Source organism: Cupressus sempervirens, chromosome 3 (assembly GCF_028749045.1).
Source record: "Cupressus sempervirens isolate cs-2001-9-10 chromosome 3, ASM2874904v1, whole genome shotgun sequence".
Taxonomy (NCBI): Eukaryota; Viridiplantae; Streptophyta; class Pinopsida; order Cupressales; family Cupressaceae; genus Cupressus; species Cupressus sempervirens.
The window spans coordinates 557,804,278-557,948,456 of NC_143120.1; positions in this window are offsets into that span (position 1 = coordinate 557,804,278).

Consider the following 144,179-nt stretch of genomic DNA (forward strand, 5'->3'; position numbering starts at 1 on the left):
GAGCCAAAAACATGTGTTTTTGGACTAAAAATTGTCACTTTTGGGTGTTTGATAAAAAATTCTTATATTATGAAGTAAAAGAAAACTCTTTGGTTGCATTTACATGTTTAAATTCACATGTTATTGCTGAAAAAATTGCTACCATAAGCCTTTTGTTAATAACTTAGTGCACAATGCACTTTTGGGAGGCATTTACATGTTGGAAATACATGTAATTGAGCCCAAAATTGCCACTCTAGCTTGAGTAAGAATTTAAGTCATTAAATATATGTTTTTAAGAGCCATTTGCATGTTAGGATGATATGCAAATGGGTTAAAATTTGCAACTTTCCCTTGGCTCACCTTTAAGACTTGAAAACATATTTTTAAAACACATGTAATGATGCCCAAAGTTGCAAGTTTTGATTAGGTTTTGTGGAAATGGGTTTTCTTTTATCACATGCACATGCATTTGGGTCCAAAATTACTTATTTTGCCTAAGTTAAGTGAAAACTCACTCTAGACATGCATTTACATATTATAAGACATGTATATTGATTTTAAAAAGTCCACTTAAGTGGCAATTTAAAAATTGCATATGTAATAGATTAGAAAAACTCCACAAAAAAGGCAAAGAAATATTTTAAATGTCTTATGTGTGCAACAACACGTGTAAATGAGTTGAAAATATCCACTTAAATTGATTTAATAAGCTTTAAATATGCAAAAGGCATATTAGATACCCATCATACACATTAAAATGTGTTATTGCATTTATAAAGTACACTATAATGATGTTGAGACTTATAATTTATTGGAAATGGGTTTTCATATAGTGATTTGCATATTGATATATGCAATGAATAATAAAACCTCCACTTAAATGCATTTGAGATGTCTTACGTAATTAAATTAAATATTTAACTATAGTTTTCAATAAAGTAGTATGAAAAATAGAGTTGAAATAGGCTAATTTCATAACAACTCAGAATGAGTTAAAATTTGAAAATGGACCACAAAATTCACTTTATATATTAAATATAATTTTATATTATTATTTTACCAATAAAAAGCCCACTTTTATGAGGTTTTTAAATTGAGACATGCAGTTGTCTTGAAAAAACCCACTTTTTCCTTTATAACTTGAGCTAGACAACTTTGATTTTGATCTAAGTTAGTTTGAAATGAGTAGAATTCCAAGGGCTATTCACCTAAGGAAAAAAACAAAAACAAAATAAAAATTATTTACAACATAAAGAAAAATTAAGAAAAGACACAAAAGTTTTCCACAAATTGAGTGTTTGCAATCAGAGAAGAAAAACTCTTGCTAGGAAACAATTTGGTGTTAAACTCGATGGAAACCTTCAAAATAATGCATAGATAGAGAAACACAGAGTACAATTTAGGGATAACAAATTGTCTTTATGATACTTTCAATGCATTAAAACTAAGAGGATACACTTACAAATCCATAAGAAAAATTCAACAGGGTTGCCCTAATTTTGCGAAGCCAAAATTAAGGACAACAAGTAGTAACCTCACCTAGACATGTAACTTTAATATGTCTGCTACTCTATACTCCATATTGTAGATCTGCATTTTCCCCAAAAGATCTTATAAATTGAGGACATGAACTTTTATAAATCTCTATCACTATTTTGAGCAACAAATAAATCTGGTGTAGCAAGGCACCCCATGGTTACAAAAACATAAGTTTGTTTGTGCTAAACATACACGAACATATTGCCAAAAAAATGTTGAAACCAATAGCTGCAGGATTGTTATTTGCCTATTTTGAAGTGTCTATCTTTTCACTATTATTTCTCTTGGTGTAGATGTTCTCATTAGACTATTTAGACACATCTAGCACTTTTACTCATAATGGCTCAATGTAGAAACATAAATCCTTTAGTATGCTTTGATCATGAACATATTTTCATTTCTCATATTTGTTTTGCATCTGTAACATACAAAAATCTCTTGCATTTTCTTGAATTTTTGTTAATGAGTTGAAACAAGATTCTTATTATGAATTGTAGTTGACCTTAAAAAATAAAGTTTTAAGATATATGCATCAATTCATTTCATAAAAAGAGAGATTCATTTTTATTTACCACCATGATATCATGATCGTCTTGGTGCTTCTCTTTTTCATATGTTTTTACTTCCATTCACTCTTCTTGCAGATGCTTAGCCACCTTAACTCGGGAAAACATAATTGTTGAAGTGTTTTCTGCTTAAAGTGTTATTCTATTGAAAATCACACCTTCTCTCTATTTATTTTTACAAGTTTTGTGTAAGTGTTTACAAGGGCTCTTGATTGCATTGTTTCTTTTACCCATTGTTGCATTGTGAGTATTATTATTTATGTTGACTTTCTATACTTGATGCATTGCTTCAACCCAAACCACTACCACATCATCACCAATTCATGTATTTTCCCTATATGACATGTAACAACCCTATTAGTTGTATTCTTTTATAGCTCTCATATATATAATTGAGTAATATATCTTTTATACTATTATTTTATCTTTCTCTTTAGTACATTCGTCATTACTTGAGTTGAAACATAGTGTTAATTTTTCATGATTTTTTTAGCTTGATGTCTCAAATATAAATTAGTAAGCTCAATTGTATTAAAACACTTCAGTTGATCTTCTTGATATTTTGTTACTTTGTTTTATCCTCATACTTTTGCTTTGTAAACCTTAACATCTCCTTTTGCAAAGATACTTGTGTATATCAAACGTGCATATCATGATGCTTCCAATTTATTGCTTGTGATAAAATTATTACACATTCAATCCATCCATCCACAATGTGATGATCTCCCCTATTGCATTTTGTGCCCTTTCTTTTTTGTTTGTTCTAAACACTCAAGGCAAACTTAATATGATACCGAAATACTCATTTTCATTAAGAACATAATTTGGGTAGTAGACCAACATGTGTGTTTGTTGTGTCTAAATGATGGTGAAAGATTTTTTAAGCAATAGTAAAACATGTTGTGTTTTAATCATCCAAAAATTAACTGATAATGCACAGTCCATGCACAATAGATGTATATGTTGATCTACACACAAGGTGTTTATTTTTAATTTCAACATTATCTATCTGCATAAACCTTAATTGTTTACACCTCTTAGCTATGATATAGTCTAGTATTTTGTCTATTGTGATAAATTAAAACAAAAGGAACTTACAAGTAAAATGAAGTTCACACCTTTAATGTCTCACATTATATCTTGAAAGTAAAATTTAGATATAAAAAATGACATGCTCATTTTCTGTATTTTGGAACAAAAGGTTTCAATGATGTGCATGACCCTTTAATGCTCAATCTAGTTAGCACTTTGCACATTATTTTCTTGTGATTCTGATTTGGCACATTTCTATCTAGCCTCTTTGCTAATATTTCCTTCTATTCTATGCAAGTATACAACTGGATAGTAGAGTAGGATGTGAATACATGAGGTGAGATATTTCTAGAATTTCTTAGATCCATTAGATCTAACTTATTTTCTCTATCATGAAAACCATGTCAACAATAATATCCAAATCACAAACCCGCCAAGCAATAACCTATAAGTTCAAATCCATATCAACAACAACAACATCATGTAAATCCATATCAATAACATCTCTGAAACCCTCAACCACATTGCCAACAAATAAATTAATCTTCTTATCATGAGCAACATCCAAATCAATAACATCCATAACATGAGGAACATGTAACTCCAATTCAACATATAAATCCTCAATCACATTAACATCATCTTGAATAATAGAAACTTCCAATTCCTCACCAATATAAGTGAAATTATCCTCCTCAACAATCTTGTTGTGCACAAAAAGATGCTCTTCAATTTCCATGTCAAATATATCCATCTATTCTTCTTCTCCACAAAATGGACAAACTTGGATGCATGGTGCAATGAGATGATAGTATGATACAACTAGGACAAGAAACAAAATCCAATTATTACAGGCAATGACTATTGTTAGAATTGCTTTCGACTAATTGAGCCAGGGGGGGGTGGGTTGTGAATTAGTTATTCAAGGTCTAGATGTCCTATTCAAACTTTTCACTACGTATAGTGGATCCATTCAACCATTCACTCATCTAAGCTTTAACTTATCTAATCAACAAGTTACTATAAATCAACATGCAAGCATAACACATAAGAAATCAACACATGGCACAATGATTTACGTGGAAACCCAATTTGGTAAAAACTACCAGTAACATGCTACTCAATTCTCACTCTTCTGAAGTGATGCCCTGTGAAAGGCCTACCTTGTTAAAGGCTTACAACACACTGCTAAATGTGACCTTGTTAGAGGATTTAACCACCCTGTTAGAAGTGGGTTTGGTTAGAGGACTTTAGGACATTCACTTGGAATGCCACCCTATTAAAGGATTTACAAATGGCTGTTAGGCCAACCTAAGTCCATAGGATTTTTAGATCTAATACAATTGCTAGAGAGTATTAGAAAATCTTGACCTGACTACAATATACAACTTATCTTACAGATCTTAGATCACTTCTCAGCTCATACCCTTGCCTGGCCTTTAATCTCTATAGCTCTTGACAACTTGTCCTCCTTTCAAGCTTTGTCTCCTTAAGTCTCCACACTCAATGTACTAGTGCAATCATCTCTTCATGACCACTCATAGAAGTAGAGCCTCTATGCTCTTCCTTCTCCTAGATGTCTCCTCCTTGACACCCTTTTTACCATTTTGTAGATTTGGCTCTTTAGCAACAATAGTATCAGCAACTCTTTGCTTCTTGGTCTATGACTTCTTAAACAGAAGCCTTGGAGTACCTTTTCTCACTCGATTCTTCCATTTTTCAATTTCAATTTGCATGGATTAGTTAGGATTCATTGCATCTAACCCATATTCTATTTCCTCTAGAAACTTCATGAATAATCCTTTAGAATTTGCCCAAAAATGGCTTACATAGGATTCTATGCCTCCAACTCATCATCCTTATCTTCCAACTCATTCACAAAATTTAATGTAACCATTATGTCAGCTTAGATTTGGCAAATCTTCATCTTTTGAAATAATGCAACAGCTCAACACTATTGAAATACTGGTGCTCGGCACATACTGTGTTACTCAACATCAACTTTGTTTTTCTTGATGCTCGGCACTTGAAGATCACTCGACACCAATTGAATTTTTTTTAATGCTCGACACCTAATCTTCACCGAGCACATGAAGATCACTCGGTACACACTAGAAATTTCTATTACTCAACTTCTACTGAGAATTTGCTTGGCTTCAACTAACTTGCTCGACACCCACTAAAGATCTTAGTTTAAGCTTTGCAATCAACCTTGTTACAACTTCTTCCTCCAATGTTTCTAAGTGTGACCACCCTCTGTATCCTTGAGTATGTCATCAATACATTACTTAACCATTGTCTTAACTAATCCTTGCACTTCATTACAACATCATAACTCAACCTTTCCCTTAGGTACTCTTGTTACATCTTGTTGATCAAATCCTCTTCATCAATCAACTAAGTGATAGTACTTGGATCTTATAAACAAATATCATCCCTAGAAATAGTAGGTTTGACATCAATGACAAAACAATGATTGAAAACATTCTTTTACAAAAATCTCCCTCTTTGATCTTCAACAACAATGAGCTTTTTCAATCAAATCTCCAACAATCTCCCTCTTTGGCATTGATGACAAATCAAACTGATCAACCATTAGACTAAACTATTCAACCACAAGCTTACTAGGTTAGAACAGTAAGTCAAATGCCAAAAAGTAAATTGTAACATCACATCTCCTTCTACTATTTTGATTGCTTCATTTCAGGTTCTCCCTCTTTGCTATTGTATCCTTGTTCTTTGTCTTTCTCCCTCTGTATTGCTCATCTTCTGCTGTTTTGATCAACATCTTACAACTTCTCCTTCTATCTTCTTTGATTAGTTTTAAACATCTTCAACAGTTGTTGATCAATTGTCTACTTCTCCCTCTTTGACAACAATGCCAAAGACATATTAGCATCTTTAATATGCAAGTGCAACTTTTACAAGTTTATTCAATGGCTCCATCTGTCACCTTGCTTGTGACTGATTTGAAATTTCAGCATTTTTACTACTTTAGGCATGGATCCCAAAGTAAACATCCTCTACATCAATGTATAAAATCTTCAACATTCAACTTATTTGATGTAGGGCATACTTGCTTTTTGGTTCAAGTAGCTTTAGCTAGGGGTATCACCCCTAACTTACATTTAAGATACTCAAAAGCATCTTTTGGTAGTGCTTTTATGAAGATATCAGCAATCTGGTCCTTTGAGCTAACATATTCCATCTTCACTTATTTTTCTTCCACTAGCTCTCTTACATAGTGATACTTGATTGCAATATGCATTATTGAATTCTTTGATGCATTATTGAATTCTTTGATATATTAATAGCATGCATTAGTTTTAGCATGCATTATTGAATTCTTTGATATATTAATAGCACTTGTATTACCACAATAAAGTATCACAGGCTCAATTACCTCTTCCTTCATACCTTGCAGCAAATGTTTGATCCATACAATATTGGTGCAGTTTATAGCAGCTGCCACATATTCAGCTTCAACACTGGACTGTGAGGTGCAGCTTTACTTTTTGCTGGTCCATGTAATCAATCTCTTTCCTAAGAAAAGTGCTCCTCCACTGGTGCTTTTTCTATCATCAATGTTACCTCCCCAATCTGCATCAGTGTAAGCTTTCAGTTCAAACTTATCATTCCTCTTGTAGTATAAACCAAAGCAATTAGTTCCTTTCAGGTATCTCAATATTCTCTTTACTGCCATTAAGTGATTTTCTCTACGATTTGCAAAAAATCTTGCTACTATTTCAATAGCTAATGCAATGTCTGGTCTACTATGTACAACATATTGTAGCTTTCCAATCATAGACTTATACAATGTCTGATTTACTTAAGCAGACTCATCATTTTCCATTAGTGTGCTGATTGGTTTTAAGTCTTCTAGCCCAAATGTTTTGAGTACTTCCTTGATGTATTTGGATTGGGTTACAAATATGCCATGCTTTAAGTGATGTACTTGTAATCCAACAAAGAATTTGATTTCTCCAAACATTGACATCTCAAATTCATGCTTCATTTGATCAGCAAAATCTTTGCATAAAACATCTTTTCCTCCAAATATTATATCATCAACAAAGATTTCTGATATCAAAATGTCTTTACCTTCTTCAACTTTGATGTACAAGTTGTTGTTGTCATCTATTCTTTCAAATCCTATCTTCACAAGATATTTGTGCAATCTCTCATACCATGCTCTAGGTGCTTGCTTCAATCCATAAAGTGCTTTGTGTAGCTTGCAGGCTATGTCCTTGTTCTTCTCATCAACAAATCCCTCTGGTTGTTCTATGTAAACTTTCTCTTCCAGTATACCATTTAGAAAAGCAGACTTCACATCCATCTGGTAGACTTTGAAACCTTTATATGCAACATATGCAAGTAATGTTCTCACTCCTTCCATTCTTGTAACAGGGGCAAATGTCTCTCCATAATCTGGTCCTTCTTCTTATGCATAGCCTTTGCAAACTAATCTAGCTTTGTTTCTTGTTATCTCACCATTCTCATCAAGTTTTTTTCTAAACACCCATTTTGTACCAATCACAATCTTATCAACTGGTCTAGGAACTAGAGACCATGTTTTTTTTTTTCTCAATCTAATCTATCTCTTCTTCCATGGCTTTATACCAGTCATCATCTTGTAATGCAACTTTCACTATTTTGGGTTCAGCCTTGCTTAGTGGACATAATTCATTTCTGAGCCTATTTCTTGTCAATGGTCTTACATCCTTGTCATCAATGATTTGATCTGTAGGGTGATGTCTTCTTACATACTTGGCTAATCTGAGTTCAGTCTTTCTTTCCACGTTTGATCCTTTAGCTTCAGAGTCATTTCGTTCTTCTTCATTTGGCATTTCATGATTCCTTTCTTGCATACTATTTTCAGAATCAGAATGTGCATTTTCTACATTTTGCAGCTCCGCTTCTGAATGTAACTCAGCATTCACAGGCTAAGATTCAGTAGATACTAAAGTTTTTTGTTGATTCCCAACTTGATTTGTAGCATTGTCTTTAACTGTTATTCCTTCATAGAAGTATACAAAGGATCTATAATCCTCTATTTGCTTTGACTCATCAACTTGAACTTTTGCATGCTCATCAAAATTTACATTTTCATTCTCCACAACTTTGTTAGTGTTAACATTCAAACACTTATATGCCTTACTTCTAGTGGAGTATCCAAGAAATATGCCTTCATCACTTTTTGCATCAAACTTGCCATTTCTAGTATCTTTTAGAATATAGCATTTACAACCAAATACTTTGAAATGTTTAACATTAGGTGAATGACCATACCATAATTCAAAAGGTGTTGCATTTGTACCTTTCTTGACTTGAACTCTATTTAGTGTGTAGATTGCAGTACTTACAACTTCTCTCTAGTACTTCAATGCAACATTTTTCTCCATCATCAAGGTTCTAGCACAATCAATCACTGACCTATTCCTCCTTTCAGCAATACCATTCTATGGTGGAGTTCTTGGTGCTGATGTTTTCCTTTTGATACCTTTGTCATTGCAGGATGTTTCAAACTCTCTTGATGTGAACTCACCTCCTTTGTCTAACCTTAGGCATTTCAAGTTCTTTCATGTTTCCTTCTCAACTCTAGACAGATACCACTTAAACATTTGGAATGCATCAATTTTTTTCTTTAAGAACATAACAGTCATCATTCTAGAGTAGTCATCTACAAATAGCATCATGTATCTGTCTCCTAGGTAGCTTTGCACTTCTATTGGGCCATATAAGTATGTATGGACTAACTCCAGTACTTCATTGGAAGTGTACATTTTGCTTTTGAAACTAGACTTAGTCATCTTCCCTAGTTGACATTGTTTGCACATTGTCTTTTCAGGTTTCTTCAACTTGGGCAATCCTCTGACTTTCTTTTTCTTGCTAATGCTAATCAGATTATCAAAGTTAACATGAATAGCCTTTAATTCCATAACCACACATCATCAAGTCTAACAACAAAACATGTTGCATCTTCCATATCTAGGTAAAAAAAATTACTCCTAGTTTGTTCACCTTTTTCTATCAGTTTTCCATTAGTGTCATAGATCTTGTTAGTTTTGTTTCCAAATTCAACTTTGCAACCTACATTGCCTAATGCATCAAATTTTTTCTTTAAGAACATAACAATCATCATTCTAGAGTAGTCATCTACAAAAAGCATTATGTATCTGTCTCCTAGGTAGCTTTGCACTTCTATTGGGCCATATAAGCATGTATGGACTAACTCCAGTACTTCATTGGAAGTGTACATTTTGCTTTTGAAACTAGACTTAGTTATCTTCCCTAGTTGACATTGTTTGCACATTGTCTTTTCAAGTTTCTTCAACTTGGGCAATCCTCTGACTTTCTTTTTCTTGCTAATGCTAATCAAATTATCAAAGTTAACATGACATAGCCTTTTATGCCATAACCACACATCATCAAGTCTAACAACAAGACATGTTGCATCTTCCATATCTAGGTAAAACAAATTACTCCTAGTTTGTTCACCTTTTTCTATCAGCTTTCCATTAGTGTCATAGATCTTGTTAGTTTTGTTTCCAAATTCAACTTTGCAACCTACATTGCCTAATTGTGATACACTCAACAAGTTGTAGTTCAATCCTTCAACATAGCATGCATTATCACATGAAATTTTCTCTATAAGTTTTATAGAGCCTTTTCCTTTGATTTGACATGGGGCATCATTACCAAATCTAACACTATTTCCATCATACTGAGTAAAGGTAATGAACTTACTCTTGTCTCCTATCATGTGATGTGAGCATCCACTGTCTATGATCCACTTGTCATTCTTGTTCACACAGGTAACCAATGCTATTGTTTCACCTTCATCTTTGTCTGATTCATCCTTCATGGCTACATAGACTACTTCATCATCATTCTCATCAGAGTCTTCTTCAACAATGTAGCATCTCTTGCCTTTCTCCTTGTAATCTTTGCTGCCATCTTCTCTTTTGTTCATGTACTTGTTTCCTTCCTTATAGTTCTTCTTCTATGGCCATCTTGCAGCTATATGACCTACTTCATTGCAATTGAAACATATGATAGGGAGCTTACCTTTGAATTTTCCTTTATCTCTATGAAATCTCCTAGCCAGTAGGGCTTCTAATTGTTCCACATCTTCCTCATCTGTGTTGCTATCACTGGATGCATGTTTTCTTTTTCTTCTTTTCTTTCTTGATGTGTCCTCCTTAGTATCTTTTATTGTCATCTTGGCCTTGAAAGTAGATTCAAAGTTCTCAGGTCTGTAGTTGTTAAAATTGGATAGCTCAAATGTAGTAAGTCTTCCCGCTATTCCTTCAAAGGTCAGTGTGTTCCCTTGTACACACCTCATCTCTTGGATGGTTGAAACTCTTATAGCATAGATAGGGAGAAAAGTTCTTAAGTATTTGCTGATAGTTGTTTCTTCTTCCAATTGTCCACCTAGACTTCTTCTTGCACTCACCACTGCTTTCATTCTTACAGTGTACTGAGCAACATTTTCACCTTCTTCCATCTTCATGTCATCAAACTTTCCTCTTAGATTTTATCTCTTTACTCTTTGGACATTCTGATCTCCTCCATAGATTTTTGATAAGGTTTTCCACATTTTGAATGTAGTGTCACAGTCTTTGATGTCATCATATTCTACATAGCTGAGTGCAGAGGCAATCTCCAACATTGGTTGGTTATGCTCCTTTTTATTCAAATCATCTGCAGTAAGAGGTCCTGCTGGAGTTACATGTTCTATTCCAATTGAGGTTTTTGCATAGTCACCTATTAATCCAAGGTGCAATTTCATCAGACTCTGCCATGCAGGAAATTAGTCTTTGTTGAGCTTGGGAACTTCTCTCTTGGACATCTTGATCTTTCTTTCTTCTAGTACATTGAAACTAAATCAACAGAAGGCTCTGGTACCAATTGTTAGAATTGTTTTAGAATAACTGAGAGTTGGGGGGGGGGGGGTGAATCAATTATTCAAGGTCCAGATGTCCTATTCAAACTTTTCACTAGGTATAGTGGATCCATTCAACCATTCATTCATCTAAGCTTTAACTTATCTAATCAACAAGTTATTATAAATCAACATGCAAGCATAACACATAAGAAATCAACACATGGCATAGTGATTTACGTGGAAACCCAATTTGGTAAAAACTACCAGTAACATGCTACTCAATTCTCACTCTTCTCAAGTGATACCCTGTGAAAGGCCTACCCTGTTAAAGGATTACAACACACTGCTAAATGTGACCTTGTTAGAGGATTTAACCACCCTATTAGAAGTGGGTTTGGTTAGAGGACTTTAGAACATTCAATTGGAATGCCAACCTGTTAAAGGATTTACAAAGGGCTGTTAGGCCAACCTAAGTCCATAGGATTTTTAGATCTAATACAATTGCTAGAGAGTATTAGAAAGTCTTGACCTGACTACAATATACAACTTATCTTACAGATCTTAGATCACTTCTCAGCTCATACCCTTGCCTGGCCTTTAATCTCTATAGCTCTTGACAACTTGTCCTCCTTTCAAGCTTTGTCTCCTTGAGTCTCCACGCTCAATGTATTAGTACAATCATCTCTTCATGACCACTCATAGAAGTAGAGCCTCTGTGCTCTTCCTTCTCCTAGATGTCTCCTCCTTGACACCCTTTTAACCATTTTGAAAATTTGGCTCTTCAGTAGCAACAATATCAGCAACTCTTTACTTCTTGGTCTATGACTCCTTAAATAGAAGGCTTGGAGTACCTTTCCCCACTCGATTCTTCCATTTTCCAATTTCAATTCACATGGATTAGGTAGGATTCATTGCATCTAACCCATATTCTATTTCCTCTAGAAACTTCATGAATAATCCTTTAAAATTCACCCAAAAATGGCTTACATAGGATTCTGTGCCTCCAACTCATCATCCTTATCTTCCAACTTGTTCACAAAATTCAATGTAACCACTATGTCAGCTTAGATTTGGCAAATCTTCATCTTTTGAAATAATGCAGCAGCTCGACACTATTGAAATACTGGTGCTCGACACATACTGTGTTACTTGGCATCAATTTTGTTTTTCCTGATGCTTGGCACCTGAAGATCACTCGGCACCAATTGAAATTTTTTTGATGCTTGGCACCTGATCTTCACTCGACACATGAAGATCACTGGGCACACACTAGGAATTTATGTTACTCGACTTCTACTGAGAATTTTCTCGGCTTCAACTAACTTTCTTGGCACCCACTAAAGATCTTAGTTTAAGCTTTCCAATCAACCTTGTTACAACTTCTTCCTCCAATGTTTCTAAGTGTGACCACCCTCTATATCCTTCAGTATGTCATCAATACATTACTTTAACCATTGTCTTAACTGATCCTTGCACTTCATTACAACATCATAACTCAACCTTTCCCTTAGGTGCTCTTTTTACATCTTGTTGGTCAAATCCTCTTCATCAATCAACTAAGTGATAGTACTTGGATCTTATAAGCAAATATCATCCCTATAAATAGAAAGTTTGACATCAATGACAAAACAATGATTGAAAACATTCTTTTACAAAAATCTCCCTCTTTGATCTTCAACAACAATGAGCTTTTTCAATCAGATCTCCAACAACTACCACCTTAGATCCTCTATGTATATATTATATTTTACTTTCATTTTCTTTTATATTTGTATAGAATAGGAAATATAATCTTATTAGAGGCTACTCTTACATCCTTGTGTAGGAGAAAAATTATATTTAGCATATATTCATTTCTATCAATTGTATATCAATTGTCTAAATAATTGTACATACCATTTGATGATTAATACAAAAGATGTAAATTGGATCTAATTCATGTATATAATGAAAATAATTTGCAATTAGTACTAGTTGAATATGGAGATAAAGGGATTTGTACTACAATTTGATTACTAGAATTCATATATCTGTGCAATTATTCTATCTTATTGATCATCCTTGCTAAAATTTAAATGCATTAAGATAAGTGTGATTTAATAATTAAAGTAATAGAAGGTCAAAGTAGTTGAAATATTCATTCAAAGAGTAGAAGTAAAAATTATCTCACAAAGTTGTACATAGGATCAAAGTGAAAATTGCCTTTACTACCCAACAAGAAGAAGGTACTAGTTTAGTATTATGTATCGGAGTCTTTGTATGAATGAAATCCATAACCATAAACAAAAATCATCACATAAAACATGAAATACACTTAATATAAGCAATGAGATTATATAAGCTATAATTGTGAAGTTGACAATTCGATATATCTCAAGACATCATTGTTATCTTAAAAGGTCACATTAAGTTCAAGTACATATATAATATAATCTTCTATAAAAATATTTAGCAAGGAGACATTGTTAGAGTATAGGCCTAGCCCACTTGGTACTATATAGCCTAAAGCGTAGGGGAAGAGGATCATTCTCATTACTTGGCCAAATTAGGGGGAATTGAGCATTGATTCTGACATACTCATAGAATTTTCCAATCTATTGATTTGGGAACCAAAAAAATCTTACATTTGTTGTATGAGGATATTAGTTTTCCATTGTGACATGTTTTCAATATTACTAGATACATTATCTTTTCATTGATATCTAAGTTGCATTTTAGGCAAGTAAGATTTCTCAGGTTTTTCTAACTGCTAGATGTAAATTATCTTGGAAAGTGGATTGATTTTGTGTGAAGGGTTGTTATTGTTATTGTTGAAATATTGAATGGAATAAAGATAACCCCTTGGAGTTGGTTGATTGAATGTAGGAGGACAAAAAATGAAATTAGTTGTCCTTCTTGTGGTACAATCCCAAGTCCCATTGGAATAGATTGCATTATTTATGTGTTGGAGAATGGGTTGTTGTAGTTCTAGGATACTAATTATATTGTAAGGACACTAAAAAATGTACTAGCTGAAGACATCAAGGGTGTTTTTTGAGATGAAATAGCCACAATGGATGCATCAATTTGAGAATGAGTTGTGTTTTGACTAGTGGGTACTCCTTGAGATGCCATTTCATTTTGAGATACCAAGAATGTTTGTGAATTCCTAAAAATAATGTAAGAAGGAATCCAAATCAATCTAATGCCTTCAACCCCATTTAGAAGATAGATTTGATATAATATAATTCTAATTCGATGTTGTCTTCTAGATTAGATAGAAGGAAGGACTCCCCAACAACTTTGAATCATGTCAAGGAAGAAAAGAAAATGGATCAATAAGTGATCTACCTATCTGAACATGAGATTAATTATGTTCAAAGAAGATACTATGATCAAGGACTTTCTTCCCGATGGACAAGCCTTGGTATGGAGGTGCGATGTGTTGTTGATTGGCTTAAAAATATTCTAGTAAAATCGGCTAACCTAATAATTATGGAAAATAAATTTATATCTTTGGCTTGTGATAGTATAGATTTAAGAAATTAGTTCCTACATAGAGAAACCCTAGTTCTAAATGATTACCCTATAAAATTTCTACAATGGAGCCCATACCTTGATCTCAACAAATTCACAAGATTTGAAGAAGAAAAAGCAATCCTTGTTCCTAATCTCCTAATTAAATTTCTAGTTAAAGATGCTCTCAAAAGTATAGGCCGCAAGTTTGGATCATATGTAGGGTTGGTAGAATTTGATATTGCTTGCTCTAGTCCAATTATTATAGTTAGAGTAGATGTTAATGTAGTTGAATCAAAAACTCTAGATATTAATTTAAATGGTAAAATTATCTCTATCTATCCAAGACTTGTTGAGGATATTTTAGAGTAGAACTAGTTTCTATTGTTTCTCTACCTTAAGTTGTGCCATTAGGATCTTTCCAAAAATTCTCCAAAGATTTAAATCTCCCTTAATGAGAACAATGGGGGATTTTAGTCCATCTAGGGGAGGAGATGGAGAAGGGAGAGATCAGTAATCATTACTCTAGGTAATGTTGAAGTAGAGTCCCCTCTATAGAAACTACTCTTCAAGTCACTCCTTCCAAGGAAGTAGTTCGATATGGTTAGGAAGTAGAGGAAGAGGAGTTTTTTCCAATAATTTGGCCCAAATAGAGGAAAATCCAAGTAAAACCCTAGAATGAAATTAAGTAGTAGTCAATATATTGCTAGAGGCATTAAACAATATGGTAGTGGATGATCAAATGAATCAAATTTTGGATGATATTTGCAATGAGGAGGAGGTGAATTTGCATAAATATATTTTAACCTCTAAAATTATGGAAGATGAAATAAAATCTGTTGTTGATAAGGAAATGATAGATTTTGAGATCAATGAGGAAATGTGGGGGTGGGGGTGGGGTAATCTAGGACCTTTAGGTTTAGGACTTTCCCTCCCAAGAAAAGGAGTTCTGAATTGTGCAAAAGCATTGAAGAAGTGAGTTTGGAAATCTTTGGAAGAGTTGAGATTTAGAGATAGGGTAGCTAAAGGTCAAGTTAAGCTTACTGATATTCTTTATGCAGAGAAGGGAAAGATCCTTCCCACAATGCCAAAAATATCATTACATGGAATGTTAGGGGTCTTAATTCCCCTAACAAGAAGCAACTCCTAAAGTGTTGTATATCTAATATCAAGGATGACATAATTATTCTTCAAGAAACTAAACTAAATAGAGAAGAGATTGGTAAATTTAAGAGGTCTCTAGGCTGGAGGGAGGTAAGAGACTCCCTAGCAGAAGAATCTTCAAGTAGGCTTGCTTTATTATGGGATCAAAGGAATGTCTCTATCTCCTCCTTACAATTTCATAGGAGATCTACAGGTCAGTAAAGGGTATAAATAAGATCAAGAGGAATTGAACATTGATTTTGACATACTAATAGAATTTTCTAATATATTGATTTGGGAACCAACAAATATCTTGCATTTGTTGTATGAGGATATTAGTTTTCCACTATGACATATTTTTAATATTAGTAGATACATTATCTTTCCATTGATATCTAAGTTGCATTTTAGGCAAGTAAGATTTCTCAGGGTGCCTAACTGCTAGATGTAAATTATGTTGAAAAGTAGATTGGTTTTGTGTGAAGGGTTGTTATTGTTATTGTTGAAATATTGAATTGAATAAAGATCCAACCCTTGGAGTTGGTTTATTGAATGTAGGAGGACCAAAAAATGGAATCAGTTGTCTTTGTTGTGGTACGAACCCAAGTTCCATTAGAATAGATTGCATTATTTGTGTGTGGAGAATGAGTTGTTGTAGTTTTGGGGTATTGATTATATTGTAAGGACACTAAAAAAGGTATTAGTTGAAGACATCAAGGGTGTTGTTTGAGATGAAATAACCACAATAAATGAATCAATTTGAGAATGATTTGTGTTTTGACTAGTGGGTACTCCTTGAGATGTGATTTCATTTTGATTAAAGTCCCTGTGCCAAAGAGGATCTAGCTTGTGTTGACATCATGTTAGAGGATTGTGGAACAACATAAATTTCAAGTTGTTGAGTTGTTTCATCCATTGCTAAAGGTTTTCATTATATTTTTTGTTTTTGAAATGTCAAAACTAATAGGAAGTTTAACTCCTTAGTTAAGAAATTTTACTAAGAAATTTTGTGGGTTTCTCTCAATTATGTTGTTTATAACTTGAGAGGTATACACATATTATTCAACATCCTTCTGTATGTCTTGGAATAATTTTGATCCTCTAGGTTGCTCATAATTTTCTTGAAATATAAAAAGATTAGTATGTTGAAAGGGGTACGTTTTTGGTTCTTCCTCCCAAGAAGGAAGTGTAATGAAAAAGAGGTCATCTGATTGGTTTCTTGTTCGAGATCTTGTCATTGATCTATGACGACGAGTATATAGTGGTACATATGACATCATGCTATTGTTTAAAATTCTTAGAGTATTTTTAAGGTTTTATTGCAATGATTCCAAGATTAAAGTTTGATAGAGAAAGACTTGTCAATATTTTCATTGTGATCTCTTGGTTCTAAAGACCCTGGATCTTTGATGAAAAACCTTGAAATCTTATTTGAAGGATATCTTGATGATACTAACCACACTATATGAACCAATTTGAGAACAGGTTGTGTTTTGACTAGTGAGTATTCCTTGAGATGTCATTTCATTTTTATTAAGTCCCCTAGCAAAAGAAGATGTAGTTTGTGTTGACATTATTTTAAAGGATTCCAGAACAATAGGTATTTCAGGTTGTTGAGTTGTGTCATGCATTGGTAAATGTTTTGATTGTATGTTTATTTTTGAAATGTTAAAACTAGTAGGAAGTTTAACTCCGTAGTTAAGAAGTTATACCAAGAATGTTTGTGAATTCCTTCCAATTATGTTGTCTATAACCTAAGAGGTATAGACATGTTGTTCAACATCCTCTACTTTTTCTTCTATAATCTTGGAATAATTTTATTCCTCTAGGTTGTTCATAATTTTCTTGAAATACAAACGGATGAATATGCTAAAAGTGTTTTATGGTTCTTCCTTCCAAGAAGGAAGTGTATTGGAAAAGAGATCGTCTAATTGGTTTCTTATCTAATATGTTGTTATTGATCCATGATAAAGAGTATATAGTGGTAAATATGGCATCATTATCTTATTTAAAATTCTTGGAGTGTTGTTTAGATTGTTATCACACTGATTCCAAGAATAAAATGTGTTTTTTGAGCTGAAGTTTGATAAAGAAAGACTAGTCTCTATGATTTAGACTTGTTAATGTTTTGATTTTGATCTCTTGGTTCTAAAGACCTAGGATCCTTAATGGAAAAGCTTTAAATATTATTTGAAGGATATTTTGATGATACTTATAACATAAAAGTTAATTAAAATAAACATAATGAGAAGAAAAACACTCACTTCAACCAATAATCCTGCAACTAAATACTCATTTTATATTGTAGACTATTTTGACAGGTCTTGCGAAAGAAGAGATTCCAAATAATATACCTAAGTTCAATTTTGGTTAAATATTTCTACAAAACAATGGCTTATAATCACCCATTATTTAGTCAAGATTTTGTGCAAAGAGATTTGTTTACCTCTCTTCCAAGAGCTTCCTACCAATGCTAAGAGGTTTTGCACAATCTGTGAGGACTGTTAGAGGAAGGCTATTGAATTTTTTTTGTACTTCACCTCATAAAGGATGAAGGCACTTTATTTTACAATGGGTTAAAATACCACAGCTAAAGTAGTTACATCCCACTTTGGGATTTCTCTCTCATTAGCCTCGTTAAGGTAAATCTCTAGAGGTATTTCCCCTATAGCTCAAATTAATCAACCTAAATAGAGCATAGAAATGAAACTAAGAGAAGGTCTAGGAGTTCGATCACCCTAAGAAGGATTAGGGCATATCCTTAATGATTTTAGTTTCCAAACATAATAGATATGATTTGTTTATTCTCAAGCCTAAAAATAATAAACAAAAAAAGGCTTTCAAATTATTTGTTTATTCATTCCTCAACCAACCTTTTTATTGAAAAATCCAACATGTTTGATATTTTGACAACCTTAAAAAGGTGAGAGCATAGGCCTAATAACATTTTTGGAAAAACAAGGAGGCTTTCCCTATGTAAACTAGATGTTGAACTTTGAAAATGCCACAATTTAAGAAAATATTTTGAAAGTGAAGGTTTATAGGGCTTGCCTTATAAGCTAGGCGATCCTAGTGCATTTTTGGATTGTTTTGTTTTTCATACGTATCTAGGTGATTATTCCATCTTCTAAGTGAAAGAAAATTGAAATGGTTAGAAAAACCAAATTTTACCAAGAATGGGCATACAAATCAATTGAAATTGGAACAAGTGCACCTTGATTTTTTTCATGCTTTTGAACTAGTCATCAATATCCAAATTTTTGATATATTTATAACCTACAAAAATAGAAATGGAAGAAGGTTACCCCTATTAAAAATCAACAAGTTTTCAAAAATGCAAGAAATTTTAAAAAACCCATTCATTTGTGATCTAGGGAACCAATTTATCAAAACATGCCATCTTTCAACGATTTATTTATTGAGGCTATTATTTTTCACCCAAATTAAAATCTTAGAAAAGAACCCCCATTTATAATTTCAAGAGATTTGTAGAACTGCAAAATTTTCAGAGAAATTCATTATTTTGTGCCAAGATTTTTTCTAATTTTTTAATAATATAAATCACACAAAATTAATTTTAAAAAACAACTTTTTATTATCATAAGCTCCTGATATTAACCCTAACCTATAGTATAAATTTCATTGAATAATTCCAAGCCATTTAGGATATATGACCAAATCTTTAAAACTTACATGTAACAACAAATCAACAAAGAAAACTTGTGTGCAAATATAGAAGACACATTCATCCAATTTTTAGCATGATCCACGTTGGGTTCACCAAAATATATGTAGGGAAATTCACAAGACTCTGAAAAAGGATTAATTACACTAGATTATCTAAAAACTCATAAATAATCAACTACTGAACACACTAAAAACCCTACAAACAATTGAGGAATAAGCATGAATAATTAATTAAAATAAAAAATCACAAAAAAAAAATCGAATAATCTAATTTTTCTTCTTCTCTTTTATATGTCTAGGATGTGGTTTCAATGATGATCAGACATCAACTAGACTCAAAGCTATGAGAAGACATGATAAAATATTTGATTTCTTGATAAAAACCCTACATAAGTTTGATATAGAATTAAGAGATGAAATTGTGAAGGAAAGAGGTTACTTACATAGAAATTCAACATTGAATGAATGATGATGATCAATCATAGTGAATCAAGGTTGACGAATGAGAAGAGATAAGACTGAAAAAGAATTTAGCAAATTTCCTTTCAAACAAAAAAAGAAGAGAGAAAAGAGGAGATAAAAATAAGAAGATATTTCTTATTTTCAAAAAAAAAACTTCCAAAAAAATTGAAAAGAAAAGATTCTATTTTATTTCTGATTTTGAAAGATATTTTATTTTTTAGAATTTGGATTTTCAATTAATGGGTGTTTCAATTTTTTTAAGAAATTTATATAGCTCATAATCCTATTTTTTTTCTATTTTTTGAGAGATTTAATTGAATTAAAATATAGTTATCGAGAAAGATGAAATTAACTAAAATTACAATAAAATTGATCAAAATTAGATAGAAAAATTGAATTAGGTGAAATTAAGGTGAAATCCAATCCAATTCAATTAACTTTAAAAATTAATTTACTTAAGAGGAATAAATTAACAAATTTAAATAATCAATAATAATTATTTAAACTATAAGACTTTAGAAATTGAATTTAAGGGTCAATTAATTAAAGGTAATTAATAAAATAATATTAATTATTTAATTAATATTTTGGGAATGATTAAATGATGCAAAGATTGAATTAACCATTAATTTGTAGAGGAATAATTAGTGCATTAAATCTAAACTAGCAAGTGTGTCCATTTTTGGGTATCTACATATTATAGGGTTTAGAGAAACAGAGGAAGATAGAGATATAAAGAGGCAGAGAGATGGGGGAGAGAGGGATACAGTGAGAGATGAAGAGAGTTGTGGAAGAGGGAGAGAGTCAAAGAGAAAGAGGGGAAAGGGAGATAGGTAGAATAAATTTTGGGTTTAAAAATCATGGTTATAGGGTTTTAGATTTTGAGCTAAGGGTTCAGGTCGAGAGAGAGAGAGAGAGAGAGAGAGAGAGAGAGAGAGAGAGAGAGAGAGAGAGAGAGAGAGAGAGAGAGAGAGAGAGAGAGGCTCCTTCCTTCTCTCTACATTTATATTTCAAGTAAATATATTAAAGATATTTTAATTCAACATAAAAGACATGGAGTAAGTCTATGTCATTATTGGGAATAACATACCTTTCAAAAGTAAGATAAAAATAAAATCATGTTGGAAATGTGATTTTTTTTGGACATGTACTATTTGAAGTTAACATAGAAAATATGTAATTAGTCTATACAACCATTATAAATAAAATCAATTTGAAATCAAGATGAAAAAATAACAAACCAAAGCAATTCAATAATCTTCTTAGTCATACTTTCAATGAGTGGTAAATCATTTGAGTAGATGTAAACTATCATTTCCCTTTGATCTAACTATTTTTAATATGCATGTATTACAATTGGGTATAGATTTGATGTTAGAACTTTTCATCTAAGTATATATAGACAAACCTAGAGAGATGGAGAAGTATTTGGAGATAGAGATAAAAATGAAAGATACACATATATATAATGATATAGAGAGGGAGACAAATATATAGAGAGATGTAGATGGAGAGATGGAGATAATGAGAGATATGAATATAATGTTGGTAGTAAAGAGAGGGGCAAATAAGGAGAGAAAGAGAAATAAGTAAAGGGAAATGTGCAAAAAATAAGAGAAAGGAAAGATTTAGAGATGCATTAATGGTAAGCTATATAGTGATAGAAGGAGATACAATTAGAGGGAGAAGGGAGATATAATGGAGAGAGAAAAAATATGAAGAGAAAGATATGTAAATATATAAATAAATTTAAAAAAAAAAATATATATATATATATATATATATATATATATATATATATATATATATATATATATATATATATATATATAGAGAGAGAGAGAGAGAGAGAGAGAGAGAGAGAGAGAGAGAGAGAGAGAGAGAGAGAGAGAGAGAGAGAGAGAGAGAGTAAATAAGTTTTGTTGGTTGAAAAAATACTATGCAATTCAACATATAAAATCATAAAATGAGGAAAGTATATTTTTAGAGATATGAATCTTTGTTACCTAAGGAGAGAATTTGTGAAATCCATTCTTTATTCTCATGGTAGAGATTTATAAATAGTATATATCTTCTATTAATCAAGTAAACAATAAGATAAAATTATAAATTGGAGATAAATTAAAAAACAAAGAAATTTGGATAGTTGTGTCATTACAAAGATAAAATGAGAAAATGGAAAGTAAAGTTATTGTCAAACATTGATAGTTTTTTCCAAAAATTACAAGTGTGCTATCTCCTCTTTCTTGTTTGTCATAAAAGCTATCAAAATTAAACTAATGATAAGTCTTTATCCTCCATTTTAAGATTACATGCATTAGTTTTATATGGTTTGATGTATGCATGTTATGTGTTTTGGTACAGACACATCAGGTTAGTGTTCTATAGAAGAGAGATTCCTAAAAAATAGAACCAAACCTACTTGCTACTTTTTAGAAATATTTTTAAATTTTGCTCCAATGAATTATGTAATTAGTCGATAGGCTATTAGAGCAAAGGCCAAATTTGGTCAAAGTTGTAATGTCTCATACTAGGAAAAATATTTTGATGACAAAGATGGTAAGGAAAAAAACCAAGGAGACTAAAAAAAAGGAAAATGGTCACAAGGTCATTGATGAGCACATTGCTAGAAGTAGTAGAATGGAGGATGCCACTGAAATGAATACTCAACCATAATGGTAAAGTTGACACAAACAAGGTAATTTTCTTGTCAACGAAATTCATATGAAATGTGGGAAAAAACACCATTCTTAAGTCTCCATAGTCATGACACCAAATATTTTGAGAGGACCTAATGTTTTGCCTTTTTTCTATCAATTTTGATTATATATGTCCCATGGAAAGGGTTTTTTAATTTGACTAATTTGTAAATGAGTTCAGATGAGTTCACTATTAAAGCTAGCACTTTGTAGCAGATTGTGATGTGATTTGTGAGAACTAGAAGGTTTCATTCATATTTCAGTATTTTTTTGACAAACATAAAACAACTTCCACTTAGACACAATCTCCACATTTATTCAAATCTATAAACCATTCAGATGTGGATGGGGTTTTTTAAGGATAGCCCAACATATTTTAAAATATTACTTATATAAGAAAAATAAACTATTTGTTTTGGGCATTTTAAACTATATTTTCTTCTATGGATGGAGGAGGAGAAAAATGATAAGAAGGATAAGGATTTTTCAAAGTTTTAATATGAAATATAAAATAATATTATATTTAAATATTTTTTTATTGTGGTATTCAATTATATATTTTAACTAAAATACTACTACTACGATATAAAATAAACTATATCAAAAGCAATTATTTTTCTAATTATGATCAACCTTAAAAATTAGATGATAAATTATATTAATAATAATATACATAAAATATAATATTATATAAGACTAAAGAAGAAATATAAATTTTAAGAGAGTGCAAAGCAGGAAACAAATAAGGCTAAGGAGGGAATTCGTAGGAGAAAATTAAGGAAAACAAATAAGAGGAGCACAATAGTGGTAAAGATTTCCTCCCATAGTAGTGAGTTCGATTCAAACTCACAACAAATCTCCAATATCTCACAATGAATTAGCATAAATCCTCCATAATTTTTGGTAGCAAATTTCTAAATACTAAGAAGAAACATGACAAGGTATACAAAGCAATAATAGCGAACAAGGATAAGCCAAGGGAGAGAAGCGATCAAAGGAGAAAGAGATCACAGTTAAGAAAAATAGAAAAATAATAAAAAAATATAACAAAGTGCACTCAGCGTAGAAAAAAAGTATACATGAGGTACACCAACACGAACCCAATCAAGGATAGACAACTACTAAAGACCTAGGCAATGCCAACTGCAACCCGATCTAGCAAAGAAAAATCCTATTGCCATTACTTTTGGTCCTCTCTTACAATCACCTATTGCCTACAACATCAATTCATTGCAAGGTCAACAATTTTGTAAAGAATATACATTTGTAGCAGTGTCCCAAGGAGCCATCTTAAAGAATATTCAACTTTCATCTTTGAAGAGAATGAGTGATTTCATCTATCGAATGGTGGAAAATAAGCAAGTTTGAGTATTTTTAGGGTTTTTGTTACAATGAGCAATTTTTTGTTTCTTGTGTTGTGATTATCTTTTTTTCTATAGCAGTTGTAATAAAACAAGTTAATATATGGGATTCTTAAATGCATTGGTGTTTAAGTAGTGCTTGGTTACATAAGACATCATTTCTGGGAATCATCTCTCTTTTTTTCACTCTTTGTGATTTATTTAGAATTGTTTGAACATAATTTTATTTTTTTAAGCATGGAAGGGTGGATTTAATTTTTTTGGCACGACGAGAATAATTGATTAAATTTGAGCTGCCAAAGCCCCTGTGTTTTTATTTATTTATGTATGTTCTTTAGAATTGTCTGAGCATTATCTTGTTTATTTAAGTGAATAGAAAAATAATTTCAAAGTTTTTTGCACGTAAAAAAAGTAGAAAATGCTTGAGCTGCCATTGCCCCTGCATCTATTTTTTGGACTTTTATTGGAGTAAATTTGTTCTTTTATTAAAACTAAAAATAAGTTAAAATTGGAAAATGGTAAATTCTTTTTCTACTTTTCCATGACATCAAATACAATGCACTCATTTGTGGAAAATGAAGTATGCTTTTCCCTTTAATCAATCGCTAAAGCCACTTTTAGAGAACAAGGAATCTAAGGAAGGATGGATAGAACTCCAATACCATAAACCCAAGAAGGATAGATCATATCACCTCAAAGGGAAAAATCTTAGACCTATGGCTAGGTTTCCTAAACATAATGTAAGAAGGAATCCAAATCAATCTAATGTCTTTGTTTAGAAGATAGATTCAACATAATATGATTCTCATTTGATCTTGTCTTCTAGATTAGATAGAAGGAAGGACTCCCCAACAACTTTGAATCATGTCAAGAAAGAAAAGAAAATGGATTGAGAAGTGATACACCTATCTGAACACAAGATTAATTATGTTCAAAGAAGATGCTATGATTGAGGACTTCTTCCCAATGGATAGGCCTCAGTATGGAGGTGTGATGTGTTGCTAATTGTCTTAAAAATATTCTAGGAAAGCAGGCTAACCTAATAATTATGGAAAATAAATTTATATATTTGGCTTGTGATAGTATAGATCTAAGAAATGAATTGCTACATAGAGAAACCCTAGTTCTGAATGATTACCCTATCAAATTTCTAGAATGGACCCCATACTTTGATCCCAACAAATTGGAAAAATTTGAAGTAGAAAAAGAATTCCTTCTTCCTAAACTCTCGATTGAATTTCTAGTTAAGGATACTCTCAAATTTATAGGTCGCAAATTTGGATCATATGTAGGGTTGGTAGAGTTTGATATTGCTTGCTTTAGTCCAATTATTATAATTAGAGTAGATGTTAATGTAGTTGAATTAAAAACTCTAGATATTAATTTAAATGGTAAAATTATCTCTGTCTATCCAAGACTTGCTGAGGATCTTTTTAGAGTAGAACTAGTTTTTGTTGTTTTTCTGCCTCAAGATGTCTGTCATTAAGATCTTTTAGAAAATTCCCCAAACATTCAAATCTGGGGGGGTTTTAGTTCATCTAGAGGAGGAGATGGAGAAGGGAGAGATCAAGGACTTCCTTCCCCACTTGAAATCTGTAATCATTACTCTAGGTAATATTGAGGTAGATTCCCCTTTGTAGAAAACTACTCTTCATGTCACTCCTTCCAAGGAAGTAGTTTGATATGGTCAAGAAGTAGAGGAAGAGGAGGTTTTTTCTAGATAATTTGGCCCAAATAGAGGAAAATCCAAGTGAAACCCTAGAATGAAAGGAAGAAGTCAATATGTTGATAGAGACATTAAAAAATATGGTAGTGGATGATCAAATGAATCAAATTTTGGATGATATTTGAGATGAGGAGGAGGTGAATTTGCATAAATATATTTTAATCTCTAAAATTATGGAAGATGACCTTAACGAAGACAAAATTGACTATATTATTGATAAGGAAATGATAGATTTTGAGATCAATTAGGAAATGGGAGTGAGGGGAGAGGGTAACTTAGGACCTTTAGATTTAGGACTTTCCCTCCCAAGAAAAGGAGCTTTAAACTGTGCAACAGTGTTGAAGAAGTGAGTTTGGAAATCTTTGGAAGAGTTGAGATCTAGAGATAGGGTAGGGAAAGGTCAAGTTAAGCTTACATATATTCTTTATGTAGGGAAGAGAAAGATCCTTCCCACAATTCCATAAATATAATTACATGGAATTTTAGGGGCCTTATTGCCCCTAAAAAGAAGCAAATCTTAAAGAGTTGTATATCTAACACCAAGGCTAACATAATTCTTCTTCAAGAAACTAAACTAAATAGAGAAGAGATGGGTAAATTTAAGAGGTCTTTAGGCTGGAGGGAGGTAAGAGACTCCCTAGCAGAAGAATCTTCAAGTAGGATTGCTTTGTTATGGGACCCAAGGAATTTCTCTATCTCCTCATTAGAATTTCATAGGAATTGGATCTAAGGGTCAGTAAAGGGTATAAGATCTAATTTTGGGTATATGCTTTTTAATTTGTATGGTCTAATCAACAATAGATATAAGTCTAGGCTATGGATGGAACTAGAAGAAAGTCTTAGTGCAAAACAAGATTGTTTATCCATTCTTGGAGAGGATTTTAATGCTATCCTTCGACCCTCAGAGAACCGAGGTGGTAAGCGTTCTCTCTCTTTGGAATCAAAGGAGTTTTTTGATTGGGTTAATAGGCTAGGTTTGATGGAAATAATATCTTCAAATAATACCTGTACGTAGAATAATAGGAGGGGTTTTAGAAATATCCTAGAAAGATTAGATAGGTTCCTTATTTGTGAGGACTTGTCTTTTGTCCCTATTTCATTCCACTTTGAAGTAAAACCATTATTAGTATCTAACCACTATCTTGTCGAGCTAAAGGTTATAGAGGATAAATGTGCTAGCAACTACCATTTTAAATTTGAGCTAATGTGGCTTAAAGATAAAAATTATCTTAAAGTAATTAAACAATGGTGCGAAGAAGCAAAGGTGGGCTCCAAATAGTTACAAGTGGTTAGTAAGCTAAAAGTGATCAAGTGAAAAATGAAGGAGTAAAATTTAAAATTCTTTAGGAACATCTTTTAGGTTAAGTTAAATTTGGAAGAACAATTGGTATCCCTTAAAAAGGAAGTTATGGAGCATGGAATGGGTGAAACTCTGAAACTCAGTACCTAGAAGAAGAAAAAAGCTTATGCAACAATATGAGGAAGTTCTTGCCAAAGAAGAGCTTTTCTAGAGATAGAAATTGAGAGAGGTGTGGTTGGAGGCAAGGGATAGTAATACTATGTTTTTTCATAAAAATTCCAAACAAAGAAGGACAATCAATAGAATTATATCTATCAAAGATAGGGATGAAAACATAAAGAAATCTCCAGAGGAGATAATCTTGGAGACAGTCTCTTACTTCAAAGATATCTACAATATTGGGGTTAGTTCTAAGCTACTTGCCTAACAAAATGTTCTTTCCAACATCCCAAAATTAGTATCCATGGAACAAAACAATCTTCTTCTACAAGAGATATCTAAGTCAGAAGTTGAGTCGGCTCTTATAAAAATGCATCCAAATAAATCACTAGGACTAGATGGATTCCCTACCTTCTTCTTTGACAAATGTTGGAACTTCATTGGGGATGATGTTTATTAATGCTTTGGAAGGAGTTAGGAAATTCAAGAAAATCTCTTCGTGAAGTTAATAATATTTTTATTGCCCTTATTCCTAAAAGGAAAAATATGGATTCATTTAATGACTTTAGACCTATTTCTCTATGCAATCCTCTTTATAAGCTCTTCACTAAGATTGGCCTCTAAGGTCTAGAAGATTCTATCCAACCTCCAACCTCATTAGTGGGGAACAAACATGTTTTTTCTCAGAATGATCTATATATGACAATATCATTATATCTCATGAAGCTATTCATTTACGTTAGAACAATATATCTCCTAGTATGCTCATTAAGTTAGATATTAGCAAGGCATATGATAGGGTAGATTGGCATTTCTTATGTAAATGCATTGGCTTCTCAAAGTAGTGGATAGAATTAGTCTTTCAATGTATCTCAACCCCAAAAATGTATATATTCTAGTAAATATCACCCTAATAGGTTTTCAATATTTCTCACGGACTTTGACAAGGGGACCCAATCTCCCCATTCCTCTTTATTCTAAAGATACGTGCATTACGAAGGTTGATCTCTTGGGCTAGATCCCAAGGGGATTTTAAAGGTATTACCATAACTAGTGACCAACTACACGTCAACATTTTGTAGATGATACCATGTTATATGGGAAAATCTCATTAAATGAGGCTCTAGAGCTCTTAAAAGTATCTTTAATAAATATGTTGAGGCATTAGGGAAGATGACTAATAAAGAAAAATCATACATCTTTAATACTGATCATAACATGAAGCAACTTATATGTACCATCCTTGATTTTAAAAAAGGTACTCTACCTTGTAAATATTTAGGCCTTCCCCTAAACTTTGGTCATAATATATCAAATCTTTGGGATATTCTTGTAGATAAATTAAAAGTGAGAATGGCTAGTTGGAAAGGTAAGTGGCTATCCTCAATAGGTAGAAAGACCATGGTTTCTTTTGTCTTGTTAGCTCAACCTATTTATCAAATCTCCTATATGGATCTTCCTAGTAGTAAACTTATTGACATTAATGGTTATCTTAGGTCTTTTTCCTGGAAAGGAAGTGTAGAGAATATAAAGTTTTCCCTCTTCTCTTGAGACCAAGCTTGTAGATCAAAGAATGAGGAGGGGCAGGTATAAATAATATCAAACTTCAAGGGAAAACTTAAGGGGAAAGATTAATTTGAAGTATGATCAGATTCCCCAACCTAAAATGGGTGAAGATGCTGACTCATAAATACCTTTCATCACCAGATCTAGTTAAAAAAATTTCAAAGAGACTAATCCTCCTAAAGGATCAAGGTTTTGGAATTTCTTGTTGAAATTTAAATAAATTACATAGGATAATTTGTCTTGAAATCTAGGGGACATAAGGGATGTTATTTTTTGGATGGACTCATGGGGAGGATATATGGCCCTTGACCTTTATCCTCCCCTCCATCTATTTAAATCCTATTTCAAATCAAAATGGGGATCCAAGGTTAGGGATTATGTGACTTTTGAGGATAGTGGGCTGAACTGGATGGAAATGAAAAGATTTATATTTTGAGGGCATTCCACTAGAAGATAAAAATCTCCTCCAATAAATTCTTCATTCGAGGAAAATTTCCTTCAGGGGAGGGAAGGATTCCCTCATCTTAGATAGAAATAATAATGGAGAGTACACTTCTAAACTAGGTTATATGTATTTAGAATCACTTCAAGGTTTTTCTAAAAGCATTCTCATCTAGGATAGAAATAATAATGGAGAGTACAACAAGATACATTGGAGAAGCTACAAATAACTGGGCACTTTTTTTTGCTTTAGTAGAAGGCTTCTTGTTATGCAAACGGTTGGGATTCTAAGTTAGAAATCGAAGGAGACTTAACCATAATTATAAATACTCTTAGGAAAGGAGCTCTTTCCAATTGGAGGCTAGAAGTGAAGCTCTTAGAAGCTTTAGAACTATGTAAATCCTTCAAAAAATAATAATAAACCACATTTGTCAGGAAGGTAATAAGAGAGCAAACAAGTTAAGTAATATGGGGATTGATAAATGCCTTCCAACTAATTAAATAAAGTATCGATCTCCACTCCAGTTCTCCTTAGTAATTGTTATTTAGAATAGATTTAATAGATAACTTGTCATGATTTCGATATATTCCCTTTTTTCAATGATTGTTTCCCTTCACATGCTCTTAAATCTTTGAGTTGTAGGAAAACATTGCCCATATGAGGGTATTAAGTTTTTCTTTTCGTATCTTGGAAAAATGTATGGAGTCATAATTTTGAAGAGAGGGAAGTGTATTTACCCAATCATTCTTTAATAAGTTCTCAATTACAAACCCATTTATGTATATACTACTAAGCTAACTAATATCTTGCTTAGAATGACATTCCTCAGCATGTGAGACAATTAGTTTCGCTCTACCTAATCATTTCCTCCTTTGATCCAACTAGGGTGATTGAATGGTTCCAATAATTCATAAGAATGTTTATTTCCTCCTATTTTTCTACATGTTAAGAGGGCTCACATGAGAAACTAGTTGGAGCAATATGTGACTCAAGAGTGTATGTATTGGAACTTGGGAGAAGAAACAAAAGTGAGTCTAGAATGTTTGGAACTTCCTCCACTAGAAGAAGAGGAGGTATAGGAGGTGGAGGATTCACCATCCCTATCTCAAATGCCAGTAGACTACTCAACATTTCATTTATGACATTATGACAAGTTTTATATATATTCCATACCCAAATATGTGAAGAGAATGAGGGTTTATTATTATTAAAACACTTATTTATTTATTTTGTGTTTCTTTATGATTTTTATTTAACATCTGTTGGTTCCTTGCTTTCTAACCTTTTAGGATCTTAATGTCTTTATTATATTTTGTCTTTATAAGGATTCTCTAACCTTCTAACAAGTGGTATAGATTTTTTGTTGGATGTTTATTTGTGTTATTTTAGGGCACACAAACATATGGACTAACTAAGGAATTAAGAAATCTCTCCCAAAGTTTTATTCTATTTATACACTGACATCCAATGGTTTTGAGCTGAAAAGGGTGACTCTGAAGGACTGTCACCCAACTCCGTCCTCTCCATGCCCCTTGAATTAGATTATTTTACTATTTTTTTTATTAATATGTGACTTTAGCCTCTTGCTTCCACTGTATATATATGATTAAGTTTTATTTGAAGGCTACATAATCTTAATTAAAAGATTTTAATTTAAAAAAATTGAAGAATATATTTTGACCACCTACATATATTGTTGTATACTTAAAAATCACTTGTATTGATTTATATTTGAATTTACATTGTTCTTAACATATATAACTATCAATTCTCTTGGTGCAAATGCTAATCGGTAGGCTATCTATGAGAACATCAAATGCTAATCGGTAGGCTATCTATGAGAACATCCCAACAGAACATTGTGATGCCTTACTTGGGAGATATAATCGATGAACAATCTTTCCCAAAAAGTACAATTATCGTCTTACACATTGATAGCCTAGCAAAGACTTTGTCCAAGATGGTTTGAACATGGATCTCAATTAATTTATCCAAAATTATTTTGGAGCAATTTGCAAAGGGTTTACATCGTGCCGCTGTGGGATTAGATTGAGAGACATATTAGCAAGCTTCTGGAAAACCCTTCGCCAGACAAAGTGATACTCTCCAAATTGTCATGTAATAAGGTAGCGCCGAAAAATGCAACTTTGAATGGATTGGTCTACCATGTCTTCTACTTTCCCTCGCGCAGCTACTTTTCTATTTTAGCTTTGCATGGTTTTCAGCCTGGTACACTGCACAGGCAAGGCCATTTTCTACATATTTGTTTCCTCCACAAAATGTAATTGAAATGTTAATTATCCAGAATTTCTTTAGGGCATGATTTCTGAAAGAAAATGCTCTACAGGGTTTGCAATTTCGGCTTTTAATGGTGTAATAAGCATTGAGATTTGGTAACCATAGAGATGCTTAACTACTTTAATGCTATAATTGTGAATTTATCAATTACAGAGGGTCATTCATGTATTACGAAGAAATTCTTCTAAGATTAGTGAGTAGTAGATGAAGGGTGTGGCCTGAGTAGAGATTGAAGGATTAAGGATTTTCAGCCTTTTGAGACTTGAAGCTTTTCCTTTGTTGATTTTCATGCACAAATTCCCCTCTCACAAGTTTAAAATACAATTCTCTCGCGTTTTCATTTGGCACTTCCCCACAGGAAGGCACAAGAATGTTGTTGCATGATTATTTTTGAATATTATGAAAATCCTGGCACTTTGTCGTTACTAGGAACTATGCCAACTGCTCACATTAAGTAAGCTTGTAACATGCTCATTTTTTTTTTAAAAACCGACTTCTCTCACAGGGAGTCTGGTTAAAATCTAAGAACACAACAGGAAGATTTGTAAGATACATTTTGCTCATTTTGGGGGCAACAACGCTTCAATTGCAGCAGTGAAGATCAATGGAAAAATTAGTTAGTAATGGCTAGTAGGTAACTCAGAGTTTTTGAATAGGTCCATCTTTTTCAATATGAAAAGCCAACACAGGGAGTAACTACAAATTGTACTCTTTCTATCTGAACAACATACTCACACACTTGGCATTATTGTCATCTCCTGGCGGGTAGACAGACGTACACTTGGCATGATTATTAATAATAATAGGAGTTGACTAGGTACACAAGGGAAAATAAGCGAATGGTAAGAGATACTCTGGAGTGCACTCTACAGACCATTATTCAGAAATTTTAGCAATTCCTTTGGCAAATGCAATGATGACTGAGTTCTTGCCTTGCCACCTAACTTGTGAATCACTGTTGAGATTTAAAAATATTCAGAAAGATCTACGAAGATTAGGAAATAAAGAATGAACATGCCATGATCCTCGTAGCCCCTCATTAAATGGCCAAACACTCAGATAAAAGAGTCCATAATGTTTACTAACAATGAGCTTTAAAAATGAAAGAGAAACTATGTTTTCTGAATTGGCAAAAAGCTATATTTTAAACAAATAAAGAGAAATGAAAGAGAAACTATGTTTTCTGAATTGGCAAAAAGCTATATTTTAAACAAATAAAGAGAAAACAGTCAATTGTGACAAGAGACGTAATGTGTCAAAGTTCCTCTCGATAATTGGAGGAGGAGCGAAATAGAGATTTATAGGTAAGAAGGAATGATATGAAGAGAGAGCTAAAAAAAGAATGATATGTTATTATAAAGACAAATACAGGTAAAATGATAGGGAGAGTTGAAAAGAATTTTAAAAATATTACTAATTATATTATTTTAAGAAATATATAAAGAACAATAGAAGTCATACTATATGAATGCACTAGTCATTTCTACCAATTAAGTTATAAGTTGAAATAGTTGATTTAAAAAAATAAAATGTTGATTGCTTAACTCAAAACTACCAAAATATCTAATTAGTTTGAGGGGTAGTATTAGTTTTACAATTTGTAAAATGATATAAAAAAATTAGAGTAGCACTGTAAAATAGTATGTAAACTTAAAGAAATAACATTTTACAAATGATAAAAAATAAACATCAATGTAAAACAAACAATATATTTAAAATAAGAAATATAAAACATTTAACTCTATATTTGAACTTGGTAAGAAAAATAGATATTGATATTAATATTGATTAGACATTCATTTGTCACGTGGAAGATAAAAATGTTTATTTTTTTGAAAAGTTAATCCCCTTGTCACAAATATGGAAAAGATAAAATTGTAATTAATTCATTAAGAAATGAATGATAGACTTGTTAGAAAATATTTGTATTTTCTTACAAATGACAAAAATAAACATCAATGTAAAACTAATAAATATATTTAAAATAAGAAATATAAAACATTTAACTCTATATAGATAGTGATAATTAATATTGATTGGATATTCATTTGTGAGGTGGAAGAGAAAAATGATTTTTTAAAAAAAAAAAGTTAAGCCACTTATCACAAATGTGGAAAAGATAAAGTTGTAATTAATGCATGATAGACTTGTTAGAAAATATTTGTATATTTGTTGGAGCAAATTGAATTTTATCTCTACAGAAATAGTATGGTCCAATAGAATGAATGAAAAATGTGATTTATAAAATAATTAAAAAATTAGAAAAAGATATAAACATTTCAAGTTTCTTTTAATATTTTAAATTCTATAATTTGATTGATTAATTGAATCGAATGATTCCAATACTTTCCTGCCTTTGGTAGGAACTAATAATACATGAAGGACTTAAAATTATGACAAAATATGATGTTTAGAAAATAGCTTCGAAAATAGTATTTTTAAGTTTTTACATTTGAATAACATTTATTATATTAGGATGAATAAATTAATACTACTAAATTTTAATTACATCATACGAATCTTTAAAAAAATGTAAATTTTTATTATAAGAATGTTATCAAAGAAATTATTAGTCATTTTTACTTTAAAAAATAGAATCAATTTTCTAATTGAATCTTTATAATTCATGTTTTCATAATTGAACATTATATATCAATATCATGCAATATTTTAAATAAGAATAAACTAGTATAGATATCTTAAATAAATCTATCTACAAAAATGCCAATAGATATCCACTACAAAATAATTATTATTTAATTTACATATAAAATTATTTACATTTCCTTTATCTCTATTTATTTAAATTTTTTTTTAAATTAATCTTTTTATTTTAATTTCTTTAAAAAAATGGAGGATTTATATTTTCAAATATTATAATTTAAACAAATATTTTATACCATATTTACTAAATTATTTATAAAAGTATATTCTATTTATAATAAAATTTAAACATTTGACATATAGATGGTTGTCAAATTTAATCTAGAAAAATAAAAGTTAACATTAATACATTCACATCATCCTACTCCACCCATTTTACCATTGTAGAATGCCTATCGGCATTAATTAAATTCATCTATTCAAAGTAATGTATTTCAAAAAACTACTTTTTAACACATTTACTTACATTTTCTAATACACTTATAATATATTTTTAGATGAAAAGTATGAAATTCAAAAACTTGAAATGAATATTTATTATCTAAATTTTTCGTACCGATTCTAATTTGAATCTAGAAAGAATGAAAATAATTAAGCTTACTGCTATATTTAAAAAAAAATACATAAAGTCAATACAATAAACTTTTAAATAGAAAAAAATCAGTCTTTAAATTTTATTAAACATATAGAATATGTAATATGAAATATACAATATAATTTTTATTTAATATTAAAATAAAATGTATTTTTACTTATAAGTATAAATAATATGCTTCACTCAATAGTATGTTTTTTTAATTCAAATTGAAATGATCCAACTAATATTAGTAAAATAAAAATGTGAACATAAGTAAGAACTTATGTTCTTATTACTTAAGTAAGGCATTGTCACAATTTAATTAATAATGTGATTTACAATTTACAATAGAAAAATTATGCTTCCAAATAGTTTTGTATATGTAATTTAATTTAATTAATTGACTATAAAGAATGTACTATAATATATTATATTTATCTTTTATATAGCTTTAATACTTCAAATAATAATCTATTAAAAAAAATCATCTAACAATTTTATAAATTTTCCAAGAACAAAGATCTATGTTTAATTTTTGATATTAGGAGGAAGATCAAGAGGAGGAGAGGGGGACGGAAACCAAGAGAAAGATGATTAAGAGGAAGAAGAGGAAGATAAAAAATAATAGGATGACAAGGACAAGAGGGAGGAGGAGGATGAGGAGTGAGCAATTTGTGAAATTAAATTCGTAGGAAAAGTTGTGAAAAAAACCACACAACATGTAAGTTGTGGAAACATATTGCAATTTACTATATGAGTTAAAATATGATAATTATGAGAAAATGAGAAATTAAACATTCACAACAATGAAATATGTAGTCGACTTTTTTCAAATGGTTAAACATATCTTACTATAGGTGTAATCCTTCACTTAAAAAGAGGGAAAAAAAAAGGAGAAATGCACCTCTTTGTAGTTTAAACAAAGACGTTAAGAAGTTGACAGTCTTTTTAATATAATGCTTTGTCTTCAATAATTTATATAGTAGCAATCACACCTTAGTGTGCAATAGTTATGTTGTACATTTATTGAGCTTAAATTAAGCAAGATTTTGACCTTAGTTTTTTTATATATGTATGTAATACCTTTAAATTTGTACATCTTTATATTTCTTTCCCATCTATATCTATTATCTATTTGTCGATCTCTATCCCTATATATCTCTTGATCTATTCCTCTTAAAATATCACTTTCTATCTCAAACTTTATTTCTCTCCCTATTCATGTATCTCCCCCTCTCAGTCATCAGCCCTCTAGTCTCGTTGATAGTTTGTCAGTTTTCATTAGCACTAGCTCAAGTTTAGGAATATGTTTCATTTGATGCATACATAGACATGGAGATTTTTTTTATATACTTATTTTCTTTAATGCCATGTTATGTTTAAATTATGAGGGGCATCCCTTTTGTCAACATTTGAATGAGAGAGATAATCATACTCCTTAACAATAAGCTTATGTTCTAATTGTAGTATTAAGTTTTATAGGTGTGACTGATAGGGATTTAAAATATTTGATTGAGAAATATATTCATATTGTTAGAGTAAATTATTATTATTTATGCTTTACTTAAGTTTGCTTAGGATAAATGCATTTATTTATTAGTTGTCATCTAGGAGTTAGCATACTTTTACGTATTGACTTGTTGACAACATAGGAGTTTGTTTACTTAAGTTTACTTAGGATAAATGCATTTATTTATTAGTTGTCATCTAGGAGTTAGCATACTTTTACGTATTGACTTGTTGACAACATAGGAGTTTGTTCCTACCTTGTCATACTTATCCTCTCATCTACGTGGGGAATAATCCACCTTTGTGGATGTATGCTTAGTTGTCATGCTTATCTCCTAATGCTTTCTAGCTCATTCTAGAAGCTTCCTAGAGGCCTTTATAAACAAGCTCTCGTAGTGTATTATAATCTCATATTGCATAGCAATTTACATTTTATCTGAGAATGCAATTTTCTTATTTTTAGACCAAACCCTTGCCTCTTCTTGTCTTTTTCTTCTCTGTGATAGGTTTTCTATGTGCAGGTGATTCGAGGGCTTATGGATTTGATTTGCATATTTGCTCAAATCCAACATGGTATCAGAGCTAGATCTGTTGTAGCTTGCTCATTATTTGGAGAAAAAGGAGAAAGAGGGTTTGACATAATAGATCTAACACTTTTGGGCTTTTTCTTTATTTTTTGGAGGTGTGATGACGGTGATTCAGAAAAAATAACTATAGAGGTGATTTTCAAATAGCGATATCTCCCTCATATGGAATCCTTTTTTTGAGCAATTTTTTTTTTTGTTTTGGGGTAGAATTTCATGATCTACACATTGGTGTAGGTGGTTTGAGATCTCTATACTTGAATTTTTTTGCATTTTGTAAAACTCAATTTTTGCCACTTCAAATGTTTAGTATGGGCTCATCTGGACATATAATCAAGTTTTGATTTTTTTTAAAGTGCATATTTTTTGTCTACTTTCCAGATCTACAATTAGATTATAGGTTATGTGGACAAAAATACTGATTTCAAAAATAGGCCTTAAATTGACTATTGTAATCGCACTAAGTATAGAGTGCCCAAATCATACATTAGGGGGGGTTGATTGATTATTTTTGTATTGGGGGGGGGGGGGGGGGGGGGGGCATTTTCTTTTCTGTAATTCACTTCAAAATCAACCCTTCTACTTCTGTCTTCTTCTCTCAATGTCAGACCCCTCTGTGGCCCAACTAATGCCACATAATTATCACACTTGGAAAGCACAAATGACTCAAATTCTTATGTCTCGAGGCTTATGGTCATGTTTAGATGAGAATCAACTTGTTTTGCAGTGCCCTTTTGAGGTTCTTTAGCACATAAACAAAATGGATGAAGCCATGGGATTGATTGCACTCAACATCTTAGATAGTCTTCTATTCACTTGGATGGTTTGACCACTCCTTGAGCTATTTGGACCAAGTTCCACAACTTTTTTGGCACAGTGAATGAGTTCTAGGCACTACAGCTTGATGCAAAGTTGACTTCTTTGACACCTACCAGTTTTCCCACCATTGAAGACTTCTTGATGAAGTTCAAATCTCTGTGTACAGTTTTTCAAGGATGTGGAAAAATAAAATAGATGATGAGTGTATTTTTTTGATACTCTCAAAGTTGCGAGGATAGTATCAGATCTTTTCTTCTACTTTCTACTCCACTATGGATGCTTTATGTACCAAACATTAGATGCCTTCTTTTAAGACATTTTGTGATTGGTTGACATAAGAACAGTCCAAGATCAATCAGATGGATTCACTTGCAGGTTCACAGTCATAAGCATTGCTTGCCAAGGATACACAGGAGCAGAAGCTAAAGCAAACCTCATATTCCTCTTTTCAACACTCTACTGGTCCATCCTTCTCCTCTAAGGCAAAAATGAAGATTGAGATTCTTGGGTAAAATTACAAACCTATGTCACCCTTTTGTAAAGGAAAAGGCTAACAAAAGTATAACTATTCACCTTCAATGTCATAAAATTGGTATTACTATTTTGAATTTGCAAATGAAGTAAGCTAATGAAATGTTTAGAAATGGATGAATTTTAGGATTATAATTTTTAATAATTGTTTGGAATAAGAACTGATACATTTTTCTAATTTTCATACATAATTTTTTAGCTATTAAAAAATGCTAAAAATTAGGGGTCTAGTTCCCACCACAAAATTATATGAAAATAAACTTATTTAACTTTGATAACATACATAGCTAGAACAATAAAAAATAAAAATTGGCTTTAGTCCTATATTTTCTCTTATAATGATTCAAATTTCAACTCACCTGAAATCAATAGTTTTCATCTCCCACCACAATTTTCAAGACAAATATATTCTAACCAGGACAACAATTATATATTATAGAAGAGGACTTTCTCCCCTAAATGCCATATAATTTTTAAGTTTTTTTGATAAGATTAATTATTTTTTTCTTTCTCAAAATTGATATTTTTTCGAGTGTTAAATTAGGCGCTTGTAGAAAATTTTAATTACAAAATACTAGATCTAATTAAAAGACTATAAATATATATGAGATTGTTCTTAACTTTGAGCTCTATAAAATGGTGTTTATATGTTATTAAAAAAATATCATAAAAAATAGTAAGAGTTATTGAAACACCACTTTTCTGATTTTTTTTTCTTTAGTAACTAGTATAAAACATGCATTTAATAAACATTTCCACTTGGAAAAGAGTGAGACCATATATAACTTAGCTAGAATGAATTTATCTAGATCATATGTTTGAAAAAAATTGGTTTTTAGATATAAATACTTAAATTCCATTGTTCTGATAAGTTAGCCCAAAAGGTGACACAACTTTGTATTTTTACTCTCCTACCTATTCCTATTGTTAGAAGGGACCTCATGATGAGTCACGTTGTTTTTAGAAGAGATTTGATGGTTATGAGAAATAGATTGTAGTTTTACAAGCTCTTCTTCAGAAGAGCACTATTTCCTCTCCATCCTCTTTGTTGGTAAACATATTTGTTCTTTTTTTATTATGACTCTTGAATGCCCAAATTATGAACAATATCTAATTACAAATAGTTGAAAAGCTACTCCTCGATAGATTGGCCTTTCTCTGAATTAATAGGTACAACTCCCTATGGTGGATTTGCAATGAATTATGTTTTATTCCTAAAAATAATATGGGGGTGTATTCTTAACCCAAGAACAGGAGAGGTAAAACCAAGCTTGACCTAAACAGGATCTAACTTAGGAAGAAAAAGATTTCTGAAGAATTGATTAAGTTTATGAACCCACACATCTTATGAACTCACAAAGCTTAATAGCATAACAACTAATACTGAATTGAATTAATTAGGATCTGAACTACATAGAAGAAGAAGTTAACTAAAGAGGAAAAATGTTTAGGGGATTCCTCTTTGAATGTGCAATGACACTACTTATCACATCTGTTCGCTGCCTCAAAATAGGGGAATGAAACTTTGTTCTTTCCTTACTTCAATCCAGACAAAAAAGAAAACACATATCTAACAACTAACAAAAATGGAACAAAAAATAGTTGATACAAAATACTATTCAATTGACTCTGTAACATCAAGTACTTCACACCAAAAATTTTCCGACCTTTTATTAATCTTTTAATTTCATACGTATAGGATTCTGAGATGACTGTTACAATAGAAGTTCGATCAGTTCATCTCCTCAAAGAATGACAAATGGCAAGAAACCAATTTATCGTATTGCAATAATTACATAAGAAAGTGAAAAGGAGGTAAAATGTGAATCACTTCATCTTCTTCCCCTTTTCTAGTACTGTTCTATAGGCCTTAGTAGCAACTATGATTGGGATTAGCTCTTCATGCCTAGGCATGTGTATGTTGGTGTATCTCAAGAGTCACTTAGAATTCTCCCTAGCCAACTCCTTCACAACATTCAATTGATTTGGAAATTCCTTCGTGGCCACATGTATGCATCCATTGAGTTTCTAGAGTTCTACAACCCTGTTTTGATTACTAGAAGACACATTAGTCAGACTATCTAAGAATTTGGAGAAATTCTCCTTCATGACATTTATCCCAATGAGTGCTTTCCCTTGGCCACTAGTCTGTGAATCTGTATGTATCCCCTTCATGAGTTCAAATCCTCTGTCTTGGGTCTTCTTCACTTTATCCTCTATTTCCTTAAGTCCCTTTTCTACTAATAGGATCATTTTTGACTTGAACTGCATGCTCTGAAGCCATTCGAATAGAGGTTCATCTCCCTTTGGCAAGATTTTTTCTTCAACAACTTCCTTTGCCTTCATTTCAATGATCATATTCATAAGAGAGATACAATCATCGCACTTTTCTCTTTCTTTGACCAAAGTACTGCTATTTGTGAAGATGTTATCCTTCTCTATTTCTAATCTTAAGATAACATTGCCAATTGTTCTATAATAGCGACACCCTCTAATTTGAGCTTCCCAATCCAGTTTTTACCAATTTAACCAAAGTGCCTATCTTCCTGAAGTTGAGAGACAAGGGCTTGAACTTTGGCAGCAGTAGGATTTCTTGTTACTAATACTCCAGAGATAGTTGCCAATGGAGTGACCAATTGTCTGATGAATCTGTTCAACTCTTCTATCTCAGTCTTCATCCTAGCTTTTGACAACTTTAGGTTTTCCAAATTGTCCCTTAATTACATCATTGGTTGACTTCCACAAGCCAACCTTGGTGTCATGTCTGACCTCTCCAAGGTCCACCAAGTGTAAAGTAAAATCATTAGTAGTCATATATTCAATTCTTCCTTCTTTGTTGGGCTTGGCTATCTCCATTGTTAGGTGCCCTACTTCTGGATCTTGCCCAAGTATAGATAAAGTTTTCTGCTTCTTTACCTTGGTTAATGTAGATCCAGAATGAACTGCAAGGGATATGGTATCCTTGGCAAGACTGCTTTCATCTTTCCTTTTTCTCTTTCTCTTCAGAGTATCTTCTAACCAAGAATTAATGCCTATCACTTTGGAGGCCATCCTAAGTGATTCTATGCTAAACATCTTCTTCTTAACTGGAGTGATTGTCATCATAGTTCAAGAGAAGGGATTCTTTGGGACCTGAGAAATGAGCTTGGAAGAGCTCTAGCCTTTCTCCACCTTTGAGGTTTTCTTCGTTTCCTCATTAGATTTAGTAGATTCACTACTATTGCTCTTTCCATCTCCCAAATCTACTATTTGTATTGAGGAGCCACTTGGTTGTAGAAGTGTAGCACTTACTAGCAGAATTGTGCTATGATGAGGAGAGGGGACTGGTGTAACATGAGGAGAGGGAACTGAGGTAACAACACTATCCTTTAGCTCCTCTATCTTCTTCTCTTTAGCACTAGTTTGGGTTTCAATAACTAGGACAGAGCCATCATGACAAGTCTTAGCTATTAAATGCTCTTATCTAGAGGTTGGTCACCTCCTCCCAAAGGTTGAGTTGGTCCTTGAGTGATAGCTAGTGTTATGCTCAGTGTAGCACTTTGGGAGGAAGAGGGATTTGTAGTTTATAGAGAAGCTTGAGTGGCTATGCCTTTACTCTGACTTCTTTTGGCTGTCCACTCGACTGACTTCCCAGTTCTTTTGATGATTCCAGCCATCATAGTGTCTAAATATTCCTTATAATTCGCATAAGGCTCCAAACTGATAGGAGTGTTCCTTAACTTAGTCAAATATGTATTACTATACATATTTTTCCCATCATCCTCCAATCCTTCAACATAAAGATTGATATTATATGTTTTTATTTGCTCCAGTGTGAGCCTGGAAAAAAGCACGATCTCAACTTTCAAATTCATCTTTACAATTTGCCCAATAGTCTTCAACATCGGTAATGTGTTTGATCACACTCCCAATATGCAACACATCCCTAGCATATCCATTCAGATCAAACACAAGTCTTAAGACCTCATACATCTCCAATTTGTATTTCATCTCGAACATTTTTAGCATATTCTTTGCATCAGAGCATGACTCGCAACTGTAAGCTCCTACTTTCATAGGGAACTCATATCCCTTCTTCTTCAAGCTTTCACTTAGCACATTCACTTGGACCACCTACCTCACAATCTCTATCAGCATGATCATGTCGCTTGGATACATGGGTAGCTTCAAGGGAATCCATTGAAAGCTGCAAGATGCAAATATGAGAAAGATGAGAATTGGATAAAATAGCATTTGAAATGACTAATAGCCACCATGCCTCCAGACTGAATCTCCTCTCTAGGCATCCTTGGAGTTCTCGACAAATTCTCATTGTGAATGCATCATTAACTTCATTGACATACTCCATATAACTATTTTGCAATTGCCAACATGGCTAAAACTCATAACACTTCACATCATCAGGAAAGTTTTCTATTCTTGGAATGCTTGGCCATAACTGTAGAGATGCTAGCAAGACATATAGAAAGTGTTGTAGAACTTCATGACACCGAGAGCCTTGGAAAGATTTTCACTTACATCATGAGCCCAATCAATATATTGCATATCTGAAAAAATAACTTGTACCAGAAAGAAATACTATTCAACAAAATTTAGAGCCTCTACCTCACCTTTCAGTATGTGCAAGAGAACTAGAATGTCTACAATCTCAAGTTTGATGTTAGTACCAAATAGAGTTTTGGGGACCTTACTCTTGGCACTCCATAACTTTTGAAACTAGGATTGCATAATTTCCTTCCTCCACACTATCTTCTTCGCAGAGAACTCAAAGACTGCTCCTCTTATTGTCAAGTCCAAAAACTCCTCCCATTCTAGAACTCAAAGGTAATTCACCATAGTTTGCCTATCAATGGAGATTAATACTGTATGATTGGGTAACACAATTTGTCTGGTATCTAGATTGTAGTAATTTATGCATTGATAAATCAATTATGGAGCTTGGACTGCCACCGAGAAACCAACTGCCTCTACTAGTCCACTTCCTTTGAGCTTCTTAGTAATGGGATGAATTAGCTCTGACTTCAGCCTCCTTTGGAAATCTTGCATATCATAAAAATGGAGTGAAGTATCCGTGAAATTCTACAATGTGGACTTGATTCCATTTAGCCCATCAAACCCCACAAATTTCGTTGCCATTCTGTTTGAGAATGAAATAAATTGAAATTTTGAATCGTGATGAAAAATAGGATATTGAATTCACAAATACAGACTATTTGAAAGCATTGTGCAATTTAACAAGATAACAGTTCAAGAAAAAGTGGTAGTTTGAATAACTTTTATGTTTCCATCTATATAGGAGTCTTAATTCATCCATTGATCTTCAGGATTCATACCACACAAATGAATTAAAGGATAAATCCATTGAAACAATAAATATGGGAGCTTCTAATGGATATTTTAGTGTCTTTTCACTATTTTCATTGGCCCAATGGTAACTTTCATTTCTTTCATACTTACTTTTCCATTTTTGATTAAGTTTCAGAGAATTATGAACATAGTACCTCGTGAGGAAAAACCTGAATAATTGAATTCTGCTCAGTATACCTTTCCCACAATGGTTAGATTGTTTCCATTATCATCTTAAGATGTTTTGTGTATTCATGGGCCTAATCCGCTTACAAAGTTGATTTTCTCTTGAATGCAAAAAATTGTCCTCATGGGTTGAAAACCCACCAAGGAGAAGACAATTCCCTTTTTTCTGCCCAGGGTTTCCTTTAAACTTTATCTTTTGAATTAATATTTCCTTTGGGTTTAGAAAATTTTGAAAGGACTGCGAAAGTCGAAAAGGGGCCCACTTCCTTGTTTATTTCCTTTACAATTGCCTTTGACGGAAAATGGACTTCATGGGTCAAAAGCCCATCGAGGAGAAATAATTTTTTAGTTTTTCGCTTAAGATGATTCTGAGCATTGTGATGAATCCTGAATGTTTCCCAAGGTAGAATATTGTAATGAAAATAGGGCTTTTCCATAAAATAGCTCATTATCTTCTTATATAGGCCTACAAACATCATTTATTACTCTTTGTAGAAAATTGCTTTCATGGGTTGAAAACCTGCCGAGGAGAAGGTGATGCTTGATTTTCTGCAAGCTTCCTTCTTTCATTAAAAAACATGATAAGCTGTGTACAATCCTAGATTTGTGAATAACCCTCGCATGTTGCAAGAATCCCCATCAAATAAGGTACTAAGCTACCCATAAACTCACAACATCAAGGAAAACCACCCAGCCATGAAATGTGGGAGAAGGAAAGGATGGAAAATTTGATGGAGACTCTTTTCATCCAAGGGGAATTAAAACTAGACCTAGACAAAACTAGGCTTAACTAAGACACAAAATTTTCCACTTTTGCAAAATGGTTATAGGGTGAAAAGTGGGGCAACAACTAGCTCTGACTGGGGATTTGGGTAGACTATACCCAAGCAAGGAACTCAAAATCTTTGGTTTCACAAAAATAAAAGGTAGCAACACAACAAAACTAAAATAGGGAAAAAAAGGGAAGCAAAGGAAAGGAAGGAAAATTAACTAGGAAAACACGGAAAGAAACTAAACATAACTATAATACAATACAGGGGTTACTTGTTCTCAGTTTTAAATTTGATAAAGCTTTAGATCCTGACCATTATAGGTTAGAGATAGCACTTCACCATCTTGATAAGTCAATTTGAAAGAATTATTCTCGAATGGTTGATAAATTATGAATGGACCTTTCTACAAGGTGTCAAACTTTTTATGCATACCCTTTGGAGCACTTCGCTTATCCCAGAGTAATACACTATCTCCTACCATGAATTTATGTTGTCTTGCCTTCTTATCGAACAAATTATTTACTTGCATTTGGTGTTGTGTGATGTGATCCACAATTTCTTCTCTCTCCTCTTCAAGCTTGCTCAAGTACAAAATCCTCTTTTCTAAACCATCTTTATAGATATCATCTTCAATGACTATTCTAAGTTTGTTCGTAGGCAATTCCAAAGGTAATGGGAGATTAGCCTTGGTTCTATGGACTAATTTAAAAGGAGATATTCCAAATGTCCTCTTAGGTGTTACTCTATCTACCCACAGTGCCTCATGAATTTTCTTGTGCCAAGTATTTTGATTATCTGACACCAATTTCTTGACAATATTTATCAAATTCTTTTTATTGGACTCAGCTTGACCATTTCCTAGTGGGAAGTAATTAGATGAATGACTAACTATGATTCCATGCTCAAAGAAAAAATTGGTAATCTCAATTGAAGAGAAATAAGCTGCATTTCCCATCACTAATTTGATGGGAACACCAAACCTAACCAGTATGGTTTCCTTAATGAATTCGCATACTACTTTAGAAGTAGTTTTCTTAGTTGCTTTGGCTTCCACCCACTTAGTGAAGTAATTAGTCACATTTATCACATATTGGTGACCAGCACTAGATGTTGGATTAATTGGACCAGTGAAATCAAGACCCCATTGTTGAAAAGGTCCCCTTATGATGACAAGTCTTAATGGTAGAGTGACTAATTGAGGGCGCCCGACAAACATCTTACATTTTCACATTTTGCCACCCAGGAATAAACATCCTTGAACATTCTAGGCTAGTAATAGCACTATCTTAATATTTTGAAATCCATGACTGAGGATGAAAAATGCCCTCCACAAGCTTCATCATGAAATGTTTTCAACAACTTTTGTTGTTGTTGTTGTTTGTCTACACACCTGAGGAAAGTGTTGTCTATGGCTTTTTAAAATAATTTTCCATCCCAAATTACATACTTAGTTGCTTTCAATTTAAGATCCCTCCTTTGTCTTGCAGTTAGGCCCTTTGGACATTCTCCATATGTTAGCAGATAAGTAATATTCTCAAACCACAAATCATGAAGACCTATAACCAAGACTAGTTGTTTTTCTCCCAACTCTTCTGATTCTTCATCAATCTTATTTTCTGCAATCACCTTGCACAAGGCATTACCCCTTACTAGCTTGGTAGGTTTAATTTCTATATCATACTCTTGTGTCTTTTCTATCCATGTTCCTCTGACATTACACACTACATCTTGTTGTGTTAACACACTTTTTACTGCTACATCTGGGACATAAACAATAGAATGTGAATGCAAGATGTAAAATCAATTTTTTTTAGTATTTTGACCACTGCAAAAGCATGTTTCTCAATTTGTGAGTATTTCAATTCATAATTTTTTAGGGGTATTCTCATGAAAGCTATTGGGGCTTGTATCCCTTCATTATTTTCTTGCATAAGTATTAGTGATAAAGTGTGTTTAGAAGCATAATAGTAGATGATGAAACTTAGCTCATAATTTGGGTGACATAATACTACAGTATTAGCAATAGCAATTTTTGTATTTTGAAAGGCCTATTTTCTTGCCTCATTCCATTTGAAATTTGAATTTCCCTTCATCATGTCCACAATACACTTTGTGATTTCTGAAAAATCTAGTACGAACCTTCTAAGGAAATTCACCTGCCCAAAGAATGATTTAACTACTATTTTATTTGATGGCAAGATCAATCTTCAAATGGCTTCAACTCATTCAGGATCAATTCTAATACCCTCTTGAGAAACTATATGGCCAAGAAGCTTCCCCTCTGTCACACAGAAAATGGATTTTTTGGGATTAAGTGAGATTCCATGTTCCCGACACCTTTGCAATACTTTCCTCAAATCCTCTATGTGATCTTTTCTCTTTTTTGAAAACATGGTGAGATCATCTAGGTATATAACTATAATCTAGTTTTACTCATACACCTTTGAAATGTGGCACCAACATTGATGAGTCCAAAGGGCATTCTATGATATGCAAACATACCCCATGGGGGTGGTGAACACGATTTTATGCTGGTCCTTCTCTTCCACTTCAACTTGATTGTAACCTGAGAACCCATCAAGCATGGACATCATTACGGATCCAACCACTGTTTGTAGTAAGTAATCCATATTGGGGAGAGAAAGATTATCCTTCAGAGATGCCTAGTTCAAATTATGGAAATCAATGTAGGTCCTTATTTCTCCATTTTTCTTTCTAATTGGTACTATATTAGCTATCCAGGTGGAATGATGGATGGGATAGATGATTTTTTCCTTCAGCATCTTGTCAACCTCATGAAATTTGACATCCACTACCTTAGGAGTGCAATTCCTCTATATCTATCGGAAAGGGACTGCATCAAATTTAAGGGGAATCTAATCTTTTATCTTCCCACCTTGATAGCTTTTCAAATCTTCGTAACTCCAGGAAAAAACATCCTCATATTCTATGAAGATTTGTTTTGTAGCTTCTTTCTCTTTAGGTGAACACCATCTCCCAATATTAATCATTTTGGGATCATGAGTATCTCCAATATTCACCCCTTCATATTCACCAGTGGTAGGTCCCTTTTTCGCCCCCTTTTTCTTTACATAGGCATCATGTCTATTAAATAATTTTTCCAAAGACACAAAGTATGGGGGAATGGTATTACCTTATAGTTGAACTTCATCATTTTGATTCTGTTTCCTCTTGACATCAGAGTTTTCATGATTATCATCATTGAATTCATGTTCAGAACTAGATTTGTCATTTTCTAGGAATAGCTACAAGCTCTTGTCATCTTCAAAGACTTGCCAGGATTCTATATTATTTAGAACAAAGGCTCGATACACAATTTCAATCTGGTATTTCTTATCCTTGAATTCCAGATGAGGTAACAGTAGAGAAGCAGAAACCGCTAAGGAATCAGCTTTGGTGTTCATCTCCCTTGGCACTGCTTCAATAGAAAAAACATCTAGGCCTTCTATTTTGTCCCAAACTCTATTTCTATAATTCTTCAACTTGTGATTCTTCACAAAATATTGTCCTTTAATTTGTCTTACAATGAGCTCTGCATCATCTCGAGATTTCGAGATCTTTATTCCTTTTTCTTTTGTAGCCACTATCCTTAGAAGTAGGACTTCGTACTCTACAATGTTATTTGTGTTCCCAAACTCTAGTTTGAAAGCCATAGGTTTGGGTTCTCCTTTAGGGGGTATTAACACTACACCTACACTTGATCCTGACAAGGAACAACTTCCATCAAACTCCAATGTCCATATAGATGATGACTCTTGTTCTTCACTTAATAGGCTCTCATTTTTTAACCTTCAGTTTCTTGCTCATTCAAAATGTTTTCAGTAAATAACATGTAATTGTCGAACTCCAGCTCTTGTTAAAGGATCTGATCTTTAGGATCATTTGATTTTAAGATAATAAATTTTGTCTTTTCTTCAAGTTCTAATTTTGTCTTTTCTATTGCTTGGGACCAGTCTAGTTTTATTTCTCCTCCTAGGTCTCAACAAAAACTCCTAATTAAGAGAAGCCCATAGATTGCTTGAATATCTGCCACTAGAATGGTCAATAAGAGTTTCTTTTTTGGATGAGAAGCTAAGGCTATCTGAGCATCTTTAATTTGTCCAAGCAAAGGAACCTATTTAGCATCCATAGAATAACATATTCCATGTACCTTAGTGAGGTTGAGACCCAAGGCCTTAACTATAGAATAAGGCATAATGTTGTCTGACACACTTGAATCTATCATGCAATTGCTTAGTTTACATCCATTTATATACAGTGAAATATAGAACGGGTCAAATTTTTGCCTAGGAGAGGTTGCTAAAATAGTAGAATCCTCTTGATTAAATAGGTTAGATGTCAAGGTTTCATCCCCTTCTTCAATAGTCACATTGTGATTTAAATATGTAGCATTCCCTTTACAATGATCTACCAACCTTTTCAACTAAGAGGGATGAGACTTCAAATAATCTATGGGGAAAATTTGGATTTTTGATTCTTTACAAAATTAAATGAAATCAAAGGGAATTTTTCCTTACCTGTTAGAGATGTGGATACTCCTTGATCAACATGAATATTATTTGCTGAGGGATTGGGATCATTCTTATGAGCATGACTGGAGGATTGATTCTTTTGCCTTTGACCTCGAGTCAATACTGTGCATAAAGTTCCATAAATAGTTGCATAGCATTCACCCTTTGGTTTAGAATCTGACTCATATTCTAAAAATAAATTTCTAGAGTCGCCATTTGAGTACAAATTTGATTCTGAACAAGGAGTTGCAGTGTTCAGCTCGTTGGTAGATAATAACTGCATCATACGAGCAGTTTTTGGATAGCTTTCACTATCATGATCTGTTGTCAAATGAAAGAAACACATATTTCCTTTCCTTGGTGCTGCTTCAATTTGCAACCTAGGTTGTGAGCTTGTGAGTGACCAAATTTTTCCATCATTGTTCCTTCCTAGAAAATTTTGATAATTCCACTGGTAGGAATTATTGAATCCAGGTAATTGCCTTTTTACTGCTACCAACTCATTTGACAATTTTTGAATCATTTCATCAAATGATGTGGTGTCACTGGAACTTCCTTTAGTTTGAAGTTCTCACTTCCATTTTCTTGCGGAAATCAAGTCATCTTCAAATTCAATTGACTTCTTTTATGCATGTGCTAAAATCATGGGATGTGCCCTTCTCAAGTCATAATTGATATCTAGGGGCATCACACTTATGAAGAAGGTTTTCGGATTACCGGCAGTGGGCCTATCAACAATTGGAATTCTACAAATAATTTTATTAAAATTAGCAATGAAATCTCTCATACTCATGGTAGGTTGATTTTTAATAGATGTCAATTGTGTTTACAAGACATGTTCATCTTCTATAGTCTTAAATCTTGTCTCAAAGGCCATTCTCATTGTATCCCAATCGGTGATCGAGCCATTATCCAAATGATAGAACCAATCTGCTACATTTTTTGTCAAGGTTTCCATAAATAATCTTATGACAACATCCTCATGTCCAACTCCTAAGATATGAGTAGTTGCAAAGAAGGCCTTAATGTGTTAATCTATGGTAACCTTCCCATCACCTAAAAATTTAGGGAAATTCTTCCTTGAACTAGTTGGAAGTGGATGATAAGCTATTAGTGCTAATGGCCATGTTGTTGCAGCCCATGAAGCAACCATAATTGTTCTAGCAAGGTATGGCAGGAAATCGACAACTAGGAGAGCAATGATTCCATGCAGGGTCAATACCTGACAGGTAGTATGTGAAGCACTTTGATTCCTAATAGGGGAGGTGGTCTACTTTGGCTTTTCTTTTCTCCTTTCCATTTTGGAATGTCTAGGATGGGAAAACCAAGCTCTGTAAGTTTATCAAAAATAGGGTCTTGCCCACCCTGTTCCTTGGCACTTCTAAGGAACCTTGTTTGTTCTAGGGTGCTAAGTTAGTTTTTTCTTTGAGCTTCTCACCTTAATTTTCTTTCTGCTCTTTGAATGTCCCTCCTTTGAAAAACTCTTTCTAAAGCTTTGGCTCTCCTTTCTTCCTCTTCCAATACTTGGCTAGCGTTCTTGTAATGTTCAATGTTCCTCCTATGCCTCCAAATAAATGTATTAAGGGATGAAATTATGTCTTCTTGGTCGTCTTGAAAACCAAGGTTAGGTTGGAGCACTAGAAAAATGTTCTCATGAGGTAGTACCATTTTTCCTCATGATATAGGCTTATTAGTCAAGCGACTATTCGTATCACTAGTAGAGTTGCCAAAAATCTATTGGTAAATAGATTTGTTCTTTTTTTATTATGACTCTTGAATGCCCAAATTATGAATAATATTTGATTACAAATAGTTGAAAAGCAACTTCTAGATAGATTGGCCTTTCTCTGAATTAATAGGTATAGCTCCCTATGGTGGATTTGCAAAAAAATATGTTTTATTCCAAAAACTAATATGGGGATGTGTTCTTGACCTGAGAATAGGAGAGGTAAACCCAAGCTAGATCTAAATAGGATCTAACTCAGGTAGAAAAATATTTCCAAAGAATTGATTAAGTTTATGAAACCACACATCTTATGAACTCACAAAGCTTAATAGCATAACAACTTATACTAAATTGAATTAATTAGGATCTGAACTACAGAGAAGAAGAAGTTAACTAAAGGGGAAAAATGTTTTGGGGATTCCTATTTGAACGTACAATGACACTGCTTATCACATCCATTCACTGCCTTGAAATAGGGGAATGAAACTCCATTCTTTCCTTACTTCAATCCAGACAAAAGAAAAAAATGCATAACTAACAACTAACAAAAATGGAACAAAAAATAGTTGATACAAAATACCAATCAATTGACTCTACAACATCAAGTACTTCAGACCAAAAAAATTGTTGACCTTTTATGAATCTTTCAATTTCATACATATAGGATTCTGAGATGACCATTACAATAGAAGTTCAATCGGTTCATCTCCTCAAAGAATGACAAATGGTAAGAAAACAATTTGTCGTATTGCAATAATTAGATAAGAAAGTGAAAAGGGGGCAAAATGTGAATCACTTTGTCTTCTTCCCTTTTTTTTCTTTTGTTCTATAGGCCTTAACAACAACTATGATTGGGATTAGCTCTTCATGCCTAGGCACATGTATGTTGGTGTATCTCAAGAGCCACTTCGAATGCTCCCTGGCCAACTCCTTCACAACATTCAATTGATTTGGAAATTCCTCCGTAGCCATGTGTATACATCCACTGAGTTTCTAGAGTTCCACAACTCTATTTTGATTAGTGGAAGACACATTAGTCAGACTATCTAAGAATTTGGAGAAATTCTTCTTCATGACATTTATCCCGATGAGTGCTTTCCCTTGGCCACTAGTCTGTGAATCTGTATGTAGCCCCTTCATGAGTTCAAATCCTTTGTCTTGGGTCTTCTTCACTTTATTCTCTGTTTCCTTAAGTCCTTTTTCTACTAATAGGATCATTTCTGACTTGAACTACATACTCTAAAGCCATTCCAACAGAGGTTAATCTCCCATTGGCAAGATTTTTTTCTTCAACGGCTTCCTTTGCCTTCATTTGAATGATCATCTTTCGAAGAGAGATACAATCATCACACTTCACTCTTTCTCCAACCAGAGTACTGCTATTTGCTAAGATGTTATCCTTCTTTGTTTCTAATCTTAAGATACCATTGCCAATTTGTTCTATAATAGTGACTCCCTCTAATTTGAGCTTCCCAATCCAATATTTACCAATTTGGTCAAAGTGCCTATCTTCTTGAAGTTGAGAGATAAGGGCTTGAACTTTGGTAGCAGTAGGATTTCTTGTTACTCATACTCCAAAGATAGTTGCCAATGGAGTGACCAACTATCTGATGAAACTATTCAACTCTTCTATCTCAGCCTTCATCCTAGCTTTTGACAACTTCAGGTTTTCCAATTGTCCCTCAATTACTTCATTGGTTGACTTCCATAAGCCAACCTTGGTGTCATGTCCTCTCCAAAGTCCATCGAGTGTAGAATAAAATCATCAACAATCATATCTTCAATTCTTCCTTCTTTGTTGGGCTTGGCTATCTCCATTGTTAGGTGCCCTATTTTTGGATCTTGCCCAAGTATAGACAAATTTTTCTGCTTCTTTACCTTAGTTAGTGTAGATACAGAAAAAACTACAAAGGATATGATATCCTTGGTGGTGCACTTTCATCTTTCCTTTTTCTCTTTCTCTCCAGAGTATCCTCTAACCAGGAATCAGTTCCTATCACTTTGCAGGCTATCCCAAGTGATTCTATGCTAAACATCTTCTTCTTAATTGGAGTGATTGTCATTGAAGTTGAAGAGAAGGGATTCTTTGGGGCTTGAAAAATGAGCTTGGAAGAGCTCTAGCCTTTCTCCACCTCTGAGGTTTTCTTCATTGCCTCATCAAATTTAGTAGATTCACTACTACTACTCTTTCCATCTCCCAAATCTACTATTTGTTTTGGGGAGCCACTTGGTTGCAGAAGTTTAGCACTTACTTGTGGAACTAGGCTATGATGAGGAGAGGGGACTGGTGTAACATGAGGAGAGGGAATTGAGGTAACAACAGTATCCTTTGGCTTCTCCATCTTCTTCTCTTTAGCACCAGTTTGGGTTCCAATAACTAGGAGGGATCCATCATGACAAGTCTTAGCTATCGGAATGCTCTTGTCTAGAGGTTGGTCACCTCCTCCCAAAGGTTGAGCTGGTCCTTGAGTGATAGTTGGTGTTACACCTAGTGTAGCACTCTAGGAGGAAGAGGGAGTTGTAGTTGCTAGAGAAGCTTGAGTGGCTGTGCCTCTACTTTGACTTCTTTTGGTTGTTCATTCAACCCACTTCCCAGTTCTTTTGATGATTCAGGCCATCATAGTGTCTAAATCTTCCTCCATTCTCATAAGGCTCCTAACTGTTAGGACTGTTCCTTAACTTAGTCAAATATGTATTACTATACATATTTTTCCCATCATCCTCCAATCCTTCAACATTAAGATTGATAGTATATGTTTTTATTTGCTCTAGTGTGAGCCTGGTGAAAGCATGATCTCGACTTTCAAATTCATCTTTACAATCCACCCAATAGTCTATAATAGTGGTGATGTATTTGATCGCACTCCCAATCTGCAACACATCTCTAGCATATCCATTCATATCAAACACAGGTCTCAAGACCTCATACATCTCCAATTTGTATTTCATCTCAAACATTTTGAACATATTCTTTGCATCAGAGTGGGACTCACAACTATAAGCTCCTACTTTCATAGGGAACTCATATCCCTTCTTCTTCAAGCTTCCACTTAGCACATTCACTTGGACCGCCTACTTCATAATTTATATCAGCAAGATCATGTTGCTTAGATACGTGGCCAGCTTCAAGGGGAATCCATCGAAAGCTGTAGGATGCAAATATGAGAAAGATGAGAGTTGGATAAAATAGCATTTGAACTGACTAATAGCCACCATTGCTTCTAGACTAAATCTCCTCTTCGAGCATCCTTGGAGTTTCCTACAAATTCTCATTGTGAATATGTCATTAACTTTGACATATTCTGCATAACTATTTTGCAATTACAAACATGGATAAAACTCATAACACTTCATATCATCAGGAAAGTTTTCTATTCTTGGAAGGCCTGGCCATAACTGTAGAGATGTTACCAAGACATATAGAAAGTGTCAAAAATCAATGGTCAAATTTAAGAACCAAGTTTTGATTCAAAATTTTTGAGTCTCCATGTATAGGTCTACATAGAATGACATAATTTAAAATTGAGTTTTCTTTCTAACCTTAGTTGCAAGTGTAGAGTTGACTAATTCAATGATTTGTAACTCTAGAATGACTTGCTATGAGATTTGAGTTAATTATGAGTGACAAGTTGACTTATTCATTGATCTTTAAACTCAAAATGATTTGTTATAAGATCTTGTACCTAATTCTAATTGAATAGTTGACCAATTTAGTGATAGAAGCTTCAAAATGACTTGTGATGAGATTGTAGCTAGTTCCTAGTCAAAGCTTGACCAATTTGGTAACTTCTAATCTTTGAATGTCTTGCAATAAAATTTTAGTTTATTCTGAGTGTAGGGTTCACCAATACGATGATATGCAACCTCAGAATGGTTTGTTTTGAGATTGTAGCTCATTCTCAGTGAAGGGCTGACCAATTTGGTGGTCTGTAACCTCCAACTGACTTGTTATGAAATTTTGGCCTACTCTAATTGAATGGTTGATCAATTCAGCGATCTATGATGGAGTCACAAAAAAAAGGGTCTTCGTGTAGAGACCATAACTTCTAATTCCACGGTTGGGTTTTTCTAAGTGTTGGGTATGTTGTTAGGGGCCAAATTGTTCCTAAAATGAACGGTTAGATTTAAGTAATAAGTTCTAGTTCAAAAAATTTGAGTCACTGTGTACATGTATATCTATAATGGCAGAATCTAAGATATGGTTTCTTTCTAAGATTAGAATGGTTTGTTACAAGATACTAGTTGGTTCTAAGCATAGGGTGTACTGGTTTAGTAATTTGTAACATTTGAATATCTTATAATAACATTTTAGTTAATTTTGAGTTAAGGGTTGACTAATTCAATGATATGTAACCTATGAATGGCTTAGAATAAGATTGTAGTTGAGTCTTGAGTGAATTATTCACTATTTTGGATATATGTAACCTGATAATGACTTGTCATGAGATATGAAAGACCCAGGCTCAATGGTTGATTAATTTGACAATCTATAACCTAGGAATACCTTATTATGAGATTATAGCCTATTTTGATTGAAAGGTTGACCAATTTGGTGATGTACAACATTAGAATGGCTTTTTATGAGATCTTAGTTGATTCTAAGTGAAGGGTTCAGTGATTCAACAATTTGCACACTCAAAATGACTCATTATGAGATTAAGCATGATTCTAATTGAATGGTTGACCAATTTAACAATTTATGTAGACCATAACTTTAGATTCCACGATTGGATTTTTGTAATTTTTGGATATGTTGTTGGGCATGAAATGTGCCAAGAATCAATGGTTAGATTAAAAAAATAAGTTATGATTCAAAAGTTTTGGGTCTCCATATACAAGTCTATATAGAATGGCTTGTTATGAAATTCTATTTGGTTATGAGTGTAGAGTTGACCGATTCAGTGATTTGTAACTTTAGAATGACTTGTTATAAGATTTGAGCTACTTGTGAGTGAAGGGTTTAATTATTTGATGATCTATAACCAATTTAGTGATTTGCAACTTCAAAATGACTTGTAATAAGATTGTAGTTGATTCATAGTCAAAGTTTGACCAATTTAACAATTTCTAACATTTGAATGACTTGCAATAAGATTTTAGTTGATTTTGTGTGAAGCGTTAACCGATTCGATGATATGTAACTTCGAAATAGCTTGTTATTATTAGGTTGTAGATAATTTTGAGTGAGGGGTTGACCAATTCGGTGATTTGTAAACTTAGAATGACTTTTTGTGAAATTTTAGCTGACTCTAATTGAGTTTTTGATCAATTCAACAATCTATGATGGAGTAATAGAAAAATAGGTCTTAGTGTAAAGACCATAACTTTTGATTCCACCCTTAGATTTTCCCAAGGTTTGGGTATGTTGTTGGGGGCCAAATTGTGCCCGAAATCAATGGTTAGATTTAATTAATAATTTTTGGATCAAAAGTTTTGAGTCATTATTTACAAGTCTATCTAGAATGGAAGAAGTTTATACTATGGTTTCTTTCTAACCTTAGAATGGTTTGTTATGAGATTCTACTTTGTTTTGAGTACAGGGTTCACTGCTTCAATAATTTGTAACATCATAATGACTTGATTGATTTGATGATATGTAACCTCTAAATAGCTTATTATTAGATTGTAGCTGAGTCTAAGAGAATTATTCACTAATTTGGTGATATGTAACCTCTGAATGACTTGTCATGAGATATGGATGAATTGGGTTCAATGGTTGATTGATTTGGTGATCTACAACCTAAGAATACTTTATTATGAGATTATAGCTTGTTCGAATTGAAGGATGGACCAATTTGGTGATCTACAACATCAGAATGGCTTATTATGAGATCTTAGTTGATTCAAAGTGAAGGGTTGATAGACTCAACAATTTCTACACTCAAAACAACTCGTTATGAGATTATGGTTAATTCTTATTGAATGGTTGACCAATTTTACAATTAATGCAAACCATAAATTTAGATTCCACCTTTTCCTAAGTTTTGGATATATTTTTGGGGAATGAAATGTGCCCAAAATCAATGGTCAAATTTAAGAAACAAGTTCTGATTCAAACGTTGTGAATAAAATTTCAAAATTTAAGATCGTATTTTCTTTCTAACCTTAGAATGGCCTGTTATGAGACTCTAGTTGGTTATGAGTATAGATTTGACTGATTTAGCGATTTGTGACTCTAGAATTACTTGTTATGAGATTTGAGTTAATTATGAGTGAAAGGTTGACTTATTCTGAATGGTATGTTATAAGATCGTACGTAATTCTGATTGAACAATTGATCAATTTGGTGATCTACAACTTCAGAATGACTTATAATGAGATTGTACCTGATACATAGTCAAAGTTTGACCAATTTGGAAACTTCTATCCTTAGAATGGCTTGTGATAACATTTTAGTTGATTCAGAGTGAAGGGTTGAATGATTTGATGATATGTAACCTAAGATTGGATTGTTATGAGATTGATGTTCATTCTAAGTATAGGGTTAACCAATTCGGTGATTTGTAACCTCATGATGAATTGCTATGAAATTTTGGCCAACTTGGATTGAATGGTTAATCAAATTAGTGATATGTGATGGAGTCATATAAAAATGGGTCTTAGTGTAGAGACCATAACTTTTGATTCCACTGTTGGATTTTTCTAAGTTTTCAATATGTTTTTTGGGGCCAAATTGCACTCGAAATCAATTGTTCATTGATTTGGTGATATGTAACCTCAAAATGACTTTTCATGAGATATGGATGACTTAGGTTCAATGATTGATCAATTTTGCAATCTACAACCTAAGAATACCTAATTATGAGTCTGAAGCTTGTTTTGATTGAAGGGTTGACCAATTTTGTGATGTACAACATCAAAATGGCTTGTTATGAGGTCTTAGTTGATTCTAAGTGAAGGGTTGACTGATTCAACAATTTGCACACTCAAAATGGATCATTATGAGATTATGGTTGATTCTGATTGAATGGTTGACCAATTTGACAATTTATACAAACCATAAATTTAGATTCCACTGTTGGAATTTCCTAAGTTTTAGATATGTTGTTGTGGGGTGAACTGGACACAAAATCAATGATGAAATTAAGAAACCAAGTTTTGATTCAAAGTTTTGAATCTCTGTGTGTCTATATAGAATGGAAGAATTTAAGAATTTTTTTTTTTCTAACCTTTGAATGGCCTATTATGAGATTCTAGTTGGTTATGGGTGTAGAGTTGACTTATTTGGTGATTTGTAATTCTAGAATCACTTGTTATGAGATTTGAGCTAATTGTGAGTGAAGATTGACTTATTCGGTGATCTATATAACCTCATAATGGTTTGTTATAAGCTTGTACCTAATTCTAATTGAATGGTTGATCGATTCAGTGATCTGCAACTTCATAAGGACTTGTGATTATATTGTAGCTGATTTGTAGTCAAATTTTGACCAATTTGGCAACTTCTAACCTTTGAATAGCTTGTAATAACATTTTAGTTGATTCTAAGTGAAAGGCTAACTGATTTAATGATATGTAACCTCATAATGTATTGCTATGAGATTGTAGCTCATTTTAAGTGAAGGGTTGACCAATTTAGTTATCTGTAATCTTAGAATGACTTGTTATCAAATTTTGGGTGACTTTGAACGAACATTTAAACAATACACTAATCTATGGTGGAGTCACAAAAAATGGGTCTCACTGTAGAGACCATAACTTTTGATTCCACCATCAAATTTTCCTAAGTTTTGGGTATGTTGTTGGGGGCCAATTTTCTCCCGAAATCAATGATTAGATTCAAGTAATAATTTTTGGTTCAAAATTTTTGGGTTGCTATGTAAAGGTCCGTCTAAAATGGCAAAATTTAAGACTATGGTTTCTTTCTAACCTTAGAATGGTTTGTAATGAGAGTCTAATTTATTCTAAGTGAAGGGTTGACTAATTCGATAATTTGTAACATCATAATGACTTGTAATAACATTTTAGTTAATTCTGAGTGAAGGGTTGTCCGACTCAATGATATGTAACCTATGAATGACTTATTATAAGATTATAACTAAGTTTGAGTGAATCATTTATTGATTTAGTGATATGTAACCTCAGAATGACTTGTCATGAGACATGGATGGCTTAGGTTCAATGGTTGATTGATTTGGTAATCTACAACCTAAGAATAGGTATTATGAGATTAGAGCTTGTTCTGATTCAAGGATTGACCAATTTGATAATTTCTAACCCCTATAGGGATTCTAATAAAATTTTAGTTGATTTTGAGTGAAGAGTTGACAGATAGATGACATGTAACCTCTAGATGGCTTATTATACGATTGTAGCTGAGTTAAGTGAATTGTTCACTGATTTGGTGATATGTAAAAATGATGTCCTAAAAAAATGGCTCTCAGCATAGACACCATAACTTTTGATTCTAGCATTGGATTTTCCTAAGTTTTGGGGAGCTTGTTGGGGGCCAAATTGCACCTAAAATCAATGGTTAGATTTAAGTAATAACTTCTGGCTCAAAAGTTTTGAGTCGCTATTTACAATTCTATCTAGAATGATATAACTTAAGACTATGGTTTCTTTATAACCTTATAATGGTTTCTTATGAGATTCTAGTTTGTTCTCCACATAGTATTGACTGATTTAGTAATTTGTAACATTAGAATGACTTGTAATAACAATTTAGTTAATTTTGAATAAAGGGTTGACCGATTCGATCATCTATAACCCCTAAATGGTACATTATAAGATTGTAGCTGAGTCTAAGTGAATTGTTCATTCAATTGGTGATATGTAAACTCAAAATGACTTTTCACAAAATATAAATAACTCAAGTTCAATTGTTGATCAATTTGGTGATCTACAATCTAAGAAACACCTTATTATGAGATAATATCTTGTTCTGATTGAAGGGTTGACCAATTTGATGATCTACAACATCATAATGGATTGTTATGAGATCTTAGTTGATTTGAAGTGAAGGGTTGATGGATTTGGCAATTTGCACACTCAAAAGGCTTATTATGAGATTGTCATTGATTCTTATTGAATGGTTCACCAATTTGACAATTTATGGAGACCACAAAAATTTAGATTCCATGATTTTTGTAAGTTTAAGATATGTTGTTGGGGGGCAAAATGTGCCCAAAATCAATGGTTAGATTTAAGAACCAAGCTCTGATTCAAAAGTTTTGAGTTTTCATGTATAGGTCTATATAGAATGGAATAATTTAAGATTGTATTTTCTATATAACCTTAGAATGTCCTGTTATGAGATACTACTTGGTTATGAGTGTAGAGTTGACTAATTTGGTGATTTCTAGCTCTAGAATGACTTGTTATGAGATTTGAGCTAATTGTGAGTGAAGGGTTGACTTATTCAATGATTTATAACCTATGAATGGTTTGTTATAAGATCGTACCTAATTTTGAATGAATAATTGACTGATTGGGTGATTTGTAGCTTCATAATGACTTGTGATAAGATAGTACCTGATTCATAGTCAAACTTTGACCAATTTGGCAATTTCTAACCTTTAAATGACTTATAATAACATTTTAGTTGATTCTAAGTGAAGTGTTGACCAATTCAATGATATGTAGCCTCAGAATGGTCTTCTTATGAGATTGTAGCTCATTTTGAGTGAAGAGTTGACCAATTTAGTGATCTATAACCTTAGAATGACTTGCTATGAAATTTTCACAAACATTGATTGAACAGATTTAGTGATATATAATGAATTCATACAAAGATGGGTCTTAATGTAGAGTCCTTAACTTTTGACTCCACGGTTGGATTTTTCTAAGTCTTGGGCATGTTGTTGAGGGCCAAATTGTATCCAAAATAAACTGTTAGATTTGAGTAATAAGTTCTCATTCAAAAATTTTGAGTCATTGTGTACAGTTCTATTTAGAATGATAGAATTTAGGACTATGCTTTCTTTCTATCCTTATAATGGTTTGATATGAGATTTTAGTTTGTTCTAGCACATGGTTGACTGATTCAATAATTTGTAACATTAGAATGACTTGTAAATAACATTTTAGTTAATTCTGAGTGAAGGGTTGATCCATTTGATGATATGTAACCTCTAAATGGCTTATTATATAAGATTGTAGCTGTGTCTGAGTGAATTATTCACTAATTTGGTAATATGTAACCTCAAAATGACTTATCATGAGATATGGGTGACTTGGGTTCAATGGTTAATCAATTTGGCCAATTTGGTGATCTACTACATTATAATGGCTTGTTATGAGATCTTAGTTGATTTTGAGTGAAGGGTTGATAGATTCGGCAATTTGCACACTCAAAATAACTCATTATGAGATTGTGGTTGATTCTAATTGAAAGATTGACCGATTTGAAAATTTGTGGAGACCATAACTTTAGATTCTAAGTTTTTGATCTATAACATCAGAATGGCTAGTTATGTGATCTTAGTTGATTCGAAGTGAAGGGTTGATAAATTTGACAATTTGTACACTCAAAATGGATCGTTATGAGATTGTGCTTGATTTTAATTGAATTATTAATCAATTTGACAGTTTATGGAGACCATAATATTAGATTCTACCATTGGATTTTTCTAATTTTAATATATGTTCTTAGAGGGAAAAATGTGCCCAAAACCAATGATCGAATTTAAAAACTAAGTTTTGATTCAAAAGTTTGGAGTCTCCATGTACAAGTCTATATAGAATGACATAATTTAAGATCATGTTCTCATTATAACCTTAGAATGACCTATTATAAGATTCTAGTTGGTTATGATTGTAGAGTTAACTAATTTAGTGATTTGTAACTCTGGAATGACTTGTTATGGGATTTGATCTATTTATGAGTAAAGGGTTGACATGTTCAATGATCTGTAACCTCATAATAGTTTATTGTAAGATCATACCTAATTTTGATTGAATGGTTGACCGATTTAGTGATCTATAACTTCAAAATGATTTGTGATGAGATTGTAGTTGATTCATAATTAAAGTTTGACCAATTTGAGAACTTCTAACCTTTGAATGGCTTGTAATAACATTTTAGTTGATTCTGAGTGAAGGGTTGATCAATTTGATGATGAGTAACCTAAAAAATGGCTTGTTATGAGATTGTAGCTCATTCTAAGTGAAGGGTTGACCAATTCAGTGATCTATAACCTTAGAATGACTTATTGTGAAATTTTAGCTGACTCTGATTGAATGGTTGATCAATTCAAAAATCTATTATAGAGTCACAAAAAAATGGGTCCCAGTGTAGAGATCATAACTTTTGATTCCACCATTGGATTTTCTTAAGTTTTAGGTATGTTGTTGGGGACCAAATTGCACCCAAAACCAATAGTTAGATTTAAGTAATAAGTTTCATTTTGAAAAGTTTTGAGCCAATCTATAGAGGTCTATCTAGAATGATAGAATTTAAGACTAGTTTATTTCTAACCTTAGAATGGTTTGTTATGAGATTCTAGTTTATTCTGAGCATAAGGTTGACTAATTCATATTTTTTAACATTATAATGACTTGTAATACAATTTTAGTTAATTTTGACTGTAGAGTTAATAGATTTGATGATATATAACCTCTAAATGGTTTATTATAAGATTATAGCTGAGTTTGAGTGAATTGTTTACTGATTTGGTGATAGTAACCTCAAAATGACTTTTCATGAGATGTGGGTGACTCATGCTCAATGGTTGATCGATTTGGCAATCTACAAGCTAAGAATACCTTATTATGAGATTATAGCTTGTTCTGATTGAACGGTTGACCAATTTGGTGATCTACAACATCAGAATGACTTGTTATGAGATCTTAGTTGATTCTTAGTGAAGGTTTGACTGATTTGACAATTTACAATCAAAATGACTTGTTATGAGATTGTGGTTGATTCTGAATTAATGGTTGACCGATTTGACAATTTATGGAAACCATAACTTTAGATTCCACCATTCAAGTTTTCGAAGTTTTAGATATCTTTTTGGGAGGCAAAATGTGCCTAAAATTAACTATAAGATTTAAGAACCAAGTTCTAATTCAAATGTTTTGAGTCTTCATGTATATGTCTATATAGAATAGAAGAATACAAGATCATGTTTTCTTTCTAACTGAATGGCATGTTATGAGATTCTAGTTGATTAGTAGTGTAGAGTTGATTGGTAACTTTAGAATGACTTGTTATGATATTTGAGCTAATTGTGAGGTAAATCTATGAGCAATTCACTCAGACTCAAATACAATCATATAATAAGCCATTTAGAGCTTAGATATCATCAAATTGGTCAACCCTTCACTTAGAATTAACAAAAATGTTATTTCAAGTCATTCTAATGTTACAAATTACCTAATGAGTTAGAAAGAAACCATAGTCTTAAATTATGCCATTATAGATAGACATGTACACAATGACTCAAAATTTTTGAAACAAAACTTATTACTTAAATCTAATAGTTGGTTATGGATTGAATTTGGCCCACAACAACAAACTCAAAACTTAGGAAAATCCAACACTGGAATTAAAAGTTATGGTCTCTACACTAAAACTCATTTTTTTGTGACTCCATTATAGATCATTGAGTTGATCAACCATTAAATTAGAGTAAGCCTAAATTTCTTAGCAAGTCATTCTAAGGTTACAAATCACCAAATTTTTCAACCATTCACTCAAAATGAGCTACAATCCCATAACAAGTCATTCTAAGGTTACATATCAATGAATTGGTTAAACCTTCGCTTAGAATCAACTAAAATTTTATTACAAGCCATTTAGATTTTAGAGGTTACTAAATTGGTCATAGTTTGACTATGAATCAGTTTTATTCTAATCTCAAGTTGTTGCGAAGCTGCATATTATCGAATCGATCAAATGTTTGATCAAAATTTGCTATAATCTGATAGCAAACCATTCTTAGGTTATATAGATCATTGAATAAGTCAACCTTTCACTTAAAATTAACTCAAATCTCATAACAAGTCATTCTTGAGTCATCAATCACTAAATCAATCAACTCTACACTCATAACCCACTAGAATCTCATAACAGACCATTCTAAGGTTAGAAAGAAAACATGATTTGAAATTCTACCATTTTAATAGACTTGTACATGGAGACTCAAAAATTTTGAATCAAAACTTGGTTCTTAAATTTGGCCATTGATTTTGGGCATAATTTGATCCCCAACAAATATCTAAAACTTAGAAAAATCCAATGATGGAATCAAAAGTTATGGTCTCTACACTGAGACCCATTTTTTTGTGATTCTATTATAGATCACTAAATTAATCAACTACTCAATTAGCATTGTCCAAAAATTCTATAATAAGTCATTCTGAGGTTATAGATCACTGAATTGGTCAACCCTTCACTCAAAATGAGCTACAATCTCATAACAAGGAACTCTGAGGTTCCATATTATTGAACCAATCAACCCTTCACTTATAATCAACTAAAATGTTTTACAAGCCATTCAAAGGTTAGAAGTTGCCAAATTAGTCAAACTTTGACTATGAATCAGCTACAATCTCGTCATAAGTCATTCTGAAGTTGCAAATCACCGAATTGGTCAACCATTCAATCAAAATTAGATCTGATCTTATAACAAACCATTCTGATGATACAAATCACCAAATAAGTCAACCCTTCACTTACAATTAGCTCAACTCTCATAACAAGTCATTATAGAGTTACAAATCACTAAATCAGTCAACTCTACACTCACCAACTAGAATCTCATAAGAAGCCATTCTAAGGTTAGAAAGAAAACATGATCTTAAATTTGACCATTCTATATAGATTTGTACACAAAGATGCAAACATTTTGAGTCAGAACTTGGTCCTTAAATCTGATTGTTTATTTTGGGCACAACTTGCTCCACAACAACATATCTGAAACTTAGGAAAATCCAAAGATAGAATCAAAAGTTACGATCTCTACACTGAGACCTATTTTCATGTGACTCCATTATAGATCACTAAATCTATCAATTATTCAATCAAAGTTAGCCAAAACTTCATAGCAAGTCATTCTGAAGTTATAAATCACTAAATTAGTCAACCCTTTTAACTCAAAATGAGCTACAATCTCATCACAACCCATTCTGAAGTTACATATCATCAAATCAATAAACCCTTCAATTGGAATCAACTAAAATGTTATTTACAAGCCATTCAAAAGTTAAAAGTTTCCAGATTAGTCAAACTTTGACTATTAATCAGCTACAATCTTATCACAAGCCATTTTGAAGCAGCAGATCACAGAATCGATCAACTGTTCAATCAAAACTAGGTATGACCTTATAAAAAACCATTCTAATGTTACATATTATTGAATAAGTCAACCCTTCTCTCATAATTAACTAAAATCTCATAACAAGTCATTCTAGAGTTACAAATCACTGAACCAGTCAACTCTAGAATCACAACCAACTACAATATCATAATAGGTCATTCAAAGGATAAAAAGAAATCAAGATCTGAAATTCTACTATTCTATAGACCTATACATGGAGACTCAAAAACTTTTGAATCAAAACCTAGTTCTTAAATCCAACCTTTGATTTTGGGCATAGTTTCCCCCCGCCCCCAACAACATATCCAAAGCTTACAAAAATCCAACAATGGAAACTAAATTTATGATCTCCATAAATTGTCAAATTAGTCAACCATTTAATCAAAATCAACCACAATCTTGTAACAAGCCATTTTGGGTGTGTGAATTTTTTAATCAATCACCCCTTCACTTAGAATCAACTAAGATCTCATAAAAAGCCAATGTGATGTTGTAGATAATCAAATTGGTCAACTCCACAATTAGAACAAACCATAATCCCACAATAAGGTATTCTTAGGTTGTAGATCACCAAATTGATCAACCATTGAACTCGAATTATCCATATCTCATGACAAGTCATTCTAAGGTTTCATATCACCAAATTAGTGAACAATTCACTCAGAGTCTACTATAATCTTATAATAAACCATTTAGAGGTTACATATCATCAAATCGATCAACAAGTCAGTTAGAATGAACTAAAATGTTATTACAACTCATTTTGATGTTACAAATTACTCAATCAGTCTACCCTATGCTCATAACAAACTACAATCTCATAACAACATATTAAAAACTTTAGGAAAATCTAATGGTGGAATCAAAAGTTATGGTCTCTACATTGAAACCCATTTTTCTGTGACTACATTATAGATCACTAAATTGATCAACCATTTAATCAAAGCTGGCCAAAATTTCATAGCAACACATTTTGAGGTTATCGACTGACGAATCATCAACCCTTCACTTGGAATGAGCTATAATCTCATAACAAGCCATTATAAGGTTACATATTATTGAATTGATCAACCGTTCACTCATAATCAACTAAAATGTTATTACAAGCCATTTAGAGGTTAGAAGTTTCCCAGTTGGTTAAACTTTGATTATGAATCAACTACAATCTCATCACAAGTCATTTTGAAGCTACAAGTCACCAAATCGATCAACTGTTCAATCAAAATTAGATATGATCTTATAACAAACAATTCAAAGGTTGTAGATCACCAAATTGGTCAACCCTTCAATCAAAATAAACTATAATCTCATAATAAGGTATTCTTAGGTTGTACATAGCCAAATCTATCAACCATTGAGTTGAGTCATCTATATCTCATGACAGATCATTTTGAGGTTGCATATCACCAAATTAGTGAACAATTCACTCAGACTCAACTACAATCTTTTAATAAGCCATTTAGAGGTTACATATCATCGAATTGATCAATCCTTCACTGAGAATCAACTAAGCTATTATTACAAGTCATTCTAATGACACTTAGAACAATAACAAAACATTCTAAGGTTAAAAAGAAACCAAAATCTTAAATTTTGCCATTCTAGATAAACTTGTACATAATGACACAAAACTTTTGAACCATAATTGATTACTTAAATCTAACTGTCAATTTTGGGCACAATTTGGCCCCCAAAAGAATAACAAAACTTAAGAAAATCAAATGATGGAATCAAAACTTATGGTCTCTACAGTGAGGCCCATTTTTTTATGACTCCATTATAGATCACTTAATTGATCAACCATTCAATCAGAGTCAGCCAATGATAGCAAGTCAATCTGAGGTTACATATCACCAAATTTATCAATCCTTCACTCAGAATGAGCAACAATCTCATAACAAGCCATTTTGAGGTTACACATCATTGAATCAGTCAACCGTTCACCCAAAATCAACTAAAAAGTTATTACAATCTATTTAGAGGTTAGACATTCCCAAATTTGTCAAGCTTTGACTATGAATAAACTATAATCTCATCACAAGTAGATCTCAAGCTATAGATCAGTGAATCGGTCAATCATTTAATTAGAACTAGGTACATTCTTATAATAAACCATTCTAGGTTACATATCACCAAATAAGTCAAATATTCACTCACAATTAGCTCAAATGTCATAAAAAAATCATTCTAGAGTTACAAATCACCGAATTAATCAACTGCACTTGTAACCATCTAGAATCTCATAACATGCCAATCTAAGGTTAGAAATAAAACATGATCATAAATTCTACCATTCTATATAAACCTATACATGGAGACTCAAATTTTTTGAATCAGAACTTGGTTTTCTTAAATTTGACCATTGATTTTGGGTACACGTATCCCCCCAACAACATATCCAAAACTTAGGAAAATCATACAATGGAATCTAAAGTTATGGTCTCTATAAATTGTCAAATCAGTCAATCTTTCAATCAGAATCAACTACAATCTTGTAACGAGTCATTTTGAGTGTGTAAATTGCCAAATTAGTCATCCCTTCACTCAAAATCAACTAAGATATCATAACAAGCCATTATGATGTTGTTGACCACCAAATTGGTCAACCCTTCAATCATAATAAGCTATAATCTCATAATAAGGTATTCTTAGGTTGTAGATCACCAAATCGATCAACCATTGAAATTGAGTTATCCCTGCCTCATGAAAAACATTCTAAGGTCACATATCACCAAATTAGTAAATAACTCACTCAAACTTAGTTACAATCTTATAATAATTTATTTAGAGGTTACATATCATCAAATTGGTCAAACCTTCACTCAGAATAAACTAAAATATTATTACATGTCATTCTACTGTTAGAAATTACTAAATCAGACAACCCTATGCTTAGAACAAATTAGAATCTCGTATAAACCATTCTATGGTTAGAAAGAAAATATAGTCTTAAGTTTTTCCACTCTATATGGACCTATGCACAATGACTCAAATTTTTTGAATCTAAGCTTATTACTTAAATATAACCATTGATTTTGAGCACAATTTGGCCCTCAACAATATATTCAAAAATTAGGAAAATACAACAGTGGAATAAAAGGTTATGGTCTCTACACCGAGACCTATAAACATATGACTACATTATAGATCATTGAATTGATCAACCGTTGAATCAGAGTCAACCAAAATTTCATAGCAAGTCACATATCACCGAATTGGTCAACCCTTTATTCAAAATGAGCTATAATATGATAAAAATTCATTTAGAGGTTACATATCATCAAAGTCAACCCTTTACTTAGAATCAACTAATATGTTATTACAAGACATTTAGACGTTAGAAGTTGCCAAATTGGTCAAACTTTGACTATCAATCAACTACAATCTCACCCTAAAGCTCCAGATCAACGAATCCATGAACCGTTCAATCAAAATTAGGTACTATATTATAACAAACCATTATGAGGTTACAGATCACCGAATAAGTCAACCCTTCACTCACAATTAGCTCAAATCTCATAATAAGTCATTCTAGAGTTACAAATAACAAATCAATCAACTTTACACTCATAACTAACTAGAATCTCATAATAGGCTATTTTAAGGTTAGAAAGAAAACATGATCTTAAATTCTACCATTCTATATAGACTTGTACATGGAGACTCAAAATTTTTGAATCAGGACTTGGTTCTTAAATCTGACCATTGATTTTGAGTACAATTCACCACTCGACAACATATCCAAAACTTAGGAAAATCTAATGGTGGAATATAAAGTTATGGTCTCCATAAATTGTCAAATTAGTCAACCATTCAATTAGAATCAACAACAATCTTGTAAGGAGTCGTTTAAAGTGTGCAAATTTTTGAATCACTCAACCCTTCACTTAAAATCAATTAAGATCTCATAACAAGCCACTCTAATGTTGTAAATCACCAAATTGGTCAACCCTTTAGTCAAAACAAGCTATAATCTCATAATAAGGTATTCTTAGGGTCTAGATTGCCAAATCGATCAACCGTTGAACCTGAGTCATTTTTTTTCTCATGATAAGCCATTTTGAGGTTACATATCACCAAATCAGTGAACAATTCACTCAAACTCGACTACAATCTTATAATCAATCATTTAGAGGTTACATATCATCGAATCGATCAACCCTTGACTCAACATTAACTAAAATTTTATTACAAGTCTTTTTGATGTTGAAAATTACTGAATCACTCAACCTTATGTTCAAAACAAATTATAATATCATAAAAATCCATTCTAATGTTAGAAAGAAACCATAGTTGGCCAATATTTCATAGCAAGCCATTTTGAGGTTATAGATCACTAAATTGGTTAATCCTTCACTCATAATAACCTACAGTATCATAACAAGCCATTCTGAGGTTACATATCATCAAATCAGTCAACCCTTCACTCAGAATCAATTAAAATGTTATTGTGATCCATTTAGAGGTTAAAAGTTTCTAAATTGGTCAAAATTTGACTATGAATTAACTGCAATCTCATCACAAGTCATTCTGAAGCTATAGATCACTGAATCATGCAATCATTCAATTAGAATTAGGTATGATCTTATAACAAATCCCTGAATAAGTCAACACTTCACTCATAACTAGCTCAAATCTCATAACAAGTCATTCTAGATTTACAAATCACCAAATCAGTCAATTCTAGAGTTACTCTCATAACCAACCACAATATTATAATAGGCCAGTCTAAGAAATAAAACACAATCTTAAATTCTGTCATTCTATATAGACCTGTACACAGAGACACAAAACTTTTGAATCAGAATTTGGTTCTTAAATCTAACCACTAATTTTGGGTACAATTCACCTTCTAGCAACATATCCAAAACTTAGGAAAATCTAATGGTGGAATCTAAAGTTATGGTCTCCATAAATTGTTTAGTTGGTCAACCATTCAGTCAAAATTAACCACAACCTCGTAATGAACCATTTTGAGTGTGCAAATTATTGAATTCATTAACCCTTCACTTAGAATGAACAAGTCATTCTAAGGTATATCATCAAATTAGTGAACAATTCACTATGACTTAGCTACAATCTTAAAATAAGCCATTTAGAGTTTACATATCATCAAATTGCTCAACCCTTCACTTAGAACTAACAAAAATATTATTACAAGTCTTTTCGATGCTACAAATTACTAAACTAATCAATCATACACTCAGGATAAACTATAATGTCATAATAAACCATTGTAAGGTTAGAAAGAAACCATAGTCTTAAATTTTTCCATTCTAGATAGATCTTTACTTAAATATAACTAATGATTTCATGACCCATTTTTTGAGGATTGCATAATAGATTGCTAAATTGATCAACTGTTCAATTAGAGTTAGCTTAAATTTCATAATAAATCATTTTGAGGTTACAAATCACCAAATTGGTCAACCCTTTACTCAAAATGAGCTACAATCTCATAACAAGCCATTATGAGGTTACATATCATTGAATCGATCAACCTTTCATTTAGAATCAACTAAAATGTTATTACAAGCCATTCAAAGGTTAGAAGTTGCCAAATTGGTCAAACTTTCACTATGAATCAGCTACAATCTCATTACAAATTATTTTGAAGCTATAGATTATTGAATTGATTGTATTATCAGAATTAGGTACGATCTTATAACAAACCGTTTTGAGGTTATAGATCACTGAATAAGTCAACCCTTCACACATGATTAGCTCAAATCTCATAACAAGTCATTCTAGAGTTACAAATCATTGAATCAATCAACTCTAAATTCATAACCAACTAGAATCTCATAATAGGCCATTCTAAGGTTAGAAAGAAAATACAATCTTAAATTATGTCATTATATATAGACCTATACATGGAGACTCAAAACTTTTGAATCATAATTTTGATCTTAAATTTGACCATTGATTTTGGGCACAATTCGCACCACATCGACATATTTAAAATATTAAGAAAATCTAATGGTGGAATCTAAAGTTATGGTTTGTACAAATTGTCATGTTGGTCAACCATTCCATCAAAATCACTCATAGTATCATAATGAGCCATTTTGAGTGTGAAAATTTTGGAATCAGTAAACCCTTCACTATGAATCAACTAAGATCTCATAATATATCATTTTGATGTTGTAGATCACCAAATTGGTCAAACCTTAAATCAAAGCAAGCTATAATCTCATAATAAGGTATTCTTAGGTTGTAGATCACCAAATTGATCAACCATTGAACCTGAATCATCTGTATATTATGACAAGTCATTATGAGGTTACATATCACCAAATCAGCGAACAATTCACTTAGACTCAACTATAATCTTATAATAAGCCATTTAGAGGTTACATATTATTGAATCGATCAACCCTTCACTTAGAAATAGAGTAATTTGGCCCACAACAACAAACCAAAAACTTAGAAAAATCTAACAATGGAATTAAAAGTTATGTTCTCTACACTAAGACCCATTTTTCTATGACTGCATTATAGATTACTGAATTTATCAACCATTCAAGCAGAGTGGGTCAAATTTTTATAAGAAGCCATTTAGAGGTTATAAGTTGCCAAATTGGTCAAACTTTGACTACGAATAACCTACAATGTCATCACAAGTCATTCTGAAGCTGCAGATCTTTGAATTGGTCAACCATTCAATCAAAATTAGGTGTGATCTTATTAAAAACTATTATGTGGTTACAAATCATCAAATAAGTCAACCCTTCACTCACAATTAGCTCAAATCTCATAACTAGTCATTCTAGAGTCACAAATCATTAAATCAATCAACTCTACACTCATAATCAACCATAATCTCATAGCAGACTATTCTAAGGTTAGAAAGAAAACACGATCTTAAATTCTACCATTCTATATAGACATGTACACGACGACTCAAAATTTTTGAATTAGAACATGGATCTCAAATTGGACCGTTGATTTTGGACACAATTTTCTCTACTACAACATATTTGAAACTTAGGAAAATCCAACAGTGAAATCTAAAGTTATGGTCTCCATAAATTGTTAAGTTGGTCAATAATTCAATCAAAATCAACCACAATCTCTTAATGAACCATTTTGAGTGTGCAAATTGCCGAATTGGTGAACCCTTTACTTAGAATGAACTAAGATCTCTTAACAAGGCATTTTGATGATGTAGATCACCAAATTGGTCAACCCTTCAATTAGAACAAGCTATAATCTCATAATAAGGTATTCTTGGGTCGTAGATTGCCAAATTGATCAACCATTGAACCTGAGTCATCCATATCTCATGACAAGTCATTTTGAGGTTACATATCACCAAATTAGTGAACAATTCACTCAGACTAGGCTACAATTTTATAATAAGCCATTTTAGAGGTTACATATATCGAATCAGTCAAGCCTTCACTCAAAATTAACTAAAATTTTATTACAAGTCATCCTAATGTTACAAATTACTAAATTAGTCAATCCTATGCTCAAAACAAACTAGAATCTCATAGCAAACCATTCAAAGGTTAGGAAGAGATAAAAGTCTTAAATTATGCCATTCTAGATAGACCTATACATAGTAACTCAACATTTTTGAACTAGAGCTTATTACTTAAATCTAACCATTGGTTTTGGGAGTAATTTGGCCCCCAATAGCATACCCAAAACTTAGAAAAAGTCCAATAGTGGACTTAGAAGTTACTGTCTCTAAAGTGAGACCCATTTTCTATTACTACATTATAAATTGTTTAATCAATCAATCATTCAATTAGAGTCAACCAACATTTTTTAGAAAGTCATTCTAATGTTACAAATCACTAAATTTTTCTACTCTTCACTTAGAATGAGCTACAAACTCATAGCAAGTCATTTTGAGGCTATAACAAGTCATTATGACATTAAAGATCCTCGAATCAATCAACTCTTCACTCAGACTGAGCTACAATCTTATAACAAGCTTTTCTGAGGTTACATATCATCAAATTGGTCAACCCTTCACTTAAAATCAATGAAAATGTTATTAAAAGTCATTTTTTAAGCTACAGATCACTGAAAGAGTCAAGCATTGAATCAGAATTAGGTACAATTTTATAACATACCATTTTGAGGTGACTGATTAATGAACAACTCAACCTTTCACTCAAATTTTCTCAAATCTTAGAACAAGTCATTTTAGAGTTACAAATCATCGAATCAATCAACTCTACACTCATAACCAACTAGTATCTCATAAGAGGCCATTCTAAGTTTAGAAAAAAACACAATCTTAAAATTTGCCATTTTTGTATAGACTTGTACATGGGGATTAATAACTTTCTTAAATTTGACCATCGATTTAGGTCAAATTTCACCCTAAAGCTATTATGAAGTTACATATCATTGAATCAGTCAATGCTTCACTCACAATCAACTAAAATATTATTACAAGCCATTCTAAAGTTAGAAGTATCCAAATCTATCAAACTTTGACTATGAGTTGGCTACAATCTCATCTCAAGTTATTTTTGAGCTATAGATCAATGAACCAGTCAAACGTTCAACCCTTTATTCACAATTTTCTCAAATCTCATAACAAGTCTTTCTAGAGTTACAAATCATCAAATTAGTCAACTCTACACCCACAACCAACTAGAATATCATTACACACCATTCTAAGGTTAGAAAGAAAACTTGTACACATAGACTCATAACTTGGTTCTTAAATCTAATAATCAATTTTGGGAACATTTTACCCCCAACAACATAGCCAAAACTTAGTAAAATCTAAACAATGGAATCAAAAGTTATGGTGTCTACACCGAGACCCATATTTTTGTGACTCCATTATAGATTGCTAAAATGGTTAACCTCCCAATCAAAGTCAAGCTAAAATTTCATTGCTAGTCATTCTAAGGTTATATAGATCACTGAAATGGTCAACCCTTCGCTCAGAATGAGCTACAATCTCATAATAAGACATTTGAGGCTGCATATCATCCAATTGGTCAACCCTTTATTTGGACTCAAGTAAATATCCAAATTGGTCAAACTTTGACTATGAATCAGCTACAATCTCATTATAACTCATTTTTGAGCTATAGATCATCAAACTAGATTAGCATTCAATCTAAATTAGGTCCAATCTAATGACAAACCATTTTGAGGTTATATATCACTTAATAACTCCCTTTCACTCATAATCTCACAACAAGTCATTCTAGAGGTACAAATCACTAAATCAATCAACACTACAATCATAACCAACTAGAATCTCATAAAAGACCATTGTAATGATAGAAAGATAACACCATCTTAAACTCTTCCATTTTTCTATAGATGTAGATGGAGACTCATCACATTTGAATCATAACTTGGTTCCAAAATTTGATAGTCAATTTCGGGCACATTTTGCCCCTTAACAACATAATCCAAATTTTAAGAAAATCCAATGGTGGAACCAAAAGTTGTGGTCTCTACATTGAGACCCATTTTTGGTGACTCCATAATAAATAGTTGAACTATTCAACCACTCAATCAGAGCCTACCAAACTTTCATAGCAAGTCATTCTAAGGTTATAGATCACTGAATTGGTCAAACCTTAGCATAGAATGAGCTATAATCTCATAACGAGTCATTCTAAGGTTACATATGATCAAATCGGTCAACCCTTCACTTAGAATCAACTAAAATATTATTACAAGCCATTCAAAGTTTAGAAGTATCCAAATTAGTTGAACTTTGACTATGAATCAACTACAATCTCACCATGAGTCATTTTTAAGCTACAAATCACCAAACTATTCAAGCATTTAATTGAAATTAGGTACGATCTCATACAAATCATTCTAAGGTTACAGATCACTGAACAACTCAACCATTCACTCACAATTTCATAAAATCTCATAAGATTTCATTCTAGAGTTACAAATTACCAAAGGATCATAAACAACTAGAATCTCATAACAAGCCATTCTAAGATTAGAAAGAAAACACAATCTTAAACTCTACCACTTTTGTATAGACTTGTATATGTAGACTTGTAACTTTTTGAATCAAAATTTGTTTCTTAAATCTGACTGTCAATTGTGGGCAAATTTCATCCCCAAAAATATTGATGAAATCAAGATTTATAGTCTCTACACTAAGACCTATTTTTTTGTGATTCCATTATAGATCATTGAATTGATCAATAACTTAATTAGAGCTCACCAAAATTTGATAGCAAGTAATTTTGAAGTTATAGATTATCAAATCCCCTTTTGCCCAATATGAGCTACAATCTCATAACAAGACATTCTAAGGTTACATATCATTGAATCGATCAACCTTTCACTCAGAATCAACTAAAATATTATTACAAGCCATTCTAAGGTTAGAAGTATCTAAATTGGAAATTTTTTGACTATGAATCAACTACAATCTCATCACAAATCATTTTTAACTTGTAGATCACTCAACCTGTCAAGAGTTCAATTAGAATTAGGTAAAATCTCATAATAAACCATTCTAAAGTTACACATCACCAAACAAATCAACCCTTCATTTTCAATTCGCTCAAATCTCATAACAAGTAATTCTAGAGTTACAAATTATTGAATCGATCAACTCTACACTCATAACCAACTAGAATCTCATAACAGACCATTCTAAGGTTAGAAAGATAACATGATCTTAAACTCTGTCATCTTTATATAGACTTGTACATGGAGAATCATAAATTTTGAATCAAAATTTGGTTTTAAATCTAATCATCAATTTTGGGCACATTTTGTCCCCCAAAAATATATCTGAAACTTACAAAAATCTAATGGTGAAATCAAAAGTTGTTGTTTCTACACTAAGACCAATTTTTCTATGACTCCATTATAGATCACTGAACTAATCAACAGCTTAATCAAAGCCAACCAAAATTTCATAGCAAGTCATTATGAGGTTATTGATCACCAAAATGGTCAATCCTTCGCTCTAAGTGAGCTACAATCTCATAACAAGCCATTTTGAGGTTACATATCATCAAATTAGTCAACACTTCACTCAAAATCAACTAAAATGTTATTACAAAACATTTTGAGGTTAGAAGTATCTAAATCAGTTAAACTTTGATTGTAATTGACTACAATCTCATCGCAAGTTATTTTAAAGCTACAAAGAAATGAATCGGTCAACCATTCAATCAAAATTAGGTATGATCTCATAAAAAAACTATTTTGATGTTATAGATCACCGAACAACTTAACTCTTCACTCACAATTTTCTTAAGTATATAACAAGTCATTCTAGAGCTACAAATCACCCAATTACTACGCTCTACACTCATAACCAACTAGAATTTCATAACAGTTCATTCTAAGCTTAGAACAAAAACGCGATCTTAAACTCTACCGTTTTCGCATAGATTTGTAAACGAAGACTCATGACTTTAGAATCAAAATTTGGTTCTTAAATTTGATCGTAAATTTCAGGCACATTTTGTGTCCTAGAACCATATCTGAAACTTAGGAAAATTCAATGGTGGAATCAAAAGTTATGGCATCTACACAAAGACCCATTTTTTTGTGACTCTATTATTAAGATCACTGAATTGATCAACTGTTCAATTAGAGCCAACCAAAATTTCATAGCAAGTCATTCTGAAGTTGCAAATCACCAAATCGGTCAACACTTTCTATTAAAATGAGTTACAAACTCATAACAAGCCATTCTAAGGTTAAATATCATTGAATTAATCAACCTTTCACTTAGAATCAAGTAAAATATTATTACAAGCCATTATGAGATTACAAGTTATAGTCCCCCCAAAATATTGGTGAAATCAAAAGTTATAGTCTCTACATCGAGACTCTTTTTTTGTGACTCCATTATAGATCACTGAACTAATGAACTACTCAATTAGATCTGGCCAAAATTTCATAGCAAGTTATTCTAAGGTTATAGATCACCGAATTGGTCAACCCTTTTACTCAAAATAAGCTACAATCTAATAACAAGTCATTCTGAGATTACATATCATTTAATAAATCAACCTTTCACTCAAAATCAACTAAAATATTATTAAAATCCATTTGAGGTTAGAAGTATCCAAATCGGTCAAACTTTAACTATGATTTGGCTACAATCTCATCACAAGTCATTTTTAAGCTACATATCACCAAGTGGTCAAGCATTCAATTAGAATAAGGCACAATCTCATAAAAAACCATTCTCAAGTTATAGATCACTGAACAACTCAACCCTTCACTCACAAATCTCTCAAATCTCTTAACAAGTCATTGTAGAATTACAAATCACAAATTGGTCAACTATACATTCATAACCAACTAGAATCTCATAACAGGCCATTTTAAGGTTAGAAAGAAAACATGATCTAAAACTCTATCTTTTTTGTATAGACTTTTACACATATACTCATAATTTTTGAATCAGAACTTGGTTTCTTCAATATTTTGGGCATATTTTCCCCCCAAACAACATATCTAAAACTTAGGAAAATCCAATTGTGGAATCAAAATTTATGGTCTTTATACAGAAAGTCATTATTATGTGACTCCATTATAGATCACTAAACTTATCAACCACTCAATTAGAGCCATAGCCAAAATTTTATAACAAGTCAATTTGGGGTTACAGATTACTAAATCAGTCAACCCTTCGCTCACAATGAGGCATAATCTTATTACAAGCCATTTTGAGGTTGTATATCAATGAATGGCTCAACCCTTCACTTAGAATCAGCAAAAATGCTATTACAAGCCATTCTAAGATTAGAAGTATCCAAATCGTTCAAAAATTTACAATGAATTGGCTACAATCTCATCATAACTCATTTTTAAGCTATAGACCATCGAACTGGTCAAGCGTTCAATCAAAATTAGGTACAATCTCAAGACAAACTATTTTGAGGTTACAAATCAACAAACAACTCAACCCTTCGTTCACAATTCACTCAAATCTCATAAACAAATCATCGAATTAGTAAACTCTACACTCAAGACCAACTAGAATCTCATAACAAACCATTGAAAGGTTAGAAAGAAAACACAATTTTAAACTCTACCATTTTTGTATAGACTTGTACATAGATACTCATAAATTTTGAATCAAAACTTATTTCTTAAATTTGACCATCAATTTTGGGCACATTTCACTGGTGCCCAATAACATATCTAAAACTTATGAAAATCTAATGGTGAAATCAAAAGTTATGGTTTCTACACTGAAACCCTTTTTTCTGTGACACTGTTATAGATTGCTAAACTGATCAACCACTCAATAAAAGCTAGCTAAAATTTCATAGCAAGAAATTATGAGGTTACAAAGTATTGAATTGGTCAGCTATTTGCATAGAATGAGCTACAATTTCATAACAAGCCATTCTGAAGTTACATATCATCATATTGATCAACCCTTCACTCATAATCAAATAAAATGTAACAAGTTATTCTAAGGTTATAAGTATCCAATTTGGTCAAACTTTGACTACAAATCAGCTACAATCTCATCACAAGTCATTTTTAAGCTACAGATCACTAAATCGGTGAAGCTTCCAATCAAAATTACGTAAGATCTCATAACAAACCAATCAAAGGTTACACAAATTACTGAATCAGTCAACTCTACTCATCACCAACTAGAATCTCATAACAGGCCATTGTAAGATTAGAAATAAAACACAATCTTAAATTCTACCATTTTTGTATAGACTTGTATATTGAAACTCATAAATTTTGAATCAAAACTTGTTTCTTAAATTCGACCTTAGATTTTTGGCACATTTTGCCCCCAACTACATATTTGAAACTTAAAAAAATCCAAGGTGGAATAAAAAATTATGGTGTCTACACTGAGACCCAAGTTTTGTGACAAAACCTCTCAAATCTAAAAATAGGCCATTTTAGAGTTACAAATCATCGAATAAGTCAACTCTATACTCATAACCAACAAGAATCTAATATTAGGCTATTCGAAGGTTATAAATGAAACATGATCTTGAACTCTTCTAGTTTTGTACATGGAGACTCATAACTTTTGAATCGGAACTTGGTTCTGAAATTTGACAATTGATTTTGGGCATATTTTGCCCCCCCCCCCCCAACAACATATCTAAAACTTAGAAAAATCCAATGGTGGAATCAAAAGTTATGGGCTCTACACTGAGACCCATTTTTTGGTGACTCCATTATAAATCGCTGAACTAATCAACTACTCAATTAGAGTCAACCTAAATTTTATAGAGAGTCATTCTGAAGCTATAAATTTCTGAATTGGTCAACCATTCATTTAGAATGAGCTAATATATATAACGAGTTATTCTAAGGATATCATTGTATCAACACTTCAAATTAAGTAAAATGTTATTACAACCCATTCTAAGTTTAAAAGTATTCCAAATAGGTCAAACTTTGACTATGAATTAGCTATAATCTCATAACAAGTCATTTTAAACTATAGATCACTAAACTGGTCAAGCATTAATTCATAATTAGGTATGATCACATAAGAAACTAGAATATTAGAACATGCAATTCTATAGGCATAACCAACTAGAATCTTAAAATAGGCCATTCTAAGCTTAGAAAAAAAGAACGATCTTAAACTTTGCAATTTTTGTATAAACTTGAACATGGAGATTCATAACTTTTTGATCAAAACTATGTTCTTAAATATGATCATTGATTTAGGACACATTTAGCCCCTCAATAACATATCTAAAACTTAGAAAAATCCAATAGTGGAATCAAAAGTTATACCAAGGCTATGGACACGATACCAAGGCAAACCCATGAAAATACCCCTTTATAAGAAAAAATACATACTATGTAACTTTCTCGCATTAGAGATAGATTATGCTATGAAATTAGACCTTTGTCTCAAAGGTTAACATCTATCTATTTAATAAAAAGAGTTTTAAAAGATAGAATTGAGAAGTGGATCTATTTTATCATTTATAGCTACTAATATACAATGTGGTAATTGGTCCCATTTGTTTTATATCTTACAAAGTAAAGTATTAAATTACTTTACAAAAGTAGGTATTTTATGAAGAAAGAGACGTCCGCTTATTTGGTTCTATTACTCATTTGATCTTATAATATATCTTTGTAATAGATAAAAAAAAATACTTAATATACTTTTGATATGATAATCAACAACTTCCCCTCTCTCTTAGTACCTTTGGTGGGCTTGTTTCTTCTAGCAGTTATAATGCTTTTTCTTTACTTTTTCTACACAAAGGCCTATTTTTCTATGACTCTAGTATAGATCATTGAACTAATCAACCACTTTATTAGAGCTAGTCAAAATTTCATAAAAAAATATTTTGAGGTTCTAGCTCACTGAATCAGTCAACTCTTTGCTCAAAATGAGCTACAATCTCATAACAAGCCATTTTGAGATTACATATCATCAAATCAGTCAATGCTTCACTTAGAGTCAACAAAAATGTTATTGTAATCCATTCTGAGGTTATGAGTATCAAAATTGGTCAACCTTTGACTATGATTCAGCTATACTATCATCACAATTTATTTTTGAGCTTTGCAAATCATCAAATTGATCAAGCGTTCAATCAAAATTAGATAAGATCTTATTCAAAACTATTCTGAGGTTACAAATCACCGAACAACTCAATCCTTCACTCAAAATTTTCTCAAATTTCTTAACAAGTCATTCCAAAGTTACAAATCATCGAATTAGTCAACTTACTCAACCAATTAGAATCTCAAAACTGGCCATTCTAAGGTTAGAAAGAAAACACAATCTTAAACTCTACCATTTTTGTTTAGATTTGTACATAGAGACTCATAATATTTGAATCAATATAAGTTCTTAAATTTGGCTGTCAATTTTTGGTACATTTTTCCCCTTAACAACATATCTAAAACTTAGAAAAATCCAACAGTGGAATCAAAAGTTATGGTCTCTACACTAAAACCCATTTTCTTGTGACTCCATTATAGATCAATGAACTAATCAACCACTCAATCAAAATTGGCTAAAATTTCATAGCAAGTGATTCTGACATTATAGATCATTGAATCAGTTAACTCTTCACTCAAAATGAACTATAATCTCATAACAAACCATTATGAGGTTACACATCATTGAATTGGTCAACCCTACACTCAAAATCAACTAAAATGCTATTACAAACCAATTTGAGGTTAGAAGTATGCAAATAAGTCAAAATTTGACTATTAATTGGCTAGAATCTCATCACATGTCATTTTTAAGCTATAAATCAATGAACTGGTCAAGCATTCAATCAAAATTAGATACGATCTCATAACAAACCATTTTGAGGTTGCAGATCACTGAACAACTCAACCCTTCACTCACAATTCACTCAAATCTCATAACAAGTCATTCTAGATTTACAAATCATGGAATTAGTCAACTCTGCACTAATAACCAACTAGAATCTCATAATGGGCCATTCTAAGATTAGAAATAAAACATGATCTTAAACTATGCCATTTTTGTATAGACTTGTAGACAGAGAATTATAACTTTTAAATATGAACCTATTGCTAAATTGATCAACCACTCAATTTGAGCTGCCCAAAATTTCATAGAAAGTCATTTTGAGGTTACATATCACCATTTTGGTCAACCCTTCACTAAAAATGAGTTAAAATCTCATAACAAGCCATTTTGAGGTTACATATCATTGAATTGATCAATGCTTTGCTCAAAATTAATAAAAATGTTATTGCAAGCCATTCTAAGGTTATGAATTGGCAAACCTTTGGCTATGAATTGACTACAATCTCATCACAATTCATTTTTAACTTACCAATCACCGAATTGGTCAAGGCTTATTCAAGTAGGATAATGTATAATCTCATGGAAAACCATTATGAGGTTATAGATCACTGAACAACTCAACCCTTCATTCACAATTCTTTCAAATTTCATAACAGGTCATTCTGGAGTTACAAATCATCAAATCAATCAACTCTACACAAAACTAACTAGAATATCATAACAGGCCATTCTAAGGTTAAAAAGAAACCACGATCTTAAACTCTATCATTTTTATATAGACTTGTACATGGAGACTCATAAATTTTGAATTAGAACTTGGTTCTTAGATCTAACTATCGATTTTGGGCATATTTTGACCCCCAAAAACATATCTAAAACTTATGAAAATCCAATAGTAGAATCAAAAGTTATGGTCTCTACATTGAAACCCATTTTTGTGTGACTCCATTATAGATCACTAAATTGACGATTGCTCAATCAAAGCTGACCAAAAATTCATAGCAAGTCATTCTAAGGATTTATATCATCAAATCGGTCAACCTTTCACTCAGAATGAGCTACAATCTCAAAATAAGCCATTCTTAGGTTACATATCATTGAATTAGTCAACCCTTCTCTTAGAATCAACTAAAATGTTATTACAAGCTACAATCTCATTTGAAATCATTTTTGAGCTACACATCACTGAACCATTCAAGCATTTAATTACAATAAGGTACAATCTCATGAAAAAAATTATAAGGTTATACATAAGAAAACAACTCAACCCTTCACTCACAAATTGCTCAAATCTCATAACTATTTATTCTAGAGTTACAAATCACTGAATTAGTTAACTCTACAGTCATAACCAACTAGAATCTCATAACAAGCATTCATTCTAAGGTTAGAAAGAAAACATGTTCCTAAAATTTGCCACTTTTGTATCAACTTGTACAAGGAGACTCATAACTTTTGAATCAGAACTTGGTTATTTAATTAAACTATTGATTTTTGTCACATTTCACCCTGCAACAACATATCTGAAACTTAGGGAAATCCAACACCAAAATAAAAAGTTATGGTCTTTACGTCAAGACTCATTTTTCTATGACTGCATTATAGATAACTGAACTACAATTAGAATGATCTACAATCTCATAACAAGTCATTCTTAGGTTATTATATATTCATTGAATCAGCTACGATCTCATCCCAAATAATTTTTGAGCTACAGATCACCAAACTATTCAAGCATCCAATCAAAATTAGGTACAATCTCATGAAAAATCATACTGAGGTTATAGATCACTAAAGAACTTCAACCCTTGACTCACAATTTTCTCAAATCTCATAACAAGTCATTCTAATGTTAGAATCAAAACATGATCTTGAACTCTGTCATTTTTGTATAGACTTAAGTGTACATGAAAACAAATAAATTTTGAATCATAACTTTGTTGTTAAATTTGATCATTAATTTTGGACACGTTTTGCCCCCCAAAAACATATCTAAAACTTGGAAAAATACAACAATGGAATCAAAACTTATGAACTCTACATTGAGATCCATTTTTCTCTTACTCCATTATAGATTGTTAAACTGATCAACCACTCAAATAGAGCTGGCCAAAATTTAATAACAAGTCATTATGAGGTTACATATCATCAAATCAGTCAACCCTTTAATCATTATCAACTAAAATGTTATTATAGGTCATTGTGAGGTTACAAGTATCCAAATTATTCAAAATTTGACAATAAATCAGCTACAATCTCATCACAAGTTATTTCTAAGCTACAGATCACCGAACTGGTTAAGCGTTCAATCAAAATTAGGTACAATATTATAACAAACCATTATGAGGTTATAGATCACCGAACAACTCATCCCTCACTCACAATTTGCACAAAACTCATAACAATTTATTCTAGAGTTACAAATCACCAAATCAGTCAGTTCTACACTCATAACCAACTAGAAGCTCATACCAAGGCATTCTAAGGTTAGAAAGAAAATATGATCCTAAACACTGCAATTTTTGTATAGACATGTACATGAAGATGCATAACTTTTGATTCAGAACTTGGTTTTTAAATCTGATTGTAGATTTTGGGCATATTTCACCCCCCAACAACATATCTAAAACTTAGGAAAATCTAACGGTGGAATCAAAGGTTATTAGATCACTGAATTGATCAACCATTCAATCAATATTAGCCAAAGTTTCATAATAAATCATTACGAGGTTACACATTAGAAAATTAGTTAACCATTTACTAAGAATGAGTTATAATCTCATAACAAGCCATTTTGATGTTAGATATCATTAAATCAATTAACCCTTTTGTTAGAATCAACTAAAATATTATTACAAAAAATTATGACATTACAAATCATCGAAATGATAAAGATTTTAATTAGAATTAGGTATGATCTCTTCACAAACCATTTTAAGGTTACAAATCACTGAACAACTCAAGCCTTCACTCACAATTCACTCAAATCTCATAATAAGTCAACTCTACACTCATAACAAATCACCACATTAGTTCTACACTAAACAAATAGAATCTCATAACAGGTCATTCTAAGGTTAGAAAGAAAACATGAGCTTAAACTTTATCTTTTTGGTCTAGACTTGTAGACAATGACTCATAAATTTTGAATCAGAACTTGTTTGTTAAATTTGGCCTTCAATTTTGGGCACATTTTGTTCCCCAACAACATATCCAAAACTTAGGAAAATCCAACGATCGAATCAAAAGTTATGGTCTCTATATCGAGATCCATTTTTATGTGACTCTATTATAGATGTCTGAACTGATCAAATGCTCGATCAAAGTGGGTGAAAATTTCATAGAGAGTCAATCATAGGTTACAGATCACTGAATCAACCCTTCACTTAGAATGAGCTACAATCTCACAACAAGCCATTATGAGGTTACATATCATTGAATCGGTCAACCCTTCATTCAAAATCAACTAAAATATTATTACAAGTCATTATGAGGTTATAAGTATTCATAGTCAAACTTTGACTATGAATCAGCTACAATATCATCAAAAGTCATTTCTAAGCTACAGGATCACGAAACTGGTCAGTGTTCAATCAAAATTTGTTACAATTTTATAACAAACTATTATGAGGTTATAAATCACCGAACAACTGAATCGTTCACTCACAATTTTGTCAAATCTTAACAAGTCATTCTAGAGTTACGAATTCTTAAATCAGTCAACTCTACATTCATAACCAACTAAAATTTCATAACAGGTCATTCTAAGGTTAGAAAGAAAACATGTACTTAAAGTCTATCATTTTTGTATAGACTTGTACATGGAGACTCATAACTTTTGAATAAGAACATGTTTCTTAAATCTAATTGTTAAATTTGAGCAAATTTTGCCCCCAAATAAAATATCTAAAACTTAGAAAAATCCAATAGTGGAATCAAAATTATAGTCTCTACACCGACACTCATTTTTTGTGACTCCATTATAAATCGATGAACTGATCAACCGCTCAATAAGAGCTAACCAAAATGTTATTACAAGACATTTTGAGGTTAAAAGTATCTAAACTTGTCAAATTTTGACTATGAAACAATTACAATCTCATGAAAAGTCATTTTACAATCTCATCACTAAACCATTCAATCAGTATTAGGTACGATGTCAAAACAAACCATTCTAAAGTTACATATCACCGAACATCTCAACTCTTCACTCGTAATTTTCTCAAACCTCATAACAAGTCATTATAGAGTTGCAAATCACTAAATCAGCCAACTCTACACTTCTAACCAACTAGAATCTCATAACAGGCCAATATAAGGTTAAAAAGAAAAAATGATCTTAAACACTGCCATTTTTGTATGAAATTGTATATGGATACTCATAACTTTTGAATCAACACTTGGTTCTTAAATCTATTTGTCAATTTTGGGCACATTGCTCCCCACAACAATATATCCAAAACATAGAAAAATCCAACTATAGAATCAAAAGTTATAGTCTTTGAACCAAGATCCATTTTTTTGTGACTCCATTATATATCACTAAACTGATCAATTGCTCAATTGAAGCTAGCCAAAATTTCAAAGCAAGTCATTTTGATATTATAGATAAGTGAATCGATCAATCCTTTGCTTAGAATGAGCTACAATCTCGTAACAAGCTATATTGTCATTACATATCTTTGAATCAATCAACCCTTCACTTGAAATCAACTAAAATATTATGAAAAGCCATTATGAATTTAGAAGTATTCAAATGGGTCAAACTTTGACTATGAATCAATTACAATTTCATCACGTCATTTTTGAGATACAAATCATCAAACCAAGAAAGCATTCAATCAGAATTAGGTACGATCTCATAACAAACCATTCTAAGGTTATAGGTCATCGAATAACTCAACCACAATTTTCTCAAATCTCATAACAAGTCATTCTAGAGTTACAAATCACAAAATCAATCAACTCTACACTCAACCAACTAAAATCTCATAACAGACCATTCTAATGTTAGAAAGAAAACACAATCTTAAACTTTACCATTTTTGTATAGAGTTGTACACAAAGACTCATAAATTTTGGATCATAGCTTGGTTTTAAAATCTGTCCCTCAATTTTGGGTATATTTCACCCCCCAACACCATATCTAAAACTTGACAAAATCCAATGGTGGAATCAAAAGTTATGGTCTCTACACTGAGATCTATTTTCTATGACTCCATAATAGCTAGTGGAACTGATCAACTGCTTAATCAAAGCCTACCAAAATTTCATACCAAGTCATTATGAGGTTACAAATCATTGAATTGATCAACCCTTCATATACAATGAGCTACAATCTCATAACAAACCATTCTGAGGTTACATATGATCGAATCGATCAACTCTTCACTCATAATCAACTAAAATGTTATTATGAGTCATTCTGAGATTAGAAGTATCCAAATTGGTTAAACTTTGACTATAAATCAGTCACAATCTCATCACAAGTTATTTTTGAGCTAAAAATCATTGAACTGGTCTAGCGTTCAATCTAAATTAGGTATGATCTCATAATAAACCATTCTAAGGTTATAGATCACCGAACAACTCAACCCTTCACTCACAATTCACACAAATCTAATAACAAGTTATTCTCGAGTTACCACTGAATCAGTTATCTCTACACTCATAACCAATTCTACCATTTTTGTATAGACTTGTACATGGAGACTCATAACTTTTGAATTAAAACTTGGTTCTTAAATATTTTTGGCACATTTCACCCCCCAAACAACATATTCAATACTTAGGAAAATCTAATGGTGGAATCAAAAGTTGTGGTCTCTACATCGAAACCTAATTTTTCATAACTCCATTATAGATCACTGAACTTATCAAATGCTTAATCAAAATTGGCCAAAATTTTATAAAAAGTCATTTGGTGGTTACAGATCATCGAATCAGTCAACCCTTTTATCAGAATCAACTACAATCTCATGACAAGCCATTCTTAGGTTACATATTGTGGAATAGGTCAACCCTTCACTCGACATCAACTAAAATTTTATTATAGGCCATTTTTAGGTTAGAAGTATACAAATTAGTCAATCTTTGATTATGCATCAGCTACAATCTCATCACCTATCTTTTTTAAGCTACATATCATCAAACCAATCAAGCATTCAATTAGAATTTGTTACAATCTCATAACAAACCATTCTAAGGTTATATAGATAATTGAACAACTCAACCTTTCACTCAGAATTTAATAAAATCTCATTACAATTTATTCTAGAGTTACAAATCACCAAATTGGTCAACTCTACAATCATAACCAACTAGAATCTCATAACAAGCCATTCTATGGTTAGAAAAAAAAAAGTGATATTAAAATCTGTCATTTTTGTATAGTTGTGCATGGAGATCATAAATTTTGAATCAGAACTTGGTTCTTAAAGCTATCAATCAATTTTTGGTACATTTTGTCACCCAACAACTATTAGAAATAGGGATTACTAAGAGGGGGGTGAATTAGTAATCTACAAACTTTAGTTGCCAACTAGATATTATTTCGTACTTTAAACCATAAATAACAAAGTAATTGAGTAATGTTGAACAGAAATAGTAATCATTGACAAATATAACTCATAACACCATATTTTGTTAACTAGGGAAACCCTGGCCAAGGGAAAACCCTAGTGGCGATGATACCCACTAGATAATATATTGATATATAAGTTCCTTGTTAGAGGATGGACCCTGTTAGGAGTCAATGAGAAAATTCAGTATAAGGAGTCCCTATTAAGAGTTGTAGTACAATAAATGCAAGATGAGCCCACTATCCAAACATGCACTTCTAATTACAAGAAGAACTCACTACCAAAATAATTAAATCAGATTGATCTCTAATCTTTAGCTTGATCTCAGATCACAAAATGGCTTTCACAAAACTTTTCATATATTGCTTTCACAAAAGTTCACATATAATTGCTCAACATAATACTTCCTCAATATTGCCAATTACACACTTGAATATGAAGATGTTGTTTGCATAAATACCATGCCTTTACAGAAATTGTTGCTAGATTGGCTAAGAATAAAATACACTATTCCAACTTGGAGTGAACATCTAGGATGTCAACCCTAATTGGACAAGTAATAATTTTGTAAACAAAATAATCCTTCAATTCTGATATCTTATTTCATCAAAACATGAATATCTCTATTTTGTACAGTTTGTACTAACTTTTGAAGTTATACACATCATCATAAACATGAATACAATCTTCATCTAACTTTGCTAGTCATAATATCACATCAACAACAAATTATAAACAAAACAATACACTGTTGTATACCAAATTTCATACTTAGACAATTTTCTAACTACCAAAAACTAATTGTCTTTATTTCCAAGATTTCCTGTAAGAATGTACATCATGTGTTTTCATAAATGGCAATAATTACTTATCTTTATTAGCCAATTATCAACAACAACATATCTAAAACTTAGGAAAATCCAACAATGGAATCAAAAGTTATGGACTCTACACCAAGTCTATTTTTTGTGACTCCATTATCGATCACTAAACTGATCAACCATGCAATCAGAGCCATCCATAATTTCATAGCAAGAAATTTTAAGTTTATAGACTACCAAATTAGTCAACCCTTCTGTTAGAATGAACTACAATCTCATAACAAAAATCATTTTGAGGTTAAATATCATCGAAATAGTTATTCCTTTGCTCATAATCAACTAAAATGTAACAAGTTATTCTAAGGTTACAGAGCACTGAATTGATCAACCCTTCCTTCACTTAGAATGAGGTATAGTTTCATAACAAGCCATTATAAAGTTACATATCATCGAATCGATCAACCCTTCACTCGGAATCAACTAAAATGTAAGAAGTCATTTTGAGGTTATAAGTATCCAAATCAGTCAAACTTTGATCATGAATAAACCACAATCTCATCATAGGTCACTTTTAAGTAATAGATCACTGAACCAGTCAACCATTCAATCAGAATTAGATACGATCTCATAAAAAACTATTTTGAGTTTACAAATCACAAAATTAGTCAACTCTACACTCATGACCAACTAGAATCTCATAATAGGACATTGTGAGGTTAGAAAGAAAACATGATCTTAAACTCTACCATTTTTGTATAGGCTTGTATATGGAGGCTAATAAAGTTTGAATCAAAACTTGTTTCTTAAATTTGACTGTCAATTTTGGGCACATTTCACCCCCCAACTACATATTTGAAACTTAGAAAAATCCAATAGTGGAATCAAAAGTTATGGTCTCTACATCGAGACCATTTTTTATGAAAAAATGTCTCAAATCTCAAAAAAAGTCATTTTAGAGTCCCAAATCATTGAATCATTCAAATCTACACTCATAACCAACTAGAATCTAATATTAGACTATTTTAAGGTTAGAAAGAAAATACAGTCTTAAACTCTACCATTTTTGTTCAAAGATGTACACTGAGACTCATAACTTTTCAATAAGAACTTGGTTCTTAAATTTGAAAGTCAATTTTGGGCACATTTTTCCCCCCAACAACATATCTGAAACTTAGGAAAATCCAATAGTGGAATCAAAAGTTATGGACTCTACACTGAGATCCATTTTTCTCTTACTCCATTATATATCACTGAACTAATCGACAACTTAATCAGAGACAAACAAATTTTTAAAGAAAGTCATTCTAAATATATAATTCATTGAATCAGTCAAACCTTCACTTAGAATGAGCTACAATCTTATAACAAGCCATTCAGGGGTTACATATCATCAAATCAGTCAACCCTTCACCACAAATTTTATAACAATTTCATCACAAGTCATTTTAAAGCTATAGATCACCCAATTGGTCAAGCGTTCAATCAAAATTAGGTATAATCTCATAAATAACTATTCTGAAGTTATACATCACCGAACAACTCAAACCTTCACTCACAATTCATGCAGATCTCATCAAAAAATATCCTAGAGTTGTAAATCACTAAATCAATCAACTCTAAACTCATAACTTTAGATTTAGAACTTGTTTCTTAAACATGACCATCAATTTTAGGCACATTTTGTCCCCCAATAACTTATTTGAGACTTAAGAAAATTGATAGTGGAATCAAAATCTATGGTCTCTAAACTGAGACCCATTTTTTTAAACTCTATTATAGATCACTAAACTGATCAACTACTTGATCAAAGCAGGCTAAAATTTTATAGCTAGTCAATATGAGGTTATAGATCACCAAATTCGTCAACCCTTCACTTAGAATGAGCTACAATCTCATAAAAAGCCATTCTAAGGTTACATATCATCAAATTGGTCAAGTCATTGAATAAAATCAACTAAAATATTATTACAAGTCATTTTTAAGATACAGATCACCAAATTGGTCAAGCGTTCAATTAGAATAAGGTATGATTTCATAACATACCATTCCAAGGTAATCAATCAATGAAAAACTCAACCCTTCACTCACAATTCACTCAAATCTCATAATAAGTCATTTTAGAGTTACAAATCACCAAATCAATGAACTCTACACTCATAACCAACTAGAATCTCATAACATGCTATTCTAAGGTTAGAAAGAAAATGTGATCTTAAATTCTGCCATTTTCTTATAGAATTATACACAAAGTCTCATAACTTTCTTAAAACTAACTATCAATTTAGGGAAATTTTTGGCCCCAATAACATGTTTAAAACTTAGGAAAATCCAATAGTGGAATAAAAAGTTATGGTCTCTACACTGAGACTCATTTTTCTATGACTCCATTATAGATCACAAAGCTAGCCAAAATTTCATAGTAAGTTATTCTAAGATTCCCGATCACCAATTGGTTAACCCTTTGCTCAGAATGAGCTACAATCTCATAACAAACCATTCTAAAATTACATATCATCAAATTGGTCAGCCCTTCACTAGGAATAATCTAAAATGTTATTATAAACCATTATGAGGTTAGGAGTATCCAAATAGGTCAATTTTTTACTATAAATAGGCTACAATCTCATCACAATTTATTTTTGAGCTACAAATCACTGAACCAGTCAAATGTTCAATTAGAATTAGGTACAATCTTATAACAAACCATTCTGAGGTTATAGATCACTGAACTCAACCCTTCACTCACTATTCACTCAAATCTCATAACAAATCATTATAGAGTTACAAATTGCCAAATTGGTCAACTCTACACTCGTAACCAATTAGAATCTCATAAAATTTCATTGTAGAGTTACAAATCACCAAATGAGTCAATTCTACACTCATAACCAACTATAGGCCATTCTAAGGTTAGAAAGAAAACACGATCTTAAACTCTACCAGTTTTGTATAAATTTGTATACATAGACTCATAAATTTTGAATCAAAACTTGTTTCTTAAATTTGACAATCGATTGTGGGCACATTTTGTCCCCCAAAAACATATCCAAAACTTAGAAAAATTGAACAGTGAAATCAAAAGTCATAGTCTCTACAGTGAAACCCAAATTTTATATGACTCAATTATAGAAAGCTAAATTGATCAACTACTCAATTAGAGCCAACTTAAATTTCACAGTAAGTTATTCTGAGGTTACAGATCATTGAATTGGTCAACCCTTTCATTTAGAATGAGTTAGAATCTCATAATAAGCCATTCTAAGGTTACATATCATCGAATCAATCAACCTTTCACTTAGAATCAACTTAAATATTATTACAAACCACTCTAAGGTTAGAAGTCTCCAAATTTATCAAATTTTGACTAGAATTGGCTACAATCTCATCACAAATAATTTTTAAGCTACAAATCACTGAACTGGTCAAGAGTTCAATCATAATTAACAATTCTTTCTGAAGTTACATATCACTGAACAACTCAACCCTTTACTTATAATTCACTCAAATCTCATAACAAGTAATTCTAGAGTTACAAATCACTGAATCAATTAACTCTACACTCATAACCAACTAGATCTCATAATAGGCCATCCTAAGGTTAGAAAAAGAACATGATCTTAAACTCTACCATTTTTTTATAGACTTGTACATGGAGAATCATAAGTTTTGAATCAAAACTTGGTTTTAAATCTGACCATCAATTTTGGGCACATTCTACCCCCCAAAACATATCTGAAACTTAGGAAAATTCAATAGTGGAATCAAAAGTTATTGTTTCTACATTGAGACTCATTTTTTTGTGACTCCATTATAGATCACTAAACTAATCAAACACTTAATCAAAGCCAGTGATTTTTTTATAGCAAGTCATTTTGAGGTTATAGATTACTAAAACGGGCATCCCTTCACTCTAAATGAGCTACAATCTCATAACAAGCCATTCTCAATTTAAAATATCATCAAATTGGTCAACCCTTCACTCAAAATCAACTAAAATGTTATCACAAGCCATTCTAAGGTTAAGAGTATCCAAATCAATTACACTTTGGCTATGAATTGGCTACAATCTCATCACAAATCATTTTAAAGCTACATATCACCAAAATGGACATGCATTCAATTGGAATTAGGTATGATCTCATAACAAACTATTTTGAGTTACAAATTTCTGAATTGGTCAACTCTACTCTCATGACCAACTAGAATCTCATAACAAGTCATTCTAGAGTTACAAATCACCCAATTAGTTCACTCTACACTCATAACCAATTAGAATCTAATAATATGCCATTCTAAGCTTAGAAAGAAAACACAAGCTTGAAATCTGCCATTTTTTAATAGACTTATAAAAGGAGACTCATAACTTTAAAATTATTATTTGGTTCTTAAATCTGACCATCAATTTTGGGCACATTTTGCACCCTAGCAACATATCCAAAACTTAGAAAAATTCAATGGTGAAATAAAATGTTATGGTCTCTACAACGAGACTCATTTTTTTGTGACTCTATTATAAATTATTGAACTAATCAAACATTCAATCAGAGCTGACTAAAATTTAATGGTGAGTCACTATGAGGATGTAGATCATGAAATTAGTCAAACCTTCACTCAAAATGAGCTACAGTCTCATAACAAGCCATTCTAAGATTACTATATCATCAAATCAATCAACCCTTCACTCAGAATCAACTAAAATATTATTAAGAGCCATTCTAAGGTTAGAAGTATCCAAATCAATCAAACCTTGAGTATGAATTGGCTACAATCTCATCACAAGTCTTTTTAAAGCTACATATCACTGAATCAGTCGAGCGTTGAATTATAATTAGGTATAATCTCATAAAAAACCATTCTTAGGTTACTGATCACTAAATAAATCAACTCTTCACTCAAAAATTGCTCAAATCTCTTAACGAGTCATTCTAAAGTTAGAAATCATCATATCAGTCAACTCTACACTCATAACCAACTAGAATCTCATAACATGCCATTCTAAGGTTAGAAAGAAAACACAAACTTAAATTCTGCCATTTTTGTATAGATTTGTACTTGAATTCTCATAACTTTTGAATTAGAACTTGGTTTCAAAACTTAGGAAAATCCAACGGTGGAGTTAAAAGTTATGGTCTTTGTACTAAAAATCATTATTTTATGACTCCATTATAGATTATTGAACTTATCAACCGCACAATTAGATCCAGACAAAATTTCATAGCATGTCAATCTAAGCTTATAGATTACTAAATCAATCAACCCTTCACTCAGAATGAGGTACAATCTCATAACATGTCATTCTGAGGTTACATATCATCGAATGGTTCAACCCTTCACTCAAAATCAACTAAAATATTATTACAAGCTATTTTGAGCTTATAAATATCCAAATCAATCAAACTTTGACTATGAATCGACTACAATCTCACCACAAGCCATTTTTAAGCTACAGATCATCGAACCAATGACCAATAATTGAACAACAAAACCTTTCACTCATAATTCCCTCAAATCTCATGACAAGTCATTCTAGATCTAAAAATCACAAAATCGGTCAACTCTACACTCATAACTATTTAGAATCTCATAACACGATCTTAAACTCTGTCATTCTTGTATAGACTTGTACATGAAGACTCATAACTTTTGAGTCAGACCTTGGTTTTTAAATTTGACCATCAATTTTGGGCACATTTTGCCCCACAATAACATATCTAAAACTTAGAAAATTCTAATGGTTAATCTAAGGTTATAAATATCATTGAATTGATTAACCACCCAATTAGAGATGACCAAAATTTAATAGCAAGTCAATCCAAGGTTACAGATAATTAAATCAGTCAACCCATCACTTAGAATGAGGTGCAATCTCATAATAGGCCATTCTAAAGTTACATATAATCGAATCGGTCAACCCTTCACTCAGAGTCAACTAAAATGTTATTACAAGCCATTCTAAGGTTAGGAGTATCAAAATTGGTCAAACTTTGACTTTGATTCAGCTACAATCTCATGACAATATATTTTTGAGCTTTAAATCATCAAATTGGTCATGTATTTAATCAAAATTAGGTACGATCTCATAACAAATCATTTCAAAGTTATAAAACACTGAACAACTCAACCCATCACTGAAATCAGTCAACTCTACACTCATAAGCAACTAGAATCTCATAACAGGTCATTCTAAGAATATAAAGAAAAACTTTGGAATGACTTGTTATGTGATTCTAGTTGTCTATGAGTGTAGAGTTGACTCATTCAGTGATTTGTAACTCTAGAATGACTTGTTAAGAGATTGAGCAAATTGTGAGTAAAGGGTTAAGTTGTTTGATGATATGTAATCTTAGAATAGATTGTTATGAGATAGTACCTAATTTTAATTGAACACTTAATCAGTTCAGTGATTTGTAGCTTTAAAATGACTTGTGATGAGATTATAGTCAATTCATAGTCAAATTTTGACCAATTTGGATACTTCTAACCTCAAAATGGCTTGTAATAACAAATTAGTTTATTTAGAATAAAGTGTTTATTAATTCAATGATATGTAGCCTAAAAATGGCTTGTTATGAAATTATAGCTCATTCTAAATGAAGTGTTGACTGATTTAGTGATTCCTAAGTTTTGGATATGTTTGTTGGGGAGCAAAATGTGCTAAAATGGACTGTTGGATTTAAGAACCAAGTTCAAATTCAAAAGTTATAAGTAACCAGTTCAGTGATTTGTAACTTTAAAATTACTTGTGATGAGATTATAGTCAATTCATAGTCAAAGTTTGACCAATTTGGATACTTCTAACCTCAAAATGGTTTGTAATAACATATTAGTTGATTTAGAATGAAGGGTTAATTGATTCAATGATATGTATCCTAAAAATGACTTGTTATGAAATTATAGCTCATTCTAAATGAAGTGTTGACCAATTCAGTGATTCCTAAATTTTGGATATGTTGTTGGAGAGCAAAATGTGTGCAAAATGGATGGTCAGATTTAAGAACCAAGTTCAGATTCAAAAGTTATGAGTGTTCATGTACAAGTCTATAAAAAAATGGCAGAGTTTAAGATCATGTTATCTTTCTAACCTTAGAATGGCCTATTATGAGACTCTAGTTGGTTACAAGAGTAGAGTTGACTGATTTAGAGATTTGTAACTCTAGAATGACTTATTATGAGATCTGAGCAAATTGTTAGTGAAGGGTTGAGTTGTTTGGTGATCTATAATATCAGAATAGTTTGTTATGAGATTATACCTAATTCTATTTGAATGAGTTATAGTTTTGGTGATCTAGAGCTTACAAATGACTTGTGATGAGATTGCAACCAATTCATCGTAAAAATTTGACTGATTTAGAAATTCTAATCTCAGAATAAGTTGTAATAACATTTTAGCTAATTTTGAGTGAAGGGTTGACCAATTCAATGATATGTAACCTTTAAATGACTTGTTATGAGATTACAACTCATTTTGAGCAAAGGGTTGAGTGATTTGGTGATTTGTAACCTCAGAATGGCTTGCTATCAGATTTTGGTTGGCTCTGATTGAGCAGTTGATCAATTCAGTGATATATAATGTTTCACAGAAAAATGTGTCTCGGCATAGAGACCATAACTGTTGATTCCACTATTGGATTTTTGTTAGATTCACATATGTTGTTGTGGGGAAAAAATTGCCTAAAATTGACTATTAGATTTAAGAACGTTAAGATCTTAAATGGCAAAGGTTAAAATCATGTTTTCTTTCTAACCTTAGTTGGCCAATTATGTATTCTAATTTGTTATGAGTGTAGAGTTGACAAATTTAGTGATTTGTAACTCTAGATTGACTTGTTATGAGATTTGAGAAAATTGTGAGTGAAGGGTTGAATTGTTTGGTGATCTATAACCTTAGAATAGTTTGTTATGAGATCATACCTAATTCAAATTGAATGCTTGACTAGTTTGGTGATCTGTAACTCAAAAATGACTTGTGATGAGATTTTAACCGATTCATAGTCAAAGGATTTCAATACTTCTAACCTCACAATGGCATGTAATAACATTTTAGTTGATTTTGAGTGGAGGGTTGACTAATTTGATGATATGCAACCTTAGATTAACTTGTTATGAGATTTATAGCTCATTTTGAATAAAGGGTTGACTGATTCGATGATTTGTAACCTCAAAATGACTTGCTATGAAATTTTGGCCAATTCTAATTAAGTGGTTGATCAGATCAATGATCTATAATGGAATAACATAAAAATAGGTCTCAGTGTAGGGACCATAACTTTTGATTCAACTATTGGATTTTCCTAAGTTTTAGTATCTTGTTGGGGGTCAAAATGTGCCCAAACTTGATGGTTGCAATTTAAGAACTAATTTCTAATTCAAAAGAGTTATGAGTCTCCATGTACATGACTTTAGAGTTGACTGATTCAGTTATTTGTAACTCTATAATGACTTAATATGAGATTAGAGTGAATTGTGAGTGAAGGGTTGAGTAGTCTAGTCATTAGTAACCTTTGAATGGTTTCTTAGATCTTACCTAGTTCTAATTGAATGCTTGAGTGGTTTGGTTATCTGTACCTTTAAAAAAATTGTGATGAGATTGTAGTTGATTCATAGTCAGAGTCTGATTGATTTGGATACTTCTAACCTCAAAATGGCTTGTAATAACATTTTAGTTAATTTCAAGTGAAGGGTTGACAAATTAGATGATAAATTTTGATTCTACCATTGAATTTTTCTAAGTTTTAGATATGTTGTCTGGGGTGAAATTATGAGTGAAGGGTTGAGTTGTTCTATGATCTGTAACCTTAGAAAGGTTTTTTATGAGATTGTACCTAATTTTGATTCAACACTTGACTGGTTTGGTGACCTGTAGCTCAAAAATGACTTGTGATGAGATTGTAGTTGATTCATAGTCAAAGTTTGATTGATTTGGGTACTTCTAAACTGAAAATGGCTTGTTATAACATTTTAGTTGATTTCGAGTGAAGGGTTGACTGATTTGATGATATGTAACCTTAGAATGGCTTGTTATGAGATTGTAACTCATTTTGAGCAAAGGATTGACCAATTTGATGATCTATAACTTCAAAATGACTTGCTATAAAATTTTGGCATGCTCTGATTGAGCAAATGATTAGTTGAACAATTTAACCTCGGTGTAGAGACCACAACTTTTGATTCCACCATTGAACTTTCCTAAATGTTAGATATGTTTTTAGGGGGAAAAATGTGCCAAAAAAGGACAATCATATTTAAGAACCAAGTTCTAACTCAAAATTTATGAGTCTCCATGTATAAGTCTATAAAAAAGATAGAGTTTAACATCGTGTTTCCTTTTTAGCCTTAGAATGGTTAGTTCGGATATTCTAGTTTGTTATGAGTGTAGAGTTGATTGATTCGATGATTTGTAACTCTAGAATAAATTTTTATGAGATTTGAGCAAATTGTGGGTGAAGGATTGAGTTGTTCGATGATCTGTAACCTAAGAATAGTTTTTTATGAGATCATACCTAACCCTGATTGAATGATTAAACAGTTCAGTGATCTATAGCTCAAAAATGACTTGTGATAAAATTGTAGCCAATTTCTAGTCAAATTTTGACTAATTTGCATACTTCTACCTTCGGAATGGCTTGTACAAACATTTTAATTGATTGAGAGTGAAGGGTTCACCGATTCAATGATATGTAACCTTAGAATGGTTTATTATGAGATTGTAGCTCATTTTGAGCAAATGATTGATCGATTCGGTGATCTATAACCTTAGAATGACTTGTTATAAAATTTTGACCAATATTGATTGAGAGAAATTGATAAGTTCAATGATCTATAATTGAGTCACAAGTCTATAGTTTAAGATAATGTTTTCTTTCTAACCTTAGAATGGGTTGTTATAAGATTCTAGTTGGCTATGTGCATTGAGTTAACTGATTCGATGATTTGTAACCCTAGAATGACTTGTGAATGAAGGGTTGAGTTGTTTGGTGATGTATAACCTCAACATGGTTTATTACCAGATAGTATCAAATTTTTCTTGAAAGCTTGATTGTTCGGTGTTTAATAACCAAAAAATGACTTATAATGAGATTATAGCCAATTCATAGCCAAAGTTTGACCAATTTGAATACTTCTAACCTAAGAATTGCTTGTAATAACATTTTTTTAAAATTTTGAGTGAAGGGTTGACTGATTCAATGATATGTAACCTTAGAATGACTTATTATGAGATTGTAGCTCATTTTGAGTGAATGGTTGACTGATTTAGTGATCATCTTAGAATGACTTGCTATAAAATTTTGGTCAGATTTAATTGAGTAGTTGATCAATTCAATGATCTATAATGGAGTCAAAGAAAAATGGGTTTGGGTGTTGAGGCCATAACTTTTGATTCCACTACTGGATTTTTCTAAGTTTTGGATATATGTTGTTGGGGGCAAAAATGTGCTAAAAATTAACAATTAGATTTAACAACCAAGTTCTCAAAGTTATGAGTCTCCGTGTATGTCTATACAAAAATGACAAAATTTAAGTTCATGCTTTCTTTCTAATTACAATGACCTGTTATGAGATTCTAGTTGGTTATGAGTGTAGAGTTGATTGATTCCATGATTTGAAAATCTAGAATGACTTGTTATGATATTTGAGTGAATTGTGAGTAAAGGGTTGAGTTGTTCAATGATCTGTAACCTCAAAATGATTTTTTATGAGATCATTTCTAATTTTAATTGAACGCTTGACCAATTCATTGATCTGAAGCTAAAAAATGACTTGTGATGAGATTATAGCCAATTCATAGGCAAATTTTGACCAATTTGCATACTTATGGCCTCAAGTTGGTTTGTAATAATGTTTTAGTCGATTCTGAATGTAGGGTTGACTGATTCAATGATATGTAAAATCATAATGGTTTGTTACGTGATTGTAGTTCATTCTAAGTGAAGGGTTGGTCAATTTGGTGATATAACCTTAGAATGACTTATAAAATTTTGGTCAGTTTTGATTGAGTGATTGATGAATTCAGTGATCTATAATGTTGTCACAAGTCTATACAAAAATGGCTTAGTTTGAGATCATGCTTTCTATCTAACTTTAGAATGGCTTGTTCTAAGAATCTAGTTGGTTATGACTGTAGAATTGACTAATTTGTTGATTTGTATCTCTAGAATGACTTGATATGAGATTTGAGCGAATTATGAGTGAAAGGTTGAGTTTTTCATTGATCTATAATCTTAAAATGATTTGTTATTAGATCATACCTAATTGGGATTGAAAGCTTGATTGGTTTGGTGATGTCTAACATTAGAATGACTTTTAATAACATTTTAGTTGATTCTAAGTGAAGGGTTGACCAATTCGATGATATGTAACCTTAGAATGGTTTGTTATGAGATTGTAACTCATTCTAAGTGAAGAGTTGACTAAGTAAGAGATTTGTAACTTAACAATGACTTGCTATGAAATTTTGGTCAACTCTGATTAAGTAGTTGATCAGCTCAATGATCTATAATGGATTATAGAAAAATGGGTCTCAGTGTAGAGCCATAACTTTTGGTTCCAGTGTTGGACTTTTCCTAATTTTTAGATATGTTGTTGGGGGATGAAATGTGCCCAAAATCAATAGTTAAGTTTAGGAACCAAGTTCTAATTCAAAAGTTATGGGTCTCTCTGTACAAATCTGTACAAAAATGACAAAGTTTAAGATCATGTTTTCTTTCTAACCTTAGAATGGCCTATTATGAGATTCTAGTTGGTTATATGTGTAGAGTTGACTAGTCTAGTGATTTGTAATTCTAGAATGACTTGTTACGAGATTTGAATGAATTGTGAGTGAATGGTTGAGTTGTTCGATGATCTGTAACTTCAGAATGGTTTATTATGAAATCATACCTAATTTCAAATGAACACTTGACTAGTTCATTGGTTTCTAACTCCAAAATGACTCGTTATGAGATTTGAGCAAATTGTGTGTGAAGAGTTAAACTGTTCAGTGATCTATAAACTAAGAATGGTTTGTTATCTAATGGTACCTCATTTTGATTGAGAGCTTGATCAGTTCGGTGATCTATAGCTGAAAAATGACTTGTGATAAGATTGTAGCTATTTCATAGTCAAAGTTTGACTGATTTGGATACTTCCAACCTTAGAATGGGTTGTAATAACATTTTAGTTGATTCTGAGTTAGGGGTTGATTGATTCGATGATATATAACTTCAGAATGGCTTGTTATTAGATTGTAACTAAATCTAAGCAAAGGGTTGATTAGTTCATTGATCTATAATGAAGTTACCAAAAAATAGGTCTCGATGTAGAGACCATAAGTATTGATTCCACTCTTGGGGGGTGCTATGTGCCCAAAATTGATAGTTAGATTAAAGAACCAAGTTTGGATTCAAAAGTTATGAGATTCCATGTACAAGTCTATATAAAAATGGAAGAGTTGAAGATCGTGTTTTCTTTCTAACCTTAGAATGGCATGTTATGATATTCTATAGTTTTGTGTGTAGAGAGTTAATGAATTTGGTGATTTGTAATGCTAGAATGACTTGTTTGAGATTTGAATGAATTGTGAGTGAAGGGTTGAGTTGTTTGGTGATATGTAACCTCACAATGGTTTGTTATGAGATCATACCAAATTTTGCTTGAACACTTCACTAGTTTGGTGATTGGTAGCTTAAAATTGACTTGTGATAAGATTGTAGCCATTTCATAGTCAAAGTTTGACAAATTTGAATACTTCTAACCTCAGAATGGCTTGTAATAACATTTTAGTTGATACTGAGTGAAGGGTTGTCCAATTCGATGATATATAACATGAGAATGACTTGTTATGATATTGTAGCTCATTTTGAGTGAAGAGTCAAGAAATTTGGTGATCTGTAACCTCACAATGACTTGATATGAAATTTTGGCCTTCTTTAATTGAGCAATTAATCATTTTTGGAATCTATAATGGACTCACAAAAAATAGGTCTCAGTGTAGAGACCATAACTTTTGATTCCACTATTAAATTTTTCTAAGTTTCATATATGTTGTTGGGGGCCCAAAATTGACGAACAAATTTGAGAATCAAGTTTTTATTCAAAATTTATGAGTCTCTATGTAAAAGTACAAAAATGAAAAAAGTTTAAGATCATGTTTTCTTTCTAATCTTGGAATGACTTGTTTGTTAAAAGAATCTAATTGGTTTTTGATTAAGAAAAACATGTTTTAATGAGGCCCTAAAACCCTTACAATTCAAATGTAAAACATATAAAGAATGCTAGAATATAACCTAAGAATCGAGTTGTTATAAGAGTCTAGTTAGTTATGAGTTTAGAGTTGACTTATTGAGTAATTTGTAACTCTAGAATGACTTGTTATGAAATTTGAGCAAATTGTGGATGAAGAAGGGTTGAGTTGTTTGGTGATCTGATCATACCTAATTTCAATTGAATGCTCGACCTATTCAGTAATCTATAGCTCAAAAATGACTGACTTATGATGAGATTTTAGTCGATTCATAGTCAAAGTTTGATCTATAATGGAGTCACACAAAAATAGGTCTCAGTGTAGAGACCATAACTTTTAATTTCATTGTTGGGGGGAAAATTTGCAAAAAATTGACAATCAGATTTAAGAGCCAAGTTCTAATTCAAAAGTCATGAGTCTCTATGTACAAGGCTATAAAAAAATGGTGGAGTTGAAGATTGTGTTTTTTTCTAACCTTAGAATTGCATGTTATGAGATTGTAGTTGGTTATGTGTGTAGAGTTGACTAATTCAGTGATTTGTAACTCTATAATGTCTTGTTATGAGATGTGAATGAATTTTGAGTGAATGGTTGAGTTGTTTAGTGATTTCTAACCTTAGAATAGTTTATTATGAGAACATACCTAATTCTGCTTGAATGCTTGACCGATTTGTGATTTGTATCTAAAAAATGACATGTGATGAGATTGTACCCAATTTGTAGTCAAAATTTGACCTATTTAGATACTTCAAACTAAAGAATGGCTTGTAATAATATTTTAGTTGATTCTGAGTGAAGGGTTGACCAATTTGACAATATGTAATTTTAGAATGGCTTGTTATGAGATTGTAGCTCATTTTGAGTGAATGATTGACCAATTTAGTGATCTATAACCTTAGAATGAATTACTATGAGATTATAGCCAACTCTTATTAAGTGGTTGATCAGTTCAATGATCTATAAAAGAGTTACTGAAAAATGGATCTCAGTGTAGAGACCATAACTTTTGATTCTACAATTGGATTTTTCTAAGTTTTGGATATGTTGTTGGGGAAGGAAATGTGCCCAAAATTGATGATCAAATTTAAGAACCAAGTTCTGATTCAAAAGCTATGACTCTCTGTATAAAAAAATGGTAGAGTTTAAGATTACATTTTCTTTTTAACATTAGAATGGTTTGTTATGAGATTATAGTTTGTTACGAATGTAGAGTTGACTAATTCAGTTATTTTTTATCTCTAGAATGACTTGTTATGAGATTTGGGTGAATTGTGACAAAAGGATTTATTGTTCAATGATCTACAACCTCATAATGGGTTGTTACGAGATCATACATAATTCTAATTGAACAGTTCAGTGATCTATAGCTTAAAAATGACTTGTGATGAGATTGTAGCTAAGTTATAATTAAAATTTGACCAATTTGGATACTTCTAACCTCAGAATGACTGTAATAACATTTTAGTTGAGTCCAAGTTAAAGGTTGACTGATTCTATGATATGTAACCTTGCTATGAAATTTTGGCCATCTCAAATTGAATGGTTGATCAGTTCAGTGATCTATAATGTACCCCAAAAAATGGGTCTCGGTGTAGAGACTAGAATTGTAATGAGAAAATGACCTATTATGAGATTCTAGTTGGTTATCAATGTAGAGTTGACTGATTCCATGATTTGTAACTCTAGATTTACTTGTTATGAGATTTGGGCAAATTGTAAGTTTGGGTTAAGTCATTCGGTGATCTGTAGCCTCCAAAATGGTTTGTTATGAGATCATAACTAATTCTAATTGATCTCTTCTCTAGTTTGGTGATTTGTAGCTAAAAAATGACTAGTGGTGAGATTGTAGCCAATTCATAGTCAAAGATTGGCTGATTTGGATACTTTTATCCTCATAATGGCTTGTAATAACATTTTAGTTGATTGCAAGTGAAGGGTTGAACGATTCGATGATATATATTAAAATGGCTTGTTATGAAAGTGTAACTCATTTTGAGTGAATGAATGACCAATTTGGTGATCTGTAACCTCACAATAATGTACTATGATATTTTGGCTGGCTCTAATTAAGCATTTGATTAGTTCAACAATCTATAATGGAGTTACAGTAAAATAGATCTTGGTGTAGTACCATAACTATTTATTCCATCGTTGGATTTACCTAAGTTTTAGATATGTTGTTTGGGTACAAAACATGGCCAAAATTGATAGTTAGATTTCAGAACCAAGTTCTAATTCAAAAATTATAAGTCTTCATGTACAAGTCTATAAAAAAAAAATAGAGGTTAATATCTTGTTTTCTTTCTAACCTTGAAATGACCTATTATGAGATTCTATATGGTTATGAGTGTAAAGTTTAGTGATTCAGTGATTTGTAACTATAGAATGAATAGTAATGAGATTTGAGCAAATTGTGAGTGAAGGGTTGAGTCGTTCGCTGATCTGTAACATCTAGAATGGTTTGTTATGAGATCATAACTAATTCTGATTGATCTCTTGATTGGTTTGGTGATTTTTAGCTAAAAAATGACTAGTGATGAGTTTGAAGCAAATTCATAGTCAAAGATTGACCAATTTGGATATTTCTAACATTGGAATGACTTATAGTAACATTTTAGTTGATTTTGAATGAAGTGTTAATCGATTTGATGATATATAACCTCAAAATGTCTTGTTATAAGATTATAACTCATTCTAAGTGAAAGGTTGACCAATTTTGTAATGTATAACCTCACAATTACTTGCTATAAAATTTCAAACAACTTAATTGAGTAGTTGATTAGTTTAGCAATCTATAATGGAGTCACAGAAAATTTGGTCTAGGTGTAGAGTCCATAACTTTTGATTCCACCGTTGGATTTTTCTAAGATTCAAATATGTTGTTGGGGGGAAAAATGTATCCAAAATTGACTGTTAGTTTTAAGAACCAAGTTCTGATTTGAAAGTTATGATTCTCCGTGTACAAGTCTATACAAAAATGATAGAGTTTAAGATTGTATTTTCTTTCTAACCTTAGAATGACCTGTTATGAGATTCTAGTTGGTTACGATTGTAAAGTTGACTAATTTGGTGAATTGTAATGAGATTTGAGTGAATTGTGAGTGAAAGGCTTAGTTTTTTTGTGATCTATAACCTTAGAATGATTTTTTATGAGATCATACCTAATTCTAACTAAATGCTTTACTGGTTCAATGATCTATAGCTTAATAAAGATTTGTGATGAGATTGTAGCCAATGCATAATCAAAGTTTGATTGATTTGTATACTTCTACCCTAAAAATGACTTGTAATAACATTTTAGTTGATGTTGAGTGAAGGTTCATCGATTCAATGATATGTAAACTAGGAATGGCTTGTTATGAGATTGTAGCTAATTTTGAGAGAAGGGTTGACCGATTTAATGGTTTGTAATCACTAAATGTCTTGCTATGAATTTTTTTACCAACTTTGATTAAGTGATTGATTAGTTCAACAATTTATAATGGAGTCACAAAAAAATGGATCTTAGTGTAGAGACCATAACTTTTGATTCCACCATTGGATTTTCCTAAGTTTTAGATATATTATTTAGGGGCGAAATGTGCCCAAAATTGACACTCAAATTTAAGAACAAATGTCTGCCTCTATAATTTTGAGTCTCTATGTTCTCTGCAAAAATGGAAGAGCTTAGGATCATGTTTTTTTCCTAACCTTAGAATGGTCTATTATAAAATTCTAGTTGGTTACGAGTGTAAAGTTGACTGATTCAATTATTTGTAACTATAGAATGACTCATTATGGGATTTGAGAAAGTTTTGAGTGAAGGGTTGAATTGTTCGATGATATGTAACTTAAAAATGGTTTGTAATGAGATTGTACCTAATTTTGATTGAACGCTTGACTAGTTCAATGATTTGTAGCTTAAAAATAACTTTTGATTAGATTGTAGCAAATTTATAGTCAAAGTTTGATCAATTTGGATAATTGAAACCTTCTAATGTCTTGTAATAACATTTTTATTTGATTACGAGTGAAGGGTTGACCGATTCAATGATATGTAACCTCAGAATGGGTTTTTAGGAGATTGTAGCTCATTCTGAGTGAAGGGTTGACAAAGTAAGTGATCTATTACCTTAGAATGACTTGCTAAGAAATTTTTGCCTGCTCTGATTGAGTAGTTGATCAGTTCAGCAATCTATAATGGAGTCATAGAAAAATTTATCTTGATATAGAGACCATAACTTTTGATTCCATTGTTGCATTTTTCTAAGTTTTAGATATGTTATTGGGGTACAAAATGTGCCCAAAATCAAAGGCCAAATTTAAGAAACAAGTTCTGATTTAAAAGATATGAATCTTTATCTACAAGTTTATACCAAAATGACAGAGTTTAAGATCGTGGTTTCTTTCTAACCTTAGAATTGTTATGAGATTCTATTATGTTATGAGTGTAGAGTTGACTGATTTAGTGAATTGTAACTCTAGAATAATTTGTTATGAGATTTGCATGAATTATGAGTGAAGGGTTGAGTTTTTTGGTGATCTATAATATCAGAATGGTTTGTTATGAGATTGTACCTAATTTCTATTGAACGCTTGACTAGTTTGGTGATCTTTACCTTAAAATTAACTTGTGATGAGATTGTAGCCAATTCATAGTCAAAGTTTACCCAATTAAGATACTTTTAACCTCTGAAATGCCTAGCAATAATAGTAAACTCATAATGACTTGCTATGAAACTTTGATCAACTAATTGAATGATAGATCAATTCAACGATTTCTAATTGAGTCACACAAAAAATGGGTCTTGGTGTAGAGACCATAACTTTTGATTTCACCATTAAATTTTTCTAAGTTTTGAATATGTTGTTGGGGGGGCGAAATGTGCCCAAAATCGAAGGTTAGATTTAAGCACCAAAGGAGTATCCATGTACAAATCTATACAAAATTAGAAAAGTTTAAGATTGTGTGTTCTTTCTAACCTTAAAATGACCTATTATGAGATTCTAGTTGGTTATGAGTGTAGAGTTGACTAATTTGATGAAATGAAACTCTAGAATAAATTGTTATGAGATTTGTGTAAATTGTGAGTGAGGGTTGAGTTGTTCCGTGATCTAATAACTTCATAATGGTTTGTTATGAGATTGTACCTAAATCCAATTGAATGTTTGATCGTTTCAGTGATATGTAACTAAAAAATGACTTCTGATGAGATTGTAGCCAATTCATTGTCAAAGTTTGAACAATTTGGATACTTCTAACCTTAGAATGACCTATAATAACATTTTAGTTTATTCTAATTGAATGGTTTGACCAATTCAATGATATGTTACCTTATAATGATTTGCTATGAAATTTTGGCTAGCTTTGATTTAGTAGTTGACCAACTCAGCAATCTATAATAGAGTCACAAAAAAATGGATCTTGGTGTAGAGACCATAACTTTTGATTTTACTATTGGAATTTCTTAAGTTTTAGATATGTGTTGGGGGAGAAAAATGTGCCCAAAATCGATGATTAGATTTAAGAATAAAATTATGAGTTTCCATATATAAGTCTATACAAAACTAACATAGTTTAAGATTGTGTTTTCATTCTAACCTTAGAATGCCTTGTTATGAAATTTGAACAAATTGTGAGTGAAGGGTTAAAGTTGTTTGGTGACCTATAACCTAATAATGATTTTTCATGAGATCTACCTAATTTCGATTGAGCGCTTGACCAATTTGGTGATCTGTAGCTCAAAAATGACTTAGGATGAGATTATAGTCAATTCATAGTCAAAGTTGGACCAATTTGAATAGTTCTAAGCTTAGAATGGCTTGTAATAATAATTTAGTTGATTCTGAGTGAAGGGTTGATCGATTCAATGATATGTAACTTCAAAATAGCTTGATATGAGGTTGTACCTCATTCTAAGCAATGGGTTAACTAATTCACTAATTTGTAATTGTAAAATCAATTGCTATGAAATTTTGTCAAATGTTGATTGAGTGGTTGATCAATTCATTAATCTATAGTGGAGCCACAAAAAAATGGGTCTTGATGTAGAATAGTTGGATTTTAATAAGTTTTAGATATGCTTTTGGGGGGTGAAATGTGCCTAAAATCGATGGTCAAATTTAAGAACCAAGTTTTGATTCAAAAGTTATAAGTCTCCATGTACAAGTCTATAGAAAATTGGCAAATTTTAAGATCATGTTTTCTCTCTAATTTTAGAATGGCCTATTATGAGATTCCGGTTGGTTATGAGTGTAGAGTTGACTGATTAGGTGATTTTTAACTCTAGATTGACTTGTTATGAGATTTGAGCGAATTATGACTGAAGGGTTGAGTTGTGTAGTGATCTAAAACCTCAAAATGGTTTGTTATGAGATTATACCTAATTCTTATTGAACACTCGATCATTTTATTAATCATTAACTTAAAAATGAATTTGACTATTTTGGATATTCATAACCTCAGAATGGCTTGTAATAACATTTTATTTGATTTTGAATGAAGGGTTGAGCAATTCGATGATATGTAATCACAAAATAGCTACTTATGAGATTGTAACTCATTCTAAGTGAAGGGTTGACAGATTTAGTGATCTATAACCTCAGAATGACTTGCTATGAAATTTAGGCCAACTTTGACTCAGCATTTGATCAGATCAGAGATCTATAATGGTCACAAAAAAATGGACCATAACTTTTGATTCCATTATTGGATTTTCCTAAGTTTTGAATATGTTGTTGGGTTGCAAAATGTACTCAAAATCAATGGTTAGATTTAAGAACCAAATTCTCATTTAAAAGTTATGAGTCTCCATATATAAGTTCATACAAAAATGACAAAGTTTAAGATCATGTTTTCTTCTAATGTTAGAATGGTCTATTATGAGATTCTATTTGTTTATCAAAGATGGAATCAACATTTATGGTCTGTACACCATGGAACTGATCAAACACTCAATCAGAGTTGGCCAAAATTTCATATCAAGTCATTCTAAGGTTACAAATCATTGAATTGGTTAACTCTTTACTCAGAGTAAGCTACAATCTCATAACAAGTCATTCTAAGGTTACAAATCATTGAATTGGTCAATACTTTACTTAGAATGAACTAAAATTTTATTGCAAGCCATTACAAGGTTAGAAGTATCAAATTCTGTTAAAATTTGACTATGAATTAGCTACAATCTCATCACATGTTGTTTTTAAGCTACAGATTATTGAACTGGTCAATCACTCAATCGAAATTAGGTACAATATCATAACAAATCATTCTAAGGTTATAGATCACCAAAAAACTCAACCCTTCATTCACAATTTGCTCAAATCTCATAACAAGTCATTCTAGAGTTACAAATCACTAAATCAGTTAGTTCTACACTCATAACCAACTAGAATATCATAATAGGCCATTTTAAAGTTAGAAATAAAACACAATCTTAAAGTCTACCTTTTTTGTATAGACTTGTATACAGAGACCCATAAAATTTGAATCAAAATTTGGTTCTTAAATCCGACCATCAATTTTTGGCACATTTTTCCCCCCAACAATGTATCTAAAACTTTGGAAAATCCAGCAGTGGAATTAAAAGTTATGGTCTCTACAGAGAAACTAATTTTTTTGTGACTCCATTATAGATTGATAAACTGATCAACCACTTAATTAGAGCTGGCCAAAATTTTATAGCAAGTCATTCTAAGTTGATAGATCACCTAATTGGTCAGACTTTCACACATAATGAGCTACAATCTCAACCCTTCATTGAATCAATCAACCCTTCATTTGGGATCAACTAGAATGTTATTACAAGCCATTATGAGGTTAGTAGGATCCAAATTTATAAAAATTTGACTATGACTCAGCTACAATCTCATTACAAGTCATTTTTGAGCTAGAGATCATTGAATCAGTCAAGCGTTCAATTGAAATTTGGTACGATCTTTGAACAAACTATTTTGAGGTTACAAATCACCAAACAACTCAAAAATTCAATCACAATTCACTCAAAGCTAATAAAAAATCATTCTAGCATTACAATTTTGGAATTACAAGTGGGAAGAGAGTAAACTTCTGGGGGGGTGAATCAGGAGTTTAAACTTTCACCATTCATTCATCACATGCATTAATATACTGAAATAATATGTAAAGCATATGAATCTAAATCATGCAAACATGTAGTCAATCATACACATAACACTAGATATGATTATCCATAAACCCTCCTTGTGAGAAGGTAAAACTGGGGTGGGGGTGACACCCAAAAATCTTCATTACTACAGCAATAAAGTGTATCTAATGAAGGTTACAATGATTTGACCATGAATCATGGTCTGCCCTATGAAAGGCCTACTATATGAAGATTGTTAAGTCCCACCTTGTTAGAGGATTTCAACACCCTATTAGAAGTGTGTCTAGTTAGAGGACTTCAACTCACAATAAGTAAGTACCCTGTTAAAGGATTTCGTACGACCTGTTAGGACTACTCTATTAAAAGATTTATCTAAAATGACCTCTTAAAATGTCTTAGCATAGATCCTATGGTTGAAACTTGCTTACTTGATAACATATCACCTCTACACAATCTCTAATTAATCCTTCATGATCTGATGTATCAATGTTGTATCCTTCTCTATCCTCTATTCTTCCCTAACTAATTCTACAATTCACTCTTATTTCTAAGTCACCTTGAATGCTCTAAAAACTATCTTGTTCACTCTTCCAATTTTGATCATTCACCCCTTGTACACTGTAAAAAGTTTAGGGCTTCATTCTCCTTAAGAAGATTCTGGTGGCTTAGGGTTAGGTATGAATCTACAACTAAGATTCATCCATTTTTTTGCTTTAAACCTTCCCATTTTTTGATCAGCTACATGTAATTACATAGGGAATCCAAATATAGATTCGTCCTTGTCTCCAAAAGATCAAAGTCTATCCTTAAGTCGGCTCAAAAATGGTTTACATAACTGTTTGTGCCTTACAAAAAAATATGTTAAAACCATGTCACTTGTTATATGAAGTCACTAATGCTCAGTATGCACTATATTTCTGCTTCTAACTCGACACCTGCATTACTGGGCATCCACTATTTACTCAACTCTTGAATCACTCGGCATGGTCTATATTCTCGGTACATGAGTGATTCGACACTCATTGCAACTTGACATGGTCTAATATTTACATGTTGTGCTCAACATTTATTACTAGTTCGGCATGAACTAAGTAAATAACTTAAGTGGGTTGACACTCACTTGTCAAAATTAATCTAAGATCAATAATCTCCCCCTTTCACATGAGTGTCAAAAAATACTTAAATATACATAATAAATCTTAATCTTCTCGAGCATAACATATACATGATTCGGCTTATATAAAAAACTTCAAAATTTCAAAATTTTGCAATAACCTATATACCTCAAAATTGATAACTCCCCTTGAGTTAATGCATCTAATTTGTATCCAAAAATTTGTGCTCTTTTTTTACTTCAATGTACTATAGCTGATACTTTGTATCTGTTTACTCTTTACTCTCCAAAATGTATATCACCCCAATAATATAACCAATTTATTACTATGATCCCTTTTTCTTTTCTATCTCTTTTGGTCATACTCCCCCATACTTTATACTTTGTTTCTGGCTCCCCCTTTCTTTATTCTTCCCTATTGTTTCTATCTCCCCCATTGTTTATTTCTCCCCCTTTTTGACACTTATGTCAAATGGGCTATACACTTATAGTGCATTTGTCCAAAAATAATTTATGGACTTCGATAATGATCTTGAGAGTTGCATCCTAGTTGTCACATGCAACATATGGTGACTTGATTTGGATTGCAAGCTTAGCAACAAGGTGTACTAGGCCATCTAGAGTAGAAATATTGGGGTCTTTCTTTAGTAGAGTCTCGACATAACTTAATTCTTTGTCCATTATCTCCATGTGTGGGGTAAGGGATGCCTATATGCATGTCAATTTGGCTCTTGTGCTAGCCTCATCTACTATAAATATAGCCGATTGACTTTGTGTTTGAAGAAATGTTCTGAAATGCTTCTCACTTTGAGCTAGGTTCTGAGGTAGCTTAGTACGTGATATGTTGAGGTTTCTTTCCAGACTCAAAATATGGCTCCTAGTCTCTTAAGTGAAAATTTAGGATCCATATCTTTGTGTACAATAAGAATATATTCTCAAGTACCTTCTTCACTTCTTCAACTTTATTTTCCAATGCAACTTGAGTTAGTGTTATCTCACCAAATATATTTTCATTTACTTTTACTTAAAACTTTTTCTTAGACATTCTAAAAGTTTTTTAGTAGTATCAAGGTCTTCATTTGTGACCTTTTCCACTATATCAGTGAGTTGTTCAATCAGTGGCTTGGTCTCTTTAGGAGTTGGAAAGTTGAGTGCACCTAAAAAGATGTCTTTAATGTCTTGAAGAGCTTGTTTTTGCCTATGTTCTCCCTTGAGCATTTCTTGATGCTTTTTCTTCTCTAAGGCTTGTTGTAATATGACTATTTGTTCCAATGTCATTGTTTCATAGTCAAATTTTAGAATCACTATTTCTTCATCAAGGTTTATATCTCCATTGTTAATTACCTTATGAACCTTTGATGAACTATGGCTTGGCACTAAAATTTGCAATGGTATGGCTTCTGTGCTCAGCTTCTGAAGAACCTATGTAGAAGGACTGGCAGATGTTGGTAGAGTTACCAATGCTTAGATGGCTTCCAGTTCCTTCACCTTAGGTGTTTGGTCATGTTCTTTAGGATTTCCTTGATTTATTATTATGACTTAAATAACACCTTGTTCATGTGCTTTAGGTACAAATGAGTCTATTTGTCCTGTTATCTACTATTGACCTACAATATCTTTTTCTTCTACCTACTTCTTCTCAATAGTATCAATTTTAACATGTATATCAACCTTAGTAGATGTGTCTACTATTGTTTGAATTGAAGGTTGTACACTAGTAACTGAAGGGATGACAGAAGGTGGGTTCTTGTGTTTTCATCTTTTCCTTGTGACCTCAGTTAGTGCCTTTTGTAACTCTTCTACACTAATCAAAACTAGATTTTCATATAGTTTTTCTTGGAGTGTAGATGGTCTAGAATCTTTTTTAGATCTCTTGTAGTCAATGGATTGATGTTTTGAGTTGAAGTATCAGAAACACTCTTTACGGTTATGGTCTCAGTAGTTGTACGTATGACATGAGGGGGACTAGCACTCATCATTTGTCTGTCCTGCACACTCTATTCATCTTTTTGTTGTTTAGTTGTTGCCTTGTCATCATTTTTCTTTTTAGTTTCCTCCCCAATTATATCATCTTTCTTATCATCATTATCATCATTTTGTTTATCATCATCCTTATCATCTTTTTTGCCTTTAGAGAGATCAACTACTCATTTCATAGTGGTCAATCCATAGACAAGTTTCCATATTTGGGTTGATTTCTTGACCACATCTTCAATATTATTTTGAAGTACGCTAAAGGCTCTATATTTAGGTGTAAACCTAATAGAATATCTTTTGACAACCTTACCAATCTGTCCCTTTGTCAGCTCTGGCATCACTTGAGCTAATGTGGTTTCTCTAATCTACTTCTCTATATTTAAACAATAATGCCACTTTTTCTCAACAATATCATATAAATTTTTTTGTATTGTGTTGGCAAACTCTAGTGGAATGTTCTTAAACTTAGAAATCATAGTATATAATGCCTCTTCCATTCTTTTCTTCTTTTCTCAATTTATCAAAATCAACATGCTTTAAACCAGATAAATCTACATTACTTTTGATATTTTCACACAAATTTTCAAGATCAGACAGGGGATTATGACTTACCACTTTAAATTGGTTATTCTCATCAGATTTTGTCCTTTCTTCATCTGAATTTGGTTGTGCAACATATTTTCTTTTTTGTTTCTTTTGCACTTGGCCACTTTGCTCTATCTTCTTGGACTTCTCCTTAGCCTTTTGAGTTGTTTCTCGTGTGTTGGCTCTAGTAGTAGGTGTTGTGGGGTTAGCTGGGCTTGGTTTCACAATTTTCTTTGCCTTTGCTACTGGTTGTGCCTTAGCCTTTCTCTTCTTTGGCTCAGCATGAGCAGATGCTTCCTCGACTTTTTCTACCTTGACACCTTCTATTTCTTCTTCTTCCTGATCCTCTCCCATGCCTTGAGTCAATGCATGAGGTTCTTGTGCTTGTGCTTGTTCTTCTCTTCATCCTCTTCTTCTTCTTCATCTTCCTCCTCTGCACCTTCTCCAAATTTGGCCTTTAGCTTCTTCACTAGCTTATCTTTCTTCTTGAGTGTGGAGGAAATCTTCAACTCCATGGTAATCTTTGATTTTACCATTTCATAGTTGCCAAAAATCTTTGCACTTTTATCAATTTCTTCTGCTAGGAGTGTTGTGATGGTTGTTGAAGCTTCATCAATATTGATTTCATAGCCAAGTGGTCTTAACCATCTAATCCTTAGTGTGTTAGCTTTTACAAAAGTGTAATCAGCATCAATAAGTAAACATATGTCATTATAATGTTGCTCAATGAAAGAAATTGGCATCCTCATTCTTTGCTTCATTGATTTCTTAAAATCTTCAAGATAACTTGTCATCAATGTTTCAAAAATTTCTCCCACTTGCACAATATACTCATTGATCTATACTACAATTGACCTATTTGTTTTCTATCCTATAGTACCAAAAGAGGGAAATGTATTCTGTACATAAAATAATATGTAGACTATGATTGAACCAAATTTACATTGAGCACTCTTGGTTTTCCTAATAACTCCAAGATTTTCCATCAGTTATTATAATCGTATCTTAGCTAGATCATAATTATGATCTTTCTTCACAAGCTTATAGCCAACATACATAGCTATGTAGAGTACACTATTTAATCTACTAAATTGATAAATTATTTATGAGAAATTACCCTTACAAAAAAATTTAGTAGTGGATTAGTATTGGTATCTATGGTCATACCTCTTTTATTCCAAACTACTCCAATGTTCTTTTCAATTATTTCCTTGGAATCACTTTTGAGTGTCTTTGGTCAATCTAGGGTTGGATAGCTAGTCATCCTATGAATTATTCTCTTGGTGATCTTGATGGGTCTTCCTTCCAGCCATAATGAACCATCATGAATTCTACTTAGAATAATTCATATCCACTCAATTTTGAACACATTTTGAAATTCTAGGGCTCATGTCAAACCCTTTTCTTAACAATTTTGCATTCTTCCTTGAAAATACCGTTCTCACACAATCTGTCATATGCATCTTTGATTTTCATATCTCCTATACCTCCTATTTAGCAATTATAACACTCCCTTACATCTTGCACCATAATAACATTTGGTGGGATCATTGATAAAGTGCCAGAAGGATCTTGTTTATATGCAATGTCAGGGATGGCCTTAAATATTGGTTGTTTAACTTTGTTACTAACAAGCTAAACATTCAAAACCTCTTTTCCTTTTGCATTCTTTGAACCAAACATCATTCTATCAAATTTGGGTTTATGCAAAAGTAAAATTCATAGCTCAACTTATGATAAATACCTTGTGAAATTTGTTAAACTGGTGTGAGATTGTTGCTCGATTCTTTACAAATGCTTTGGATAAGTTTTTGAATCACCTTCCACTCTGCATGCTCTTGCTTGAATTCAAAATGATGAATAGTGAGCAAAAATTAATCATATACCCTTCAAAAACCTTGCATTTAATGCTTAGTGCTTATACAACTATAAGCTCAGCATCAACCATTTTAAAAATCACTTGGCATCTATTGATATTACCATCATTTGATAGCTACTATGAGTTCAACATGATGATACTAGATAGTCTGGTAGTTTGACATCAACTAGCATTTCACTCGGCATACATAGGAGACTTTTCATGCTCAGCAAAAACATGAAAAAATTAAAGATTTAACTTGAATTTTCAATAACACCTTGCATCTTTATTCATGCTAGTGTAGTCTTTTTAGTACTTTCTTCTTTTGGAACTGATGTATGATATAATATTTGAATATCAATCCCATATACCTATTGATTGTTTAGTTTGATGAGGTGTGATCACCTGACCCATTGGGTGAAGTGATCCCTTCTCCATTTGATGTGTTGCAATCATCTTTCTTTTTCCATGTCTTGTTCATCTCCTCTCTGATGTGTTCAACATTTGTCTTTCCTTTGCCTTTATCAAATTCACAACTTGGTGCCTTTGACCTAGTTGGACAATGCTTGCTGATGTGACCAGTCTTTAAATAGCTAAAACGTGTAGTTTGACTCAACCACCTTTTGTAATTACCACTAAAGTGTGTCCTAATGAAATTATCAAGAATATGTCCATATTCTTGACAATAGTGACAACTATATCTTGTACTATAATCCCAATTATAAAAGTTTTCATTATTTCTTGCCTTTATTGGCTTGTTTGATGATCATATGGATTTGGATCTGCATTCAAAAGCTCTATGTCCATACTTCTAATAGTTGTAGCAATGTCCTTAAAATATTTGTTTTTGCATGGTCTTGGTTCTATATTCATGTGCCTGATGACCTTGCTTGTTGCACTTATGACAATAAGTCATGTTCTTAAGCTTGACATTCTGATTTGTATTCTTACTCCTACACACATTAGCAGTATGTCCTTTCTTACCACAATTATGACAAGTAGGTTTGGAGTTCTTAGCTTTTATGTTCCTTTCTTTAGCAACTTTGGATGATTCTCATTCTTCAGTGCTTGTGTAGCCCAGTCCTGATGTATCTTTGTTGGATCTGGGGGATCTCAATAATTGCTCAAAGTATTTGATAACTTCATTTGGCTTGTTGAGACATTCAAAAAATTCCTTTTCTCTTTTTAGGTCACTCTACAATTGTTCATTCTACAACTTCAATGTAGTTATCTCAATGTCCTTGACATTCAATTCATAGTTGGCTTTCATCATTTGACTTAGAGTATCCAATTACATTTTGGAAATCTTAGTTAACTTTGGTGACTTCTCTTCCAATCTATTTACTAGAATTCTTTTGTCTTCTTTAATCATGGCTTTTTCTTCCATGTCTTTCCTCTTCTGTTCAGTCACCTCACATAGTAGTATAGCTTGTGATTCTTGCTCTAGCTTGAGATTTCTAATTTCCTTGGCTTGGATTCTATTCTTTCCCATTAGATTTGCAACTGTACAGAAAATTTATTAGAGTTACCATCTATAAATATCTTGGTAGTGTCTATCTCTTTGTATAGTGTGTCATTCTCTGCAATAGCAATCTCTTTCCTTCTCCTAAAGGATTTCTTTAGTTCCTTTCTTGTCTCATTCAATTGACGTAGTATGAGATGTATTTCAATCTCCTAGTTCTCAATAGTCTTTCCCAGCTTGTAGATTTTCATTTCATGATTGAAAGCTTCTCTTTCAGAGAACCTAGCTCTGATACCAATTGTTAGAATTACAAGTGGGAAGAGAGTAAATTTCTAGGGGGGGTGAATTAGGAGTTTAAACTTGGACCCATAAAACTTACACCATTCATTCATCACATGCATTAGTATACTGAAATAACATGTAAAGAATATGAATATAAATCATGCAAATATGTAATCAATCACACACATAACACCATATATGATTACACAGAAACCCTCCCAGTGAGAAGGTAAAAATGGGGTGGCGATGAAACCTACAAATCTTTACTATTGCAGCAATAAAGTGTATCCAATGAAGGTTACAATAATTTGACCATGAATCATGGTTTGCCCTATGAAAAAACTACCCTGTTAAAGGCTTACAAAGACTATTAAGTCCCATCTTTTTAGAGGATTTCAACACCCTATTAGAAATGTGCCTGGTTAGAGGACTTCAACTCACAATTAAGTAAGCACCTAGCTAAAGGATTTTATACAGCTTGTTAGGACTACTCTGTTAAGAGATTTAACTAAAATCACCTGTTAAAATGTCTTAGCATAGATCCTATAGTTGGCACTTGCTTGCCTGATAATAGATCACCTCTACACAATCTCTAATTGATCCTTCATGATCTAATGTATCAATATTGTATCCTTCTCTATCCTCTGTTCTTCTCTAACTGATTCTACAATTCACTCTTATTTCTAAGTCACCTTGAATGCTCTGCAAACTATCTTGTTCACTCTTCAAATTTCAATCATTCACCCCTTATGGTAAAGTGTTTAGGGCTTCATCCTCCTTAAGAAGACTCTGGTGGCTTAGCGTTAGATATGAATCTATGATTGAGATTCATCCATTTTGTCACTTTAAACCTTCCCATTTTATAATTGGCTACATGTAATTACATAGGAAATCCAAATATAGATTCATCGTTATCTCCAAAAGATCAAAATCTATCCTTAAGTTAGCTCATAAATGGTTTACATAGTTGTTTGTGCCATTACAAACAAATATTTCAAAACTGTGTCACTCAGCATATGAAGTCACTGATGCTCAATATGCACTATATTTTTACTTTTGACTTGGCACCTGCATTACTGGGCATCCACTATTTACTCAACACTTGGATCACTCAACATGGTCTATCTGCTCAACACTTGTGTGATTCAACACATGAGTGACTCGACACTCATTACAACTCGGCATGGTCTAATATTTACATGTTGTGCTCGGTATGTATTACTAATTTGACATGAAATCAGTAAATGAATTAAGTATATCAACACTCACTTGTCAAAACCAATCTAAGATCAACATACAGATCACTAAATTAGTCAAATCTACATCATAACCAAATAGAATCTCATAACCGGCCATTCTAAGGTTACAAAGAAAACACAATCTTGAACTTTTCCATTTTTTTTATAAAATTGTACTCGGAGACTTGTAACTTTTGAATCAAAACTTGGTTCTTAAATCTGACCATTAATTTTGGGCACATTTCACCACCCAACAAAATATTTGAAACTTAGGAAAGTTCAACAATGGAATCAAAAGTTATGGTATCTACATTGGGACCCATTTTTCTATGACTCAATTATAGATCATTGAACTGATCTACCACTTACTCAGAGCTGGCCAAAATTTTATAGCAAGTCATTCTGAGGTTATCAATCACCAAATTGATCAAACTTTGACTATGATTTTCTACAATCTTATCATAAGTCATTTTTTAGCATCAAATCACCAAATCGGTCAAGTGTTCAAGTATAATTATGTACAATCTCATAATAAACCATTCTAAGGTTACATATCACTGAACAACTCAACCTTTACTCACAATTCTCTCAAATCTCACAACAAGTCATTCTAGAGTTACAAATCACTAAATTAGTCAACTCTACAATCATAACCAAGAAGAATCTCATACTAGGCCATTATAAAGCTAGAAAGAAAACATGATCTTAAACTCTGCTAGTTTTGAATTGACTTGTACATGGAAACTCATAACTTTTGAATTAGAACTTGGTTCTAAAATTTGATCATCTATGTTGGGCACATTTTGTCCCCCAAAAAAATATATCTAAAACTTAGTAAAATTCAAGAACTAAATCAAAAGTTATGGTCTCTACACCAAGACCCTTTTTTTGTGACTCCATTATAGGTCACTGAGCAGATCAATCGCTTAATCAAAGACAACCAAAATTTCATAGCAAGTCATTCTGAGGTTAAAATTCAATGAACAACTCATAACAAGTCATTCTAGAATTACAAATCATCGAATCTTAAACTTTTCCATTTTTGTATAGACTTGTACATGGATACACATAGCTTTTGAATTAGAACTTACATAACCAATGTAGGATGCCTCCATAGTGGCCTAACCAAAATTTTGGTAACCCACAACTATTGCCTCTAGTGCAACCACCTATAATAATACCACTTCTTACACCAAATAATGCTAATCCTAAACCAACTTAATTGCCTACACAATCTTAGCCAAATCCAAAAAAAAAGCAACAACAACAACAAACGTACACTATTGATACTTAGCAGTGCCCTACTTATTCACTAGAGATATTTGATATCTATTCAAGAGCTGGTACAACTCTGCCTACACCAGAATATCTTATTATCATGAAAGTTGCAAACACTCTTGCAACACCACTTTTAGAAGCTACACTGCCAAATACCAACCCACCAACTGATGTACCCAACAAGACTACTGACCACACCTTAGTGAATCCTCCCTTTCCACATAGGCTAAATAAAGAGAAATCTATATCCCAAGAGGAAGAAACATTTGATATTGTTGAATAGCTAAAAAACATGCATATCCAAATCCCTCTATTCTAAGCTATCAAGGACATCCCTCTTTATGGAAAGGCTATTTAGGAAGCATGCCTTATGAAGCCAAGGTGGAAGAAGAAAGATCCTCAAACAGTCCATGCTATTGGGCAATTAGTAGATATCATGTTAGGGATGGTAGTGATACCAAAGTATTCAAATCCTAGTAGTCCAGTAGTTAGTCTAATCATAAATGGACAAGTTGTGAAAAATGCTATAGTTGATTTGGGAGCAACAATAAATGTGGTAAAGATATAATGAATAGGTTACACATAGAAGGCTTAATGACAACTCCCATAGTGTTTGAACTTGTTGATAGTTCATTTATCATTCTAGATGGTCTCATAGAAGATGTGATAATGATTTTAAATTCATAGGAATACCTTTCTGATTTGCTTATCCTATCACCTAAACTAAAACTTTTTGGCTATCCTATCATATTAGGGAGACCCTAGTTAGCCACCACTGATGCTAAAATAAATTGCATATTAGGTGTTATGAAAATTTCAAATGGTCAAACCATAGGGAAGCTAGCGTTATATTGACCTGCCCAATCCTAGCCAAACTTATGAAGACTATGTCTACACAACAAGCCCTAAGATAATTGATCAATTACTGTCAAGTGAAGTAGCTAGAAGTCCAATACTAAAAGTGTCAATGGTAGAGTTGACAACTAATATGGAACTTTCTCCTAGTTGTAATCTCCATGTAGACAACAAGTTGTCCCAATCATAATTGCGATTGTTAACCAGGCTCCTTAATCAACATGAAAAAAGCCTTTTCTTGGTATTATAGGATATGGTAGGACTGAGCCCTAAACTTTGCACCCATAGGATCTACATCAATGAGGAAGCTTTCCACTCCATCAGCCTTAGAGGAGAATAAATATAGCATTATGCAAGATAGTTAAGACTGAGTTGTAGAAGTTGTTGGATGTTGGATTCATCTATCCAATCTCTAATAGAAAATGAGTATCACCATTAGTTATTGTACCTAAGAAAGGAGGTAAGTGGTGAATATGTGTAGATTATAGAGAGTTAAATAATGCCACAAAGAAGGATCCCTTTCCTTTGCCCTTTATTAACCAAGATTTAGATACTTTAGCTAGAAAGAAATACTTCTCATTTTTGGATGGACACTATTGCTCCAAAAGATCAATAGAAGACCACATTTACATGTCCTTGGGTACCTATGCTTATTCTATATTACCATTTGGCTTATGCAATGCACCTGCTACTTTTCAAAGAGCTATAATTAGCATCTTTTCTAACATATCACATGATTGCATGGAGATATACATGAATGACTTCACTATGTTTGGTGTCACATTTGAGAAAGCCTTGAAGAACTTGGAGAAAGTACTAATCTAATGTGAAGAGAAATATTTGCTAATGATGTACAAAGGTGTGGTCTTGGGACATTTTATCTTTGAAGTTGGAATCTAGGTAGACCCTAAGAAAATAGAGGTAATTCTCACATTCCCTATTCCCAAAAAGCAAAAAGAAGTCAGATCTTTCGTAGGTTATTTTGGCTATTATAGGAGGTTTATCCAAAATTTAGATAGCTAGTCCTCTATACACTTTGCTTACCAAAGAGGCTAATTTTCCTAGACAAAGGAATGCAATGACTCCTTCCGACAGTTCAAGTCACTATTGACAACTACACCAATACTTAGGGGTCTTGATTGAACTTTGCCTTTTCAAATACATATAGATTCTTTTGTTTATGCCATAGGTGTAGTCTTAGGACAGGAATCTAAAAACCTTGAAAATGTAATCTACTATATCGGTAAGAGCCTTCATGGACCAAAGTTAAACTATACAATGGCTAAAAAAGAACTATTAGCAGTAGTTTATGCTTTGAATAAATTTTGGCATTATGTAACTAGTTATCCCATATTTGTTCATACTGACCATGCAAGAATTAAGTATCTCATGAATAAACCTATAATCATAGGCAGGTTAGCAAGATGACTACTTCTTTTGCAAGAATTTGATATCACAATCATTGAAAAAACTAGGAAAGTAAATGTGGTATTTGATTATCTATCCAGAATCCACCATGATGAAGAAGATACTACTTTGATAGATGATACATTTCTAGATGAGCATTATTTCATAGTGCTATCCAAACCCCACGCTATGCAGACATAGCTAATTACATTGCAACTAACAAAATGCCTACACATTTCTCTTACAAGGATAGGATGCTACTTGTAGAGAAAAGCTTCCATTCCTCTTGGATTGATAACACAATATTTTACACTGCACCTGATCAAGTTATGCAGAGATGTGTACGAGAGATGAGACATAGAACATTCTACATGCATGTCATAATGAACCATGTGGGGGGCACTTTGCAGAAAAAAGAATAGTGTTGAAGATTTTAACAACTAGTTACTATTGGTCTACACTTCATAAAGACACAACCAATTATACACGAAATTGTGATAAATGTCAAAGGATGGGCTGACCAATAGGATCAAGTGAAATGCCTCTCAATCCATAGGTGGTGGTAACACCATTCGACAAATGGGGCATGGACTTCATTGGTCCAATATAGGCCCTCCACCCAATGGGAAATTATACATCCTTGTATGCAATGACTACCTGACAAAATGGGTTGAAGTCAAAGCCATGAAGCATGCTGACGACCATAAAGTCATCAAATTTCTGCATGAAGAAATCTTTACTTGATATGGCATACCCAAAGAACTTGTTACTAACCAAGGTGCTCAATTCACTTCGAATCTGATAACAAAACTCATGAAGGAATATAATATCAGACATCAAAAATCAAGCCCTGATCATCCTTAAACTAATGGACAAGTAGAAGTTACAAATCGAGAGATAGACGCCATCCTGACAAAGATAGTTCATTTGCACTACAAAGATTGGAGCAGCAAACTGCCAAAAGCTATCTAGGCATATCGAGCAACATGGAAGACCACCAAAGGGTTCACACCATTCAAACTATTGTATGGAAAAGTAGCAATGCTACCCATTGAATTTGAACCCAAAACTTTAAGAACAACATTGGAGTTAAATATTGATCATCATGCAGCACGGAGAGAGTGCTTACTACATCTTAATTCTTTGGATAAATTGCGCAAGTCTCCCTAGAATGCACATAAATCATATAGAAGCAAAGGAAACAATGGCAAAAAATTTCAAGTCAGAGATTGGGCATTACTTTATGATTCTAGATTCAAAGAAATACTAGGCAAGTTGCATACATGATGGTTGGGTCCTTATGAAATAAGCCATGTATTTACAAATGGAGCAATCTAGTTAACCATAATTGATCCAGTACACATCAAGTTATTAGTCAATGGACATCGGCTAAATTTGTATCACCAATCCCATATGAAAGAAGACTTCTTGCGGCAATTTCAATAGCCAGTTTCAAATGAACAACATGTAACACTTTCTACAGTAGAGGGTGCCAACCTTCTTCCTATAGCTCTTCAATAAGAATTCCTTCGAGCATGCCCATAATAAAAACTTTGTATTTACATAAAGTTCAATTCTCCATTCACTTTCTAAATTCTTCTTTTTCAACTCATTTCATTTTTTTCTCTACCATCCACCCACCTTCCACATCATCATTTTTCTATGCTTTCAATAATATGGCGAGTCTACTAACATATGCTGTCATTGTCATTCTTCCACTCTCGCCACCTTTATCTAGCATGTGCAATGATCAAATTGATAGGTATAAGATTTTCAAATTTTATTCATTTTTAGTGCATTTATTAAGCTGATTATATCTACTACCACATTAAATATATCATTGTGGCATTACACTAGTTCTGTACCTCATGCCAAATATGTCAAGTAATGACACTTGTCCATGCTTTGTAGGGGGTAGGGAAGGTTACTAATTCCAAATGACATCTCTATTTACTCATTAAAGTTCCTCAAATCTATACTTTCCCTTTGTTTGATTAAAATATAGTTGCCATACTATGCATGTGTCAAGTGTCATACTGTTATTCCCAAATAATCCCTCATTGTTAGACTAAGATGTGACCTAAATTAAATTTTGAAGCAATTGTCATATGTTATGATTCATTTTGTTAAAACCACATTATTATTGTTCATGAGGGAAACACTAGAAGAATGTGAAAAGGGTTTGTGGTTTTATAAAGAAGTCTGAAATTCATAGAAGGGAAGAGGGTAATTGTTGAAAAAAGAGCAGAGGTTGAGATTAGTAAGCACAAATGGGAGGTTAGTTGTAGTGACGTGAACCAGTAGATCATAGTCTCTTACTTTCTGATGTAAAAATAGTAAGAAGATTCAATGCATGTGTCTAGCTAGGATTTTTTTTTGAAAGTAACAAAGTTTGATGAAGAGGTAGCTACTAAATTTACAAATACATTTCAAGAAGGTGAAGCAATAGTATGGGATTAATAGTCGTTGCCATAGAGGAATGAATAGTGGAAGTAACCAAGCTACTAGTAGCACGAAAACACTACCCCAATGAGCACGATCCAAATCAGCTAGAGCCCAGTTTTCCCTACGCGGTGACCCTCTGTTGGAGATTACTAAGCAAGGGTACAAAAGAATGTCTCTTCCTCTACCATACAATGAGTTGGCCATACATATTATCAGGTATTTTACCTATGAAGGAAGATTTTCTAATTTGTGCGCACATCATTTTAACTTACTCAATTATGTAAGGCATAATCTTCTAATAAATATCCCCAATTTCTTGTTCAATATGTTATGCATTAGTGCTAAGGAAACCTAGAAAGGAAAGGACAATTCTGTTACTCACCATGCCCTAATTAAATTGCTCATAGAAAGATCTCTTAGGGATGTCTCTCCTATGGCATGGGCAGAATCTGTCCATCATAAAATCCTACAGCCTCAAATTGCTCCTAATCTGTAGCCTAACCAAGATAATGCAGTCTCCATTAACACAACTATTGAGCAAGGTACCCAAGGCACGTGAACAAAAAATATAAAAGAAAATGTGCCTTTACCCGCTCAAGTGAGAAATGTACCTACTTCTGCCTGAGAAAAAAAAAATGTAAGTTACAAGAAGAAACTTCAGTTCTTGCACCAGAAAAATGAAACACTGTAGTCTCAAAATGGAAGAAAAAAAAGTTGGTTCCTACAACAACTACTCATGTAGTAGAGATATTGAAGAGGGTTAGTAAGAAAAAGGTTGTGGTGCTTGAAGAAACCCTTGTGCGAAGAAGCCCTAGAAAGAGAGGACAAATTCCTAAAGTGCCCTCAGAAACCTAGTCCACTTTACCTAAATAATCTAATGAAGGACCTCCAATACAAGTTATCCTAAATGATTCATCTAGTTAAACTAAAATTCCAGACATTCCTTAGAATCTTAATGAGAAATTTAAAGTTGAGATGAATGAATACCAAAATGATTCCCAAGTAAGCCAATAGGATACCCAAGCCATGAAGAAGAAGACCCAATAATGCACCAACTAGCTTGCTTAGAAACTACCCTAGTTTCCTATAAGAAAACATGGTTTATAACCTTTTTGGAATGCTCGTGGAGGGAACAAAGGAAGAAAAATAATCAAGATGAAGAAAGTGGTTTGATTACCTTACAAATGCTTCTTTTTAGCTATATAATAAACATGTGTTAACAACAACCCTATGGGAAGAAGAGAAAAAGAAACTGAAGAAGGTAATAACAGACCAAGGTGAAGAAATGTAGAATTAAAAGAGTAGTTAGTGAGATAGAAGCAAAAGAAGGATCATGCCCTTAACTTGGCTGACCAAATAATTACTTGTAGGCTGCCACCTAGGATCTATGCCATCTGTTTAAAAGAACAATTCCTCTTTTTCCAGTTGATGATGACCCTCAAAGATATAGATACAAAATTTAGGTACGCATAGGAATTTTATGACTTATACCAGACCCTTCCATCATGGCGGAAAAATTTACTCTATGACTTGTACATGCATAATTTCATTATCCCTATAAAAACTCGATGGAGCACCTTATATAGGGGATATACACCTTAGGGCCCTAATGTCTTGGATGCACAATGAGGCCAATTATGATAGACTACTAAACAATTACAAAGAACGGGAGAGAACAAAACCCCTACCATTAAGAGAAGAAAGAAATACACTAGAAGAAAACCTTAGGGATTGGTTTAGATTGACCTATGGAAATGTTCATAAGAAAATAAGAAAACAAGGCTTCAAAGCTAGAACAAAAGTATATGCAGAGTATGATAGTATGCTTTACTTTTTCTTTCAAAGAATCATGGCCGATGTCAAAAGTAAATGGAGTAGACTACCTGAGGGATTTAGAAGGTTAGAACCATATAGCCCTATCAACCTTGAGGCAGCCCTTCACCATGCAACAAAATAAATGCAACTAGGAAGGCAAATTATACAAGACTTTTGGTGTCCATTAATGATGCAACCACCCATGGTCCTTTAGCCCCTATATGACATCAACTCTAAACAACTTGACAAGTTGTAAGAGGATGATAGGAGGGAATTCTGGGAAAGAACAAGAGGATTCTACTACACTTTTAGGAGTAACGGGTGAGGGAGGACTGAGGTTGGAGAGTTTCAATCAATTTCTAGAAGACATAATGCTTGAGGACAAAAGTTAAAATTATCAAGGGGAAGATGATGAGGCCAATTATTGCCTCTATTTTGTATTAATTTTAATACTCTATTTTTCATACTTCCAAGACATTTGTGAACTCATAACTACTTGAAATTATTATAAAGTCCAAATAGAACTATTAAACCATGGGTAAATAGTTCTGTCATATTTTGCCAATATTATACATATAATGCAGTATTTCATATAACAATCAGAATGTGTTTTGTAATATCTAGATTTAGTTTGATTATGCTTATTTGCATAAATATTTTTTCATCACAACTAACTTACTAGGAAAGGAAGATGCTGGAGAGTGGTCAACAACATTCAAGAATTATGTGGCAGACGAATCATTATGGAACCAGAAGACACAACTACTAAAAAAGAGGAGCTATTATTCTAGCAATGTAGGGATGAAGTATTGCTATATTCCCTTTGCATTTGCTATTGTACTAAATTGGTCACCTAAACTTTATTTCTTATTCCGTGGGCTGTTATATTTCCCTCTTCTTCTCTAGCAGATCTTCAAATAGTTTCTTTCTTTTTTTTTTTTTTTTAAGAATAAGTGTCGATCCTTTATTTATAAGGATTGGATTGATAGTTTAAAGAGGTTGGAAAATTTTTATGAAAAAATGTTGTATCTTGTAGCGAGTGATCTATAGTTTTATGTATTGTCCTTATGTAAGGAGTTTTTGAAATATAATGAAGTAATTCTTGGTTTACATTTTGTGTTAGTAGATTAGTAGAAGCAAACCAATGGGGCCCACTTGGGAGGTGGATTAGATTAGAGTAGTGTAGATTTACTTCCAGCAAGTGCTCAATTAGAGCTAGCAAAAAATTATAGGAAATCATTCTAAGGTTATAGATCACCAATCGGTCAACCCTTTCACTCAAAATGTTTCTAAGTTTACATATCATCGAATTGATCAACCTTTACTCAAATTCAAGTAAAATTTTATTACAAGCCATTTTAAGGTTAGAAGTCTCCAAATTGATGAAACTTTGACTATGAATAGGTTACAATCTCATCACAAATCTCATAACTACCCTTTCTAAGTTTACATATCATCGAATTGATCAACCTTTCACTCAAAATCAAGTAAAATTTTATTACAACCCATTCTGAGGTTAGAAGTCTCCAAATTGATGAAACTTTGACTATGAATTGGTTACAATCTCATCACAAATCATTGTTAAGCTACAAATCACCAAACCAATCAAAAGTTAAAATCAAAATTTAACATCTCATGACAAACCATTTGGAGGTTACATATAACTAAACAACTCAACCCTTCACTTAAATTTGCTAAAATCTATAACAAGTAATTCTAAAGTTACAAGTCACTAAATTGGTCAACTCTACACTCATAACCAAATAGAATCTCATAACAAGCTATTATAAGGTTAGAAACAGAACACAATTTTTAACTATACCATTTTTGTATATATTTGTACATAGAGAATGATAACTTTTTATTCAAAACTTGGTTTTAAATCTAACCATAGGTTTTGGGCACATTCCCCCCCCCCCGAAAAAAAATAAATCCAAAACTTAGGAAAATACAACGATGGAATCAAAAGTTTTCATTTTTACATTACAACCCTTTTTTTGTGACTCCATTATAGATCACTAAACTAATCAACCACTCCAAAATTTCATAACAAGTCATTTTGAGGTTATAGATCATTGAGATACTCAACCCTTCACTCCAAATGAGCTACAATCCCATAACAAGCCATTCTAAGGTTACATATCATCAAATCAATCAACCCTTCACTTGAGAATCAATTAAAATGTTATTGCAAGCTATTATGAGGTTACAAATCATTTTTAAGCTACAAATCACCGAACCGGTTGTGCATTCAATCGAAATTAAGAACAATCTCATAACAAACCATTCTAAGGTTATAGATCATCGAACAACTCAACCCTTCACTTGCAATTCACTCAAATCTCATAAGAAGTCATTCTAGAGTTAAAAATCACAAAATTAATAAACTCTACACTCATAACCAACTAGAATCTCACAAAAGGCCATTCTAAGGTTAGAAAGAAAACTAGATCTTAAACTGTATCATTTTAGTATAGACTTGTATACAGATACAGAGACTCATAACTTTTGAACTAGAAATTAGTTTTTAAATCTGACTATTGATTTTGGGCACATTTTGTTCCCCAATAACATTTTTGAAACTTTAGAAAATTCAATAGTAGAATCATAATGTATGATCTCAACACCGAGACCCATTTTTGTGACTCCATTATAGATTGCTAGACTAGCCAATCACTCAATCAAAGCTAGCTAGAATTTTATAAAAAATCATTCTAAGGTTACAGATTACCCAATCGATCAACTCTTGGCTTAGAATGAGCTACAATCTCATAACACGTTATTCTAAAGTTACATATCATTAAATAAGTCAACCCTTCATTTAGAATCAACTAAAATGTTATTATAAGTCATTCTAAGGTTTAAAAGTATTCATAGTCAAACTTTGTCTATGAATCGATAACAATCTCATAAAAAGTCATTTCTAAGCTACAAAATCATGGAACTGATCAAGAGTTCAACTGAAATTAGTTTCAATTTTATAACAAACTATTATAAGGTTATAGCTCACCGAACAACTGAACCCTTCACTCACAATTTGCTTAAATCACATCACAAGTTATTTTTTAGCTATAAATAACTAAACTAGTTAAGCGTTCAATCAGTATTAGGTATGATCTCATAATAGGCCATTCTAAGGTTATAGATCAGCGAACAACTCAACACTTCACTCATAATGCACACAAATCTTATAACAAGTCATTATAGAGTTGCAAATCATGAATCAGTAAACTCTACACTCATAACCAACTAGAATCTCATAACAGATGCATCTAAGGTTAGAAAGAAATAAAATCATAAACTCTATCATTTTTTATAGACTTGTAGACAGAGACTCATAATTTTTTAATCAAAACATTTTTCTTAAATTTGATTGTCGATTGTGGGAACATTTCATCCTCCAACAATATATCCAAAACTTAGGAAAAAATGACTAGTGAAATCAAAATTTATAGCCTCTAGCCTAAGACCCATTTTTTTGTGACTCCATTATAGATCACTGAGTTGATCAACTGCTCAATCAAAGCTAGCCAAAGTCTAATAGCAAGTCATTCTAAGGTAACAAATAACGAAATCAGTCAAGCCTTCTCTTAGAATAAGATAAAATCTCATGACAATCCATTCTTAAGTTACATATTGTTGAATCAGTCAACCCTTCACTCAGCATCAACTAAAATGTTATTATAGGCAATACTTAGCTTAGAAGTATACAAATTAGTCAAAATTTTGATTAAGCATCAATTATAATCTCATCACAAGTCCTTTTTAAGCTAAAAATCATCAAATCCGTCAAGTGTTCAATCAAAATTAGCTACAATCTCATAAAAAACTATTCTAAGGTTATAGATCACCGAATAGCTCAACCCTTCACTCACAGTTTGTTGAAATCTCATTACAATTTATTATAAAGTTACAAATCATTGAATTAGTGAACTCTACACTCATAACCAAATAGAATCTCATAACAAGCAATTCTAAGGTTAGAAAGAAAACATAGTCCTAAACTCTATCTTTTTTGTATAGATTTGTAGACCAAGACTCATAACTTTTGAATCAAAACTTGTTTCTTAAATTTGAACATTGATTGTGGGCACAATTTGTCCCCCAATAACATATCCACAACTTAGGAAAATTGAAAGATGAAATCAAAAGTTAGAGTCTATACACTAAGACCTATTTTTCTATGACTCTATTATAGATCATTGAACTAATCAACTACTTAATCAGAGAAAACAAAAATTTCGTAGCAAGTAATTCTGAGGTTACAGAGCACCAAATCAGTTAACTCTTCTCTCAAAATGAGCTACAATCTCATAATAATTCATTCTGAGATCACATATCATCGAATCAGTCAACCCTTCACTCAGAATCAACTAAAATGTAACAAGTCATTCTAAGGTTAGAAGTATCCAAATTGGTCAAACTTTGACCATGAATCAGCTACAATTTCATCACATGTCATTTTTAATCTACAGATCACCAAATTGATCAAGTGTTCGATCAAAATTAGTTATGATCTCATAACAAACCATTCTAGGGTTACAAATCAGTGAACAACTGCACCCTTTGGTCACAATTCTCTCAAATCTCATAAAAACTCATTCTAGAGTTACAAATCACTGAATCAATCAACTCTACACTCATGACCATCTAGAATATCATAGCATTCCATTGTAAGGTTTAAAGGAAAAAAAATCTTAAACTCTGCCATTTTTGTATAGACTTTTAAACAAATAACTTTTGATTTTGAACATTTTTCTTAAATCTAGCCATCAATTTCGAGCACATTTTACCCCAACAACAGATCTAAAACTTAGGAAAATCAAACAATGGAATCAAAAGTTACAGTCTCTACACCGAAAATAATTTTTCTGTGACTCCGTTATATATCGCTAAACTAAACAACTACTCAATCAAAGAATGCCAAAATTTCATAGCAAGTAATTATAAGGTTATAGAGCACTAAATTAGTCAACCCTTCACTGAAAATGAGTTGTAATTTAAGAACAAGCCATTTTAAAGTTACATATCGCTGAATTAGTCAACACTTCGCTCAAACTTAACTAAAATGTAACAAGTCATTCCTAAGTTATAAGTATCCAAATCGATCAAACTTTGACTATGAATCAACTATAATCTCATCACAAGTCATTTTTAAGCTACAGATCACCAAATAAGTGAAACATTCAATCAAAATAAGGTAAGATCTCATAAAAAACCATTTTGAGGCTACAAATCACTAAATCAGTCAACTCTACACTAATGACCAACTAGAACCTCATAACAGGCCATTGTAAGGTTAGAAAGTAAATACTATCTTAAACTATATCATTTTTGTATAGACTTGTACACGGAGACTAACAAATTTTGAATTAGAACTTGTTTCTTAAATCTTACGATCAATTTTGGGAACATTTTGCCTCCCACTACATATTTGAAACTTGAGAAAATCCAACAATGGAATCAAAAGTTATGTTCTCTACACTAAGACCCTTTTTTATGACAAAACATCTCAAATCTCAGAACAAGTCATTTTAGAGTTGTACACGGAGATCATAACTTTTGAATCAAAACTTGGTTCGTAAATTTGAAAGTCAATTTTGGGTGAGTTTGACTTTTAATAACATATCTGAAACTTAGGAAAATCCAACAGTGTAACTAGAGGTTATGGACCCTACACCGAGATCTATTTTTATCTAACTCCATTATAGATCGCTAAACTGATCAACCAATCAATTAGAGCCAAACAAAATTTTAAAAAAAGTTATTCTGAAGATATAGATCACCCAATCTGTCAACCTTTTGCTCAGAATGAGCTACAATCTTATAACAAGTCATTCAGAGGTTACATATCATTGAATCAAAACTTGATTCTTCAATCTAAAAGTTGACTTTGGGTGAGTTTTACCCCTCAATAACATATCTAAAACTTAGGAAAATCTAACATTTGAATCAAAAGTTATGGACTCTACACTTAATTGTCAACATTTTTCTCAAAATAAGCTACAATCTCATAACAAGCCATTCTAAGGTTAGGGGCATTCAAATTGGTCAATCTTTAACTATGAATCAACTACAATCTCATCACAATTTATTTTTGAGCTAATAGATCACTGAACTTGTCAACCATTCAATCAGAATAAGGTACAATCTTATAAAAAACCATTTTGAAGTTACAATCAATGAACAACTCAATCAAAAATTAGTTCTTAAATTTGAACATCAATTTTGGGCATATTTTTCCCCCAACAATATATTTGAAACAGTCTCTACACTGAAACCCATTTTTCTGTGACTATTATAAATTGTTGAACTGATCAATTGCTCAATCAAAGCCAACCAAAATTTCATAGCATGTCATTATATGGTTTTAGATCACCAAATTGGTCAACCCTTCACTTAGAATGAGCTATAATATCATAACAAGCCATTTTGTGTTTACATATCATCGAACTGTCAAACCTTCACTTGGAATCAACTAAATTGTTATTACAAGCCATTATAAGATTAGAAGTATCCAAATCAATCAAACTTGACTAAAATCTCATCATATATATTTTTAAGGTATAGATAGTCAAACTGGTCAAGCATTCAATCAAAATTAGATATGATCTCATAAGAAACTATTTTGAGGTTATGAATCATTGAACAACTCAACCCTTCACTCACAATTCACTTAAATCTAATAACAAGTCATTATAGAGTTACAAATAACTTTATCAATCAACTCTACAATCTTAACCAACTAGAGTCTCATAACACGCCATTTTAAGGTTAGAAAGAAAATATGCTCTTAAACTCTACCTTTTTTATATAGACTTGTACACAGAGACTCATAACTTTTGAATCAGAACTTGGTTCTTAAATCTGACCTTTGATTTTGGGCACATTTTTCCCTCTACACTCTACACTGAGACCCATTTTTCTAACACTCCATTATAGATCATTAAACTGATCAACTGCTCAATTAGAGCTGGCCAAAATTTTATAGGAAGTTATTCTAAGGTTACAGATCACTAAAATTGGTTAACCCATCACTTAGAATGAATTAGATTCATAACAAGTCATTCTAAGGTTACATATCATTGAATCGGTCAACTTGTCACTCAAAATCAACAAGCCATTCTAAGGTTAGAAGTATACAAATTGGTCAAAATTTGACTATCAAATTGTTACAATCCCATTACAAGTCATTTTTAAGCTACAAGTCACCGAACTTGTCAAATGTTAAATCATAATTGGGTATGATCTCATAGCAAACCATTATGAGGTTACAGATCACCAAACAACTCAACCCTTCACTCACAATTGACCCAAATCTCATAACAAGTCATTTTAGAAATATAAATGATAAAATCAATCAAATCTACACTCATAACCAACTAGAATCTCATAAAAGACTATTTTAAGGTTAGAAAGAAAATATGATCTTAAACTCTTCCATTTTTGTATAGATGTACATAGAGACTCATAACTTTTAAATTAGAACTTGGTTCTTAAATATGACCATCAGTTTTGGCACATTCAAAAATAACTCGTGATGAGATTGTAGTCGATTCATATATTGTAGATGAATGGATTGTAGTCATAGTCAAAGTTTGACTGATTTGGATACTTTAGAATGACTTGCTATGATATTTTGGCCTTCTCCGATTGAGCAGTTGATTAGTTCACCAATCTATAATAGAGTCATAGAAAAATGGGTCTCAATGTAGACACCATAACTTTTGATTCCACAATTGGATTTACCTAGGTTTCAAATATGTTGTGGGGGGTGAAATGTGTCCAAAATTGATGGTTAGATTTAAGATCCAAGTTCTAATTCAAAAGTTATGATCTTTGTGTACATGTCTATAAAAAAATGATAGAGTTTTAAGATCATATATTCTATCTAACCTTAAAATGACCTATTATGTGATTCTAGTTGGTTATGAGTGTAGAATTGATTGATTTGGTGATTTATAAATCTAGAACAAGTTGATATGATATTTGAGCACATTGTGAGTGCAAGTCCTTAGTTGTTTGGTGATCTATGTAACCTTGAATAGTTTGTTATGAGATCATACCTAATTTTGATTGATTGGTTGATTAGTTTGGTGATTTCTAGCTTAAAAATAACTTGTGATGAGATTGTAGCAAATTTATTATCAAAGTTTGACCAATTTTTAAACTTCTAACCTTGGAATGGCTTGCAATAATATTTTAGTTTATTTTAAGTGAAGGGTACTAATTCAATGATATGAAACCTTAGAATGGCTTGTTATGAGATTGTAGCTGATGGAGACACAACCCAATAATAGAATGGACACAACAGAAGAAGGGAAATTGTATTAACTAAAAAATAAGCTAGTACATTCAGTACAGAGAAAATAAGCTTCAAAACATGCCCTAACGGCTTACAATAGCATAAATTTGGAGATAATTTCTCCTATCAGTACCTCCTCTCAAACTCTACTCCGAACTGCCTTTTACAATGCCAAAAATCTCCTTAAATAGACCCCGAAGGGTTAAGGACTAGGATTACATTCTAGAAAGTGCTAGTAGGCATCCACTGACCAAATAGAAGGTTCCAGAAGCTGTGTTAGAAGTTGACGCAAATCTAGAAGAATCCAGAAATGGTAATCGAACTTCCCGGAGGCATAACTTTTGAACCATAGCTCCGATTGACGAACCGTTTACATTTTTGAAAAGCTCTCGAAGCGCTTTATAGCCATGTGGACCAGCTTCACTCGTCCCCCATTTTTTGGCCCTTTTCAATATCATTTAATGCCCCTAACCTGACTTTGAAGCATTCTTAGGAGGTCTCCACAACTCGAAAAACTGTAATAACTTTCAAACAGTGGGGCCTTTTGACCTAATTCTTGTTTTGGAATGCTCTAAATTACAATTACATTCATCTAGCCAATTTACACCTCCTAATTCACCAAAATGATGGCTCAATTACATACTCCTATTTTTTCAAGATTTACACGAACACTGATAGTGGAACTGTGAGAGTTGGAACCTTTATTTGACCCAAATGGGTATCCAAAAATGAAAACACATGAAACAAAAACTAAGTCTAAGTATACTTTTTTGGGTGACATAGGATTGCCCTTATACCTCTGGATGCTCCTGCATCAGACACCCAGGGTAGATTGAAAAGTGACCCTGTCGCTTTATGAATGGTAGAGGAAATCCCAAATGGGAAACCTCAGCTGCTGAAATTCAAGTTGAGTCCTCGATCGGTCGTCCTTTCCATTTGAACAAATACTCTTCATACTATCTGTTTCTGGTACTCCTACCCGCATGATGATCTAGAATGTCTTCTATCTCCTCCTTCTTAGAAGCAGGAATTGGACATGGCTCTAACACCAGCTCCTCATCTGCACCATCATCATGATACTCTGTTAAATCTACAATGTTGAAAATGGGAGAAATGTGAATACCATCTGGTAGCTCCACTTCATTTACATTTCCTGAGTCATGTTTCTTCAAAATTTTGCAGGGGCCAAATTTCTTCATTTTTAGCTTGTTGTAAGTACCGGCTGGAAATCTTTCTTTTTGTAAGTGCATCATGACTAGATCCCCTACTTGGAATTCCTTATGTCTTCTCCTTTGATCAGCCCTAGCTTTATACTCTTGATTCATCTTGGTAATGTGTGCCTGAACCTCCTCATGTAGACGCTTGATATGTTCAGCAAATTCTTTCACTTCAACACTTGTCCTCTCCCCTTGCTCTATCTTCCTCAATTCTAGTGCAGTCCTTGGGATATTCCCATATACAATTTGGAATGGTGATTTTCTAGTACTCCTATTTATAGAGTTATTGTAAGCAAACTCTGCTTGTGGTAGAATCAAATCCTATCCCTTGGGCTTATCCCCAACTAAACATCTTAGCAAATTACCCAGACTTCTGTTTACCACTTCTATTTGGCCATCAGTTTGTGGGTGATGCGTGGAATTGAATTTCAAGTCTGTTCTCAACTTTTTCCACAATGTCCTCCAGAAATACCCCACAAATTTAGTATCTCTATCAAAAACTATGCTCCTTGGAAGACCATGTAGTCTTACCACCTTTTTGAAAAACAAGTCTGCAATATGGATAGCATCATGAGTTTTGTGGCATGGAATGAAATGTGCCATTTTGGAGAACCTATCAACCACCACGAATACTAAGTCATTACCCCTTTGTGTCCTTGGCAATCCAAGAACAAAATCCATACTTATGTCCTCCCATGGCCTTGATGGAATAGGCAATGGCTGATATAGGCCAGTATTGTGACTAAACCCCTTGGCAACTTGACAAACTTGGCAACTCTGTACAAACTTCTTCACATCCTCTGAAATTTGAGGCAAAAAATAATGTTCTCTAAAAATGGCAATGGTCTTATCTCGACCAAAATGTCCTGCCATTCCTCCATTGTATTTCTCCTTAATCAAATTTTCCCTCATGGAACTCCTTGGAATGCACAATTGACTACCCTTGAACAACATGCCATCCTGAATCAAATAGTCTAACCACTTGGTTCTATCTACAACAACAGGTTCTTTACAAGCTTTCCATGCTTCAACAAAATTAGGATCCTCAGGGTATAATTTCTTGAGTTCATCAAACCCAACTACTTCAACTTGCATTACTGTAAACAACAACTGTCTCCTACTTAGTGCATCTGCAACCCTGTTAGATTTTCCACTTCTATGCTTCAACACAAATGTATAGCTCTGCAAGAACTCTACCCACATCATATGCCTCTGATTCAATTTACCTTGGCTATTTAGGTACTGTAATGCCTGATGATCAGTATACAAAACAAATTCCTTTGGCAATAAATAATGCCTCCATTTCTTTAAGGCCTGAACTATTACATAGAACTCTTGATCATAAACAAAATACTTCTTCTTTGCATCATTCAAATTTTCACTAAAATATGCAATAGGCTTACCTTCTTGGCTTAATACAACCCCAATAGCACTGCCATTGGCATCACAATCCACCTGGAAAACCTTTCTAAAATCTGGAAGTGCCAACACAGGTTGTTCTGTTACCTTCTTCTTCAGCAATTCAAAACTTCTTGCAGCTATTGCAGTCCATTTGAACTCTTTTCTATCCCCTCTTATTGTATCAGTTAGGGGTGCACATATGCCACTGAAATCCTTAATAAACTTCCTATAAAAACTAACCAGACCATGAAATGATCTTACCTCAATAGCAAACCTTAGAGTAGGCCATTCCAAGATGGCTTTTACCTTCTCTGGATCCATTTTGAGACCTTCGGGTGATATAACAAACCCCAAATAGACTAACTCCCTTTTTGCAAAGATACACTTCTTCAGATTAATTAATAGTTTCTCTTCCCTTAGCCTTTCAAGGACACTACGAATATGCAGTAAATGTTCTTCCAAAGTCTTGCTGAAAATTAAAATATCATCCAAATAGACAATAACAAATTTTCCCAAGAACTTCTTAAGTACCTGATTCATGAGCCGCATGAAGGTGCTTGGAGCGTTCGTCAATCCAAAGGACATGACTAACCACTCATAAAGACCCTCCTTGGTCTTGAAGGCTATTTTCCAATCATCTCCTTTTTGAATCTGTATTTGATGATAGCCACTCTTGAGATCTATCTTTGTGAAGTACTGAGCTCCACTCAAGTAGTCCATAAGATCATCCATCCTTGGCAAAGGAAATCGGTGCTCGATGGTTATCCTATTTATAGCTCAAGAATCTGTACACATCCTCCACTCTCCATCTTTCTTTGGTGCGAGTACTGTAGGTACTACACATGGACTCAAGCTCTCTCAAATCAAGCCCTTCCTCAACAGCTCCTGAACCTGTCTATTTAGCTCCTTTGTTTCAGTAGGAGTCATCTTGTGAGCAGCTTTGTTAGGCAAACTAGCTCCTGGAATCAGATCTATCTAATGACTGATTTGCCTTACTGGTGGTAATCCATCTGGAACATTATTAGAGATAATATCTCCAAATTCCCCTAGTAAATCTAAAACTTCAAGTGGTATTTCACTACTACCTTCTTTATCTTTCCTAAGAATCAAAGCATAGCACATATGCTAATGTTTCATGCCATCTAAAAACATCCTTCTATCAACAAGACAAATCCTAGCACTGCTACATACCTTTTCACCTTCCTTTTTCATGGGCTTCAATTTGTGGCGAACTCCATCCTTTGTCAGAGAGTATGTGTTTGCATGCCCATCATGTACTGCATGTCCATCAAACTACCATGGTCTACCCAAAAATAGATGGCAAACATCCATCGAAATAATATCACAAAGAACTTCATCATGGTAACTCCCAATTTTGAATTTCACTAAAAATTGTTCACTTACCAAGACCTTATGATCATCTTTTACCCAAGAAATCCGATAGGGCTGGGGATGTTTCTCCCTCTTGAGCTTCAGCTTAGAGACCATCTCTTCTGATACCAAGTTATCAGTGCTACCACCATCAATGATCACGTCACAACATTTATCCTCACACTTGCATCTAGTACGGAACAAACTCCTCCGTTGTCCTGGTTCAATGTCACCACTTATTAGGACTCTTTCATTTACCAAGGTCTCTCCTCTTTCTGCATCCTCTGAATGTGATGATTGTGCATCCTCATGCACATGAGCAACCCTAGCTTGGCCCTCAGCTCTCCTATCTGTCCTTCCTTGTCGTTGAGGGCATTCAAAGGCATGATGACCTTCTTCATTGCAATGGAAACAGGTACCGCAGAAGCCTCCTCTTCCTTGTCCATGTCCTCTACCTCTTCCTCTCTGATTTCCAAAGTCTTGATCATGGGAGCGGTTGAAACCCTCATTCCTCTGGTTCTTGCTAGTACCCACATCTTCATTTTTCTTTTGGGTTTCATTGCAGCCTCCAGATGATCTACTGCTTCCCCTTCCTCCTTGACCACGCCCTCTTTGTCTTACTTCAAACATTTTATTCAGCTTCTCTTCAACTCGTAGGGCAAATTGGTATGCCTCTTCAACGCTGGTCATTCTTACCAGACTTAATTCCTCCTGGATGCTATGTCGCAACCCACTGATATAACGAGCAACCTTCTCCTTATTTGCTTTTGCATGCCTCGCTCTAATCAAGAGTCGATAAAATTCCTCTATATATTCTTGGACTGATCTTTCTACTTGCTTTAACCCATGCATCTTCTTAAACAAATCAAGCTCGTAGTCCATAGGAATGAACTGCTTCTTCAATTTGTCCACCATGCGATCCCATCTTGTGATCTTCTCCTTTCCTATTCTGTTTCTTTCCAATTGAACATCTTGCCACCAGATTTTGGCATGGCCTTTCAGTTTGGCCTTTGCAAACTTAACCCTATCTAGGTCCCTGATATCCTCATACTCAAAGTATTCTTCCAGTTCATTGATCCAATCGATCAACTCATCTGATTTCGGATTTTCTGAAAATACACCCACTTCAATTGTGGGTCTTTTCCCAAACTTAGTATTGGCCCTAAAAAGCCTTTGCTTTGCATGATTCAGAACTTCCTCATCAAATTCCCCTTCTAATCCAATTTCATCTTCTTCGTTGTCATCTTCACTTTCATCACCCGCGGCCACAGTTGCTCCTCTACGGAGCTCCTCCTGCAATGCTTGTACCTGCCTTTGGAGGGCTCTAACCTCCTCAGGATTAATAGCTCTTTCCCTTTCGCCACACTCTCTTCATGGAAGCATCTTCTTAACTCAAATCCACAACCACACAGTCCTGGTGCAAATTGCCTCACAGTCGGCACTCTGTCTACACACTCAGGAAAACCAGCTCTGATACCACTTGATGGGGACACAACCCAATAATAGAATGGACACAACAGAAGAAGAGAAATTGTATTAATTGAAAAATAAGCTAGTACATTTAGTACAGAGAAAATAAGCTTCAAAAAATGCCCTAAGGGCTTACAATAGCATAAATGTGGAGATAATTTCTCCTATCAGTACCTCCTCTCAAACTCTACTCCAAACTGCCTTTTACAATGCCAGAAATCTCCTTAAATAGACCCCGGAGGGTTAAGGACTAGGAGTACATTCTAGAAAGTGCTAGTAGGCATCCACCAACCAAATAGAAGGTTCCAAAAGCTGCGTTAGAACTCAACGCAAATCTAAAAGAATCCAGAAATGGTAATCAAACTTTCGGGAGGCATAACTTTTGAACTGTAGCTCCGATTGACGAATCGTTTACATTTTCAGAAAGCTCTCAAAGCGCTCTATAGCCCTATGGATGAGCTTCACTCATCCCCCATTTTTCAGACCTTTTAAAGTTCATTTAATGCCCCTAACCTAACTTTGAAGCATTCTTAGGAGGTCTCCACAACGCGAAAAATTGTAATAACTTTCAAACCGTGGGGCCTTTTGACCTGATTCTTTTTCTGGAATGCTCTAAATTACAATTACATTCATCTAGCCAATTTACACCTCCTAGTTCACCAAAATGATGGCTCAATTACATACTCCTATTTTTTTGAGATTTACACGAACACTAATAGTGGAACTATGAGAGTTGGAACCTTTATTTGACCCAAATGGGTATCCAAAAGTGAAAACATGAAACATAAACTAAGTCTAAGTATATTTTTTTGGGTGACATAGGATTGCCCTTATACCTCTGGATGCTCCTGCATCAATAGCTCATCATAAGTGAATTTTTGACCAATTCAGTGATCTATAACTTTAGAACTACTTGCTATGATATTTTGGCCAGCTTTGATTAAGTTGTTGATCAATTTAATGATCTATAATGGTGTCATAGAAAAATGAGTCTCATTGTAGAAACCATAACATTTGATTCCACCATTGAATTTTTTTAAAGTTTCAGATATGTTGTTGGGGGTGAAATGTGTCCAAAATTGAAGGTCAGATTTAAGTACCAACTTTTGATTCAAAATTTATGAGTCTATGTACACATGTCTATACAAAAATGTTAGAGTTTAAGATCATGTTTTTTTTATAACCTTAGAATGACCTGTTATGAGATTCTAGTTGGTTATGAGTGTAGAGTTGACTGATTTAGTGACTTGTAACTCAAGAATGACTTGTTATGTGATTTGAACAATTCAATGATAAGTAACCTCAAAATGGCTTGTTATAATATTGTAGCTCATCCTGAACAAAGTGTTGACCAATTTGTTGATCTGTAACCTCAAAATGACTTGCTATGAAATTTTTTTCAGGTCTAATTAAGCAGTTTATCATTTCAGTGATCCATAATGTAGTCACAAAATAATTTATCTCAAGGTAGAGACCACAGCTTTTGATTCCACTGTTCGATTTTCTTAAGTATCAAATATGTTGTTGGGGGTTAAATTTTTCTAAAATTGATACTCAGATTTAAGAAGCAAGTTCTAATTCAAAATTTATGAGTCTTCATGTACAAGTCTATACAAAAATGACAAAGTTTAAGATCATGTTTTGTTTCTAACCTTAGAATAGTTTGTTATGAGATCATACCTAATTTCGATTGAATGCTTGATCATTTCAGTGATCTATAGCTTAAAAATGATTTATGATGAGATTATAACCCCAAAATGGTTTTTATGAGATTGTAGCTCATTCTAAGTGAAGGGTTGACTGATATAGTGATATGTCAACTTAGAAAGACTTGCTATAAAATTTTGGCCAGCTCTAATTGAGTGGTTGATTAGTTCAATGATTGATAATGGAGTTACAAAAAAATTGGTTTCATTGTAGAGACCATAACTTTTGACTCTACCATTGGATTTTTCTAAGTTTTAATATGTTGTTTAGGGGCAAAATGAGCCAAAAATCGATGGTCAAATTTAAGAACCAATTTCTAATTCAAATGTTATGAGTCTCTGTGTACAAGTCTACAAAAATGATAGAGTTTAAGATCACATTTTCTTTCTAACCTTAGAATGGCCTATTATGAGATTTGAGTTGGTTATGACTGTAGACCTAACTAATTTAGTGATTTGTAACTCTACAATGACATGTTATGAGATTTGAGAAAATTGTGAGTGAAGACGTTCAGTGATTTGTAACCTCAAAATGGTTTGTTATGAGATCGTACCTAATTTTGATTGAATGCTTGATCGATTCTTTGATCAATACCTTAAAAATGACTTGTGATGAGATTGTAGCTAGTTCATAGTCAATGTTTCATCAATTTTGATACTTCTAACCTTAGAATGACTTCTAATAACATTTTAGTTTATCTTGTGTGAAGGGTTGATGAATTCAATGATATATAATCTTAGAATGAGATTGTAGCTCATTCTGAGCAAAGGGTTAACTGATTCAATGATATTTAACCTTATAACTGATGCTATGAAATTTTGGTCATCTCTAATTGAATGGTTGATCAATTTAGCGATATACAATGGAGTCACAGAAAAATGGGTCTATGTGTACACACCATAACTTTTGATTTAATGTTTGAATTTTCCTAAGTTTTAGATATATTGTTGGGGGCCAAACATGCCCAAAATCAATGGTTAGATTTAAGAACCAAGTTCTAATTCAAAAGTTATGAGTCTGTGTGTAGAAGTCTATAAAAAAATGGCAAAGTTTAAGATCGTGTCTTCAATTTAACCTTAGAATGGCCTATTATGATATTCTAGTTAGTTATGACTGTAGAGTTGACTCATTCGATGATTTGTAAATCTATAATGACTTGTTATGAGATTTGAGCAAATTGTGAGTGAAGGGTTAAGATGTTCAATGATCTGTAACTTCATAATGGTTTTTTATGAGATCCTATCTAATTCTAATTGAACGATTAACCAGTTCAATGATCTGTAGCTAAAATGACTTGTACTGAGATTGTATCTGATTCATAGTCAAAGTTTGACCAATTTGGATACTTCTAACTTTAGAATGACTTATTATTAGATTGTAGCTTATTCTAAGCAAAGGTTTAATCGATCTAGTGATTTATAACCACAGAATGACTTCCTATAAAATTTTGGCCATCTCTAATTGAGCTATTGATCAGATCAACGATCTATAATAGAGTCAAAGAAAAATGGGTATTGGAGTAGAGACCATAAATTTTGATTCCACTATTGGATTTTCCCAAGTTTCAAACATGTCTTTGGCTAGCAAGATGTGCCCAAAATTGATGGTTAGATTTAAGAACCAAGTTTTGATTCAAAAGTTATGAGTCTTTGTGTAAAGGAAGAGTTTAAGAACTTGTTTTCCTTATAACTTTAGATTGACTTGTTTTGAGATTATAGTTGGTTATGAGTGAAGAGTTGACTAATTTAGTTATTTGCAACTCTAGAATAATTTTCTATGATATTTGAGCAAATTATGAGTGAAGGGTTAAGTTGTTCGGTGATCTGTAACCCCATAATGGTTTGTAATGAGCTCATACCTCATACCAATTTTAAGCTTGATAGGTTCCGTGATCTATAGCTGATTCATAGTCAAAGTTTGACTGATTTAGATACTTCTAACCTTAGAATGACTTGTAATAACATTTTAGTTTGTTTTGAATGAAGGGTTGATTGATTCAATGATATGTCACCTAAGAATGGCTTATTATGTAACCTCAGAATGAATTGTTATGAGATTGTACCTAATTGTGATTAGAACCTTGACTGGTTCAGTGATTTGTAGCTTAAAATTGACTTGTGATGAGATTATAGAAAATTGATAGTCAAGGTTAGACTAATTTGGATACTTCTAACCTCAAAATGAATTGTAATAACATTTTATTTGATTCTAAGAGAAGGGATGACCGAATTGATCATATGTAACCTCAAAATAGCTTATTAAGAGATTTTCGTTGGTTATGAGTATAGAGTTGACTAATTTGGTGATTTTCATTTGTAGAATGATTTATTATAAGATTTGAGAAAATTGTGAGTGAAATGTTGAGTTGTTCATTGATCTCTAATCTCAGAATGGTTTGTTATGAGATCATACATAATTATATTGAACACTTGATTATTTTAGTGATTTGTGAGTTTAAAATGACTTATGATGAGATTGTATCCTATTCATAGTCAAATTTTGACCAATATGGATACTTCTAACATTAGAATGGCTTGTAATAACAATTTAGTTGATACTGATTGAAGGGCTTTCTGATT